Below are 144,179 nucleotides of genomic sequence, written 5' to 3' on the forward strand. Positions count from 1 at the left end.
ACCGGGGCGACTCATTGATTGCGTTCTATTTGTATGCTAATGTGCATTTGGCTAAATTGTCTGTAAATGAAGTCGAGAGCCGAGTCGAGTCGAGGAGCGGAAAAATAAAATCACTTCACATACGGTGCCCCGGTGGGAACGGCGGTACCGGCACTGTCCCCGGGTCTTCCCCTTCCCGGGGTTTGTTAGTGAATTTGTGTGAAATTTTAATTTGTATCGAATTTAATTAATCCAAATTTATACATGACCGCAGCCTGATGGGACGCGTCGAAGGCGGACGCGATCGGTTCACCAAAAAATAAATACCCCGACCGAAAGTGGTCCCTTTTGGGGCGTTTCGTCCCGGTCAAATGCCGATCCGGTCGGGTGATCCGGACATCCGGGGATGCTTGGCCAGCATGTTGCGCGATAATTGGTTGTGTGGCCTTTGAACCACCACCACCAATGGCCACCACAAACGGCCGTCGGACGGTCATTGTTGTGTGAGAGAATGTTTGAATGATGCATTGGCTCGGTGTTGCCAAATTAAAGCCAAACTTTTGCGTTTCGAATCTACTTGAAAGAGGTACCTTTTAGAGAGATCTCAACTTTATAATATTAACTAGCAGATCACTTAATGCGATGGATGCAATCCGAAATACGTTACGTTTCGGTCGAAGAGCTTGAAGCGAAACAAATATCCAAAACAATGGTTAAATTAAATCGCATCATTTCCATTTCCATTTGATAGGTGTTTTTGATTTGTTTACCATGAATAAGTATATCAGATAAAGCAAATTAATGTTGCTTTATGGGTGTAATCGTTACTAATCGAACCCAGGCCGCGGGGCCAGGATTGAAGCGGACATCGGATACCAGCGCCAGAGGCAGAACTTATAAGTTGAAAGCTTAATTTCCTCGTTGCTCCGTAATCTCTTCTCACCGTGGCCGATAAGCCGAAGCCGAGCTCCAACACCAGCTATGGGGTCAGCCGATGAGATAGTATCACTTCCGTGCCCTTGGCCGAGAGTGTTGGTTCCGTTCCGGGCGAGCCCCAAACTGTAGGAGGTTCTTTGGTAGTCTTTTAACAGCATACTGTCTTTCGAGAGTTTTCAATTCCAGATCCCAGGCCAGGGACCAGGTGAGGAAATGTATTTCGATCCCGGAGCCGAGTCGAGAACAACTATCGAACCCGATTATACACAACACACCCAGCAAGGGCCACTGATAAGAGGTAGGGATCGGGGTCCGGGCGATGTTTCCCGATTGCAGATTATTGCCCTACGGTGTTTGATGGGCATTCACACTAACGCGTTTGTGTAACTTAAGAAGCTTGACCATGAGCGGCAGGGTCCGGAAATTACTCTCTAGCCCCATACGAAGGGTGAGGAGTTTGGTTCCCTTTATCCTTTAATCCTTTTTCCTGAATATATCAGCCCGCACAGACACCGGCCCCCGACTCTGATTATGGCCCCGGGTCTCATCTCCGGACGCAGGTCCGCATGCAGGTGCTCAACAAGGAACAGGAGCTGAAACACCCCATGGCCCACTCGGCTCGAGTCCGTCTGCGTCCCGAGAGGTATCGGTAGCGATATGGATATGCCGCTCATTAAGTCACTCTCACACATCAAAAAGGTTTATGGCCGGCTTCCGAAAGTCGTTAGAAGTAACACTTTCGTTCCGTTTCGTAAAAACCGACCCGGCAACGAACTTTTGCGGCGCCGGCTCCAAAGCACCTCCTCACGTTTGCAGCTCGACCTAAAATGGGGCAAACATTGGGTTCACTCTTATTGAATGAGTCGTATAATATCCATAACTGACCTTTGGCCGTGCCGGTTGCTCGTTGCCTTGGTCGCCGGGACGGGGTTTCCGCCTCATAAAAATGTGTAAGAGCCCATTAATCATTATCAGTTGTGGAACTGACAACATTAAAGTAATTGCTTTGTTCGGAAGGTGTGTACACGGAATTTTAACAGCTTTGACAACTGTAATTATGCGGTATTACATAGAATTGGCTTGCTATTAAAAGGAGAAGCAGTGTACGGATTGAATGAGCTTTCATTAGAATTGAACTCAGTTTACGCGGAACTGACTACTGAGAAATACTGAGAAAACTTATGAATAATCTTGCGTATGAAGGTAAGTAAAGTTCGGCATGTTCAACCGGAAGCTGGGTTTCCAGTGGATCCGCAGCATTGTCGGAAGATCGGTTTGACGAACAGGGTGCAACCACCTACCAAATTTCCTCGCATCGCAAAAGCCGTCTTAAGAGTTTTCTTTATTTCCGCTGGAATGGAAATGAAATTGGCCACCGAAAGAAATGGGGGAAGAAAGTAAGGTAAGACTCGCACGCAACGCAAGAAAGAAAATCAGTTTCCGTCGGAAGTTTCAGGGAAAACATTTGGGAAAACGCTACTAGCGCTTTTCTTCTGGACCTAATGCAGAGGTTTTCGCATGTTGCGCCACTTGTTAGCCATTCCAGTGTCTTGGGCGGTTTCCGTAACACGCTGCCATTTATTTTAATCGGAAAAATCCTCTCCGAAAATTTGTCAAAACTCGTCGACGACCCGAAAAAATTCGGTTTTCTGGAGCCGCAAAAACACTAGGGGAACAGGAGCAACTGGTAGGTAGCACCAGTGACTTGCATGGAATGTTGCAACAAACGATATATAAAATTCAGTATAATTCGGGTTATTTTCGGACCAATCGAACCAAATTCTACAGGTAGGAGTTTTGCCATGCATCCAACGGGAAGCGAGAATGGAAACCGATCGGATACGTCACCGGGGAGTACGATCCTCTGAAACGCCCGGCCTCCGGGCCGCAACGTTATTGCAAATACTTCAGCGTGGAAGCGGTCCTTCGGGCTTTGATTGAAGAGACGAAGCTCAGCGACAATCACATTCTTCCGCAGCCATTAATTTTGCTACGGTGTGTGCCCGAGGTGCCGTAATATTTTTTCCCACCACCAAGCAAATCATCCCCGCGGGACAATTCCGTGTCATTAGTTTGTGCACCGTGAACAGAGCGGCGCAGTCACGGCGCAGTCTGCGCCCGGAAGCCTCGACGGCCGTAAACCGTAAAGATGAAATACGATTTAATATCCGTGGCTCGTGGTTCACTCTCTCGCGGGACCTTACACTGCTGCCGGGGCCCAACGGGACCGCGGGACGGTAAACAATCAACCCGAGCGCCACACAAAACTAACCTCACCCGGTGTCTGGCGCCGCGCTGCAAATCTTGTAAAATCTCCTCGAATCACCCCAGCCAACCCCAGTTCGGTGTCCGAGCTGTGGTGCTCTCGACGATGCCGACGGTCGGTCGGTCGTTCGGCCTAAGCCTTCCGCCACATCCGGCGGATGTAGCTCGGTTCGGCCCGGTTTGAAGCTTTTACGTCGTCGTGTTCGGTCCATGTTGTTCGATTACCTACTCTCGGCCCTCGATCAGAGCACAGAGACTGGCGGTAAGGTTGGTGATGGATCTAGCCGACTATCTCCGGCCGGGGGGGTGCTCCGCGGTCGCAACGCGAGGGCGAGGGCTTTTATTTTACGTTTTTATGACACCATATATTAACACTCTTGAGCTTTGGAGATTTTCGTCGGCCGAGAGAGGCTCTTCAAATAGGATTACGGCACCTGGCGGGTGTGCTGGGTCGGGTGCCACATGGGCGGGAGTAATCCACAATCCCGCCGATGCCGAAAGGCTCCACAGTAGGCACCGTTGCAGCACGGACGACACGGTGCGACAGAGATCACTACGGAGCCCACTTTGTTGCTACTGCGGCGAGGATGATAGGCTTTTTGGGGGAACTACCCGACCCGAAACCAAAGGGCCCACCTGCTGTTGCTGCTACTGGAGTAGGTTAGAAGGACGTGTTTGGGGCCGGAGATTGCTGGGCTGCTGTAACGCTCCTTCGTAGACCGATTGCAGAAAACTACTCCATTGAGAACAGATTATCTATTCGTTTAGCGATAAAACAGAGCCACCGGGCATCAGGCAGAGTGTCCCGGCCCGGAAGCAATTTACGTAGCGCAATTTTGTTATCACCCTTGGGATAATTAAAATAGAAACAGAATGTGACGGGATTAGATTGCAGCTGCAAACTGGGATCTTCTATAAACAATACTGAAATATGTGGAGACCGATTTTTAATTACTTTTTATCAACTTCTATAATTGCGATGTGCATAAAGTGTGCTTCAATATTTTCTAGACACTCTATCTCCATGCTTTACACTGGCGTTAAAAGATAATCCTATCAGCGTTTCCACCTCTCACGACGCCCGAGCAGGATAATGAATTCACAGCGCAGGTGGACGTGGCTGGCTTGGCCGATCTGTATTTGCAGATTGATTAGCTTAAAAATTAATCGTCCTACGCCCAGGTTGAGGTGCACTTGAGAAGAGGACTACGAGCAGCGGCATACATTGCATTGGACTGGAATCGTAGCACCGGTTCCGTATTGTAAAATCGCACTTGACACCACCACAGGCCGAACTAGGTGAAATAGTTGTTGAAGCCCTCTCGGGAATCGAATCCATGGACCCAGCTGCGCGATAACGACGAGCATTACCGATTACTCCATCATCCACTCCATCAATTCCGGGCCTTCGACGTGCTCGATTAAAACCAAATTACGAGGCTTAGAATCCATTCGAATCGGTTCTTGTGCGAGCCTTACCATCAGTTGCGATCAGAATGAATTTGTGCTTCTCAGTGATCAGACGTACCGTCTTCACACACAACAGAAACCGGTTATATTTGAACTCTTTGACTATCAAGTCCACGAACTGAGCACCCGTAGAAAAACCTGTGTCAATGGATCTCCACCGCAGGCAGCGAAGAACCATTCGACCGGAATGTTGGCCTACGTTGCTCATACTTTGTTGTTTTCTGCCCGAAAAAAACGTCTCTTCAAGGAGACATCTTGTATGCATGTTTTCAGCCTGAACAGCTGTGACCAACCGACACACGAACACGAAATCTCTTAACATATGGGCCTTAATTAGTGAACGCTTTAGTAATAACACGGAACTCTTCATTCAACTCGGGCGCTAAGTAGCACGGTGGATGGCAAAGTCAAACGGATCGTCGTCGGTCGACCAGGTCGGTTTGTAAGCCTTCCAAAGAGCCGTCAGCAAAGGGTACTTCTTTCCGCAGACCCCCCTGTAGTCATCTTGATCAATCGATTCCACCACTAACCCCCCCAAACCCTCACCGTCCACGAAGTATGCCTTCTCCTCGAGGGAAACTTCATTCTCGTAACCGATCCACTCTCTACCGCGATACGCAAACGGTGCCTTACTTCGCTCGTCCCAATCGACCGTCCAGCCCGCTTCCCGTAGCCGGGAGCATATTTCGTTGTACTCCATGTGCTGCGGAAACTGCCCAAGATCGCGCGTGGCATTAACGCCGTGATCGCTTGCTTCGTCCAATGCAAACTTCATGCCACTGGCAGCCACTTTAAGTAGAATTTTATCCCTCGGACACCCGCTGTTGATCCAGTTTTGGGTCCCGTCCATGACGTTGTAGCGCTGAAGAACCCCTGTTTCGAAACGTCGTCGGTACAGCGGACTCGGGATGTCCGTGTTTTTGCGACTCGAAAATCGTCGATCAACCCAGAGGATTACAAAATCAGCGGCTCTAGCGGATTAGAAAAATAATCAAATTCTGATTGATGCCAGAATGAACGCCACACTTTTACTGCTACCCTACCTGCAGATGCGCTGTTGGTCGAACGCTTTATCAATGGAATCCTCTCGTCCGGGAACATCAACTGAAACTGTCCACGTGTCGTGTCCGGCGCTCCTGAAGGCTTGCTTTGTTTCTTCAATCAACGTAGCGTAATCCTGTTTTGCCTCTCGCGGTGGGTAGCGCCATTCGTACGATAGCCCATCGAGATTGTATCGCCTCAGCAAGCGGATGGCACTTTCGATCAACACTTTCCGTGTGTCGCTTGACGCAGCGACCCTTCCACAGGAAGGAATTGTGCAAAGAACGCTCATTAAAAGCTTCACATCGGGCTGCCGGTTTTTAATATCGGCAAACTTTTGATATCCTCTCTCCAGTATATCGTGCCGTCCATCAAACGGCTCCAGCTCGTTGTCTGTCGGATCGATTTTACTTCCGTAGTAGAGGATGTGTGTGCAGAGGTCCATAGGGATGTCTTCGATTCGGTACTGTTTGCTCGGGGTAGCGGTGTAGCTGCGGTACATGCATACCAGATGTCTTCTTGAAGAGACGGTTTTTTCGGGCAGAAAACAACACAGTATGACCAACGTTAGCCAACATTCCGGTCGAATGGTTCTTCGCTGCGTGCGGTGGTGATCCATTGAAACAGGTTTTTCTACGGGGGCTCAGTTCCTGAACTTGATAGCCAAAGAGTTCAAATATAACCGGTTTCTGTTGTCTGTGACGAAGGTTTTGCTCTGCTGGCTACGTCTGATCACTGAGAAGCACAAATTCATACTGATCGCAACTGATCATAGACATCTCAAAGCCAGCACGATTCGGATGGCTTCTTCAAGGCCATGGGTGGGTCGTCAGTCAGGAATCAGAATTTCGCCCGACGCTCACAAACACACGGATCCATAATTACGGATCATTAGAACAGACGCTTCACCAAATCTGTCCCGATAACCTTTAGGCAATCGACACCGTTCCAGATGACCTCGGTATCTCTCGTGCGCGTACAGCGTTTGTTATACGGTTCAATTTCGGCAAACGAAGCGATAGTAATCGAGTTCGTGTCGTGAATTTGCAGTTTTTAATTTTTAATTTATTTAATAATTTTACAGTAGCTGAACCCCATCAAGGCCAAGGTAGGCGATCTTGATGTGGCATTTGTCGTCGATTTATATCCCCTCAGGAAGCAAGGCTGATATTGTAAAAGTCAGAATTGATTTTACGAACCCAGCGGCATCATTGCCTGCACCGCTCTGTATTGTGTATGATATTAATCATTCTTCCTGACCAAGTGAGAAGTCATCCAGAATCGCAGGAGAGACACAATGGAGAAGATAAAAATGCAATCGGAATCGAAATTGATCTGTCCAAGAAATTAGACTCAAAAATAAGGCCGTAGTCATGAAGCCCGAATCAAAATTAAGAGTATCGCCACCAACAACATGTGGAATATGGCGTGGTGGCTCGTCATAAATTTCGACCTATCAAAACGGGGTTCAACGAAATCTTCATCAAGACCTCCATCACCTGAACGAATCCATCCGGCGGAGAGATGAAGCCGCTGGCGCGGATTTACTGGACTAAAAGAGAAGAAGGACGAAGAGAGGTGGAGCGGTGGTCGTATCGTTTAACCTTACCTTTGATGCCGCTGGTGGCAACGCGCGAGAACCTAAACAGGACGTTCCCCGAAGAGAACGGAATCGGAACTTCGAAAGAAAAATCTTTACGCCGAGGGCATTTTTAAAAATAGTCATATCTCAGAAATTTTATTTACCTTCGTTTGATCTTCGCATCGGATATAAACGAGCGGATGCGGCGCAGCGCATTCTCCGTGGGCTACGTTCGCCTTTTTTGCGCGCCGATTGTTGTTCTGCTCTATTCGGCTTTTTAATTCGATTTGTTTTTCCTACGACATTTTCTTTACTTTACATTTTACCTAAATAAATTCTTCGCTTCGTTCTCGAAACGACGTCCGCGAGAAGGACGATGATGTGTTAGTGTGAGTGATGTGCGCCGCACGCGACCAAATACTGCGCGCTGGACACACACGCAGGACAACAGAGCGGTCAGAGGGTCCGAGAATCGTTTGCCGCCGAATGGCACTTTCGTTCACCGTTTCCGGTGCACGTCGTGATTGTATTGTAACCGTGGGTTGTGTGCTCCTGTTTTTTCCACCCCAATAAAAGTGCGGTGCCATTTTCGAACAAAGTTTTGGTCGTGTTTAGTATAAAAAAGCGAAATATTTAATGATTTTTGCCGGCCCAAAAAACACGATACGAATGTTTTAGTGGAGTTTTATGGTGAAATGGTTTCAAAATAATGTTCGGCATCGATTTAGGCCGCGCAATAAAAACAAAAAATGGAAAGGATGGCGATAGTCTTGTACCGCGGACGGCGGACAAACAGGTTGGTACAGGGGGTCTCTCTCGCTCTAGTAACCGGGTGTTTCGAGAGTGTTTTTGATTTATTTTCTTCCCTAATACTTTTGATATATTTTCGTGCGCTGTGTCCTCGCTCGCAGCTTGTCGTCCCGAACTCCCGAACTTGTTTCCGAACGTACAAAATAAAGTTACGAATTGTATTCTCTAACATACGCTGCCGCTTACCGTCCTATGATACACAAGCCTGGCCCAGCCCCCGGTCGGTGCCCAGTCGGCCCCCCCGACCGAGCCCTCCAGCGCATCGTCGATTGTTTAGTTAGTTTTTGTTGATTTTGTGTGTGTTAAAGTTTGTTATTTCGCTAAGGATTAGAGCTCACTAGAGGGCTCACTTGTTCACTCCATGTTTGCTGCTCCACACCACGGCCACGAGGCGCCCCTTCGCGTACAGTACTACTTTTGTGTGTGTGGCAGATTAGGGTTTGAATGTTCCGTTTTTTTTTTGTTAATTACTACACAGTTTTCCTACTATTTTGCCCCGTTTGTTCTGTTCTTCTCCGGATGATACGCTTCGCTAGCGATACTCTACGTTTACATTTACAAAACAAGGAATTGAGGGCTAAAAATATGTTCCTTTACTGTGTGTACGGTCGGAAATGAACATGTTTGTCTCGTGTGCAGTTCTTTTGCTCTCTCTGTGGATGTGGTTTAAGGTACTGGTACGATGAGTGATGTGAAATCATTAAATAGCCACGCACTGAAATAAGGCATCATTTGATAGCACACTTTTTGTAAGTAGATCATATGTGGGAATCGCGGTCGATGGAAACCTTGATTGTTTTACCGGTAGGTAAACGTAAAGGAAAAAACCTTTCGGGGTCCCTTTTTGCTCGGTTACTAATTGCTAAACGAGAAATCCTCTTCCGATGGCTTGTGTCCAATGCAAGGGACAAACCATGTAAGATAAAACATAGTAAGTCTGGAATTGTATCTGCGACGGTCCGTGTTACCGTCTACCTCCGGACAAACCGCCCGGCCGAACACAAAACTATGCAAATACTGAACTGGTAATCTTCCGCCGCCTTACTACGCCGCCGTCGGGCCATCCAACGCCGCCAATGGAACTAATGGAAGGTATTCAGTGGAGCTGGTTTGCCGTCTGGGTTCGACGGGAACACCTTTGAAGTCGCGTCTCGTGTTTTTATCTACCTTAAAAGGAGCGCTAACTGAGACACCTTCGGATCGGTATGCGCGTTGTGAGAGGTCCTTTTCTTCGTGCCCAAGATTTGCGTTCCTGTCTGATTAGACACCAACCGAGCAACCCCGTATTCGTCACCGCGTCTAGTGGTGCTTTCGACTTCGTTGATTCGTAACGGAGGTTTGAAAGCATCCAAAACAAAAATTTTTTACGTATGGTGAGAATCACTACACGCGTTTCAATTTCCAACCCCTATTTTGATTGCGGCTTTCAGCTTCGAAGGCTGTTTTTGCGTAGCTTAAAATCGTAAAAACAATCACATCGAACTAAGTCAGAGATCAAAGGGCTCATCGAAGGAACGGAAGTAGGGCGCGATATAACTGCGTCCATCTCACCGGGCGTTCCTGGCAGACGCCGCCAGCGATGGCCCGCTCCGTGGCGCCGCCAGACGGCGGTGCTGCCATCGGGAAATAAATTAAATAAATTATCCAGACGTGAAGCGACGATGGTGTCCTCGTTGGCGCGGACCGGCGGCTATGGTGGAATGGCGACTCCTGGTTCCGTGGGGCGTCGATAAATAAGGAAATAGAAGAGTAAGTCTTATCTGTTAGCGCTGCCTGTAGACGTGGTGGTGGTGGCTGCGCGTCGCTGTCGCTGTCGCTGTCGCTGATTAGCTGCCGTCAAACTTCCGTCTGCTGTACGGTGTTGCTCCACTTGACTTTCTGCTGGCCGCGTGGCTTGGAAGTGCTTGCTGCGCCGGAACCTACGCTGCTGCCGGCCCCGGAAGAGCCCCCCGATACGTTCGCCGCCGCCGCCACCGGCGAGGGGCTGCCGTGGTGATGATGATGATGATGGTGATGATGAAGCTGCTGCTGCTGCTGTGGCGGCTCCTGTTCGTACTCGGAATCATCGATTTCGCAAAGCTGCGTCGATAGATCGCTGTTCGAGTGATTGGAGCTGTTCAGGGTGCGGGAATGGCTTAGCAGAGAGCTTCCTTCGTCTGCCGGGAGAGAATCAAACGAATGAATTAATCATTCGTGGCAACGCTTGGTGCACGAGGAAAGGGCCCGCCGAAGGCCAACTTACCGGTTTTTAACACTAAATCGATATCACTGGGTTCGCGGCGGTTGCGGCGCGTCTGGGGGAACCCGTACGACTCGACGTCCTCGTCCTCGTCGGACTCGACCAGCTGGTGGCGGCCGACTTCGAGCCCGTTCAGCGGCTTCCGGCCGGTCAGTGGCACATTTTCGCCCTCCGTTTCGCTCTGTATGTTATACTTCGGCAAGTAGCTGTTCGGATGACGCAGATAACTATCAGCTGTGCCGGTTGAAAGGAGTAAAACAAGAAAAAGAACATTTAAATCATGTGACGGACGGAACGTGGCACACGGAACTAAAGGACGCGGGCATGTCGATGGCATTCGAAAGGAGTACGCTACTTACGTGTATGAACTTTTAAAGGCACTGCACGGCGGCGGCGATAGTGGTAATTGTTAGTGAGAAATAGGCGAGAGCGTTAGTGGGCGCGCTTGGTTGAGGACGAAACCTGGGACCGGTGGGTCGCTTACCTGTATTAAATCTATAATCCTCGCTGCCACTGTCGAGCGGGTTCAGACATGGTATGGAGGTGTTCTGCTCGAATCCCAACGACAGCGGCTGCTCACTCTGATCGCACTCGGAATCGTCCACGAACTCCGACTCGTTGTCCTCGTTCAGCGTTTCGATGTCGCGCGTCGAATCGACCGGCCCTAGTACTGCGAAGAGAGGCGGAAAAAGAGAGCGAAAGAGATACTGATCAGTCACGTATAATAAAGAACCTTTTTCGATATTTTAAGGTAATTAAACGCTTGAGTTATGCAATCTGCATGACACCAAAATGTTTTAATGTTTTAAATTTCTGATAAAAATTATTCTAATGAATTGAGTGTAAAAAAGGATATAAGATGCTCGAGGAGCTTTACCTATTGAAATAGAACTTAATTTAGAGTCTCTGCTATGTATTGCTCGAACGAAAGTGTTCTCTAAACTGTTCTTCTCCCAGATAACCTTGTACTAAAGGGGTCTGTAGCGTTAAATCCCAATTTTCTAAAGTTAGTTTGTGACCCACTTTTCCCCATAGTGCTGGCCGACTGGCCGGGTACTTACTCGGTGGTAGCAGATTGTTTTTCGGGTGCGATTCGTTGCTTTCGTTGCTGTGGAAGCTGGACGAGTCGGGCACTTCGCTGCCCGGGACCTCGGTGATGTTCGGCAGCGGATGGTGCCCCCGGCCGACCCAGTCCGAGCAGTCCCAGTGGTAGGCGGCCCCGCCGTGGTGCGTTCCGGCCGCCGGGTCGTCGAAGCTGTGCGGTGGCATCAGCATCGTCGGCGAGTGCTGCGTGTTGAGTAACCGGCCCGGCAGGATACCCATCTGCTGCATCGGTTTCAGCTGCATCGGCGAGGCCCGCAGATGGGCCGGATGGGGGGCTTGCGGCAGCATGGCCATGGGTGGCTGCTGAAGCAGCGGCTGCTGCTGCTCGAGGGCCGCACTCGGGCTGAGGCGCTTCAGATCGTTGTTGATCTTGTCGGTGAACGTTTGCAGCTGAATCTGCTCGGTCCACTTCTGCTTGTGCAGTGACTCGGTGTCGCTCGAGGTGTTGGCGCCGCCGCTCGCATTGATGTTGACCATCTGCTGCGTCGGCCGCACCGTCGCCTTCCGGTACTCGGGCGGCACGTTCTCCAGCTCGTCCCCGGCCGACCCGTAGCTGCGGAGCGTGTCCAGGTTGTTGTACTGGAGCATCGCGCTGCACGTGTACAGGTGATGCTCGGCGGCGGTCGCATTGTTGCTGGTCGGCGTGTACGAAACCGGCCGCTGATCGCGCTGGATCTCCAGGTTGCTCATCTTCGAGCCCCGCTTGTACGCTCCGGCCGCCTCCGACACCGGGTTCAGCACGATGCCCTTGTTCGCCTCGTTGTTGATCTTCTCGTGCCGGTTCGAGCGGCGCTTCTTGCGGCATACGCACACCACACCCCAGATCACGACCACCACCAGCACCGTCCCGATGACGCTCGCCACGATAAAGAAGATCTCCGGTTTCACCTTCTTGAAGATCGTCAGCGGATTGGTGTACAGTGGATCGCCACAGCTCGCTCCCGTCATTTCGGGCGGACAGATACACCGGAAGCTGCCCGCCTCGTTGATGCACGTGGCCCCATTCCCGCACGGTTGCTTCTCACACTCGTCGATATCGGTCTCGCACGTCGTGCCGCTATAGCCGTGACACATGCACAGCGGTCCCTCGTCACCCTCCTCACAGACCCCACCATTTCGGCACGGGTTCGGCGTACAGAAGCGCCCGTAATCGCACCGCTTGCCCGACATCCGGGCCGGACAGTCGCACGTGTAGTTCCCGAAGCCCACCTTCGAACACTTGCCCCCGTACAGACACGGTGAGGAGGCGCACGGATCCAGGTCCTCCCGGCAGTACGGGCCGGAGAACCGCGAATGGCACAGGCACTCAAAGTTGCCACCGCCCACATCCTTACAGGTGCCTCCGTTCCAGCAAGGTTGAGTTCCGCAAACCCCGAGCGGTACCAACACTGACGAGGCGTCGCAGCTGAACTCCACGTTCGCGAACCGCCTCAGGCTGGCCACGGAACTCGCACCGTTCATGTGCAGCGGCACCGGTATCTTCGACAGCCGGATGTCATCCATGCAGCCCACGTACCCCCGCTGCACATCCTCGAACCCGAGCACGGTCGGGTGCTGTTTGACTTCGGCCCCGAAAAAGATATCATCCGATTGCAGGTTCAGCACACCGTTCACTCCCGGCGCATTACCCTGCGCTACGTGCTTGCCATCAACGAACAGCTTCGCACTGTTGCCCTCCCGCTCGAGGCGCACCTCGTGCCACAGTCCGTCCGACACGAAGATGCTGGTCACGCTGACCAGTCCCTCGCCGGATCCCAAGTCGAACCGGTACTGAATCACGCCGTTCATGATCTCCAGCACGTTAAAGTCCACCTTGCCGGCCGAGTACATGATGTTGCCGGTCGGCTGCACGGTCCGGAGCCGCAGGCTCAGCACCAACTGGTCCTCCAGGTGCTTCCGTGCGATCTCCTTCTCGATCCGGTATTGGGCGTAGCTCTTGCCACCGAACGATACCGGGTTCCGCGGTACGTAGCACGTTTCGTCGTTGCAGAGCGCAATGTCCCGGTCGCACTTGGGGCCCGCGAACCCTTCCCGGCACGCACAGTGATAGCCCTGGTCGGACGAGTCCGGGATGCACGTTTTGTAGGCCGGACACGGCGACTTGGAGCACTCGTTGACCGCGTGTTGACACTTGTCACCCCCGTAACCCTCACGGCACAGGCACTCCATACGGTGTGAGTGGCGAGCCGACACGAAGCTCGTCACGTCCGTCGACACCGGGTGGATGAGGCGCGGATCAAGCACGATCCGATCCTCACACTCGCCGTGGATGCAGAAGTTGGGCAAACACTTCGATTTGACCACCTCATCGATCTGCAGCTTCGTGGCGTCCTCGATCTCCTCCAGATTCTCGTCGATCGCCCGCCGGATCTCGTGGGCCGTGTAGTAGCCGGTGGTAGCCGGTTGACCCCTGCGTACCGTAAACAACACATCCAGATCGCGGACAGCGTTGCGACGGGATCGCTCACCGTCCTGCCGCGTTACGTTCGCTAAACCGGCGAGTCGGCGTACTCGGTGCTGAATCAGGTTCAGTTCGTCGCTCGACGGTTGCACCGAAATGATGATGATGTCCTTGATCTTGCAACCGATCGCGTTGCGCACTGAACGGATGAAGCCCTTCCGGTGGCTCAAAACGAAGCCCTCGGGCGATACCTTCAGGAAGCGCACGACGACCGCGTTCGTGAGCATCTCGTCGTTGACCAGCTCGACCGCCACCTTGACGATCGTGAATGAGGAGAATTTGCCGTCCGTTACGGTCACGTTGACCCGATAGTCGCCTACGTCGAGCCGGGGATACGCGTACAGCACACCATCATTGCGCGAGATGTTGAACAGGTTCGTGGGCGAGTAGAGCACTCCGGCGGTCGGGGCCAGCCCGTACGACAGCGTGTCGTACTGATCCTGATCGGCGGCGTGCACCTTCCCGATCACTCCGCCCGGGTACTCGTCCATGAACGAGTTGATCGAGATGTCGAGCGGCGTGATGACCGGCGGGTACTGCGACTCCTCGATCACCTTCACCAGCACCCAGGTGTCGGAGTAGAGGGGCGGTGTTCCGTTGTCAAACACGCGCACCTGTAGCTGGTAGCTGTCACGGATCTTACTATTGAACCGGGTCGCCGTCCGCAGGATCCCATCCTGCTCGATCCGGAACGAACCACCCTCATTGCCGGCCCGGAAATCGAACGTGTAAGGCGCGGCATTCGGAGCCGTATCCGCATCGGTGACGTCGAACTTGAGCAGCGTGTGTCCGAGCTGCTTGTCTTCCTGCACCACGGCCGTGTAGTTGTGTTGGGCGAACAGCGGCGGGTTGTCGTTCGCGTCCGAGATCTCAATGTTCACCAGCACGTACGCGGTCAGCGTCGGAACGCCGTGATCGCGGGCCTGCACCTCCAGCACGTAGTTTGAGATCGACTCCCGATCGAGTGTACCGGCGACGGAGATGTACCCGGTGTCTGGTTCGACCGCGAACTGCTCCATCCGATCGCCCCGTTCGATCGTGTAGCTTACCCGCCCGTTCTCCTCCGCATCGAGATCGTTCGCACGGACCTGCAGTATCCGATCGCCTCGCTGGGCGTCCTCGCGGATTCGGGCGTTGTACGAATTTTGCGTAAACTGCGGATGATTGTCGTTGCTATCCGTGACGGAAATGTTCACCGTGGCCAGGTTGCTGAGCGGTGGCGTCCCACCGTCCACGGCCTGGATCGTGAGGAAGTAATCGCGGGCGCGCTCGTAATCGAGCGTATCCGCCAGTGCCAGAATGCCGGTGCGGTTGTTGATCGTAAACTTGCGGTGCTCGTTTCCACCTATGATCGAGTAGCTGATCTCCGCGTTGATGCCGGTGTCCTTCGAAGTGGCCAGCACCTTCAGGATTTCCGAGCCGATCGAATTGATTTCCGGCACCGACGCAAAGTAGTGCTTCGACGTGAACTCGGGCGGATTGTCGTTGATGTCCTGCACGTTGATGATCAGCACGGCAGCGTTCGAGAGGGCCGGGTGGCCTAGATCGGTCGCCGAGACTGACAGATTGTACACCGCCTTCTGCTCCCGGTCGAGCGGTTTCGCTAGCGTCACGATACCCGATTCGGGCGCAATCAGGAAGTGATCGCGGTACGAGTCGAGGAATGCGTACTTGATCTTCCGGTTAACGCCGATGTCGGCATCCGTGGCATGGATCTTCGTGACGAGTGTACCGACCTCGGCGTCCTCGGGTAGCGTCACACTGTACGGGTTCATCGAGAAGTCGGGCGGATTGTCGTTCAGATCGGTGAGCGTAAGCTCGATCTGTGACGAGCACTCCCAGCCCGGATGATCGCGATCCTGCACGTGTGCCATCAGGCTGTAGCGGGACTGGGTTTCGCGGTCCAATCGGCGCGAAGTCTTCAGCTGACCGGAATCCTTGTCCAGGTTGAAGTCTTCCGAGCCGCTGCCGGTCAGATAGAAGCGCAGCCGACTGTTGGCCGGTTCGTCCATATCGTTGGCCAGCACCTGCAGGACGACGGTCCCGGGGCGGGCTCCTTCGCTCAGTTGCTCCCGGTACCGGTACTTCAAACAGTACGGTGGGTTATCGTTCGCATCCAGCACCGTGATCGAGATGTTGGCCGTGGCCGTGTACTTGCCATCGGTTACGATCACCTTCAGCTCGTACCCGGCCAGGCTTTCGCGGTCCAGTGGCTTCACCACAAACACTTCGCCCGTACCCTTGATCTGGAACTGGGACAGCGCGTCCCCGGCGATGATGTAGTACTCGACAGGCGTCTTCAGATCCACGTCCCGGTCGGTGGTCGAGATCTGGAGCACCACCGTACCGGGCAGCGCATCCTCACTGACCGTCGCTTTGTAGTGGTCCTCGTTGAACACCGGCGGACAATCGTTGTAGTCCTTCAGCCGAATGATTACCGTCGAGCGGGTCGTGTGCTTCGGTTCCCCGTTGTCCGTCGCCAGCACCTGGAACTTGTAGTCCTCACGGCGCTCCTTATCCAGCGTCACCAGCGTCGTGATCCAGCCAGTATGTGCGTCCACGTCGAAGATGTTCACGATGTCACCTACATCGGGCGAAAGGGCGTACCGAATGTCCCCGTTCGAGCCACTGTCCGCATCGCGGGCCGTCACTTTCATGACGGCGCGGTTCTTGTCGATGTTCTCGGCCAACGTGAACGAGTACGGGTTGCTCTCGAAGATCGGCGGGTTATCGTTTTCGTCCTGCACGTGCAGCACAATCTCCGTAACGGCCGTCAGCGGCGGGCTCGAGTCCGTCTCGGCCAGGATCGCTATCAGGTGGGCGTCCCGTGTTTCGCGGTCCAGTGTTTTCGCCAACCGCAGCTGGCCGGCATCGTTGATCGAGAACTGCGGCTCGTCCAGCTCGCCGGTCAGGATGCGGTAGCGTGCGGTCACGTTTCCGGAGAGTCGTAACCGCGTGATGACCGTGCCGGGCAGGGAGCTTTCGGAGAGGAACAGTTTGCGGTCCTTCTTCTCGAACAGCGGCGGATTCTCGGCCGAGCTCATGATGTAGATATCGATCGGTACGTCCGCGTACAGCGACGGAGTTCCGCCGTCGTGGGCCCGAATGAAGAACTGGAACAGTTGGTTCTCTGGTTTGGGTTGAAGATTTGTGCAGTTTGCGCGTTAGTTTAATGGAATTTCAATCAACTGTTGAGAAACTATCCAACTTTGATTTGATTCTTAGTTTAATCCATATTTCTTCATAGAAAATAGATATCATCAATCGAAGTCAGTTCTTTGCGAATTTTAAGCTCTTAAGTACGTCTCAAAAAGGTTGACAAGCTGATAATAAGTTTCACCAGGCGCGTGTGACACTTACCCCACTGCACGGCACTCTTCTGCAGGTACAGGCCACCGGTGTTTTCGTCGATACCGAACAGCTCCCGGATGCCGGTGTTCTGCGAGTCGAAGATGGCGTACCGTACGACGGCGTTCTGGTTCTCGTCGGCATCGAGCGCCCGGACGCGGTAGAACGTCGTGTTGACGGTCAGGTTGCCCTGGATCAGCGTCTTGTACTCGCGGTACTGGAACTCCGGCTGGTTGTCGTTCTCGTCGCCGACCCGGATGCGCACCGTACAGAAGCCAGCCTTGCCGCCGGCATCGACCGCCATTATCGGCACCTCGTACGTGGCACGCGCCTCCCGGTCCAGCTTCTTCTTCGTCACCAGCTCGCCCTTCTCCTTGTCGATCGCAAAGTGGTCCTGCATGTCGTCGGAGATGATGGAATACGCCACCCGCCCGTACTCGCCAAAGTCGGCGTCCGTCGCCTTGACCTACAAAATACCCGGAGAGACCCGGCGAGAGGAAGATAAAGGAAGTCGATTAACGGACGGCGCCTCAAGCGGTATTCTCAGCCTCAGTAAGTGTGTGTGTCAAGGCTTCCCAGCAAAGGTGTTGACGACGACACACTAGCGGTTATCGATCCGCCAGCAGCACGCTCTGGGTCGGGCTTCCATTTTATTTGCCGCAATTTTCCGCGAGCCAGAATCCATTTTCTTCATTTCACCAACATAAACATCCCGCTCCCGGAAAACACACAAAACCGCAGCGGAAAACACCCGAACCGAACGGAGCATAAAATGACCGCAGAATGGGGTCCGCGCGCCCGTTCCGAAATTCACTTACGGTGCAACACGCTCATATCCTTTTCTGTGGTCTCCAGAGTGCGCAGCCCAGCTGCTGCAGCACTGGCACTGTGCGCCGGTGACACAGTTTTGCGGTGGTGTGGCCACCGCAAAAAAACAATATTCACCAAAAACCTTGCACCGGAAGCCCCACCGAGCGCCGAGTTTTGTGCAGGTGTTTGACTTTGCCACGGCTTCTTGCTTCCCGGGCGCAATAATGAGGTTTTTTTTGCCGAACTTCGTTTCGGGTTCGTGAGCTCGATTCCATTTTCCACGAAACGCCAAATAGCAAAATACTTTGGAGCTCTCGGTGGCCGACGACGCGCAGTAATTGTGTTCGAGGGCGCTCGTAACCACAAAATCGGAAGTGACCCGTACGCTCCGCGTTGGTCTTTCTTTCAGAAGCGCGGCGGCAAAAAGTAATCGACGTGGTGTCGAGTAACGAGTTTTGATTGCATACATTTAGGCGAATTTCGTTTCGAGCTCACTTCGGTTCCCTTTGCACCCTAAAGTATGAGGTTACGGAAACTCAGCAGCAGCAGCAACAACGGAACGGGATGGATTATGGTGGCCGTTTTTCCAACGCTTAACATAAATCAGCATTTTTCTCGACATGCCACCACCATACACACATGCACACGGTTTTGATGGCACTCGGAAGGAAATGGTGCAGACGAACAGACGACGACGACGATGACGACGTGTAGCTTAATTGCATCCAATTTGCATTCCTATTTTCTTTGGCACACTTCCGCCGTCCCGTTTAAACCGGAAACTAATGTGCACCCCGCAGGCGGCGGCGGCATTGGGTTGCATTTAAGAGAGCAAGAAAAAGTATTAAACCCACTTCTCGGCCGGCTCGGAGAAAGCGACGTGTGTTGGGGTTTGTCGGGTCGGTCCCTTCGCTCGTGGCATGGTTGCCCTCATTTATTGGCGGTCGGTCGTGATTCGGAAGCGTCGGTGTGCTCGGTGGAGGTTCCGAACTTTTGAGAAACTGCACCCAGCGAGGTTTCATCAGCGAGGAGAGTGTTGCTGGCCCCGGGCGATCCAGTGACACAAGAAACAATTATTTCACAGCAACCAATGCACCCGGTTCGGAACATGCTTCAAATACTGTAAGACACAGACCTTTGGGGGTCTTTGGGGCACACACCGCCAATGTCCTTTCTAGCGAAAAACGCTAGGGCGTGAAATTAGAAACTCGGCCCACTTTTGTTGGATGATACCCGGGACACACTAGAGTGTGATGCCTCGCTGGCGGTCCCACAGCAAACAATCTTGATCCTTGCGAAGGTGTGAACAGGATCGCCTCCGCTTCTGGCTGGAGTGTGCCGTTGTTGTGAAGCCTTTTTTTGCGGTCCCTGTTTATCGCAATTATGCGATACACGGCTTCTGCCTTACCGCAGCAGCAGGAAGTGCCTCTCTGCTAACCCTGCTTGGGGGAGGAACTCCGCTTGGTACATTCACCAAGCCGCAGTTGGCAAAGTGGAGTACACACGGCAACCAGAGGGGGACATAATAGCCCACACCCTTCTCTCTCTCCTTGCACGGTTCGCGTTCCAGGCTTTGTTGTGCTAATTTCAGTGGCAAGCTTTTAACATAAATTAAAGCCATCCTATCAACACAATCAGCGCGGCCGGCCAGTCTGCTGGCGGCTATCTTTCTGACGGCTCGTGGAGCCTCCGTGGTTCGTTCCCCGGGGTCCGTGCTCCGAAAAGATGCCGGTGCCGGTGCCGGGCGGAGCTGGCTTTTAGGAGCGAAGTGAGATAACAACGGGGATCCATCGCACTTACCGTCGTGACGAGGCGGCCGGCGAGCTGGTTTTCGTTCACCTTCGCGTCGTACGTCTGGTGCTCGAACTCCGGATGATGCAGGTTGGCCGGCAGGATGGTGATTTTGACGCGCGTGAAGCTCGTGTACACTCCGTCGGTGACGGACACGTTTAGCACCGACACGTGGCGCTCGGACGCAAAGTTCTGCATGTTGACCAGCGTGATGATGCCGCTGACCGGGTCGATGCCGTACGTCTGCTGCTCGTTGCCCTGCGCTATCGTGTACACCAGCCGATCGTGATCGATGTAGTCCGGGTCGGAGGCCGACACCACCGTGACGAACTGGCCGCGGGATGCGTGCTCTGACAGGACGCAAGAGTACGACGGTTGCTCGAATTTGGGCGGGTTGTCGTTCATGTCCATCACTGCGAAACGGAAGTGGAGTTGGAAATCAGTGAAAAAAGGACAAACAATCGAGCAGGGAACTTTGATAGCGATTTGATAAACTTCGAAAGATAAGATAGAAATTCCTGGACAGCAAACGAAGCGGCAGCGAGATCGCAAGCCAAATGGTCCGGAAGAGTCACAAAACGAGCGTATAAAAATCGGGCGCCGCAAGCCACTTACCGGAAACCCAGACGTGGGCGGTCGAGCTGAGACTCGGCACACCCTTGTCCGACGCGACGACCGTGAAGTGATGATGGCTGAGCGTTTCGTGGTCCAGCGACTTCTTCAGGTAGATCACCCCGTCGACCGGGTCCATGTGGAAGTGTTCGGAGGTGTTCTTGGAGTCCGTTTGCAGGGCGTAGTTAATTACCTGGTTGATGCCTGCAAGCACACACAGAACGGAACGGATTCCGGTTAGGTTCGAAGCACCAGCAGCAGCCACAGACATCGTTTGTCGTAATTTGTCCGGATGTGTGACGTGTTTAATTAAAACGCATGGGGAACGGAGGGACGGACGATCCGTCCCGACGGCGGGCGGAATGTTGTCCTTTTCTTCAAGTGACCCCAGCACCAGCACCAGCACCGGCACAAGCCGCTTCTCGGCACAGCTCGGCCGAAAGCTCATCCTTGTGCCGGTGTTGCCGTCGGAGTGCCGGAAGCACCGGTGAGTCGCGTCGAGGACTCGCGTCCGCGCCCACTAATGGTGTGCGTGGTCGAGAGTGATGTACACTCCGGGGGTTCCGGCGCTCGTCGAGCTGGGGTGATTGCGCAGAGGCGATGCTCCATGGTGTGTGCCGGCGGCGGACGGATAGAAAGTGTCCCGTTGAAGTGGCACGACACGCGGGCCAACGGTAATGACGATTACGGTGCTAAAAGAACGTACGAGTGAGTGGCGGGCGCGCGGTCGGGGCTCGCGGAGTGTTTCTTCGCGGAATAGACACTCAACGGTCTGTGGCGCTCTTCAGACGAAGTCGGATTCGGGGACGTTTGGAACGTTTCTTTTTGTATCCGCCGTAATTGGGCATCACGCTTCACGCGAACTGTTACCTTATTACTCCCATCATGCCAGCCTTGCCAGTGTTGTACATTATTGAACCAGGCACGGGATACTACAGCAAGTGACCTATTTCAGGAGTCATTTCCTCGGGAAATGGCGTCCGGAAGAATGGAGTTAATATACTGAGCTAAGGGGATCGATGGAGAATCTTCCAATTAAAAGCACAAGCACAGGCTCTTCGTCGGCCGTCGGTGGCGGAAAGATAATCGTTATCCTTGTTATCCTTCCGCCTCCGGGCGGGCGGTGATGGAACCGCCGTAATTGAAGTTAATAATCGATGAGAGCGTGGAATTTCTGAACCGGCATCACGAAAACTGTCAATCATCGATTGCCGTTCCGTTCTGCGCCGACACCGTCGTGGGGTTCTCGGAAGGGAGAGGTATTTATGGCCCACAGGACCACTCACGAGGGTGTGGTGTATCGAAAGTGTAATACTTAAAACCTCTAGGGCCCTCTGGGACCGGTGGTCACCGGGCGCCATCGCAAAGCAAAAGATTTTCCGCGCAGCTCCGGAACTGCACCCGAGTGGCTTAATAGCGTTCCATTATTGCCGCTCCGTTGACCAGCCGAGCTGTGGAATCTCCGGGCGCCAGTGGCAGCAGGGTCGTGTTTTTACAAGAAAACGGTACGATCGGAGCGCAAAGAAAAACAAGGGCCAGGAACGTCCCGGAACCGAACCGGAATCCAGAAGAGGTCCAGTTACCGCCAAGAAGAAAAAACACTGTTATTCCGAACACTTTCCCGGCCCGTTCGTTGGCCTTTTTGCCTTCTCGAGGGACGAATTTGCCGGCACGAAACGTTCACTCCGCGCGGTCCTTACCCGTATCGTTGTCCTTGGCCTGCACCTTCAGGATCGCCGTCCCGAATGGGGCCCGCTCGGACACGGTGATGTTGTAGCTGTCCTGCTCGATCTCCGGCGGACAGTCGTTCACGTCCTGCACCAGCACCGAGACGGGCACTTCCGCCGACACACCCGACACACTGTCGGTGGCTCTAATTAAAAGTTCATAACTCTGCCGCCGCTCGTAGTCCAGCTCGTCCACGACGTAGATGGCACCTGCGTTGCGCGATGATCATTTTTTAACCACCCGTATCAGGCCGGCCAACGAGAGCGAGAGAGAGACGATGTCGATGAAGGACGAACGATCCCACAGCATGGTCAACATCCGGCCGTTCAGGCGGTGGAACGAGGATTACGAGCCACCGGAAGACGGCGTCGTGACGGTGTACGGAACGAGATGATCCACGAAATGAACAGCGCCGTGCAGGAAAAAAGGAAAAAAGAAAGAGACACAGAGAGAAAGAGAGGAAAACGCATTAAACATTAGTATTAAAAATTTACAAACGGCCGTCTCGGTTTTTATTATTTGCAGACACATCTTTTGGCAGGCAATTGGGGAAATTTTGTTTGCCCTTGCGGCCAGGCCGACCTGCGCGGTGGCCCGGCCAGCATGCTTCGTTCTTCTTTGCCAACCACAAACATAAAATAACCATTTGCAAATGATGCGGGCCACGGTGCAGTGTGTGTGTGTGTTGCTGTGTGGTGTGTAAGTGTGGTTGTGCTAAATTCAAATGCCACTTTTCATTGCCCATTTTTTGGGTTTCTTTCTTTTGGGACTCGCCAAAATAAAGTGTACTCCGCGCCCATCATCATACTAACGATGAGCGGTTTTTGTGACGAGGTGTTAGCTAAGGTGTGCGCCGTTTGTTCGATTTGTGCGCCGTACTGTGTGATGATTCATGCAAAACGGCAGCAGCTGTAAAGTTTTAGCGACAGGCAGACTTCAATCGTCACTTCCGGCGTGAGATAAAAATAAATAAAATTAAACATAAAAAACTTGCTAAAGCGTGATCGAAAACTGCTGAGTGAATAACAGAATAGATTAAAATGCAAATAATAATAAAGCATCTAAACCGTTGAACAGCATAACAGATGAATCATTAGAAACTGCTGCTAATTACTCTTCGCTCAATCGATTATTGGGAATGTGTATGCGGTATCGAGTGCCGACTCTGATGACATTTCGCCATCCAAACCTCCAAAAACTAACACGTGCCAGTGGGTGAAAGCAATTGTTTCCGTTTCCGACCACAGCAACGTCCAGTATAGTGCATGGCGAACGGGGCGGCGTACCCCAAAAACCGCAACTCGCATTTCCGGCGCAATCGGTTGTCGTCGAACCGGGGCGAACCCCGCACAATCTAAACCCCCGATTAGGGGGAAGGGTCTGAGGACTTTGTGAGGCGCATTATGCGTTATGCGTGGTGTGGTTTCGTTTGCTCATTTGTTGCCCACATCCCGTACATTCCCGGCTACCTCAAAACTGCCCCGGAAGTGATCTCCGGAACACGAACGTGATTTTCACAGACTAGGGGTGCCCGATTTTTGGGCGTTTTACAATACTGGTTTCGGGTGGTTTGCACTGGTTGGCTTTCCAAATAGCGATAGATGAGCTTCACAAAGTTTCATTTGGCATCAAGTTCAACGTTGTTGGAGATGATGGACAAGTTGTCCAAAAATAATCGATTGGAATTCTCTTCATCGAAATTGAATTCATTCAATACCGCTTAAAATCCATTTCATTTGGGCAAGCTGGAAATCCTACTCGATGCCGGGAAAAGAATCAGATGAAGTTACTTCATTTCCTGCCACGGTTTGTATAAAACCACACGAAAAAAACTACGTCAAAATGATTTCCATTTCGCACTGAGATTGAAGCACCATAAAGACCTTGTTCACGTTTTTTTTGCTTTTGATCTTATCGAATAGCGCCGATAACATGCGTTTTATTCATTGTCCTTTGCATACCTTGCATCAATGGCGTGTAGTAAAAAATAAAGAAATCGGTCAATAAACGCGTACGGCCGAATTGTTAAACGAACCGAGGGGCGTGCGTTGTTGCAAATAAATACATTCCGCGTTATTCCAAATTCCTTTCATTTACCCGCATCAATTCCAATTTCCTGCGAAAAAACTGCTTTTAATGCTGGCCGTTGTGCTCGATCACGTTCCGGGGTGTTTTTTTGTGACACATCCGAATGTAACTACACCTCAACACGTGTGTTCACGGCGCCATCGATGAAATGGAACTGTGGCCCAGATTGTGCGCCGAATAGGAATTTGTGCCGCGCACAAATTTATGATCCGAGCAAACGTAACATTTTCAATGTTTTCTTTTTCTGTACCATCTAAACTAATTAAGAAAGGTACGCGAACAGTGATTTGTTAAAATCAAAAACAAAAGTAGAATGCCATTGCCGCTCTATAGTAATCTAAGCCTCGGATAGCACTAAAACAGCATTTGCAAAACACGAACACGAAGAGCCCCAAAAGCTAATGTCCATAAACCGCGATTCGCTCGCCGCCGCCGTTGGCCAAACGCACAACGGTGCCAAACAGAAAAAGGAATTATTTTTCACCGATGATTTAATAAAGCCACCCAAACGACTGCCAAACGTGTTCCGTGCGGTGTTTTGGATGGTACGCTAACAGCATAAATCCTATTAGTTCCTATCGATCGGCCGAGATCCCGCGATGGAGGCCAGTCGGTCGCTGGGTTCGCTCCGTGTAGCTCTTGCTCGCCGGCGGCAACTGATCTCTGATCCAAAGCTAAGCTGCGGAGCTCATGACAGTATCCGCGTGGGGTGGGCCAAACTAACGCCAATAAAAATATGGATTAAAAGGAACGAAAAAGTGTGCCCAAAGGACCCAAACCTGACCGGCCACACAATGGCTCCGATATGGTTCCGAAAGAATGCGGGCGGTGTTAGTGTGGCTCTATCGTAGCGTACATCACGCAACAGTAAAAAAAATCACGAAAGGCTTCGAAAGTATCCGAAGTGAGGAAACGGATTTTCCGTTTGGGCTCTGGGCTGTGGTGGGAATGGTGTGTGAATATTTCAACACTTCGTCGCCGCCACCCAGCACACGCGTGGCGTGAATAAATATGCTACAGCAACGGATCAACGCAAAAAAGCAGTGCGGCGGCGAGTCGGCGCTGCACCGGGATCGCCATCGGAAAAAAGCTATCAAACCCTGCGGAAAGCGGGGACATCGAATGGGATGGGCCAGCAAGCAAGGGTGCCAGACAACGTATCACCACTTTCGTACACCCGGACATGGCGCGCTGCGTGTCAGGATGTGCGTGCGATGATCGTTGAAAACAGGGCACAACAAGTCACTGATCACGTTGGTCAATAAGTAGTGAAGTTAAATCAATTTCACCACTCTGTTGAAAATGAACTGTAACTCGTGTTGAAATTTCTAATACACATTGTACACCGTATTTTACTGAGCTAATTAATTAATACCAGAATAGCTTTCTAGTAGCTTCACTACTTATTGGAATGGCCTCTTATTAGGCCGCCCAATTTCCGTGCTGCAAGGTGCAATGCAACAACCTGCATCAGAGTGAGGCAAAAATGATCCGCAAATTTACGCAAACAATGCCCAGGAAAACCGTCAATACAGGCCAAGAACAATACACCGCTCCACGCACACGATCGTCCGAAAGATGACGAACATAATATGGAGGCAAATAATTTATGCAATTTTCCATCATAGATGGTAAAATGGATTTTGATCTGGGCCTGCCGCGTGGGTATTTTTTGTTTTCGGTCACAAGCCCGCCACCGTGCGCCTCCATCGGTCCGGGGGGCGCGAGAACTACGTTTCCAAGATTATGTTGTCGAAGCAAAAAAAGGCATTTCAGCACCACCACCAGCACCAGCACCATTGAAAGCTTGTCAATAGCACGGTGTGTTGTTCGTTGTTGCGTTCGTATTAATAATATTCCCGTGGCGTGGCTCAACCAAAAAAAAGGATGAATAAATAATCCGATGGCCTAAAATAACGAGCAAACAACGCGCGCCCGTGGATGGAGAACGTGGAGCCGCGTAAAAAACAATATTCAACACCGAATGCCATGCGCCGGTCTTATAAACAATTTTTTGTGGTTGATAGAACCGAGTCAATCAAAATGCTTCTATTGTTTTCGACGCTGCATTCTTGTGCAGTCGGTTTCCGTTGGCCGTGTGGATCGACCCAGATTGAAGTGATGGTTCGAAAGTAAGCACGTCGATCTCGGGTCGGGTATGCATCCTTTGTGTGACATTTTTAATCACTTTTAAAACATAAAGCGAGGCACAGAACACGTTCCTCTATCTGTAGCTGAAGGATATGAAAAGTTAAAACACCGGGTCATACGCTTAACAATAGATGTCACAATGAAAATGTGTGTTTGTTTTCTGTGTGTGAGGCTTTGCTAGTTTCGGTGTGTAATGAGTGAGCACGCAAGCGTTAAATGGGTGAAAACACACACACACACGGGTGATTAAGTATAGTTTGAGTGCAATTAAAAAAACAGGAACCTTAACGCTAGCGATTCGTTACGACACAATTGTGAGTGATGAGTTATAAGGCACACACATACGCAGTGAGCAAACAGTGGACAAATTAAAAATTAAAATCTAAACAAACACAACACGAGAACACAACGAGACACAACAGAGAATGCAGAGAAAGGAACACTTGTTCGGTACTCACATGGCCCATTGGTACTGTCCGGAGCTACATGAATCGGGCGCGATTTAATTTAATTTGGTTTTTCATTTTACACAACACACGTTTAAAAGAGAGAACCAGAAAAAGAGAGAGAGAGAGGGTGAGCAATTTATCAAAAAAAAAACACGGTTGATTATGTTTGGAAAATGCTGATTTAACCCCCAACGGTTGGAACAAACATCGGATTGAATTTCCATAAGGCCGCGCCACGCGCGCTGCATGTTGCGTAAATAATTTGATGGATGAATAAAACATTAACACGTTTCCCGGGAGGTTGAAAATGATAACAACTGGCTTATAATACACACACGCACACAAACACAAGGGAAGAAGCGGAAAAAAGTGGGTTGCCAGCAGACGGACGGACGGACACGCACCATGATCGGGCGGCTGAGGCGTACCCGGGGTGTGGTCATCAAAGCGATGGAGATATACACTGAAATTACATCCTCGACGCCCATCACCAAGCACGCGCGAAAGCGAAGAAGTATGCACGGACATGATGTAGTACACTCCACCACACTCCAGCCGATCCCGTGTTCCCGTCCCGTCGATGTATGGAATTCAATTAAAGTCTGTAGAGGCCATCAATATGTGCCGTGCTTAAAGCGTACGAAAAACGCGTTTTGCGCAGTCCAACGAATTGTTTTCACATTCCTCGGGATAAGTGGAATTGCCACCCAATCACACCACCAACTACGCCAACCACGGGGGCGCATTCCAATAATGGGGCCCCAATTATTAGTCTAATCTTCCGAATGGGTGTGCGCGCATGTAAACATAATTAAGGTTGGTTTTAAGCTTGGCCGCGTCTCACGGGATCGGCGCTGCCTAACACAAACTTTGGGCTGCCGAACTAAACGGTGTTTAGACAGCGTCCTAATGGGAAAAATTGCGCGTTTAAAGGGGTTGGTGTTTACGTGGCCGTTCTGAAGGTATGGTGTATGTTGCCTGCTTGCGATCGCGCTAATTACGGTGGGTGAGAACGCGCCTCGTCTTTGATGTGGAAGGAAATCGAAAGCGTGAACACTTACGCCACCTGGAGCGAGAGAGAACTTTTTACCGCTGGGAGGGTTAAAATGGCACGATAAACGTTGAATTTGTTATAAAAGACTTTAGTCGGTCGTTACACACAACTTTTGCTCAACCATTGGCAGTTTTAAATTATGCTCAACCATGCGCAGGGTAAAACTGGAATCTTAGTACCGATATAAACTGGGTAATGATGTATTGGAGGAAGCCTAAAACCTAAGAACGCACAACATTTAGTTTGCATCCGGATCCGTGCTGCGGGTTCGTGTAATATTACTGTCAATTTTTATCACGATAACGTCTCTGGAATGATTCTTCAATGAAAATGCTTTACAAATTTGCCCTTTTTTTTGCTCCCGAATGTTGATGCCTTATCACGGCCGTTCGAATCCTCACGCATGAATCATCCGTAAGTTGAGCGCCACCACCGTGCGAATGCCAGTGGTTGATTCGTAGCCGAAAGGATGTTTTCCTGTTTGGGATTTTTCACCCACAGTTAAAAAGAGAAGGCGAAACAACGCTGTTTTCGAGTCGAAAACAGGAGACTGCCCGAAAGACCGGTCGACCGGCCGACCGATTCTCTGTCAGCATTTTTTTCACCCCACCCGAGACAAGTGTAAGGTCGTCAAGGATTGGTGCTCCTGGGCAAAGGATACACAACGCTTCAAACCAGTCGGCCGGCCGGCTGGCCGGAAGCTTTTCGTGTTTTTCGTAAAGGATATTTTGATTGTTGTTTCGGTCTCGTTCCGTTTGGGCGACTCTTTGTGTGTGTGTGCGTGCGTGCCAACTTAACCGGAAAATAAGACATTGTTACGGATTCTCCGGAAGATGTCTCGTGTGGCTCGTGGCTCGTGGTCGTCTCGTCTCCATCGCTTGCCAGGCCCGGAAATGAAGGACGTTGCTCGGCACGAACATAATCACCCATTTGATTTAGAGCCAGAGAAGCCGTGCGTGCAGCGAAACGAGGCGAGCAGCGTTTTATGCATCCCGCCGGAACGGAATTTTATGCTTCTCTCTGTTTTATGCTTGCTGCTGCTGGACCGGGGATGCCTAGCGATCCTGTAGTTCGTATCGGGTGACCGTGATGCAATCATTGTTTTTGTGAGACTCGTGTTTACCCGGCACTACATTGTGCGTTTGGGCATTATAAATGATGTTTCGCCGGTGAGGATGCTGTTAAAAAGTGTTCTCAAATTAACCGAAGCCGAACCGAGGCAGCAACAAAACTGCAATTAAATAAATTGATCACTCCGAATCGTTTCGCACGAAGTGGAATGTAAATCGTTTTGCACTTTATGTTATTATGTGGAAAGCTGATCAGCGTAGATGTTGCGTTGATTGCAAAAAATTGAATCCGTCTGGGTGTGGCGTTCGGTGCAAATATCGAAAAAAAAAGATTAAATGAAGGTTTTCTTCGAATCGAAACGGCGTAGAATCCCACGCTAGGCGAACCACGGACTCGTTTCGCAGCGAATGCAATTGCATTTTCATAGCAATTCACTCGCTTCATCGAAAATGCATTGAAAAGGTCAACTTCATTTTCACCACAGAACGGAAACATCGAGTAGACGGGGTTTCTTTCTCGGAATCGCTCTGCTCGGTCGTCGATACCAACTTCGGCTGATAGGAAAGCGAATGTGGTAAACGCGAGTTGCCAGCGAAAGAGATTGTCTATTAAGGTAATGAGCTTTTGCTCAATTATGGTGTCTCTATTGTCGTCGCCCAACAACGAAATTGAATACCGTTTGCAGGAATCTTTAATGCCTGAAGATTATTGGGTTGAACACCATTCATTGATTGCCAGATAGATTAAACCCGAAATGAGGCCGATCGTGCACGATCGTTTAAACCATTTCGAAACCGGTAAAAGTGGAATATTATTGGGGTCACAGTGCGGTACTAAAAACCGCTTAAGCTGCACCTTCCAGGCGTCCAGATTTTGCCGCTAATTTTCCCAGTTTCAGGAAGGTACCGCCTCATCACCGGGACCAGAAATATGACCAGGAACACAATATCCCCCAAAGCAATAAGGGTTTTGGTTACACTGCTTCTTATTTCATCAATTCGCTGCCGTTTCCGGTAAGCATGTAGGTAGTAAAACAAAATACTTAATCACCAGCCATCGGTTGAGTGGTTGCATGCCTCGGCCACCAATAAGGGGTAGCACCAGCCCAGTCTATTGCTACTATGCAGCCGCGTATCGATGTATGACTTCCGGTTCGACAAAACGGCCAACCAATGGGGCCCGGGAACCGAGAAACTCCCGAGCCCGATAAAGCCGGAAACTAGTGTCGGCGCGCACAAACTTTCGTAATGACCGGAAGTGGGCGCACGATGTTGGGCGGCCAAACAAAGTTTCAGCTCGCGTGTGGCGCAGAAAATAGTGTTTGGTGTTTTGTTGTTATTGTTTCTTTTCCTGTGTGACAAGCCCTTTTTTTGTAACCCTCTGCGTACGTACAAGTGTCTCGTAAACCACGAAAGGAAGTGTAATTAGAGAAGTATGTATCGCGTGTCGTTCATTTTCGGGGACCCCGATAAGAGAACGCCGGTGTAGCCTTTGCTTTGATGGGGGGAATGATATCGAGCAAAAGAAAGTCGTCGTGTCGGGTCGGGTGGGGGAGATGATTGATGGTAAGAGGGTTCTTCGCGCTGCGTAGGAGCGCGATGAGGAAGGGGTAAATTAGGACCGCCAACGGCCAAGTGGGTCCCTCCCCGTGAGCGATAAAATCACCGTAACCCTTCGACGCGTTCGCCCATTTATTGGACCCACCGCTTTTCGGCAGAATATTCATTAGCATTAGTAGCATTGTGCGTTCGGGGCGCCGTAAAGTGTCTAGGTGTTGAGCAGGAAGCGAGTGGATCGAAGAGCAGCAACTTTAGCAGGATTCCCGCAAGCTACTGGAGCCCAAATTTTCCCCGAAAGAACATTCCATTCCGTGCCACACCGCAGCGAAGGGAAAGTTCGCTACAAACACGAAATCAAACGAGGCGCTTGGAGATGGTCCAAGGTAAGCGCCGGGAGCGGGACACTAGGGAGCAACATTCCGACAGCTACAAACTTGCCGAGAATTTCCCACGTCGAGGACGCCGGGCGCCCGATCGAAATGTGACTACTGTTCAATGGAGCGAGTTTATTAAATTCTCCGTCTTCTCTCCGGCGAAAAACTTTACAACTCGAGACGAATCTTTTCGCCCGCGGGCAGAAAAGTAAAGATTGTCGGTAATGTTTCATTTTCTCTATCGCCGGTCAAAGGGAAACGCTCTTCGTGGTCGCTATGTGTGTGTTTTTAGGTTAGGGTTCCAAGTCGCCGCCGATGACAAGCGTCAAACTTTGGGCAGAAGACCACGAACAGAGCGTTACTGGGGAGTATACACGTCAAGGAAATTAATTCTCTGGCTCCAGGCACACCGGCGCACCGGTTTCCGTCCACCGGAAACGGATGTGAATTCGACGGACAAAACGGGCGAACGGTGAACCAACTGAGAAGAGCTATTGGCAAAAAAAGATAACGACCAAAACGCACACAAAAACCGGACCGGTTCCTCACTTCGGTTCGATACTAATTTAACGTACAGCGAGCGAGACGCGGTTACTCCCGTTAGGAAGGACACCGTCCACCCAACAGCGAACGAACCGTCCGTTCCGTATCCTTACCTGTGTTGAAATCGACGGCAAACTCCTCCATCTCGTTGCCCTTCACGATGCTGTAGATCAGCTTCCGGCCCAGCGGACTCTCGGCCTGGATCGCCACCGACAGCGGCGAGTGCAGCTCGATGTTCTCGGCCACCGTGTCCGAGTAGAACTGCTTGCTGAACACCGGCATCGATTTATCTATCACCTGGGAACGCAGAACCGAAAGAAAAAAAAACACGGAAAATCGATTGTAGTGCCGGGAAATAATAGCTTGGCTTGGCTTCGCTTGGCGGCCACCGCAACATGAAAATCTGTGCCGTTCTCGGTTTCGGTATCGCGGTGGCCGGGAGCTTCAGCACAGGAACAGGCGAGCGCTTATGGAATGGCGGAGCGCTTATTTTTTTTCTTCTCGTAAGCTGAATTCAATGATCGTAAGCTGGGTCAGTCCGGTTCCTGGCGGAAGCCAGTTCGGTGGGAGCAAAATGACAACAAATTGCTTGCAGCAGAATATGCGCAAGGTTTTGGTGGTATTTTGTGTAGGTTAATTTATTCCCCTCGCAGCATACGGAACGACGTACGGAGCATGGGCAAGAAAAACGCCACCGCAAGTAAACGGAGAGCTCCGAGCGACCGAGTGTGTGTATGACCACACAAATTTGTCCGATAAAGGGTGGAAGCCGAAATTTATTAAAATGGAACCAGTCTTTTTTTTAGACTTTCTGGACTCTCTTCTTTTGGTTGGTATAAAACTGTCAAATCGTAACTGATGAGATTGAGTGTACACGACGATAGAAAATAACTGTTTGAGAATTGATCGAAACACCACCCAGGAAACGGTTTGAGCTGGGCCATGACTTAAAACGCAGATTTAATAATCAAAGGGCATGCTCAACTCAACAGATCGTCTCAAAAAGAAGGCTCACATGTACGAGAAACCATACGCAAAACGATATCGATCGATCACGTGAAGAATGAGCATAAGATACGTGTTCTGCATCATTTGCTGAACGGCGAACGGCAAAATGAAAAACGAACCTTTCCCGAGATTTCCCGGTATGAATATTTGAAATGATAAATTCTGACACACTGCTTGTGCTGCCGGCTACGGTGCTTTGCGGCTCGATCGCACATAATGAAACCCGCCCGGCAACCGTTGCAAACGTTCGGCAACTCGCAGGGGACTGGAAGAAACGGACACGGAACACTTTCGGACATCTGTAACAAGCGCCCACCACGAGTGGCACGAGTTTCTTGTTATTCATGGGATCCTTAACACCAACAACACACCGTCACCAGCACACAGCGGCCCTCTCCTGCGTGCGGACGGACAGCAGCGCATATACAGTGATTAATGGTTGCATTCAATCAAAAGCTAGTAAAACGGCAACTGGCCAGCCAGTCGTAACCCGCCTTCAAAAAGCACACCAATCTTTCGACGCCTCCGGGGGTTCCAGATAAAGCCCCCCGCAGTGAACGCAGTTTCCTAAAAAGGTGTACATCGACGACGACGACAACCGCCGTTAGCTGCTTCATCTATCATGGGAGAAAGGAGCCGAAACCGTCCCTCCCCGCCGGCCCCCTAACTTCCCAATTGTGCGCCTGTGTGCGTGTGCTGGTGCCGTGGGCGCAAAAAGGATTGCTCCGTCGTCGGATGGACGTGTGAACAGGGTCATGATTCATGGCACAACAGGCCAATCGATAGACGACGAGCACAGGCGGGAAGGTGACCACTGACGCCGACGCCGCTGAACGAACGCATGTTTCGGTATCGGCAACAAAATGTTTTTTCTTCTCTTCGTGTCCGTGCAGGGCCCGCACCGGTGAGGGATGAATTATCCTGCTGCTGCCGCTGATGGGGTGGTGTGTCGACGCAAAGATGGGATGAAAGGCGAAAAAGAAAAATCCCTTCGCCTTCCCGGCCGGGACGAAGAAACGGAGCCACCCCGGAACGTGATGATAATGGGTTCCTCTTGAAAAACTTCCTGACTTATTAAGGATTTAGCACCATTGTGGGAGCGGGGAGCTTCGAACTTACCTTCACGTGCACGGTAACGTCCGTCGAGCAGGGCGTAATGCCACCGTCGTACGCCGATATCAGCAGCTCGTAGTCCCGGTTGTGGCCCTCGAGCGTCTGCTTCAGGGTCACCTCGCCCGTCTTGCGGTCCACCTTGAACAGCTCGCCGTGGCCTCGTTTCATCTCGTACCGCACTTCGCCGTTCTCGAAACTGTCCAGATCGAGGGCGTGCACCTTCGTGATGACCGAACCGCGCGGATCATCGACCGACACGACCGCGTAGTACGGAAGGTTGACGAACATCGGACAGTTGTCGTTAATGTCCAGAATGGTGACGTTGACGATGACGTGCGCCACGCGCGGCTTCTCCCGGTCCGGTTGCTGTGAACGGGCCTCCACAATCAGCTCGTAGTTGTCGCGCTCCTCCCGATCAAACTTCCGGCCGGTGGTCTGAATCGCACCGGACGTCAGCCCGATCTGGAACATATCGGTCGGGTTGAGGATACTGAACTCAATGTGTTCGTTCAGGTTCGAGCCGAGCACATTGACCACCGCCACCGTGCTGATCTTGGTGCTGTTCTCCATGATGGAACCCTCGTAGATCTGCCGCTGGAAGATGAGCCCCGAGTTCTCGGACGTCTCGACGTTGACGTTAACCTGCGCGACGTTGGCAAACTTGCCGTCGGACACGCGCACCGCCAGCCGGTAATCGGTGCCGATTGCTTCGACGTCCCGTGTCGTCACGACACCGGACCGAGCATCAATCGCAAACACACCGTCCCGGTTGCCCTCGATAATGTCGTACCGGAGCGTGGAGTTCACCGAGCCACTGTCTTCGTCCGTCGCGTTCAGCTGCAGGACGGCAACGTTGGCGTACGTCGGCAGAAGCAGCGTGACGTTGTACTCCTTTCGCGTAAACATCGGCGCACAGTCGTTCACGTCCGTGATGTTGATGCGCACCTCCGCCGTCAGTTCCGATGTGAGACGAGGTTTCCCCAGATCAGTTACCTGAGTGAGAGGAACACAGACAGACAGACAGACATTAAACGTCCCTCAGTGCTTCGCGAACCCGCCGCGGTGCCTTACCTTGACGTGAAAACTGAAAAATGGAATCTTCTCGTGATCGAGGAACATGATCGTCTTGATGGCGCCGGTGCTGGAGTCGATGTGGAAGTACCGTCGCGGCAACATATCGAGGATGTCGTAGTGCAGCAGCGCGTTCAGTCCCGAGTCGCTGTCCTTCGCCTTGATCACCAACGGCAGGGAAGCGTTCACGAGATGATTGCTGCCGCCGGCCCCGGCCAGCGTGCTTCCGTTCGCCGGGAGTACCGTCGGTTCCGAGAGGGTCAGCACGAGCGAACCGATCGGGGCGGATTCCGATACCTCTCCCCGGTAAACCTTTTGCTCAAAGTACGGCACGTTATCGTTCACATCCAGCACGTTGATGATCACCGAGCAGGTGGCCGAAGCCGACGCCATGTTGGTTGCGCGAACGGTCAGATTGTAGAACTTGGTGTTTTCGTAATCGAGCGTGTCCTTCGTCGTAATGACACCGGTCGACGGATTGACGAAGAACATATCGCCCACGTTGCCGGCCACAATCTGGAACAGCAACGAGGACGTACTCCGGGCTTCCAGATGAATCACGAACGTACCGATGGGCAGATTTTCGTAGATCTCGGCCGCCGGATCAATGGCGATGAAACGGGGCGGCGCATTGTCCGCCATGTTGATCACCACGTGCACCGAGATCTGCGACGAGAGCGCCGGTTTTCCACCATCCGTCGCCCGTACGTGCAGCACGTACTCGGCGATCGTGCTGATGTCGAGCTGCTTCGCCACACTGATCACTCCCATCGTCGGATCGATCGCAAAAACATTTCCGATGTTACCGCTACCGATTGAGTACGTTATGCGCGCGTTGTCACCAATGTCCCGATCGATGGCGTACACCTGAGCCACTCGCGTCCCGACCGGTGCCGTTTCGAACACCTTACCCTGGACGATCTTCGTCGTGAATTCGGGCGCATGATCGTTGTGGTCGTGCACGGTTATGATGACCGTCGCGTAGTTGCGCTTTGCCGGCGTCCCCTGATCCTTCACGATCACGATCAGCACGTGTTCGTCGAGCGTTTCCCGGTCGAGCCGCTGCGCCATCACGATGCTTCCGGTAACGGAGTCGACGCGAAACAGCTTCAGCGACATTGGATCGCGGGCCGCGTGCAAGCTGTAGAACAGCTTCTTGTCTTCGTCCTCGTCGGTGGCGTGCAGCTGCAGCACTTCCATGCCCTCCTCGACGTTCTCGGAGATGTCCACCCGGTACACGGACTCGGTGAACTCGGGCCGGTGATCGTTGATGTCGATCACCGACACGTACAGCTGCGTGTAAACCGTGTGCACACCGTCCGAGACGCTGATCGTAATGTTGTACTCCCGCTGGCGCTCCCAGTCGAGGTACTTGGCCAGCAGCACGTTGCCGTTATCGCGCCCGATGTAGAACTCATTCCGATCGTCACCACCTATTTTAGTGCGGAGATATTTTAATTCTTGTTCGACCGAGGTAGACTAACAAAAGGTGCTGTAAGGACTTACCCACGATGTCGTACCACAGTTGCTCGCCATCGTGATCGGACGCCTGGATCAGGGTGACCAGGTATCCGGGCACATCGCTCTCCGTCAGCTCGACGTGCTGATCGCCGGTCTTGACGACCGGTGCGTGTTCCGACTCCACCGGCACTCCAACGACGGCCACTACGACACGGGCTTGCTGCGATCGCTTCGGGACTCCGTGATCTTCGGCCCGCACCAGCAGATCGTATTCGGTGTCCACGTCGAAGCTGCGTGCCGCGTAGATCACGCCCGTGTCCGGATCGATGCGGAACTTTTTCGCCTTCCCCCGGCCCGGCTTGATGGAGTACGTCACGCGACCATTCTCGCCGATGTCCTGATCCGTCGCCAGAACCTGTGAACGATGTAAAGCGTCACGTTAGAGAGGATTCGGTTTCTTATTTTGTGAGCTTTGGGCGAACGAAAGAACGGAAGTGGACACTCAAACGGGGAACTACGGTGAAGTGCAAAAAAAACGGGCGACAGAAACGTTTTTCGAGAGGTTGCGCGAGCAACGAGCATCCATTATTCACGTGTCGCGGGGACAAGCAACTACGCCCGGCATCTACGTCCAGCGAGTGAATTGATTATTTATCAACTGAGCAATTTATTTCGCAACCATACATCATGCCCTTTGAACTTCCTTTTTCAAAGGCATCGCCACACGGCTCCCCGGCTGTGCTGGCAGCAATATTGTGACTTTTGAGTTGATACAATTCCTGTGTTCCGTTTTCGTTCCGAACGAGTCCCACTTTTAAGGACTGCATGCGGATTGTGCACCCGCATTGGAAGAAAGTGACGCTCCGCTCCGCGGCGTTCGAACCGTACGTTACCGTTATTCAAATGCCATCCATTTCCAACGGCATAACACAATTTATCCACCGTTCCCCGCCATTCACGGTTCACTCTGGCACGGGGCTGCCCCTTTTTTATGCTTCTCAGTGCTGCTCTCGCGGCAGCAAACAAAGGCACAATCCGGTGTGTTGGCTGTGTGTGCGAGCCAAACGAAAATATATTGTTCCATGCAGATTTCACGCGGCCCCGCTTCCTTCTGGCAAGAGCATAGCGCGGTAAGGGCTGGTAAGTGTCCGTGTACTGTGTCCTCCCCTGAAGGAGTTCACCGTCGATTCCAACACCCTTCAGCGAATCCTTTCTTTTCAGGGCCGCCGGTCGAGTCCGCAGGAATGCGACGGAAGTCACTCCGGGACCTACCGGGGCGCTCCACATCGAGAGCGTTCGAGTCGTTCGTCATCATCGTCATCGTCGCCGGGACGATGTCGTTACTACGGTGCTGCGTTCCCATCCTTCGCCTCCGGTTAGCGCACCGGGAAAACGGAGTGAAGATGACACGTTTGTTTCTGTTTATACTTTTTTCCGTGGCACCCTTCGCCCTTTGCTTCGGCTCGGGGTCTCCTTCTTAAGCAGCCACCACGGAGCGCGCCGGACGGAGAAGATGATGCCGCGGAAAACGGTCCCCTACTTGCCCGGACGCCGGGTTTATGGGTTTCCGTGTCTCTCTTTCTCTCACTGTGCGCCGTGGTGGTGTCCTCCTGTGACTCCTTCTCGACCGTAACATACGCTTCTGGTGTGTTTCCGGTTTTTTTCGTCACTCGCTGCTTCGCGAGAAGAATTGCGCGAGGCCGCCCGCCCGCCGGTCTTTGGAATGTGTTCACCTCTACGACCGCCGACCGGGTGGCCGGCAGGCGGTTCGCGGCTCGGCTCGGCAGACATAAAATCATAAGTGACATCATTCCATTCCTTTCGCAAACAGTAGCAGGCGGTTCGGCGGCGGTCACATTTCGCACCCTTTTGCGAAGCAGCGACTCGCTCCCCGTGCCTCCGTGTGGGAATGGGAAAATGGAATTTCCTTGGGTCTTGTGTGTTGGTAAACTTTCGCAACGAAGAAAAAAACCACGAAAGGTCTATTAGGAGGTACCGTTCAAAGGAACTTCGCGGTTGTGTGTGCGACTCGTTTCAGAACCGCGGCGAGGGCAAGGATTCTGAAGAGCAATGGCGGCCCCCACTGGAACCCGACGAGAAGCGACAGCGTAGCGTCGGCGAAGCTACAGCTGGGTGCATACGTAATAAGGATACTTTTCCAACATTGTTCTATTTAGATGGTAAGCTTTTTATTTGCGACAATTGAATTTTTCGTTCCATCAATCCGACCCATCTCCGAAAGCCGGGAGCGCTTGCGAAAGAATTTTATGTTCGCACGAGAATGGGATAAAAATGGGATGTTGCATTGCACTTTCAGGAGACGGGGATTACGGTTCCAACATGTTGCTCTCTGTAGCGGAGTAGTTTGATGTCACCAAACGAACCCCATCGCAGTGCATACGTGAGCCTTTCTGATGTCTGACTCTTTCGAACTGCGCCCACTAGAATATTCACTCTAAATGGTAATGGCGACGGCGGATTGCTCCGGCAAAGTTACAGCGTAATTCACAATTCATAGGTTGGCTGGTATCATTTTGGGGTGTCTTAAAAGTGGTTTCAAAGCCATCAGAGATTGGTCTGTTTCTGTTTTTAAATAACAAAGAAATTAGAAACTTTTCAATGATTTTTTTCTTCACTTTTCTTAGCAAAATTCTGACCCTTTTGCGGGCTGTTATCATTTTCCGCACGAGCCAGCCCTTGTTTCCTATGCTAATTTGTCTTCCTGTCCGATTCGACGGCCCTTTCCAACGCGTTAGAGGTAACAAGTTAATTTTGCTGTCCAAAAAGAACCTGGCCCTCCGACAGAGCTCGGCTCAATGGAAAAAGGATTAGCCTATGCTACTCCCGTTTCTGGGTTGGGCTTTATATTCTTCTTCCTACCTTTGCCACAACTCAAAAGTATATCAACGGACGGACCGGAAGATGCAGTGACCGGAGCGGACCCACTGAACCCGAAAGTCAAATGCCCAACATAAGCCTAAGCTTTCTTTGCAAGAGTCAAATTTTGTCCGTACGCACAATCTGGCCACGAACACACTGGCGCCGAGAGGTCAAAAGTAAACAAGGATACGGCCCATCGTCGTTCGCTCGGTCGGATCTCCCGGAATTCCGAAGGACACGCGTAACCGAACCGAAATAATGCATAAAAAAAGTATATAAATCTTTCTTTTTTGGCCAATTTCTGAGCCGGTTCTCAAGGCATAAACCTCCTCCGGATAGCGGCATTCACCGGACGAATAGGACGTCATTTTTCATGCATAATTTATTGGCCCCGCTCCGGAGCCAAATCTCCCGCTTTGATTGACACTGATGGAGGCGGCCGGGTGCCAGAAAGAAATGGGTCACCAAATCCACCTTCACCGAGAACTCGGAAAAATGAAGTGGCCACAGAGCGGAAAGTGGGACGCCACTCCATCTCTTTAGGATTTACTTCACGTCAATTTGAGGGACTCCTCTTTTGCAAACCGACCGCAGTTAGCTGCGGTGATCTTCGGTCTTGTCGGTTCTTCTGTTACTTTAAAGTGTATTCTCGTATAAAACTGGACTGAAGAAACATTAACCAATCCCGTGATGCCTAATCATCCCTAGAGGGCCGCCAGGCCAGGCCGTTCCAGTGAATACAGCGCACGCCTATGAATGGGAGCTACATTCACACGGAGACGGGCACGGGTTTCCCGTGTAACTAGCAAAAACTGGGCCTCCAACAAATGTGAATGCAACAAATCACCTTCATTAAGCGAAGCGCACCAGAAAACGAGTTCTTTAAATGTTGCACGCGCTCAATGGCACGATGTGAAGCACGCCGCTCTCACGGCCGTGGCTAACAGGTGAGCCAGGATCAGCGCTGTCGAACGTGAGCCATTCAGGGAGTCCTTCCTCGAGTGCGCACGCGATGCTGAATGATGCTGCAAATGGTAATGCAATCAACCGAACCTCGCATGACTGTGGTGCGCTGCGGCCACTAGACACAGGGGCCACGGGAGTTTGACTGGACTCTCGTCGAGAGGACATCCCTGTGGCAGTAAATCCAGTGTGCAGAATGCAAATCCTCGCTCCGTAACTCTGGGCACCGTTGGGCATTCACTAAGGAACGCTGGCGAAGAAAGAAAGCGTGCGCTACTGGAAACGGACTGACTGACTGACTGCCGTGAAGAGGGAATTAACTCGGGGGCCACCCCAGCCCGACTGAATGGGGTACCTTAATTGAGTCACATTAGTGTGAAGAAAGGCGAAAAATAATGACGGACGATGAGAACTCCAGCTTCATCCGAAACTGCAACAGCGCGTTCCGGGAGGGTCTCTGATGTTTTTGCAGCGATCAACCGAAAGAATGAGGCAATAATTACGGAAACACTCTCGGGAGCGCACCGGGTGGCACTGGTGCCCGCAGGCCATGTGCTGCATGTGCTGTGCCCGTGGGGAATCGGATCATAATGATCGTCGGCCGGTTGAGTAGTGTGCAACTGAGTAGTTCCTGGAGGGCAGATTAACTAGGCAAAAGATGGGATAATTGCACGCTGGAGCGCTTGCAGGTGATTTTTGTGATGATTACGCGTTCAGTTACAATTTAGAAAGGTTTTCGTGTTTCCAGTTATGAGCATAAATATGTATCGTTTTATGTGTTGTAACTCGTTAGGAATTAGGACTTTCGCACGCCCTTAACTTCATGATCAAACATGTTAATGAAAGCAAAAATAGTTTTCAAGCACCTTAGCCTCTAGAAGAATCAGAATCCATCGCCATATTGACAAAAGTCCTCCACATCGTTGCTGACCCGTTGAAATAAATCCCAAACACCATCAGTAGTGTGTGGAACCATAATCCTGTCCCCATTTTATGATGTCCTGCTTATTTAATTATTGAGTACCGGAGCTCATGTACCAACATTTAATGGTGGCAAAAAATAAAGTAATGGCCACCGGACCCTGTCGACTCATCACTCGACTCGACACACTCCATCCACGGTGCCGGTGGATGATCGAAAATTCAAATAATAATCCGACCCCATCGAAGGTAATTTACCAAACTGTTTACACACAGTCAACATCCATGCCCATGCTGGCTGCCCGCCGCTGGCTGGCTGGCTGGGCCTTGTCGATTACTGCGAGCGACATTGCCCCGCTTGTAATCCGGGATACCGGAAGGTGAGGCGGCGGCAGCTACGCTGGTGTAACCATTCATTTGATTGGGTAAACAACGGGGATTATTGGTGGCAAAATCGGACAACCAACGGACTCTGGCTGACTCCCGGCCGCCCGCCCGGTCGAACGGGACGGGGCGGAACGGGTAGCGGAAGCAAAACATCATTTCGAGCATTATGTGTGTGATATGCTTCCATGACAGGTCCGGCCCAGCCCCACCGGAACAAAGGCCGTTCGGAGTGCTCCGGACCGACACACGGGTGGGGCACACGGGTGGGGAAACATGTCCACAACCTAAACATTCATCGACCATCGAGAGCATATTATAATGATGCTTTATGGTCACGGAGCGCAGATGCAGCGCCTGGCTTCTGCTACGGCCGATGACCCGTCAAGGCATCGGAGTTGTGGAAGGAAAATCGACAAACATCACCGGAGCACCGGAGCACCGGAGCGGGGCAGAGAGCGCAGGCAAAGGTGAAATCAGTCAACCGTAAATCTGTCACAGAAATAAATGTCAACGCTACAACAACAACAACAATAATGGCAGAAGGAGCGGCGCAACAACGCCCGTGACCATGGCGGGGTGCGCGTGTCCGCCATCCGCATAGTTGTGGGGAGTACGACCCGAGCCGAGCGCCTGGCTGCCAATCTTCTTCACTCCGACTCGGACGCCCGACACCCAATTCCACCCGCCGTCGTCATCTGCTGTCATAAATGACAGGTTTGTCCCGTTTGCAGGTTAGGGTCGCGCTGGCGCCCGGCGTGTCAGTGTTGGAGATTGAATATAAATGTTTAATCGATGCAGATTTGATTCCGTAATTTGAGAACGGAAACGTTAATTGGATGTGATTAAAGGGTCGCGCGCTATATTGTAGTGGCGCGGCCTATTGTTTGCGGCAGGTACAGGTCTGTCCGTGTGTGTGTGTGTGTGCTTCCACGCCCGATGCAGCATCCCCGTGACATGTGACGGAATAATTCTCGGGCTGCCCGGCGATTGACGGAGAGGATTGGCGGCGAAAAAAGGCACACCCGCGTGTGTGTGTCAAACTTCCGATGGCGCAGCAATCGCCGGGAATTGTGTCGCGTTAGTGATTCCATGAGACCCCGCTGGGATCTGCGAACCTGCGGGCGACCGGAGTAGTGATTGATCATCAATTTATTGCGTTATGACTATTGCGACTCGCTTTTTGGGCTGAATTTGACAGTCCCTCCCGGCTCGTAACTATTGTAAATGATTGGGAACGCAACGGCGGAACGATAGAAATCTTCCGTAACCACTTGACAGACTAGAATGGAGCGGAAGCATACAAAAAAGTAACGGTCAATCCCTTAATATCCTAAACAAGGCACAGCAGTTCAAAAGTTGGATGGTTTCGCTTCACCAACAAGGATAAGCCGTTCCCCGTGAAGCCTATCGGCCGGATCGGCTTACCGGTAGCTTAGAATACCGCAAACGAACCGCAACACGCATTCGGGTCAGGCCGTGTGTGTGTGTGTGTTTGATTTTCTTCTGCATCGTTGGCTAATGGCCAAGGCCGTGGTGAGGGTGCAAACTGTTTGCCTGCGGCCGTGGTCGGGCATTTGGGCGAGAAAAACTTCCGCCATCCATCGGTGGTCCGCCAATCAAGATGGAAAAACCTTCAAGTGCAGCCCAAACCGAAAACCAATCAAGCTATCGAGAGAAAGAAAAACCACCCCTCGGACACCGACACCGATCTGTGCCCCCCGGGCGGAGCGAAACTACGCATCAGAACTCCGCAGTCTTCGGTGGCCCCTTTCGCAAACGATACGGATGTGTTTCACTGACCGTAACCGGATCCGCCCGGGCTTGGCGTGGGTGTTCTTGCGTACCACCGGCTTGCGGCCACCGGAAGACGATGAAGTTGGGACACACACGCTGATGGGATATAAAATTTGCGGTTGATCATCGCTTTTTACGAAGCCAACTCCGGCTCGGACCGGGAGTTGAAACCTGACCAGCCAGCCAAGTCCGTGCCCGGCGAAGGAAACTACTTAACAAGCGTGTGCTGTTCCCCGTCAAAACATGTACGGCGGTTGCGGACTGCTTCGGTCGTCCTTTGGCGCTCCTACCACCGAGGAGAAAGTGACATATTTTAACCACACGTTATGAGTCAACTCAATCGAATGGCATGGAGTTACAAGCTGAAGCGCTACAAGAAAATAAACACAACAGTAGCATAATCTCATATGCGAGGGTTAGTAATAAAATCTGTCACAAACATTCGCGCAAAAGGCACTTCGTTCGAGGAGTCCTGCTTCATAACTTTACCGTGCTGTCCATTCGGGGTAAATTAGTGGAGTGCGCTCATCGAATCCCGTCCTCTTGGTACCAGGGCGCGTGGATGCTACTTATGGTGACTCTGGTAAACATTGGCCACCTTATCAACCTAATTGGTTCGTGTAAACAAGATTTATGGGGTGGCCTTTTTTTCGGCCGTTTCGGAAACGGCTCTCCTTTACGGCTCGCGAAGTGTCACATAACCGTGAACACGGCTATAAATAACACCATCGAAGGCGTCGCCGTCGTCGAGACGTTGTTGACAACGCGGTAGCCACCTTTGATTGCGATTGCACGGAGCTCAAGCATCGTAATAAGACATGATGGCTGACATGATGGCCCGACTGAAGCCCGACTTCACAATAAATTGTAAAATATAATTTCTTAATTTACAGCGGACACCTAGGGAGGAAGCCACGGCGCAAATTTTGATAGTATGTGCAATTTTGAGGCATGTTTGGACAATATTGTAAGGAAGCTAAAGAATGAACTTCTTTGAAAGCATAAAGGGCCGTTTACACGTTGCGATATATCGCAGCAATCCCTTGTATCCATTATTCGTAGCGATATATCGCAGCCAAGGTGGAGCGTCTACACGCCACGATGTATTCGTTGCGATTTGCAATCGCAGATCTCGGTGTCATGGAAACAGCCATGGAAGAAACACTGTGTTTGTCTGCCTTTGGATTGTGCGTTTCGGTTACAAAGCAAAAAATAGAACGTACCAAGAGTACTAATCGGTCACGGTGGTCAAGGGAATGGCTTTTAAAGCGAAGCCATTATTCTCACGTTAAACTTTTGCTTTAAAAACATTCAAAAAAACATGTCAAACCGCCATCAACACACGCGCACATGTCTATCCACCGTCAGCACACGCACACATGTATGGAGATTGGACCGAAATTGATGCTCGGCGCATTCAATTTTTTTGATCTGCCGATCTGGTCGTATACAAGCAATTTGTTCCTTTTTTCCTGTCTACACGTAGCGATATATCGTGGCAATTGGTTTCATACAAGGGATTGCTGCGATATATCGCAACGTGTAAACGGCCCTTAATGGCTATGGTGCAATTGATGCTAAGGTGCGAAATTGGCAAAAAAAAAACAATTCCTGAAAAAAGCATTTAATAGAGTAGAAGTACAGCGAAAGCAACATTTAATAAAAAGAAACAATTACCCAGCTTGCTCTACAACTTAAAACGATCGACAGATAAAACACAAATTCCTAGAAGCGTCAACCGGAAGGAGGATCCAATGCCAAATATGTTACGCGAAACGTTCGAAAGTCTGGCGGACAGTTTGCTTCCCGTTTCAGACCTTCGCGAACGAGGAACGAGGTTAGGGTTCGGTGCAACGACGGACACAACGAGACACAACAGCGAGAACAACGAATTGAAATGAGCGTCAGAAAAAGTGACGTGGTTTCAGTGAAAAAAAAGGAAAACCGTCATCAGCATCATCATTACCCGAAAGACGACCTGCAGCTCGTTGAAGTTCTTCTCCGGGAACGTTTCCCACGTGGCCGCCTCGTCCAGCCCGACGTCCGGATCGGACAGCATCGGTTCCGTCAGTTCCAGCTCTGGTGGCTCGTAGCCACTGCTCGCGTAATCGTTCTGCGTAAAGCCGATTTTCCCGAAAGCAATCGAAGCGGCGACAAGCGACGAAAATTTGAAAACATTAATGGTGAGAAAAAAGGACGACCCGCGCGCTGTGTGACACCCTTATTTCGGTGGGACAGTGTTTACGTGGGACAGTGTGTGTGTGCGTATTTATGACCATAAATGAAAAGAACCGGAGAAAGTTTTACATTTTGATTTTATCGATGGTCAATAAGCTTCCCCCTGGGACGACACCAACATTGAGCGATGGACGCAAGCATAAGTGATTGGTTGATGATCGGTACGAGAGTTTCATGATACGAAGATGCTTTTCACAGAGACCTCAAAGCAAACGTGTAACAGTGTTCCGATAACAGAAGAATGATTGTTGAAATAAACGAATGAAACAGTTAAATGATAAGCGCGGACAACGATTTGTGAATGTGCAGTGAGAAGTGAGTGTTACTGATTTTGTGCATATTAAAATCGCCTAAATAGTCGTGTTGTTAGTTCGTTTGTGTAAGGTGATCCATTTCAATGAGTGTGAGACTTATCATTTGCACTACTTTAAATTAGGCCCCCAGGAACAACATTCCATTTCGCTTCTTCAAACGTTGGCTCAAAGAAGACAATCAAATTACCATCAACGCTGGCGGAACGGATGATTTGTAAATGTCCCAAAGCGTTCGCCGGAACGATCAGATTCGGCGGGATAATCGATCACCACTTACGGCCACCCAGTTAATGCGAAGTGATTTAAGTGCGCTAGCTAGACTCGTGTCTCTGTATCAATGTTGAACCTTATCTTCCTTATCGTCACTTCGTCCGACCCGGTTCGGGGTAATTAATTTCGTTTGCCATCACCGGTCCGGCTTCGATCGAATGTGCAATTAGGTGGCTACTACTACTACTACTGCCACTGGTAGTATTACCATGGTTGTCGTCCCTTTAGAATGCCGGAAACGACCCGGCCACGGTTGCAGGTGAAGCAAACGACCACGGTGGACCACGACGACGGCAGCTGTCATTAAAAGCTCGTCCGGACCGTTGGACTCGAATGGACCGTCAGTCAAACGGGAAGGGTGGGAAGGCAGATGGGCTATTATGCACAGATCATAATCATCGTCAAAAGGCAATAGTGACTCGATACGGCAGCCTACGGGACCCTCCATCGGGCGTCGCTGTCGTCGGGACAGTAGTGTCATCATTGTAACCGTCATTATCGCCGCCATTGTCATCGTTGTCGTCGTCGTTGCCGTTGTCGTCGGTGCGGCCGGGAAAAGGATCTTTCGCCACCAACCACCAGGGGCGGGTGAGGACACGTCAATGTTTACCGACGAGACCAAAGTACCGCATCGGCGTCGGTGTTCCGTTTTTCTGACGTCCAAAGCACGCAGCAAACCTCATTCTCGAAGCCATTTCCCGGGCATTGCGCCGCTGGACAGCACACTGGCCGAGGAATCTCGGTGTTTCCACGGTTGCCCACGAGTTGATAAGTTACCGGACGCACGGCGGACACGGGCCAGTGTTTGGTGACTTACACATTGGCTTCTAGTGACTTATCAGGGGAGTCGCCGACGGTTAGGATGCAATATTCATTGGCGTAGAAGCCGGTTAGACGGCAGCGGCACGGTTGATGAACCTCAACCCGAAAGATGAAGTGAGCAAATTATTTTTTCTTCTCCACCCAGTCGGTTGGTCCGTGTGCCACGGCGGTCACGTGTCACATTCCGGGACGGATCGGCATTCATTCGCGGCCGGGAAAGAGAGCTTCCGCCTTCCGGATCATCGAACCGGAGCGGATTGCAGCAGTCCGGGAATTTGCATCAGCCGTTCGGCGGTCAATGGGGACGTCAGGCGCGTCGGGCTCGTGAATGAACATTTCCATTTTACATCGAGCACCGACAACGGCCCGAACAGTAGTTGGATTAAAATACGGAATTTGACATCTTATCAGCCCGGAAGTAACGAGAGACAGGCGAGCGCACCGTCCCCGCACTGTGTTGACTGCAGACGGTCATGAAATTTCTCGCCCGTTATTTTGAGAGTGGAATTGGATGAGATTGTACACAGGATGTAATCCCTTCGAAGTAAGTAATCTCTCGGCCACATGGTTTTTGGTAGTCAACTTCCACCTCAAAAATTGGATATCGTTTGAATGCCCTTCAAATGGGGTTCAAATCACGCAGCCTGGTTCATTCGCGCGGTGGGCAAATAAGTTTTTAACTTTATGCTGCTTTAACAACATTAAAAGCGTGTTTGAATAATGCAGCCCTCCGATGGCTTTACCGTGTTGTTTTGCATCAAACGCCTCGTCGTCTTGCGATTCCGGCCGTTTCCTAATATAACGGTGGGTGTGCGAGTGACTGGCGACGGAAAATCACGGCAATCGGCTAGCTGGAGCGTCGGTAGTCGGGCGAGCGAGGCGCAGCGGAATATATTATTCAGACCCCGGGTACAATGTTGGTTCAATGTTTCATGCTTTTGCCTGTGATTTCGGGGCCGCGACCAGCGCCGTAGGCTGGCGACGTCAGAGAGCACAGCCGAGGGAGTCGAAACCCGAAGCCGAATGCGTACGCCCGGTGAGCCGTCTGCCTCCACCAGCTGGCTGCTCTTCGTGTAAGCATTTTGCATAATTTAGCAACATTTTGTAATTAACGGCCAGCAGCAACCGGGCGGCAACCCTGGCCCGGGGTCTCTGTCTCTTTCTCGCTCAACTCTCGGGAATGGCCAACGCGTTGTTACGCTCAGGTGATTTATTTTGCCCGACAAAAAGTCCGCCGACACCGAGCCGGCCGGCTGGCTGAGGATCGGCCGGCTTTCTGGACCGGTAACGGGCGGCTTCCTTGAGCGGTGATCTCGCCCGCGCCCCACGCTGGAGTGAAATTCGAAGAATTTAAAAATAACTCATTTCGATGACGTCTTTCGGGTAGTGTTTGGCTTTGTTGGCTTTGGGTGGCTGGTCTTAAAGAGCCTTGTGGTGCAGACAAAAACATCTGCCGCACCAGGACCTGTAGGATGCGTCAGCTACATTTCTTCCTACGGCCGGGCGAAATGTTTTGCTTTAATTAAGAACCGTTCGGTCCTCGGTGGGGGGTCTGGGCTCTTCTAATTACTTCCGGACGTATGCGAAGGTGGACCACCGGTGCGAGGGCCACCGTCCGAGTTGGTCATCCGGAAAATGACTTCCCTTATCATAACACCAACTATCGCTACGACCAATATCCGGGCGTATCAATCTTTCGCATTGCGCCCTCGGTTCTCCGGTGTTCGTGCGCACGTCGATGGAGGCGCCTGGTGGTGGTCGAGAAAAATCAAGATCCTACCGAGCGCCGGAGTCGGCCGTGGGCTTGCAGCATCGCCCAGCATGGAGTTTGTGGCCTAATTGAAATTCAACTGCCGTTTCTGTGCTGCTACTGCCCCGCTGCCGGTCGCTTTATCATTCAATTAATCAAACCAAAGAGTTTCTCTCCTGGCGGGCGGGGCGCGGCGGCCATACTTTATCTTCTTCACACTTGAGCCTCGACCGGCCGGTTGGCCGACGCCGGGATAAGAAGATAAGGCCTCGGAAGACGACGGCGAAGGAGGACGAAAAAATAAGTGCCACCACATGGCATAAATAAACGCACTAAAACTTTAGTCCGCCATCGCCGTCGTTCATCTCCTGGGAAAATTTGTCACCGCACGAACGGGGAAACGGAAGTAGCGGCGGACGGAAAAGTGTACAACATCAATAACATCCGACGGTAAATCATTTGCTGGTGATGCTGGTGAGCATTTAGTTTTTTTTTGTTTGTGTTTCCTCCGGTGCCTAGGCTTCATCGCTCATTACTTAATGAACTGAGAGGGAGGGAGGGAGAGAGAAAGAGAGAGAGAGCGAGAGAAAGGGAAGCAACCGGAACACGCGGAGTGCTGGGCATAGCAATTAATTACCAGAGTTGATTGAATTATTCATCACCGAAACATGACAGACTACACTTTAGTGAGAGAGCGAGAGAGAGATCGGGAGGATGTTACACGTGCTGTACTATATCAAAAATATGTCCACCATCTGCATAAGAAAAACAATCACGGATGGATGCTTCCGTTTCAGTAACACCGTCCATGATACGTTATTTTTTACGAGGTGAGGCATTTGGCGTTCTTGAACACCAACACCAAAGTGTGTAGGTTTTCTGCATTACAACACATTAGGCCCGGACATGATAATTACAACGGCGAGATGACAGGCTTGGACCATTTTAACGCTGCTCAACCTCTCTTTTGGCATTCGGTCTGGTTTAAACTACGGTCTAAAACTTGAGAATCGGGGTTTTTTTTTTCAAAGAAAATAAATGTCTATAACATTGAAACGAAAAATTTTATTTTATTGAAAGTATGTGCCATCACTAGATATACATTACTCCTGCCTCTCTGCTAAATCGTGGATTCCCAGACGAAAGAATTCTTCGTCTTTTTAAGCAAACTAATTAGTCATCCAATTTCGACTTCCTCGTAGGAACCGAAGTGCTGCTTAGCCAATACGTGTCCCATCGATGAAAACTTTCTGGTGCCATCAGAAAGTGCTTTTTTGGTATCCTCCGATCCTTTGTTAGAAGTCAAAATCGCCATTTTAAAAATTTTTAAACCACTCAAAGCACTGGGATCTTCCAAAAACAAGCCCAGACAAGCACTTGATGCGATTCTGTAGCAGTTTTCTTCAGCAGGTAGCAGAAAAATTATGATCCCCGCAAAACGTCATTTTCACGCACAAATGTTGATATGGTCTACCCTTCCAAAAATCGGTTGCAAACTAAATTAATTTTTTTTTCACCTAAAATACTTTGCATGGTGTCTAAGCAGGTCATCTGAGCCATCTGTTCAAAAATTCGATTCTCAAGGTTTAGAAGGAACCACTACCTATGGGGTCGTCAAGTCTCAACCGACAGCTTCTTTGTGTCTCTTTCATTTGAGGCAAATTGTTTCAGAACGAAACAGAATCCTTGTTCGTTCGACCAACACTCCAGTGCCAGAGCCAGGCCAAACGGTCATTCGCCGAACGGACGGCAGTGATCCGAATTTCCCGTCCGGCTAAATAGTTTTGCCCGGAAAAGCGAACAATCCACAATTGTCCGCCGGGGGCATATGGGAACCGTTCCAAAAGTCCCCAGTTTCAACCGAAGCCATGGGCAACCCAACCTGCCATCCATTTTGCAGGATTCCGCGACCGGCGTACGACTTTGTGCCGAGATTCTGTTTTCCAGCGTGGGGTCCGGTGTCCTGGGGGGGGAACCACACTCGGCACCCGTTGCCACTTGGTGGGGGGTGCTTCGAGACCAACAGCAGCTCAGTGTCGCGCTCCGTGCATTAAGGCTCAAGGCTCGCGCACAGTAGGCCAATCGGATGACCCGACCCGACGTGAACACGTTGGGGTTGCGAGCTTCATTTTAGGCATAAAAAAGGTGGTGAAAATGGAACAGACAACGATGAAAAATTGGAAAATCAGCGTTCCGTTACTTAGAGCACGAGCGAGAGAGCCAACCCCGTGCGACTGGATCAAAGGACGACGCCCCGACTAATTCGAGAGAGAGAGAGAGAGAACCCCTGCCGATAGGCACCGGCGGCGACGGTCTCGTAGCCCGATTTTCCACCATTATTCCGGGCTTGCCCTGTTCGCTACGGTTCGCTAAAATCGAAAACCCATCTCCGTGGGCCCGCGAGGGCTGGATAGGCCAACGCGCGGCACCTGTTAGTCGCGCCGAGGCGTTTTTCACCCTCTCCAAAGACTGCTGCGGCTTAGGTAGCCCTCGAAAAAGGATTATCACTTTATGAACCTAATCCCCGTGTGCGTCAGTTTGCCCGGGGCTTTCCCAGGAAAAGCCGGGAGTCAAAAATTATGAGACCGCCCGTGCAGTTTTGCTTGCAGCACCGTCGACACACCGGCCGGTGGTGCTTTGATGCGGCGCATAATGTAGCGCCAAAAGCTGCGACCAAAGTTACGCCCTAAGCTCTCCCACCGTTAAATCCAACGAAAACTAAGTTCCGGAAAATATCAAAATGAACGGGCGGCCGTTTTTTAATCCCGCCCGGCCGCCGGCCGGATCGGAGTAATCGGCTAACCGCAAAAGTTATCCCGCGAAGTACCCGTGAAAGTAGGAGACAAAAAAGACCCGCCAGCCCCGACCAGATGACAACAGATGGCGCCACTACATGCTTCAGTGGCCGATGAGCGAAGCCAGCATTCCGGTGAGTGCAACGGTAAGTACTACCAAAAGAGTGAGGGCGACAGAGAGAGATAGAGAGAGGGAAGGAAAAGAGAAACAGATCGAGTGTGGTGACCGATGACAGGAGCGGCAGCAATGATTAATGGTTGCTCGGGGTCACCGCTAGGCGGCGCGGTATCGGACGGTAAAATGTAGGCCATGCTCTGTGTGGATGATGTCGATCGGATATGCGCGGTGGTGACTAAGTATGTGCGCCCCTTGTCTGTGTGACTTGCGTGTTCGATGGACGGAAGATGAAAATAAAACAAACTCCAACAAAACAAAGGATGCACAGCACACACACACATATATCGGTCGTTCGGTCGGTCGTAATTATCGGACAATCCGTACACGCGCGCTACACATGCAGCCCTCAAAAAGTCAGGGATTACTGCGGTCTACGGATTTCGTACGAGCCCACGACCGAAAACGACCACGCACAACATCAACCCCCGTCCCCAACGCCCCAGCCCTCGGTGGCCTACCTGGAACAATGGTTGATCGATTTTCGCGTTCGCCGGGATTTGCACCTTGTACATCTTCTGATCGAACTCGGGCGCATGGTCATTAATGTCCTCCACCTGCACGACGACACGCGTCGTCGACGAAAGCTGCGGCTCACCGTTGTCCATCACCAGGACCTGTAATTAAAATGACGGAATGGCGGTTAGTATGGCGGCGGCAGCTGGTAACGAAAGACACCGGGAACCGGCGGGGAAGAACATTGGAAAATAATCTCCGCCTTGCTGGTCCGTGTTAGTCCGTGGTTGGTTGGTTGGTTGCGGACACCACGAGGAAAAGGATAAATTAATTTTTATACCGAATGATTAATGAGTGGCCGAGCCCTCCGGGCGTGCAAATCAGAACATCTCGGCCTCGGTGACGCGGGCGCGACGTATCATTCGCCTAGGACTTGCGAAGGACCATCGCCGGCGCCGTTTGAATGATGGCAGATTATTCGGGAACATTATGCTGCGGTGCTGGTGGTGGGCCGTGCCGACTTCTTTGTTGCGCCGTCAACCGCAGGACAACGCTGCTGCCGCCACGAGTGACGAGATCATTAAAAGAGCGCACCACCGGCGTCGAGCGCGTCAGTATCGTTCGCGCAAGGCGCATCCTTTTCACGGTCGTGGGCGTTTTGTTCCGTGAACGAGGCGTGAACGATCTCGAACGGAGAGTTTTGAGGTGGCTTCTCAAGAAAAGAGGTTCGTGCGAATGTTGTGCCAAATTAACGATAGGTCCCCCAAAATAATGGGACTCCATTAGCGAGCGTGACTCGCTTCAGTCGCTTATTAAATATGTGCCTGTTTTAAGAGCAAATGAGTGGAAAACAGCATAATGGAATACTTTCGTCAGTTGCCACGAAAGCCACTCTACTTGACGGGGGACATATTTTCGTGCCACATTTCTGCTAGCACTGGCGCCGCAGGCGGTTGGTTGTTCCTCAATAAAAACCTGAACTCAAAATAAGAAGAAAAAAAATCCGGTTTCCATGGCCAGGAGGAGCCGGCCGGCCCCGCAGGAAGTTAATTAATCTTCATACCGTTGTTACCGAGGCGAACTTAATTTTAATTTAGTCATCAGAAGCGATTAATGAATTCCAATGAAGTGTGTACGACGACGAAGACGACGACGATTCACGGCAGTCCCGTGGTTCCGGTAGCACCATCAAAGCGCCGACGTGCCGGTTGGTAAGGATAATGATGATGAAGAACTTTCGTCCCGCGGCTCCGCCCGATCTTGCCCGGGCAAGTGCGCATTAGTTAAGGATCGGAGCGATTTCCCTGTCTGAAATCGGCAAAGCGGTGGCTTTCCCGACTCAACTCAACCATGAATATACCGTCCGAGATTCCTAGTCGGACTACGGTGGCCAAAAAGTATCGGAAATTCACTTATCACTCGAAAAATCTTCTTAATAAAATCCAGGTCTAAGTTCTGTTTTGGGAAAAGCTTTCAACACATTCTTCGTTTCGGTTCCTATCTCAACTACCAGACCACGATAGCCGAAGACAACTGGTTCCCGTTAGTTTTTGGCCACAGTAGTGTGTTTGCTTCTTCGGTGTGCCATCGAGGAACTGGTTTTGGGTGGGATTTTTCCAAACACTTCTACGAACCTCGAGTATGTGCTCCGGTTGATTTTCACGGTCCAGCTTCCGGGCGGTGGTTGTAATCAATCCTGGAATGATACGAAAGCGAAGAGTTTTAGCGCAAAAAAGGTGTGCATAGTGTGTCGGATATTTATTTTGTGCTTCGCTGGCCGTCGGAACGTTACGGTCGAAGTGCTCTGAAAATAAAACAGCAACCGGTCACAACTAGATTTCCATCTGGAAAACCTGACTACATCGAGGGCTGTCGAGTGTGCCGGAGGAAAAAAATAAATAATTCATCGTCCAACGGTGCGCGGTGTCGGGCGCGCCTTCGGTTTTAGTTTCATTTCCATCCCATTTGCAATGCAATATAGCCGGGTGCGATCGAAGTTAGTCTTCGGATTTGGGTCCCTTTTCAGTTGCAGTTACTAGGCTCCAGAGCATCGAAATGTCCGAGCACACCCGGCAAGGCGGTTTCCGTTCTGGAGCCATTTCGGTACGAATTTTTCCACAGCTGCCCACTCTTTCTTCGTTCGTTTGCTTTCGAAATCGATCGGCGTCCAGGTGCAGACCGAAAGAACCACTCGCCTAAGCACGGAGGGATTTAATCAAAGACTTTTAACGAGAAAAAAATCCCAGCGAATGAAGCAATACCCTGCACAGCAGTGCGAAGAAGGTGGAAAGGATCCTGCTCGGGACTTCGGGGTTCGGTGGGTTGGAGCGTGTAACGATCAATCGACCGTAACACCGGTCGACAGAACCGATTCCGCTTCATTCCTCCGGCAGACCGGGCAGTAGCAGCGCAAGGATCCTGGCGTAGTGCTTGTTAACCACAGTGCAAAACGCCAGTTGATGGATTCTCGCTCTCGCCGGCCCACTACTAGCCAGACGGGTCCTTGAAGTGACTGGAAGCACCTTTACGGTGCCCTCCGATGCACAAGGACGTAACGGAGCCTTCCCTTGCAATTAACCTCAACCTTTCGGTTCTTCCGTCGCTCCGTTTGGGGTTCTTCTGTTTGCCCTTTCGAAGGCCAGCAGATAACGTCTTCATCGAAATCGATTGTTGCGCAGAGTTCAGACGGCTTTCGTAAGACAACAGAGTCCAAGCCATGCACCGGGCAAACCGGAACCAAGCAGTGTCGATCAATATTTCGAACGCATTCCCACGGTGACTTTTATGGGACGATAATTGAATTTTAAAAATGCAGTTCTTCTGCACCGCTCGAGTAACGGTCGCCCGGTCGGAGTCGGACGGTAATTAAAACCGACTGGTCGTAAATTTCCTCGCCAACTAACTGCGTCGTCCATCGTGACTTCCGTTACCGTGAACATCGTGAACGTTCGCTTACCGCTGGTGCCGTTGATGGCAAAGTAACCCTCCGGATTGCCGGACGTGATGCGATAGGAAATCTGCTGCAGCGGATCAATATCCCGGTCCTCGGCCACCAGCTGCAGGACTTTGACGCCCGCCGGACTACCTTCCTGCACCGACGGATAGTAGACGGCGTCCTCCGTGAGCGGCACATTGTCGTTTTCGTTCTGCACCTCGATGTACACCTGAAATGATCGAACGGAAATGTTCCTCTTAGCAAAATGCCTCGCTTTAGCGCTGCTTCGACCACTCACCTGTACGCAGGAATGCAACGGAACGCTGGCTTGGTCCTGGGCGCAAACGGTTAGCCAGTAGCTGGGTTTCGATTCCAGATCCAGCGTTGCCATTGTGCGTATGGTTCCTGGAAAGAAACACGAGCAGCATTGTTATTGACACTGTAGGCTAAATCGAAAATTACCACAAGTGGTCGTTACGAGCGAATCAATAGCCCCAGCGATTCTCTTGAAACAGTCAATTGAAATCGAACAAATAATTGATGGTCCCAGGAAGTTTAATCAAAGTGGAATGAATTTTAGTTGCGAATGATTTCTGGCAAGTTTTATTTAATACCCAGTTTGCAAATGAATTGTGAATAACCCGCAACCCGCAAATGGCTCGATTCTATTGCAAAATCATTTACCACACCATAAAACGTTCATGTAATCTAATATAACGGGTCGTTGTATAAATCATTAATGCGCGAGAAAACACAATAAAAATATGCTCAAACCAGTACAGTGTATTGCCCGACTCGTTTTTTTGTTGCTATCCTTCAGCTTCCAGATGAATTCCGCTTAACCACGCGAACCACGCAATAGCTGGGTGCCCGCCGTATAAAAGGATCCTTTCCGCCGCCGCCGCCGTTCTCGGGGACGTTACAATAAAATTACCATCATCACTTGCAGCACCATTAACTTGCCCACAAATTTCTTCTACTAAGAAATGATGATCTACGGCCATCAAAAAATAGCGACCGGCCGTGGCCTCTCCGAGACCCTAAACCGCCCGATGTTTTTTATCCATTTTTTAACGACGATCTGCAGCGAACCGTGAAGCTTTTAATGCGCGCCCAGGTCCGGAGCGAGCCCACGAGAGGGAAAAGTTGGCCCGTGCAGTAAAAGTGCTCATTAAATCTCGTCCACATCTCCGCAACGGCCTCGCGGGACCAGCATCCATCCGCGCGCGATGGACGAAATACATCTTTGTAATCATTTGCTACCGTTTTGCTCGTCGTCGTCGGCGCAAGCCACAATATAATTCCCTTTCTAAAACACTGCCAAAGCATAGAAACGCGCCGACCGTCGCGAGCGGTTGGCAAGCGACCTTTCTATTATTTTCTTACCACCTCATCTGGCACCTGTCTGTCGGCTCGGGTCTTTTCGCTTCCTTTGGACGTTATAAGGCTTTATCAAAAACTCGTGACGTGGCCCTTGAAGATGCAAACAGCTGAAGGAAGGCGGCCACAAAAAAGCCGGAAAAAAAACCCGAGACAAATGGAGGCAAGCATAATCGTTTTGTTCGCAGGCAGGATCGCCAGGGCGCGACTTCTTCGCTCGCTTCTGGGCCCGAACCGCACGACGGATGTCATCCTCTGGTAACACCGGTGAACCGTGTCCCTTACGTTTGGTCCTGGGTATTTTTGGGGATTAGCGTGATTACAATAAGCGCCACAACTTCCGAAGACCAGAGAAGTAAAAAACCACGTCGTCAACCGCGTTCAACGTCGAAAAGAAAATCCTCGCTTCACGGAAAACGATAATGATAATAAGAGGGGAGGCCGAGACGATGGTCACCGACGACGACGCGGGAGACTTGTCAGAGAGGGTCGCCGGTCGGGGGGTCGCCTGGTCGGAGAAAAGTTACGCGCCGTCATTGCGCAGAAAAATAAAAATCCCAACTTTAGTGTGACAACCGACCACACCGACGCGATAAGGGACACGAGAAACAATGGGGCCCATAAGGTGGGCAGAAGGTCCCTAGACGCCACTGGTATCTGGTTACGTGCTGACCTCGGCGCGTCTTCTCGATCCCTGGGCGAACTTGGAAGCAGGACGAGCGACGTGTAGGACGTGTTTTCGGACAAGCGAAACGAGATTGACAGATGCGAAGGTCGCAGTCGGAGGCGTTGACGTTTGACGTTCGGTCGAGGAAAACGTCGCCACCCCCACCATGTGTGTGCGTTTTCCAGCCGCTGACCAACACACAGGGGACAACTGTTAGGCAATGGGGATGAGAAGTTATCGCTCCGCCAGACTATAAAGTTCCTTAAGCCGCCATGACGTAGCAAAGCGAGGTTTTGTGATAAAACTGCTGAACTGTAAAAGTGCTAGTGGAGCCTTTTTGATGGATTTTCTGCCCAAGCTGCGCATGATACTGCGGACGTTGGACACAAAAAAATCCTCCGTTCACGTCACGCATTGCATAGCTATAGGCGTTTTCGGCTTCGAATCGGAAACTTTCGAAGGATGTACAGCAGCTTGCCATGGAATGTCAACCATTTCGAGAGATAAACGGTTTTGCGCGAACTTCCAGACCCAAAGGTCATCGGGGTCATTGAGAAGGATAAAAGCTCGCCATTAGATGTTGAAAACTCCAACGACAAGAGCTGGTGACTTTTTGCGTCAATTTGTGGTGAGCATCAACCAACCCCAACCCCAACAGTATGGCAATTTGGGCAAACACTTGCAGCCCGCCGTTTCGCCGGGCAAACGTTTCCGAAATTGGTCAAATTGGAAAATTTGGCAAAATAATCTCGGCGTCAGTCGTCAGCGAAAGGGCGGTAAAGTTCGGCGCCATCACGCGCTCTACAGCTCGAGTCGCGTGTCTGAATGAGCGCAAAATTAGCGCAACCCACCCACGGGCAATTGGACAACTTTCGTCGAAGCAATCCCAGCACCGAGTGCTGCGGTGATGTTCGGGGAAACCGTGTCGAAGATATCGGAACACGGTTCCCAAAATGCTGCCCGGCGGGAATACTGTCTGTCGCAACCAAACGGGGTCCCGCGCGCACCGGTACCAATCGCGGCTAGCGTCTTCGAAGATTCACCGTTTCAAGTTGAAGCGAATGGAAATTAAACAGAACCGCGGGCGCTGGGGGAGGAGTTTGGCAATTTCCCGGTACAAATGAAATCAATTAAACCCGAACCCGAATCTCGTATGATTGCGCAGGGCGCTGGTTGTGCGCCGGGCGAATATGTGCTCCAATTTACATGCTTCGCAGCGGGGCGAAACGCGATCCCGCGAAGTCCCGGGAACAGCATCGCACGCAGCATCAATCACCACGGGGAAACAAGCGCCCCCCCTTTTCGCACTGCGTGGGGCGCATCTCACCGATAGCTGGAGATGTCTCTCGCACCTAATTAAATTAAAGTAAGTTTTCCCTTTTAATGCGCATTTTATGATCTCTTCGAATGTCGGCGGGCAAGCGAACCGGAGTGGAGTATCCGAATCCGACGCCAGAGCATCATTTCATTGCCGGCCGCGCCCGGATACAGGTCAAGTGCTAGAAAGTGGCGGGTCTGAAGAAATTGGCCATTATTTGTTGCCTTCCGTCTCGCCTTCTCTGGCGTAAGGCCGGTCCGGGAGTGAAATCGATAACGTTGGCCTCTAGTACATTTCGGTTTTCCGACACTTCGGTTGTCGGAACGGTCGGAAAACTCACGCAACGCGGAATGATGGAAAACAGATCGACGATTTTCACTCTCTCTGTCTCACTCGCACTTTCCCATCTCCAGCACGGGTGGTGGTGTAAATAAATTAGGCGTATTTGGCCCTGATCAAACGAGGCTCACCGACCACCCACCACCGGAAGATGACGAAAGTTTTCCCAAGCTTCCTCAGGTTACGGGCATCGGGGAATTCCGGGGAAATGGTTCGAAATCCCATACACCCACCAACCGGGGCGCGTATACGAGGTGATAAATTTTCCGATCTCTTTGCTGACGGTTTAATGGAAAGGGAGGTGCAATCCACGGGCACCGCATCGATCGGCAGTAAAATGTGTTAATTACCGGCGGGAAGTGGGAAAATGCTGTCTGTCGGTGAAAATAATGTTGCCACGCGGTTGATTTCAAAGGCGGCAGTACCATTAACAGCTGTTGCGAGAGGTCATAAACAAGGGAAGTATCGCGAGTTGCGCCGTTGATTGCCGGCGGAGCTGAGGGGAAACTTGAAAGAAGCGATTTAGCGACTGGGTTAGCCAATTTGTGCCGATTTATGAAGCTCGAAGTGGGTAAAAAATGCACTCACAATGTGTTGATTTTTTGTTACTCGAATGGTAATAGTTTTTTAAAAGATTCATTCTAAAATCCTTAAGAACTGAAGCGAAGCCATTCAATTTTAACCGTCAGTGAAGTGAGATCTGACGGGGTTGAGATAGCATTCACAGAAACCCTCCTTTCACAGCAGCAGTGGCTGCCAACATATTTTATACCACGTAGATTTAAATTATAACCTCCGGCAACATGAATGTCGCCGGCCAGCGCCCAAAGTGCCTTCGCTCTTTGAGTTCTGTGGGCGCGTGACAGTGGCGCGCCGTTTGAGTTTCACGTTCGGCCCATACATCATCTGCTTCATGCTTCTTTCAAAGACTAAGGACAATGAGGCGGTGGGCGAACAAAAAAAGAAAAATACGCAGCAGCAACAACGGCATAAAAAACTAAAACAATAAATAAAAACTCAAACATGGAACATGGGTAAATAAACTGTCGCGAAACGCATCCACCGTCGTCGTCTGCTAGGTTTCTGTTGCAACTGCATCGAGCACCAGCAGCATTCCGGGCAGCCGGAAAGACGGAACATGACCACCCTCGTCACACACACACACAGAGGCACAAGCGCAACAATGACATCGGTTCCATCGGTTAAATTGTGGCGCCGGCGGAACGTTTCGTAATGCTCTCGTTCGTCGTCGTCTACTTGGGCCATCTTGCGCGTTCCGTTTCACGCAAAAACACGACGGACGGAGAAGATAAAAAATGGGGAAGGACTTAAACAAAAGTTTCCACATTTCCTTCCCGGGCAAACACTTGGGACCCCGGCGTCCTGCGGCATGGTAAAGGCGAGACACAAGCAAACCACAACACCATTCGCCACCACCACCACCAACGGGACATTTATGGAGCGTAACGTGCTGGGCTGTGCTGTGATAAAGAAAAATACGCACACACACACGAACACATTCGTTCACAATACAGCAACAATGAAGGTCCTCGTGTGGTTGGTGCTAAAACGTTACAAGAGCCACACAGAGTGAGACGCGCGTGCGGGCGCGTGCCCGTCAGAACCGGAACTGGCGTGCCGGAAGAAAAGAACGTATTATAAACAACCAGCAAGTGGAGGAAGAAGATGCAAAGAAAAGCGGGGAGCGAAATAAAACAAAATGGCTTCGCGGAACACGGAACAAACGGAGGCGACTTCTTGATAACAAATGACGCCTTTCCGGAAAGCGTCTGAGGCTCGTCGAAAGGATATAGGTGTTTACTTGTGTTCCTTCCTCGGCTCGGGGCGCTGGTCCTGTGTGCGTGTGTGTGTGTGTGCAGCGCAATTTTCTTTTGTCGCGCATTGTTGAACGAACATGCGCAGCGTGAGCGATGAAATTAATAAATTTAAGCAAAGATCAAATATTGGCCGATGTTTCAAAAAACGGCATTTACTCAACCATTGCAAAGCAAAGCATTGTGCAAGTTCTGAATCGAGATATTTGATTTTGTTGTTTGTGTTCCGCTGTGAAGCAACAGTCTCCATTGCATTCGCCATCATCCGTTGATGTCCGTTCCGAATGGGAAGTTTAAGATTATTTCTTCCATTAATTGTATGCTCTTTTCTTTGTTTCGTCACACTTCTTATAGAAAAGGGTCGATTTATACAAAATAGGGGGATTTTGATGAAGTAATTTAATCTTGCAAGTTAATTCAATAAATTGCCGTTCAAGAAAAAACTGCTAATAAAATGGCACAGGTTGTCGACGATAAATCATCGTTAGCCATTCATAACTTACAGCCGCAGTCAATGGCCGACGGCCAATCCAAACCCCGAGAATGTATCTTTCGCAAACGCTTTGAGCTGTGTGCGTGGTGGAATCGGCAACCTCAGTCACAATCCAAATTAACTTAATCATCTCGATCGACCTGCTAAACGAAGGTGCCGAGGATAAATCGCCTCGGCTTCCAGGGACCCACACCGATGGCTCGTCCTACGGTGGTTCCCGCAGAAGCATTACGGATGAATTACTTTGCTCCACAGGACACACAATGCGTGTACCGGTGAGCATGATGCTACTTCCGGGCGTTCGACGCTCCCGACGGATGAGAAGCCCAGGGAAGCGCTTCCCTTTGCAAGGACACGACGATTTATTATCGTCCGGCCGTACGTCCGGGCGTAGCGTCCGGGGGCCAGTTCTGCGGGAAGTCGTAGCCACAATCACCGTCTTCGAGGCCGTCCGGTTGTGTCTTCGGGCTAATCGAGCGACGGACACCAGGGAGCGAATGGGGCTCGTTGAAATGCAAACAAACGACGCTACAGAAGACGCTTCCACGCCGCTCGGCTGGAATGTGATAAATTTAATTAAAATTTTGTCTCACAATCTCACACAGCCGGAAGCCGGACGGCCAACGTTCTGGGTGTGTGTGTTTATGTGCGAAAGGATTAAGCTTTCCACGGCGGACACCGGTGCGTCGGCCCGCGAACTTGGCTGCCGGTTGATTTTCCTCCGACTTATCCGACGACTGCAGCGCGCCAGCGTCTTGGAGGCGGCCGCATCAGAATTGCGCACGGTGCCTAATCGAACCCAAAGGGATTCGTTGCATTTAACCGGCGTGGTGCGACCGGTTGTTTATAGCTGGCGGCTCGCGCGGCTTTTCCGCCTTCGTCGCCCGGAAACACGTCGGAAGGAAATGCCGTTCCTGTTCCTGTTGCGTTTCGGAATGCATCTCGGGCATCTTCCGGTGCGATGCGCACGGATGCGCGCCGGCTACCATCACATCTTGGCCCGCACCAGAAATGTTGTAAATTAGATGCAGCTCGGTACGTGATTTTCGAATTGATTGAGGTTGCTGCTGCTGGTGCTGCGAAAACATTTCGGTGTTGTTGTTTGTGAACAGGGCTCTTCGTGGGATGCCGCAGGAACCGGCCGAGATACCGTCGACGCGTATTTGATGTTGGGCCAATGGCTGCCAATCGTATTACGGATTTGTATTTGGCCAGCTACGAGAGCAACACGAGTTACACATACTTTGCCCAACTTGCAAACAAACGAAACACGATTGTTTCGTGTTGAAGCTGTTGATTGTTGAGGCGAACTTATTGGACATAAATTTGCCAAGCTGGTTGATTGCGATGCCGTTTAATGAAAAACCAGTGTTCGTCAAATGTTAAGGCTCAGAAGGGCTGCGAGCGAAACTTGATTCGATGATTGGCCAACGATTTAAATAATGTCAATGCCACAAACCGATCCGGCGAACTTCCGGAATAATGCGCCCGCGCCCGATGACTACAATCCTCGGGACAGTTCTCGTGTGCCCTATTGATCATGCACGACATTGCGCGATCGGAAAAATGTTTCATGTTGGCCCTATTGATGCCGGTTGAATGGCGGCAATGCCACGCCCGGATGAAGGATGCCTCCCAGAAATTCGTGTTCCCCAGACTGGGATCCCCGGTCATCCACTGTACAATAATTTGCTCGGTTGGTTCGATTGGATCACTCGAATGGTGGATGGCTCCAGAAGACACACAAAGCAGGCCTTCGACCTCGTTTGGAGTGCATTCGGAATGGTGCCACATTCCCCGGGACATCCGAACGTCCACTGATGACCACAACATACCACCACCCAGCAGCATCGTCCGATTCGTTGTCGTCTGCGCCACGTTTCGTCAGCCGGCATCATCGAGGAATTATTGATGCATGTTTTGCATTGGCCTAGAGGACAAAGCGAAGGACTTGTTCCTGTCGTCCGGCAAAAGAATGGTACGGCTGTCGAGGGCTGGTGGTACTCGGTCCGTACGGGGATTGCCTAATGCGGCTTGTCACAGGTTTGTGGCACCGGCCGTCCGGATGTCTCGTCCGGATGCCAGAATGGGAGAGCGCATATGAATATGAAGGTGAGTTTTCTCCGGGAAAGCGGAAGTCACAGCGTTGCAATTAGAATGACAGTCTCCGCCCGTGAGCTTCAAAAGATTTCAGATTTCAATCCAAACGCTCCTGGGGGTGGGCTGGGGATTCGCTTCAGATGAGACCGTGACTTGTAAAGCTTCAAACCGACCGGCTTTCGGATGTTGGTTGACATTCGTTTCGGCTTTTGTGGTCTCTCCGGTGGAGGCTCTCCGTCGACGCTAAGCCACACAGATTGTGACACATCCCCGGAACCGGAACCGTCCCAGAGCCCAGGTTCATCAGAGTGCCCCAGGAACGGAGTCTAACCCTTATGGGAGCGCCCTGATAAAATTCGCCCTAGGGCGCCTGGTGCCATCGTTGGGAATCAATAAAATACGATGCCCCCGAAACGTGGCAGATGATAAGGGCCCAACAATGGGGACGACGACGACGTTGGGATGCGTATAAAACATGGCCCCGAACCGCAGAGGTGAACTCTACGTTAAAGAGGCGCTCATGTATGTTTTGGTAAATATGTAAATCATCAACCACAAGCGTTTCTTAGCGCTTGTGGTTCCCAGGAGGGCACAGACTCCGCACAGACGCTTCTTGTAACGTCTTGTAATAAAAATGGGTGGCGTTTTTCGCCTGAATTTATGCATCACGACGGAAGTAGCGCGATCCATAATTCAATTCAGATATCACTTATCTGGTTGTAATTTATTAAATGCTACATAAAACCACGTTCGGCGTGGCTATGAATCGTGCGTGTGTGTCTATTCATGCGTCGACCCCTTGGTACGCCATCTGCCGGTGGCCAACGGTAACACACGTACCGGAAAGTGCCCCACCATTCGCGAGGGCCCTTCCCGGCACTGGCTGACAGTGGTGAATTTGATGGGAGTTCCCCTAGAAACCGACATCACATCACCGGGACCCACACGGGATCCCGTCACTTGCAAAATCGGCTCAGCGGCGCTCATGGCGCCGTGTCCCTTGGGAGGGACCTTCAAGGGACGTCGCAGGACGAAAACACCGGTGTGTGCGAATGAATAATGGAAAAAAGGGCTTTCGCTTTGTCGCTTATCAGGCCTCCGGTACTCCGGTGGGCCACGAATATCCGTGACCTCCCCACGGGCCCAGAAAGGTTTGTGCCTACCTTCGGTCCCATTTTCGGCACAGGACAGGACGCCTGCGCCTGCCTGCCTACCGTCGTATCACAGCATCATCATCATCCTCATCCGGATGTAAACGGACTGATTTCCGTTGCGCAAATCTCCGGCCCGGCCGGTGCTGTCCGTCGCCCGCTAGATGGCGCAGGCCGGCTGGCTGGCTGGCACCGTCACCGTGGGGAATAATCCTTCCAAATGGATTTGCATACATTGGACATCAGCCAGCCAGCCAGCCAGCCGCGAGGACCTCCTCCCGGAAGAACCGAGCGACCCGTCATTCCGTGTGACAACGACGACCCCCGGGGTCCCGGAACCCTTTTTCGGATGGATCTCCCGAGAGAGAGAGAGCGGTCGCGCCGGAACCGGAACGCCTGAAACCGCAGAGTATTACCGAGCGTTATGCAGTAACGCCCGGTGGTGTACGCCCGGTACTTAACGCGCAGCAGCAGGCCATCATGGCTTATTTCGTCGAGCATGGATAATAAGGCTCCTCGACGACGACGACGACGACTGTCGAATGTATCTTCTCACTCCGGGAAGTGTCCATTCCGGGGTCCAGGCCGGTCGGTTCCTAACAGTTCCTTCCTTCCGTTCGCGGTTTGTCCATCTGTCACACCAGTCACGGCGTGGATTTTACGCGGAACTGTCACGCGGCGAGCCACGGAACCCGCGGTGACACGGGCTTTTCCGGGAGTGTCCGGACGCGCCTGCCAAGATCAACGACACAACCGGCGGCGGCGGCGTGACGAAACGCACTAAGCCTACGGAGACAGGCGTGACCCGCGAAAGGGGACGCGCCTGAAAAAAAAAACGGAAACCCACGGGATCATACGTAAAACTAAGATGAGTCAGCGGCAGCGCGTTACAGGACCCGGTCCCCTAATCCCGCGCTGACAATTCACCACGAACCACGGATTAGAGAGCCCCAAAAGCATAACCCATTCTGCGTCACGGGAGGACCGACCGAGGGCGCACACAGAACGAGCAAAAACTTTCGACGACGACACGGGATGCCATCGCGGCCATAGCGAAACAACCTGCAGCGGATTAAACAGCCACCCAGTGAGGCTGCAGCGCGGCGGCTGACAGTGACAAAACTTTAAATAGCCAACTGCATTGTTGGGCAACTATTTTTTCGGCCTCCGCCTTCGACTGCGGGATCCTTCGTCATCCCGGGAGGAGCTTATTAATTCTTTTAGCTAAAAGATAGCTGCCCAACGGATTCAATGTACCCCGCGGAGGGCGCAATGGCGACTATCGCGAGAGTTAATTATTTGCTGTAAAAACGGGAATCACCACGAGGGGGCTCTACTGTCAGCCAGCGGCGGCCACTGTCGGCGAAAGGATAAAGTTTTAATTGAAACCAAGCGGAGATTCGGCAGCACCGAAAGGATTAATCATTCTCCGGTTTTTCAGCTCGCGACCGCAGCACGATCCGCGGATGGAGTGCCCCAGGAGCGTGAGTGAGACAAAATAGAAACAAGAGTCTGCGGGGGGAAGAAAACTTATTCTTCGCTACAAAATCGCCTCATCAAGCGCCATCAAAGTGGCCGATGGACCGGAAAAAACAGAGAAGCTCACAGTGCAACAGCGCCATCTAGTGACCGACCAATGTGCAGCTAAATCCCCATAAACACCCGGGTGTCGGGGGACGGGAGGAAAAAAACGGCGGTGGCCACTGCTGCAGCTGACTGCTCCTGTTACTGTCACCACCACACACTGCTCGCTGCTTCCGCGTCGAGCTGTGGCCGCCACAAGAAGAGAAAGCTTTATTGCATTTTCTCACCAACATTTTCTGTGTCGGTTTTTCTCGATCCACTTCCCCAAAAGTGCCAGGGACACTGTCAGAGAGTAGAACCAGCGGAAGGAGAAAAAAAAACGTGGATCCTAACGCCACGGCCACAGCCCGACAAGAAGCGGATTACAGAGAGCGAGAACCTGGAGAATGTTCGCCGCCCGTTGGAGTATCGCGCGCAAGAAAGTTTTTTCTCGTCTCGCTCCGTCCGTGTGGTGGAGAGGGGGGGCCACCGACCACAACACGGATCAACGGCAGAGGCTCGGCCCGTGATTGCGCTCTGCAGTACTTTCCTGGCCGGAACTGGATCAAGTCCCGATGATAGGTGTCAGCCAGCCAGCCGAGCCGGTCGCCGGCCAGTGGGTCAGAGGTTTGGGAGATTAAAACTTTAGCACGGAAGGAATTTTCGCAGTTGCTGCCGGGCGCGTCGGTGGACACTTGGAAGCCCGTGGACTCCGACCAGAAGCAGCAGCAGCACATGCTGCGCTGCGCATTCTGCAAATTGTGGTTTTATAGCCAAAACTTGCCACAGAAACTTTGTACTGATCGGTTTGACTTGGGGTGGAGTGTCACGTCAACGTCACCGTGGCATCCCACCGACCGAACTGGTTTCGGGTTCGGGTTGTAGCCAGAGAGTCCAGCTATGAAACGAGCCGTTTCGTGTGGAACAACATCTGGAGAACTCGCCGGGTACAGAGCGATCGACCCTAGACCCTTGAATGGGTCTGCAAAAACATTAGGGTAAGAGAGCCCACGAGCGAGTCTAATTGCCACCTTGATGTTGGTGTACAACAAAACACCTCTACAGGACTTCTCACGATCGCCTCTCCCCGTCGGGCAGCTTCCAAGAAATTGCAAGAAGTTTCTACCCTAAAGCAGGGATACAAAAACTGCACTCGAAGTGCAGCGCGCCGCGGCCCTCGGTCGGTCGGTATACTGACGCATTGGTGTTGGTCCCGGTGTTCCCGTGCCAAGGCTGTGTGTGTGTGGGGGCTGTACCTTTTCTGCCCTAAAATAATAACATTCTCGAGGGTCTCGTGCAGCAAAGGTGTCTCGGTTCCGATCGGTCCCGACCGCCCTACTAATGAGAGTGCGCATGTACCGGAGGGCCCTCGAGGGTACACAGCAGCATATGCAGCATAAATGCACGCCTCGCTCTCCCGTTGGCCTTGTTGCTGGATTTCTTTAAATAAACTTTGTCGTCCCTGCGGCAACGGCAAGGCCATTACGCTCGCACCTATCCCTCTCCTTTCGATCTCTGGATCGGCGGCGGAACCATTCGAGAGCGGCGTACACGAGACCGAAGGTGTTGTAGGAAACCATCGGCGCGCTGCGTCGGGATATTTATAAAAGGTGGCCCCCGGAGGCCGCTCTGTGGCGAGTGACGCTAAAGTGTTGCTTTACGAGCGCATAAAGGAATGGAGGAGTCCCCACCCAGTGAACAATTTTGAGTGCCCGACGCTCTTCTCACTATGGAGCATCGAGTCCAAATCGGGTCCGAATCCGGTCCCGAACGGGTCCGCAACGGGTCCGCAGTGTAAATCGCCTATACAAAATCCCTTGTGAGAAGGCCCCAAAACCCCGATGGCAGAAATTGCGGACCCGATTTTTTCTCTCGAGCGTGCCCCTTGTCGTCTCCCTCTCTCATATGTGCCCTCTCCCTCTTTCTTTCTCCCGTATCCCCTGTCGGTTCCCGAAGTAAAAATACAGGGGTTCGTTTGGGTTTCGGTTTTCGGTTTATTTTCGGTTTTTTTTTGCGTCTCTTTCGCTCACTCGTCTATTTCACGGTTTCACTTCCCTACCTATTCGTGCATTCCTGGCGCTATGCAGCGTTGGCTGTGTGTGAGGTATGCGTTGGTGGCGGTAGTGGCATCCGTCGAACACATTGTTCCGCGTACACACATTGTCGGTGGGTCCAGCCGGGTTTATGTTTGTGCGTAGATTATTTCACGCGTGGTCTTCGATGCATTTCTCTAAGGAAGAGAAGAAATTAAATTGTTGTTAGATTGTTTGCATTGCAATCCTGTCATTTTTTCTTACCTTTTCCACAAACTGACGAGACAACTGACGAGACACAGTTGTGACACAGTTGACACTGAAACGAGCAAAGTGAAAACTTTTGAACATTATTTCGCTGTCACTGAACACTGTCCAATAAACTTACCTGTATTATTTTATCAGGATCAAACATGATGGTACGAGATGCACTTGCACTTGGAACATTACACTTAGGAGTAACTAATTGAGAAACTGGCACTTAGAGCAAGGTAAACTTGCAGAGCAAAATTGGTCTAAGTCCCGGCAGCATGCTTTCCTGGACTCAGACAGTTTTAGACTGCTTGCAGCTTCGGCCGGCTTGCTCGACCTCGCTGTCTCTTTTTCTCTATTCCTTTCCCTTTCCCCCGTCCGTTCGTCTTCCACATGCTCGCGGTCGCTTCGCGTCTCGGCCCTTCCGCCCTTCCCTCTCCAGGTAATTCAAACCCACAAGCTCGCGCGTGGAACTCCCTCCTCTCGTAGTTTCCTCCGCTCTTTTCCGCCGCTGCCTACGAGCGGACCCTCATGAGCCGGCCTGCTCACTGCAGCGAGCGTTGCGCCCGCCCCCTCTCGTCTTCGCCGCAGGCAGAGGGGCGTTCGAGCTCACTCGTTTCAGCCTTCCTCATCCCTTCCTCAGGCGGAGGGGTACCTCGGTCACTCAAAATTGTTCACTGGGCAGGAGTTTTCTCCTGGTTCCAATGCTGGGCCGGGAAAAGAAGGGAGATGAAGAAAATCGATAGATCAATTTCGATTTAAGGGCGTCGCTTCTGTCGGTCGGCCCCGTTTAACGGCCGACCGCTACATTGGTGCGATGTGTGTGTGCGTTTGACTTAAAGGTTGAGCAACTGTAAACATGAAGCAGAAATTCCAAGCATTTAATGGAACTTTAAAGAAAGTGATAAATTCCTCACCGACCGGCAGCAAAAAGCCGGAAACGAGAGAGAGCTAGGGAATGTAATTCAACTACAGAGCGCAGAGTGCATTATCGGGTAGTTTTACTCGTAAACAACATTAAACAGCAAAACAACCGCCATTCGTCAAAAAGGGTCACCAATTCGCGGAAGGGTATCTCTTGCCACTGACGACGACGAGGATCACATCAAATCAACAGTCACCGATTCGCGCAACAACGCAACCCCCTTTTGGGGCTGTCAACAATCAAATCATAATCCGTCCAGCTCCGGTGCCCGGCGGCGTACCGGGGCGCATAAATCTCCCGCTGCTGCTCACGCCGCGCTAGAAAGCATAAATCAACCTCCCACAACCTGGGTGACACAAATCCCAGGATCCGCTAGCGATTTGAGGCCGTTGCGCGCGTTGGTTGGCATTGTGATGGGTGCGGAGATTTGATAACGTCTTACCTCATCGCGCTCCGCCTAATGACCGTGCGTTAGAATTTACGAGCGGTCAGTCACGAGCGACCGAAAACCGGGAGAAGCAGGAGAAGGTGATGACCCACGTCGAATCGATCAGCGCGGGTCGGTCGGGTTCGGACACGAACTCAATCAAGTCACGCCATCTGGGTCAAGATCAAGACGATGGGGCGGCCCGCGTGATGGAAATGCTACCTTCATCGGCATGCAAATGCAATTTCTTAGCGCATTAAGTATGCATGCGATCATGATTAATCAAAGTCAGGGAAGGATGAGCTCCTTCCGCGCGACTGCAGGTGGTTCGCGTTCTGTGGCTTTTCCGATGATGAAGATAGTTCCGGGCACTGGCGTTCCGGCGATCCCGTTTTTTACATCCTCTCCCGTGGAGGAACCCCTCGTGTCAATGAATCACGAGCAAATGAGTTTGACGTACGCCACCGGAGCAGCGCAGCTTAGGAAACTTTGCTGAGGTAGCAGCTTTTTGATTGTAAAATTTCGCTCTCGCTCCTTTTGGTCCTCTTTTTTTCACCACGCGATGCCAAGCCAAGCGATTCCTTCATTCCATCTTGTGGCACTCTCCCGACCAGCCCAGCCAGTGAGGAGACGCAGGAATGGAAGCGGAGAAGACTGATAATGAAAATAAGTCAAAAACTAGGCGGCCATGTTTGCTAGCAACCGGCGGCTGGCGGCTGGCGGCCGCCGGAAACAAATGTTGCCCGATTTAAGTGTTAAAGCGAAGCGAATCTTTGAGCCATTCTTTCACGAACGCCACAAACTTTCGAGGGCCATTTTTTAGCGCTGCTCAGACGTTTTCCGCCATCCCTCACGTTACGCAATCGGTGGTGGCTTCATTTGCATTCACCGACGACGACGGCGACGACAACACTTTGCTTTATGTGCAAGTCTCGTTTCCGGTTAGTTTGGCGACAGTTTCGTGCCTTTCTTTCTCTCTGACCGTCTATTGTTTCTTCAAAAAAAAAAAAGAAAGGCTAAAAATAATTCGGGCATTCTGTTCTGGTTCCATGCCGGAGAGAAACTCACTTTAATGAGCCTCGCGAAGGTGACGGAAAATATGATGTTAATTATGTGAGTTTTTCTGAATATGACTGCAACAAAGGGACACACACACAGCGCAGATTTTTAACAAGATTTTGTTTAAGACTACTCCTTTTCACAACGTCTTTGTGCAACGCCAACAACATGCATTACTTCAGCTCGCAAAAGTTCGGGTGCATTCTAAGAATGTAAATTTCTCGAGCCATCCCGAAGTGGAACCGTAATTAAACGATATCATGGGTCGCTCTCGCTCGCGTCCCGGCGTCCCCGGGATTGCATTGTTCAGCATAGTGCTCACATTGCTAGCAAATCCGGAAGAATCCTGTGTGGCTCCGCATTGTGGAGCAAAACATGTAAATCTTTCAATTTTACCGTTTGTTTACATTGTAGCGGCAAAGTTGCTTTCTTGACGACACAATAGCAGCGGCGCCGGGCCAACGACAAAAATCTTCTTGTCGTCGTCCGTTTCTTTCGAGGCACAGAAAAGTTCGTCCGTTGGCGGAAGGCGATGTGTAAGCAAAGTTACGTTTCGCTGAAACTTACACCTCCTTAATCATGGGAGATTAAAAGTGAACGAATATTTTGCACCGACAAAAGACACACAAAAACGAGCATCACGAAGCCCGATTGCGGAATGAGCCAACTTTACCGAGGGCTCCGGAATCTGCGCTCCGGAATGAGCAACATACACAGTGTGGCAACGGAAAGCACCCGTAAAAGTTCCGGTAGTTGTGGAAGAATTTTGCTGCAACAAGCCGCAAACGAAAGAAGGCAAGCCGGCCGGCCCGAAGCAATGTTTTCCAATTTTTCGTCCTTATTTACTGCCACAGTTTTGTTGTCGCATAATTGTCGCGGGGCGATAGTGTGTTGCACCGGGTTTCTCCTTGATTCCTGGTTTCCTCGCACTTAAACTATAATTATGATGTTTGTGGCACCGGCACTACTTTCGGAAACAGAGCAACACCGGCGTTACTGCAGAGACTTCAATGAAGAAACCTTAGGGTGCCTTACTTCGGTGCCACCTTCGTTAAAGGAGTGTCCTTCCGTGGTATCAGCGAAAAATAGAAACACCCACAGAAAGACACTCCACGGTTCGGTGGAGTGAAAAATTTAATCACCATTACCGGCGGCACCGGCCGGGAGACCGGAAGAAACCAATCGGATCCTTCAATACCAATCAGCGAGTGCCGTGACCAACTTCCGCGCGCTCTCTAATTACTGAACTAACAATTTCGCAAATTGCTGTCCACAGTGTCACGCTAAGCCTTCGCTAATGCCATTCGAGCAACTTTGGCACGGTGCTGCCGTTCCGTTAACGGAACGGCACAGCTTCTTGCGTAAGATAACCCGATATCAATATGCTCTTTTTCTCGGTAGTACCGGACGAACTTTTCTATTAAAACTCAACCGAACAGCAACGACACCGAACTTCAAATCCTTTTAATCTTGCCCAAGGGAAGAAATACATAAGGTCCCGCGTTGTGGCCCCGACGGTGTCGGTGAGGGAATGTCACGCCCAATAAAGGTGAATGATTATCAGACTGCTGCTTTCACTATTTTCTGGACAATTAAAGCTGACTGGAGCTGGACAATAATAATATTTTGAAACAGTTTGAGTAACTGAATTAAATTTTGTATTTTATATAAGAAAGTTTGGATGGCCACGATTTTACTCAGCACCGAACAATGTCAATGTCAATGGTTCTTAAGACAATTTTAACAGCAATCAGAGTCCCCAATCTGATTACCTGATTCGTTTGAAAATGTTTTCGACAGACTAAATCAACTTTAAGATTACATATTTAAATGAGAGTCTGTTGAGTACATAGCACGCATACCTTTTTTCGCACCAGGTTTATATTTTCATTAAAATTTGTGTTGAGTATTGTACTATGTGATTGTGTAGTATGACACTCGCAGGAAGGACCTAATAAGACCCGTAAACTATTTTGATACCCACTGGGCGCTGTTGTCATTACGCAACTGTAGTGTTCTCATTATCGATCGTCATCAGGAGTGCGATGTGCTGGGCGGGAAAACTAAGGGACCCCGATTCCGCAAATAGGAAAACCGCTCACCAGAGGGCGCGCGCACGCTGGCGATAGCAATTTAACGAACAGATAAGCCAACTTGAAATTAGAGACCATCCGCTACGTGATTTGAGTGAGAAGAGACGTGAATGCCCCGCCTGAGGCCACTCGCCACAGAAGGACGATACACCAGTTCGGGCACTTTGTTGGGGTCGACCCAGGACCATAGGGCTTCCGTTCTGTTCCGTCACAACACAACACGACTAACGGTTCTGCTAATGGAGCTGTTTATTAGCCGGCTCCTGGTGGTCCTGGTGGCTGAGAGCAAAAGGTAAGTGTAAACGAATGTTGCCCAATCCCAATTTCTCTGGACCGGGATGTGCTAAAATCCTGTCGGTGTGTGTGCGTTGGTGAAACAGAGTAAATAAAAGAAACTTTGCTCCCCATTCAACTTGCCCGAACCACACACACACACACACACGTGCGCTCGTGTATGAAAATGAAACGTCTAACAAGTTCCGTACTTTTTACCGAGCAGCGGAAAGAATGAACCAAGAACCTTCCCGGGCTCCAGGTACTTCGAAGCTAATTTCGTCGGATACCCATTATCCCGGCCCCGGCCCCCGAAGGTACCTCCTGATACTTCCCTCCCGGGTGGCTAAGGAACCGGAAGTGGATAAGCACGCAAGCCCTGCTACGCGCAAGGAGCAATAATAATGCCAAGGTCATTGGCCAAGCAACAGCCCACCGCCGCCGCTCAGACGGTAATTGTGAAAGAAGTTTGCCCTCTCCCAGTCGAGCCCTGCACCGTGCGAAGGATGAGCCCCGTTTGGGGCGCTGGTTGAAAAATCTCGGCCCCATTACCAGGGCGGACCACTAATATTGGACCCGTCCGCCTGTACTCCCCGAGAGCCAAATTGGGGCGCGTTTAAAATGGTGGAAAAGTTTTTCGAGCACTTTTTTCGCGGCCCCCAGTCCTTCCGTGTGTGTGGCGTTTTTTCCAACGCCGCTCGTCGGGAGCAGTAATCAAAACCGAAAGTTTATCACGTTACGAGTGCAAATGGTATTAAAACGTACAACAAACTGCTGTGTGTGTGGCCAGACCCCGGCTGGATTTGCACTGCTCTTCAGGCGAGCCAAATATACTCATCGTGCCACATCGTGTGAGGTGAACTTTGTGGCCGAAAGTCAAACTTGTTCAGCATGCGCTTTTTTCACACTCGCTTTTGGGCCCTGCTTGGGCCGTGAAATATGTTGCACGCCCCAAACAGGAGGTGCGCGTCAGCTAAATTGGGCAGACGGAACCGACCGGTAAATGTGTTTGCTCATGGAAGAAGACCGAAAAAGATCATCTATTTTGCTCACTCCGAGCGAGCATTCAAGTGTCGCTGGAATTATCGAAGCCCGAAGCGGCAAAGTGCATGCTTCATTAAACCTTCGAGTGGCCGCCGAGTCAGCGACCCAAGTGCGGAAAATTCTGGCTGGCTTCGGAGCTATCGCTACTTCAGGTTACAGTGTTTGACCTGGATTCTCCTCCCCAAACCGGTGTGGCTTATTGATTTTATTGCGCGATTTATGAATCGCGAACGGTGGCTGAAACGGGCGCTGTTAAGTGTTGCGCTCTGCACCCAAGAGCTATCTTTGAGGGACAGAAAAAGACCAAAAAAAAAACATCCGACCCCGTGCCGAATCGATCTGCCGGATAGGACGGAATAAGTAAAAACTGAACAACCAAAGAAGTGCTTCGTTTGCTGCCATCGTGATTTTCATCGACATAAATCGTTCAGCGACCGGTACACGGCAAGAAAAACTCGATGCTTAACGCACCACAATCGCACGGCTCCATTATGGTCTCGGGCAGGTAGGGTCCTGGCGGTCGAACTGGCAGCCGTGAAAAATGAGCTTCATCACCGATCGATTGACGGTAAGTGGTTGGCGTGCCAGACGGCGTGCCCTCTTCTCTGCGAGCGTGTTCAGGTGAAAGATGTCATCGACATTATTGTCGCTTTTCGGGAGGTATCGTGCGCAACAGCCCAACGCCAGCCACACATTCATTCGCCTCAACGCGTCAGACTTAGTATTCGTGCTTGTGATGAATATGCCATTTTTTTCGCAAGTCTCCACCGCGTTGCTCGTGTGCCTCGGTTGGTCGTAGGTAAACAAACCCAGGCTTAGACGTGCTCCGGTAAAAAATCTCAGAGTCGAATCGTTACACCCAAAATGGGCAGCCCACGAATACGGCGGATCAGAAGGATTTTGGAGAGAGCCCCACGCCCGAATTGCTTGATGATGTCATGCCAAGCTCGCATTAACCTTCTCCCCCGGGAGCACCACAATATCCTTGCTGTTGTTGTTCATTTCGCTTCTCTCAATTTGTAACGCTCGACAGTTCGGGCAGGTGGGTTTGCGTTTCCTCCTCGAGAAATTACCAACTAACGAACGACAAACGATAACCGCCCAAAAGTACGCCGTTAGTCCGGCAGGACAGTGCGGTGCGGTGCTATCTCTGCCACCACGGTGTCCTACCTGTTGGTGTGGTGTAATCTAATTCGATCGCATTTATAGGGGGGAACCGCACGTAAAAAAGCAAGACGACCGCGACGACGACGACGACGGCGTGCATCCTTCCGAATGGAGCCGCCTGGTGGCTCACGTGTCTCGGGAAACGATCCACAACGCGCGACCGCGCGGAACGTCAGAACTATCGAACGGAACAATGTTCGAAAGAAGCAACAAGAGAAACTTTGATTCGCCCTATCTGATGGTCTATTTGTTCTGCACACACACACACGGTGCTAACCACACAGAAGAGAAGGCAAAAAATCGGTTTCGGCGAAAGGAGATCCGCGTGACATTCGGCAATCGGCTACGTCTATGGGGCTCCACAGGAACAGGAAACGGTTCGTAACCACCAAAACACACACACACACACACACAGGGTGGAGCGTGGTTTTCCCGGGGGCAATGCCGGAGCTCGCATGATTGGAGCGTAGCCCAGGCGGAGCGCCACACAAACAGTTGCTGGCAAATTACGACAACCACCAATCAGCAATGATGATGACGATGTAGATTAACCGGGGCCAAAGCAGTGCGCGCTGCCTGCTCCGTGCCCAACCACGGGCTAACGAATAAATTAGATCAAATTACGAGGCTTATTTTTGGCAGAATGTGATTAGCGGCGATATGAATTCCGCTTTTTTGTGGCTCCTGCTGGGGCATTCGTTTCCCTTACTGTCTGTCTAGGGTGGTGTCGCGCTACCATTGGGTTCCGGGGCGAGGATGTGGACCATTGCATGTTTGCGATTTGAGGGCCGCTCTTTTCGTGATTGCGTGTTTCGCAAGGAGCAAAAGCGTCTACCGATGCACCGATGGAACACTGAGTTCAGGTAAAATTATTTATTTTAATATTTTATTTTAACGGTATTTTAATTTAACAGTTGGTACCATCGAGATCGATTACTTTTCGAAAAAGATCGATGCGGAAAACGTGGAAAAATGCTGATCGATTTAAAATCACAAACCAACAACAAACCACCAGTGATCTCGTTAAAAAGTGATTTGTTTTAAGTCGAATAACGAGGCACTCCATTTGGCACGCGAAGTCAATGAGGTTTGTGTGCTATCGGCATGCTGCGCATAAAGAGCACAATAAAAATGGATTGCCCTCACACACACACACACACACAAACGACTGCACTCGGAAAGGCAATTGGATAATGGGGAGCGAATTTTGTTAATATCAAAAAAGAATTGCAACACGTTTGAGGTTTAAGTCGGAATCTCCCTTCTATTCATACGAACACAAACACACACGCCACCAAGTGCGAGTGCGGCCACAAATCTCCCCGGAGGACTCTCCCGTGTTGTGAAGGGACACCACCACGGCGTCCCGATGCGGTCCTGTCCCGTCCCGTGTTTCGCGCACAGCACACACATTTATAGCACGAAAACTATCATTATTTATCCACCTCGCGGCATGTGGTACAGTTACAGTTTCCGACAAAGTGAGCACACAGCGGCGTGACTGGATGTACCGTACAGTTCGTTGGCCGCCGCCGCCACTAGGCACTAGGGTATCCTGGCAGCCTGGCAGGCATTATTACCACCATTGCAATGCCCATTACGACGATCACGGTAAAGGAGAGAAAGAGCGGAAGTAAGTTCCCATTGCATCACACGGGGTGCAATGTTCGCTTCAGTCGGCGAGGCTCGGCGAGCGAACATAAAACAGAGAAAAATACGCGCAATGGAAACCGAACCACAACATGGGCTCTGGCCGGGCCCGTTTGGCGTGGATGACGGCGACGAACCCGTCCACGTTGAGGACGATGACGGAGGAAGGGGCTAGAGGGGAAGATGGCTAGAGGATGTAATTTATGTCCTACGCTAGCCCGGCAGTGCCCGGTGGCGAACTAGAACCGAGTGGGCCGTGAACTGTGATCCGGTGGGCCGGTTGCGGTCAGTTCACGTATGGTTCACGTAAAAATGCAATGCACGGTCACGGTGGCGCCGCCATCAGAGAAGTTGGGTTGAGTGTGTCAAGCCCCACGAGCCCCATGAACCGGCGCGGCAGAACCTGGAGCGGCTTTTACCGAAATGGAACTTTCGAGAGAGTGCGGAGTGTGTAACCTAATCTACCTAGGACTAAATATTTTGTCCACACGGACCGGTGGCGGACACCGCTGCCGCTGGACGACCGAGGACGACAGAGGACGAGCGAGTTGTTGTAAAAAAGTAGATAAATTACGTAGTAATGATTGTAATTAGCGTGCAAGAAAATGAGATTCATGATAAGCAGCCGGCACAGAACGAAACGCAGCAGCAACAAAGGACCCGGCCTAAGCACGTCGTGCACGTTCCGTCGTGCACAACCTGCCGCAAATCCGGCTGGCGCTGCTCGAAAGGATTCGAGAAGGTAGAATATAATTTTATTAAATTATCATACGGCCATGCGCCATGCAACATTACGTTGCCGCCAGTTGTTACTCTTCGCACACGAAAGCCAGCAGCCGCCGAGTTGAGGGATTGAGAACGTGGCTGGCATAGAAACACATTATACGGTAGTCATCATCTTGGTTTACTTACTTTCATCAGGATGGCTTTTAAAGATGAAAGAGAACCAGGCTGGACGGACACACGTAAGTGCACTCTTCTCGTGCATTTTTGAGCCCCGAAATCACCCCCATACACTGAACGACTAATCGAACATGGAGATTTAAAACGTCGTTATCAAAAACCTAACAACACCCCCGAGAGGATGCCAATTCCGGACAATTTGTTCCGGTTTCTCACACTTCCGGCCAGGACGAGAAAGAGCGTGTGGAGAAATTTCTAATTTGCTGAGGATCACCAAAAAATGTGCATCCAGCCCTGTGCCCTTCGACCGCAGGACGTTTGAACCATAATCGACCTCCGGCCCGGCAGGCCGCAAAAGCTGACCGAGTCCAGATGACTTTCGTCGTCACGAGCGGAGAATGATAATGAATTATTCATTCGATTGACGTGATGAGTGTGTGTGTGCCTCTGTGTGTGCCGTTGGTGCCGACCAGGAGGCAAAAATTTGCATACTTATGCATACCGTAATGCTACACTCCGAGAGAGCCGGGCGGCCCAGCATGACACCCTGGCCAGCCGGCCGGGCCTGTGCGTTCGAAGACGAAAATATTCAAATTTTCCTTACAGAATTACAAAAAGCCGGGGACCCAAAAATGGTGAGTGTGACTACCGGGCACAATATTGTGCCGAAGTGTGGCCAGTGTCAAACTCTACTATCCGAGAAAAGGGAACTGCCTTTCAGGATTTCAGAAGTCAGAAGATGAGTTTGAGAATGGCGGTTTGGACGGGCGGTTATTAAAGTTCTTCTGTTTGGGTTTTTTTTTTCCTTTAAAATACTTTAAATCTACTCAGCAACCTCGAAGCTAAAGGAAAACAGCTCGAAGCAAAATCGATTCCTAAGCAACAATGACTAAGCGCCTCTAATATCGTACCGTGTCCGTTCAAAAGCGAACGACGGGAGCCCCCACAGGTGGGACAGCTAAGCTGTTGGATGGCAATATCGGAGGAGCCAAGACAGACGGACCGAAAGTGACCCCCAAAATTGCCGGGCCGGAGGCGCGTCGACGTATTAACTATCCACCAGATTAGATATGCAAACTGCTGATGAACAATCTGGCCCGGGGGCCCCTTTTTCGGGAGCATCTTCAGTGGAAACGACCGCTATCGATAAGAACGTATCCATTGGCCGAGAAACCGGGGCTCGCTGCTACTGGACCTCGGCACATCGCGTTCGCAAACGACTTTTCTTTCTGAAATGTGCTTCCCCGAGGGAGTCTTTTCACTAACCTGTCACGCTTTCCATCGATGGCCGATAGTAGGACCAACGGACAGCGATCTCGACGGACGGACAATGGAAAGGACTGATCGTAGTTGTTTCGTTTTTTTTGACAGCAACTTCCAATAAATGATGAAATTTAATCAATTTATGGTAAAACGAATCGTTGAATTTTTTATATGCCCTCAAGATGGCGACAGTCGATTCGAATAAGATTACTCAAGTAAAGGATCCTAAACACAGGCCACATGAAAAAACCATATCATAACGTATTGAAATAGGCGGCTTTTGAATGCATAGTTGAACTAAACCTCTTCTTCACCTTGAATGACTTTCCGACCAGTAGGTTCCGAATAGATGACAGTTGTTAATCACTCACAGCCATGCCGGGGCTCCACGGACCACGAATACTGAACTGACCCGACCCAGTAGTGGTGTCGCTTCGGTTCACTGATAGCCCCTTACGCCGGCCCACAAGCGCTGCGTCGCTACCTTCAGCCATCACGTGAATTATGAGCAATAATTAATGTCAATAGCAATTATGAGCTGCTCGGAAATTGATGGAGACCTGCGACCAAACATCGCCACCACCGCGCCACCAGGATGACGAAAGGGCACGGCGAGGCCACACCGCCACAGCTGACCTCCCCCCTGCCCCCCACTCTCAGATCCTTAGCATCGGTCATAAATTTGGCCGGAAACAAGCAAAACAATCATTTACTGTTGGGCCCATTATTACTGCTGTCAGGGCCGAGCAGCAGCAGAAGACGACGACGACGACGACGCGAGACTCACATGATTTCGACTGTCCCGGCGACCCGGCGAAAGGGGGCGACGGTGACCGAAGAGATTCGAAGATTTTCCCCGGGTCTCTGGCAAGGGAGGATATGGAAATTCGGTGGATGCTGCCGGGCGCGCCTCCGGAAGGTTGATTTATCGCACTCGCAATCCCTGACCCGGGCTTGCGGGCCGCAGAGAGTCCACCACACACACACACTTGGGATTAATTTATGAACTGCAACCAGTCCGGCCAACCATGTTTGGAGCGTGTGTGTGTGTGCTAGCCCCGGATGTGGCCAAGGGACATCGCCAGCCGGGCAAGGCAAATGGATTAACATGATTATGGCCACTCATTTGTGATGAGTTCTGTAGGAGCACGATAATCATGATCGGGTGGGCCGCTGGCCGCCGGCAAGATTTATGTGCGCAACGGTAATAGAATGACAAACTGGTGATTAAATTTTGCAAAACTATCTTAAGCTTTCAGAGCTTTGAATGGTTCCACTTTTTTCCTGCCACTGCCCACTGTCAGTATGCAGACATTTCGCAAGATTTAATAAATCAAAACCTGGAAACCTTCTCGGCGTTGAAAGTTCACCCAGCCCGCCATCAAGGATTGCTGCCCGGAAGCTGTGCACTGCGAGTGAAACTCTGATTTGTCGAGTTGACTCGACGGGATGAAACATACAATTAGATTGCTCAAACTTTGTGGGCTCCGTACCACATGCCACCGGTGGGCTAAGAGTTTGTAGCCGATTCGCTTCGTGAGGGCTTCGGAAGTTTCGGCATCGGATTTTAAAAACCATCCGGTACCACCACGCACACTGCGGCGGAAAGAAAGTTTTGCCCGTCCCCCGTACATGCATAAGGTGATGGCCTAAAGCGTCGGACGAAGCGCACAACTCGATTAAGGCAACAACTCAATTTTCCACTTTCATCATCTGAGTAAGGGAAGTTCGGCAAATGAATAACTTTTGCCGAACCCGTCCAGCGCTCCAGATAGATTTGCATAAAAAGAGACCCCGTTGGCCTTCCTTCGAGCGTTCTCAATTAATGAACAACCTCGGGTAGAAGTCCGTTTCCTTCGCCATCCGGCTGGTAGTGCTGAATGCACCATTATGGGAAATAATTAAGTGTTTGTGAAACTTTTTGCCGACGACAAAAACCTGTTTAAAGCACCTCCAGCACGATGATGAAACGGTGAAAGAACGCGGAAAACTGCACAATTGCACTATGTTGCAGTGAGAGAAAAAAATCGGATTCCAAAATGATCTCCCCTGGTTCTCTATCTCAGGGGCTCATAAATAACGATAAGAAACGCCAGCGCCGAGTAAAGCACTCGGCGCGCCCGATATGAATAAGGCATGCAAATGGGGCCCGATCCGATGGAGGAGAAATAAAACGAATGACCCGGCACCAATCTGGGTTCAAGCTAAGCGACACAGCCGTCTTCCCGAGGGTTGGCGCTAGTGATGGGAGAATCCTTTTGCGAAGAACCAGCGAAAGGATTGTATTAATTATTCGCTCACTCCGCTGCAATGAGCGCGCGGGTGCAGTCGGAACACTAAAGCGGGAAGAAGGACGAAACTTTCGGTCCGATTTGGGAGGTGAAAATTAATTTGCCACCCACATCCGGCCGGCCATTGTCTGGGCCGCCACCGCCGTCGGTGGGGCCGACATTTCTTTGATGAGCAAACCATAGCCGCCAATGGTTCGGCCAGTGACGACCAGCGCGACCACTTGGCAGGCGGAAAAGTTGGTGGCCAAAACCCCAACGAAAAAGAAAAATTATCCTTTCGAAGGATGGCGCTAAAGAAGCGGAATCCCGAACGAATCTCTTCGCCAGCTGCGCTGATGAGGGAAAGCGTGATGAATTTATGTTTAATTTCGGTCGGAAGATTTAAGGCGTCTGATCATAGCCTCCCCCCCGCACAAGAAGTAGGAAGGAGGAAGAAGGGGGCGAATGCAAAATTCATAAGCCAGCCGGTCGCTCGTCGGGACGGTCCGCGGGCTCCGGAAAAGTTGAGCGAACCTTTCACTGTGCGAACTTTGAACTCCAGTCTTTGGAAGTCCTGTGGCTTCCTTGTGGCCGTACGAAAAAAAGAGGCGAAATCGATTTCTGGTGATAACAGGGAATAAACAGGGATAAACAGGGAATGGAGGTGGGTGACGAAGGGGGAAGTTCATTAATTTTTCCTTCGCCACCGCGACACCGAACAGATTAGTCGGAAGGACCTTCGATTTCACTTCACTTACCCTCGTTGTCGATGGTGAAGATGCCGAGCCCGTCGCCGCCCTTGATCGAGTAGCTAACGAGCGAGTCGGGGCCGGGTGGGTCCGCGTCCTTCGCCACCACCTGCATCACGTGCGCCCCCGGTGGCCGGTTTTCGGCGATCGCGCCCTGCAGCACGTAGTCATCGAACTGCGGTGCGGCGCGGTTCTCGTTCACGTCGATCACCTCCACGATGACGGACGTTTCCGCCGACAGCGCCGGCGTTCCGCGGTCGATCGCCTTCACGACCAAACTGTGCACCTGGCGCTCCTCAAAGTCCAGCATCCGGGCCGTCCGGATCGTGCCGGAAAGCTTGTCGATCCGGAACGAACCTTCACCGTCGCCATTCTCACCGAAGCTGTACAGGATCTCACTGCTCGGCCCACTGTCCAGGTCGATGGCGGACACAACCGTCACGACCGTGCCCCTCGGGACATCCTCCCGGATGCGAACCGTCAAATCCTGTACGCTGAAGACCGGCGCATTGTCGTTTATGTCGTCGACCGTCACCCGAACCAGAGCGTCCGAGTAGAGGGCGGGCGTGTTGTGGTCACCGCCCCCGTCGGTGGCCCGTATTTTCAGCTCGTACACCTCCTGCCGTTCACGATCGAGCGGCGCCACCACCGTCAGCACGCCCGTTTCCGCGTCCACCCGAAAGTCCTTCGTGTCGGTTACCAAACTGTAAGTCACCTTGGCGTTCTGACCCAGGTCCGCGTCGGTCGCGTTCACCCGAAAGATAACCGTCCCGTTCAGCGCATTCTCGGTGACCCGGAAACTCGCCAAGGACTTCTCGAACCGCGGCGCGTTGTCGTTCTCGTCCAGCACCGTGATGGGCAAGATTTTGGAGATCGACTTCTGGGGCTTTCCCAGATCGTACACGGTGATGTTGAGCAGATACTCGTCCTGGCGCTCCCGGTCCAGGTAGCCGATGATCTTGAGCTCCCCATTGTCCGGATCGAGCCGGAACACGGAGTCGTCGTCGCCGCCCGAGATACCGAACACCAGCTTGCCGTTGTAGCCGAGGTCCCGGTCGCGCGCCCGGATCCACGTAATGGTCGTCCCGAGTGGGACCGATTCGTTAATCTTCACCTCCAGTGGCAAATCGACGAACTCGGGTGCATGGACATTCTCGCCGTACCGGCTCGGCATCATCGCAAAGTCGTCGGTGGTGGCCGCACTTTCACCCCGCCCCGGCATATTGTTCCGCTCGGCCGCCGCCATTATCTCGGTCAGTCGCTGGGCTACGCCCGTCTCGCGACACTCGAACGTCGCCCCGTCTTCGGCCTTTAGGTTGGCGCCAAGGTTGCGCTTGTTGCGCACCAGGTTGATCTGGAGCCGGGCCGTGTCGGCAAAGTGTGTCCCGTCGGTCGCCGTCACGTTCAGTTCGCGCTGCTCCATCCCGACGTCGTTCAGGTCGCACCCGACCGAGACGACGCCGGTGACGGGATCGAGATTGAAGCACCCATCCTCGTACCCGGACAACAACCGGTACGTTACGACGCTGCCGTAGTCGAAGTCGAGCGCCGACAGGGTGAAGATCTCCGTCCCGATCGGCGTGTAGCGCGGGATCCGCCCCAGACAGTCGATCCGTTCGAACTGGGGCCGATTGTCGTTGACGTCGCGCAGCCGAATCACGAGCTGCATCTCGGTCTGACGCCGGTACGGTAGACCCCAGTCGGAGGCACGCACCCGCAGCACGTACTCCCGGCGCATGCTCTCGTAGTCCAGCAGCTTCGAGGTGCGCACCGAACCGGAAAAGTGATCGATATCGAACGGGACATCGTTCAGGTTGGCGATGCTGTACGAGATGTACGCGTTCTCGCCCAGATCCTTGTCGCGGGCCGTCACCTTCGTCACGATCGTCCCGGCCGGTTCGTTCTCGTCCACGGCGATCGTTAGGTTTGGCGTCTCGAACACCGGATCGTTGTCGTTCGTGTCCTGCACGTTGATCTTCACCTTCGCCGACGACTGCTTGCGCGTGCCCGGGTTGCCCTGGTCGATCGCCGACACCGTCAGCGTGTAGAACGCCTTCTGCTCCGCGTCGAGCGGGACCGCCGTGTAGAGCATACCCGTTTCCGGGTTCACCCGGAACTCGCCACCCTCGTTGCCGCCGACGATCTCCAGAAATACCTTCGCGTTCTTGCCCTCGTCCCGGTCCGTCACCTTCAGCCGGATGACGGGTGTGTTCGGGGGCGATGTTTCCGGGACGGACACCTCGTAGATCTCGCGGTTAAAGACGGGCGCATTATCGTTGATGTCGGCCAGCCGGACCGGCGCAACGAGGTAGCTCTGCTTCGCCGGAACACCCCGGTCGACGGCGCGCAGCGTGAGATTGTAGCCGGCCGGTGTCGTTTCCCGGTCCAGCAGCCGGTGCACCTCGATCACGAACTCGCCCGGCCGGCCCGTCGCCTTGATGCGGAAGTGCCCGTCCGGATCGCCGTCCACGATGTCCAGGCTCTTGATCTGACCGTGTACGCCCTTGTCCTTGTCCGTCACGCGCACGATACCGAAGAGGTTGCTGTTCGAGTTCTCCAGGATGTCCGACAGCGCTTGGATGTAAATATCCGGGGCGAACAGATTGACCTGCAAGGGGGGGCGAGAGAAAGAGACGGAGTGTGAGTTACGCACGTTATTAATATCGTGGGTGACAGTGGCAGCGGCAGCGCAGAGAAATGGGCGACTAAATCGCGCGCGCGGGGGAACCTTGCTTGTGCCGTCGGTTGGCAGGATGTCAAATCCATTAACCGGTCGACGGCTTCCGCCGAAGCTCCGCCGGGTGTTCGTTTACAAACAACTATTTTTATGACCCATCCCGGAAGCCACGCGGTTCGAGATTATAGCTTGAGACGCATCGAATTAAAATTTCATGAACCATACGCGCAAAACGGGGCCCGCTGATGATGCCGTACTTAAAATAAATTAAATTTTATGCCCAAGCGGGACATAAAAGGGACGAGTGATGAGTTAAAAACATTCTCTTCCCGTTTAGGAATTTAGGTAATGCTAACATTATTTTAAAGACTTCCAGTTTAAGGGTTTTAATAAAGAAATTAAGAAAATGAGGGAGGAATGGAACGAAAGAGCGCTTCGCTCTTCATAAACAATCTTGGATAATGATTTATGGAAATGAAAAAGTAGAGTCTTAAAAATTGAATAAAAGTCGCCCACCCGAAAGGGACACCCGCACTCGCGTGCACATAAAAAGGCAACTAAACGGGGACCTTATTCAATTTTACATGCACTTTCTCTCGGCACACCAAAACGGTTCCGAGCATCTTCCGACCGGTTCGTCGTTAGAATTCCCATACGTTCCCATCAGGAAAAAAGCCCCCAAAAACCCAACGCTCAAACACACCAAGCCGTTATGGAGCCGTTGTACCATTTTCGTCCCATTTCACCGCGGCGAGCCCGTGGGGACCGCCACCACATCAAAACCCTGATGCTGATCGGGATCGGGGCCGACTGTGAAATTCTGCGACCCGAAACCCGGGAAAAAGGCCAACACGAACCCGGCGGGGGGGGCGAGTTGGGTGAAAAAGTTCAACCGCCAAAAAGGAAACAAAAAACCGTTGTCATCCTTCTTCAATGCTCAAGCGTCGATGCGCGGGCGCCACTGTACACTGTGTGTGTGTGTGTTCGAAGGATGTAAAATTCATAAAATCTCCGACGATCGAATCCGGCTCCGAGAGCAGGAACCCCGGCAGGAACCCCACCCCGGGAGCATGGGATGCGCCGTGGGTCCGTGGGTTTTTGGTGGTCGGGTTCCGAACCCGCAGCGCTCCCGGCAGTTCCGCGATGGAAGCGACCGTCCGTCCGTCCGCTTTTTCCGGCTGAAGTTACAGCCGGCGGAGACCCGGGGCGAAATTTGGAAAAGAACACCGAACAATGCCGTTGTCACACGCGGCACACCCGGGTGTGTCCGGGGAATCCGCAGGAACCCCGGTTTGACCGGAACCGCTCGACCGGTGCGCGGTGATGTATATGCAGGGCCAGAGCAAACACTGCAGATATGATCGGTGTGTGTGTGTGTGTGTGAAAAACGGCCGCCTTCGGTTTCGTTTTTCTTTTCTTTATTTTCCCGGGTTCACCGGAAAGCTGTGGGACAGTTCGTCGATTAGTGCCGAAAAGCGCTGAGAGAGAAGAAAATGTGGCCAACCGCCGCCGCCCCCACCCTCCCTGAGCAGCAATGAGTTTCGGAAAATTCAATTTTCTTGTCCTTTTACACTTTTCTTCTTTGCAGCCCCGCCAGAGTCTTTTCGGGGAACCTTTGGGAGCCTTACAGTGCGTAATAAAAAAAAACCGGGGAATGATATCCTTTCGAGAAATTTGTTTGCCACAATGCTCCGAAATTACCGAGGAAAAATAGCAAAGCAGACCGAAAATTGTCCCCGCAAATGGCACCCAACAATTATGCTGAGCGCAAAATAATTATTTGCAATTATGAAAGCACCGCGCGAGCACACGTAGCGCTGTGTCCTCACTGTGTCCCGCCAGCAATGACCCGCAGGACAGCCGCTGCAACATTACATGCTCGGCATAGCCGCTCCTGAGCCGAGGGCCGAGTTATTTGCTGCGTCGAAAAGGTCCGCACCGGACCGGATCCATCGTGTGACGGGAAATTAAAGGTCGCGCGCCCTTATGCTGCCCGCACCGATGATCCGCAGAGAAAGAGAGAGAGAGAAAGGCAGCGATCCGAGGGACATTAATATTGAAATTCCTTTCATCTGCCGGTCTGCCGGCAGATGAGAAATTGGCATGACCCATTTCACATATTAAAAAAAAGAAATCCCTTCACTGGCCGTCGCAGCCGCCGCCGGGCAAGATAAATAAGTGCAAGTTATGCTGCTCGCGAGCATAACCGTGCGGCCGCCTGCCGCCCGGGAGATGATAAACACACACACAACGCAACGGCTTGGGTTGTGGTAAAAATAAAGCACAAGATGCGGGACATTTTTGTCGGGACAGCAACCGAAAGCGGATCACATTCTCGGTTTAATCAACGATCGTTTCGTACATTGTTGTAATTTTGTTTACTTCTTTGGGTCTAAACATTCACGTGCCACGCTTCGCGAGTCGGTCGACAAAGTGGCGAAGTTATTGCAGCAAAATAAACACAAACACGTGAAGGAGCAGTCAACAAAATCACGCGTTCGGACTGTTCTGGTAACCCAATCCGTTGAATGTAATTTAATCCGCATTTATGGAACAACCCGGGTAGCGTCAACAACAACTCCAAACTCCAATACAATTCTTGAATTGATGGAGTATTGCTGCAACGCATTTAATTTGTGTCAAGCCAAATCAGAAATTCTGGAACTTTGACATTTGTGAACTGTCAAAGCTACTTTCTGCGCAATTCTATGTCAGGGTGATAGTGTCCTCCAAAATTAGTAGTCCATTTGCCCACTGCCAGCCACAGCAACAACCTGCCTTCTTCGCCTTCGACTCACCTGCAACACCTTGATCCGGACGCGCGCCTTGCTCGCCTGATTCCGGCTCGTCGTTGAGCCGACGCCGCGGTCGTTGGCGACGACGGTCAGCTCGTGCAGGGCGCGGTCGGCGAACCGGAGCGGCCGGGTCAGCGTGATGACGCCCGTCGTCGGGTGCACCGCGAACTGCTCCGTCTCGTCCAGGATGCTGTAGTAGATCTCGCCGTTCAGTCCCAGATCCGCGTCTTCGGCCACCACGTGCAGGATGCTCTTGTGAAGCGGCGTATCCTCCGTGATCGCGACCGAATACTCGGTCGGGTAGAACAGCGGGCTCAGATCGTTCGCGTCCAGCACCCGCACGTCGATCATCGTCTCGGCCTCATGCTGCACCCGGCTCTTGCCTTCCCGCCGGGTCCCCGTGGCCTTCACCTCCAACCGGTAGTTGTCGCCCTTCTCCCGGTTCAGCACGCCGTTCCCGGTGCGCAGACGGATCGCGAGGAAGACAAAGTTCCCCACCAGGCGCTCCTCCGCCTTGAAGAACCGATCCTTGTCGCCCGACACGATCTTGTACTTCACCTCCAGGTCCGGCGTCACGTGGATGCCCATCCGGTCCTCGTTCGGTGGCTGCATCGCGTACGTCCGCATTTGGCTGTTCTCCGGCACCGACACGTTGTACACGCCGTGCGCAAACTGAAAGCTGTACCGCTCACCACCCGCCGTTCCATCCCCGCTCCCTCCTCCTGGTCCCACCGCCAGATGTCGTTTGGTCGAACGCTCGTGGCGCGGCGTCGACGACGGTACACCCGCCAGCCAGCTCGCATCGGAACTACTGCCGACCCGCTCCGACGTCGTTGGGATCTCCTCCACATCGTTGCTGCTACTCCCGCTTTCCGCGCTTCCGCCGGCCGCAGCCGGCCCTATGTAGGGAGTGGGGTCGCTGAGGGCGCCGGTCAGCACTTCCACCAGCGTCAGCAGGAGAAGTGCAGAAAACCGCGCTCGTCGCACTCCGCCCACACCCGGTACCATCTTTGGCGCACCGTTAACTCATCTTCGAACGTCAGCACAGCATCTACACGGGGGAGAGAGAGAGAGAGAGAGAGAGAAAGAGAATGTCAGTGAAAGCCGCACAGCAAATTCGATGGCAAATGGTAATTCCTATTAAAAGCTCCCCCTGATCAGCGAGATCGGAGTCGCGGTAGGACCGCTCTCGTTTCACCGCAGTCGGAGATGTAGCGGAAAGCGAAACTGCAGCCCTCTAATGGTATGTGGCCGACCGACACCACCACCGTCGAGAGATTGACAACCGTAGGCTCGTGCCATGGGGCTCGTGCTATGTCCATCCGGCGGGTCGGTCGAAGAGTTCATCAACGAAACCTCCAAACCAGAGATCCAGCATAGCCGTTCATGGGTTTCAGCAGGTCTCTTTGAGGTCCTTGAAGTACAAGATTCCAAGATTCTTCTTCCTAAATCAGCGTAAGTGGCGCTAGCCGAGTTCAGCATGTTTGTAGGCTTGATCAAGTTGGACTAACCGCATCCTCTTGTTCGGGTGACACAACTTTTAGCCCAACACAACCCAACACGCCTAAGCTCGACCGTCGCACGTGGCAGTCGCCGCAGAAGGTGGTGGATGAAATCTTATCGCCATCGTTCATGAACATCTTCCAGCTCCAGTGGGCCCAGTTCGGTAACATCGAGATGATACTCTATACTAGGCTGTTCAATAAGTTCGTTAGTCGATAAGAAAAACACATTTTTATAGTTTGAAATACACCTTATACACCATTTAGTATGGCCTTCCTGAACATCAGTACACTTGTTCCAAGGCAACTCTAATTTTTAAATTCCATCCCAGAAGTGAAAAAATGGAAGGGGCTCATAATACGCTTCCGAAGCTGTTATGACGTCATCATTTGATGAAAAATGCTTTCCACGCATGATTTTTTTAGGTCTGAAAACATGGAAGTTGGTCCAAATCTGGTAAATACGGTGAAAATTCCAAAAATTTGAACTTCAATTCATGGATTTTTGCCATTTTCAAAATGCTCTTGTGAAGGGGTGCATTGTTCAATTTTTAATGAATGCGGCACCCATATTTCACAGAGCTTTCTGAAACCCAATACTTCATTCAAAATATTGGTTATACTGCTCAATGAGATGGCTAGGCCTTATACTAAATCTCTTTAAGTGACTCGACAAATTTCCAATACGATATCCTGTATTTTTTTACGATTTTAGGTGTTGTGTCTATTTTTTTACGTTTTCGACATGGACCGTCTTGAAGGCTAGTACGACCTCGTTTCTCTACGAACTCAGAAACCCCTCTTCTTATTTTCTAATTTAAGGTGAAGAGTCCTTATATACTTTCAACATTCGTTCATAATTTTTTTTTACTGTTAAACCTTTCAAACCTTTTAAACCTTTTTCCATTGAAAAAAATACTGTGACATGTCGATACTAAATGGCTTGTAAACAAATTAAGTGACCGATTGAAATGAAACTTCACATACGTTCATATGAAGAATAGCAAAAAAAAAATTAGGCTCGTAGCAGCCCCCTCTGGTTTCGACCCGCAAAACTTAATACACAGCCTAGTATTTCACCATTCTTGCGCCAATGAGACGCGAAAGTGCGCCCCGTGGCAGCATCGGCAGATTAGAATATGAGTATCGCCCCAAACGGGAAGCGCGCACGTGGCGAAATCGTCGTCGGTTGGTTTTTATACTTCAAAACCTAGCGTGTGAGTGTTTCGCTGGCCGTTTATGATGCTCCTTTTGGCGGGTCTTACTTTGACGAGCACAGGAAGCAATAAAATTGTGCCGTTCGGTTTAGTAACTACGGCGCTTAATCATTGAGCAATTGCCCCACGACACTTGCTGAGCTCGTATAAAGATGAGTTATCGCTTTTCTGGAAACGTTTTCATTACACAGTAAACGCCGGAATGTAAACAGCAAAGTCTACGTTGGATTTGGGGGCTCCAAAATACAATCGTCTTAATTCAGCGCGCGCCGATTTGGCACACAGACATTCGTTTCGGGGGTCCCTAATGGTGACCGGGAACTGATTCATAATGAAAACTACTTCCCAGCTCCTCAGCAATGCTCCCCTCTGATGACTGGGGAAAAAACAAGGAAAATCCCTGTGCTCCAGGGATACGTCTTCTTTATCACTCCTCACTAAGAGTAATGAAATTTTATCATCGCATCTACTCGATGCCCGGGGTCCTGGGCAGGAAAACCGACGGCTCGCCAACGACTCTTCGTAGGAATTTGTCCCACGGCGTCTGGGACACTCTTCTTGTGCGAGAGCGCGCCGAATTGAATAAATGAATAAAAAGCGAGACTCGAATCCGAAACGAATGGCCACTCACGAGGTGGCCGTAACTCTAACGAGGCGCATCGCGACGCTGACACTTCTTTTCCGCCTCGGGTTCGGCCAATTGGTTTTCCCGGAAGTGGGCCCAGTTGTGATTCCAATGCACGCACTCCGTCGCGCAAGGATGCGCTTTCTTTGGAACAACTTAAGCATTGTGGACTTAATCCGTACGGCATAGTCGGCTCGTTCTCCTCAACTTGCCCACTCCTTCTCCCATTACGAAGGAACCGCTTTGGGCACCGTATCTCTAACAATCAATAATTCGAAGCAAGGCAAATCTACCCCCTATCGTGACACGATCTACCCCGGGCCGCCCGGATCAGTGGGGTGAGCATGAGTAATGTTGCTCTCCGGCTCCCGGGGAAAATAGCAAACAGCGGCGGCGTGCTCTGGATTTTGTAAACGTATTTATGCCTCGTCAGCAAAGCCCGAGCGAGATCCGGGGGTGCTTATCGCCAACTCTCGAAGTGTCTAGTGTCTCCTGGTCCTGCAGCAAGCCGAGCCGGGACAAGCGTCATAGTAGCAGACACACACAAGCGCACGGAACGCGGTCAGCGGTGGTCCAGTGAAAGTGTCCAGTTGGCACGATCTGACACAGTCATCGTCCCTTCTGCGATAGATAAGGAAAAGGTTCAGCACAGGAGAAGCAGCTTCCTCCCTCGAGGACACCACCCAGGCAACGTCGGGCTTTGGTCGATTTTATTATCACAAATATATTTCTTTATTATGTTATCCCCGTAATCGTGTGTTTCTTTCGCCTCGTGCACACTTCCGGGCTGGCGGAGGGGCAAAGACCGAGAGTTCCGAGTGGTTCACTGATTGAACCACTTTTACGCTGCCGTGCCACTGTCCCTTCGGAACGGATCGGATCTGTTGGCGAGTGAGAAAAATGGTGTGGCTTCCCCGGTCCCCGGTTTTGGGACGGACACCGAGCGATCCGAGTTTTCCCCGAGCGGCAGCAGCATGGATTGCAGCACAGGGGACCGACGGTGGCGGCGGCGGCGTGTTTGTGACAATTTTCAGAGGACACCCGGGACGCCACTAGCTGAAAGGGCGGGCGCAGCTGTCGGCCGTGAGCCTGACGCTCGCTGAACCTATATTCCCACGGCGGGCTTTCGATTGTATATTTTCATATTTTCTTGTTTAAAACCAGGATGGCCCGGGTCGGTCGGGCTCGGATCACGATCCGAAAGGTCCGGGGAAAATTGGGATCAAATGAAAATTTTCCTCACTCTGATTTGTGTCCCACTTGTGGGTCGTCCCGCGCTACACACGCCAGAATTGGCCCGTGTTCATCAATCTTGCAGGTTACGTCGCCAGGGATCGCAGAAAACACTGCCGAAAGTGAACGATACCGGCAATACAAGATAAACTTTCCGGAAGAACAGTTTGCACTTGCGTTGCACTCGTTTTGCTGAGCATCACGTTCGGTTGAAGGGTGTGCCGTCGGTCGGATAAAGGGAAAAACAATTGCAACAATCTCTGACCCCTAACACGACGCCATCGATCGGACGGCGATTATCGGTGGCGACTCCACACGGACAAACACCCGGCGGAGCTGAACGCCGGATGATGATAAATTGTCGCGCTCCGGAGCAGATTTTATGCTTCTTCGACAGACTCCGTCAACTTTTGCCACCCGCGTTTGCTTGTTTGCTACTTTCGTCCCGGTTGCGATTTTTTCCCGGTGTCTCAGCGCAACAACGTCGTATTCCGGACTCTGTTCCTGGGCAGCCAAACAACCCGGCGCGTGTGTGTGTGTGTGTGTTTGAACGCTCGGACAACCTTTGTCGATTGCAAACAACACACAGAAGTGCAAAGAATGTCGATTGCATGTTCTATCGCCACTCGGCGCCCACTTGAGCGCGGCACTTCCGGTACACTTCCGGTGGCACAGTTTAAGGACCCGTTTGAGACAGAGAGCCAAAGAGAGAGAGAGCAAAGGAAACACTTTCATCAAACAACGTCTCGAGGACATCGTAATCGGGCTATTGTAATGTGTCAGAAAGTTTCCGAGAGTCAGTTTAGCAACTTTTCCAACTTTGCGCCTTGTTTGCACTTTCGAACTTTTGCTCTTTCCGCGCCTCCGCCACAGTGGTGCACTTTCCATTTCGTTTTTGTTGTGCAACTTTCGATCAATGTATGAAAAGTGTGTGGGCCGATTTGGTGTTCGGTCAGATCAGCTTTTTGTTGCTGTTATTTTATGGGTTTTGTCACTGATCTTAACTCTCAAGTTTTCATAGGATCATGGAAAGGGTAGTATAACCAATGAATGAACCAATGAATCAATGAACCAATGAATCAAATAATGTAATTCAATAGTTAGACAAAGTCTGAATGCAAGGAAGATCAGGTCCTGCAGAGCGTTATTCGGAACATAAACATGATATTCGGGCATTTTCCCAAAATACAAACGTTCATTTCGTTTTTTCATTCAAGCATTCATTTTTCCCCCCCGACATTCTCATTTTGAAACAGTTTCTATATTACAACCAAAAGCAAACCACAACCGATAAGTGAATGAGCCAAGAAAGTGGCTCAATTTCGGCCCAACTCAATCAACTTCATCCTGCGCCAGAGCGCCGGCAAAAGATTGAGTCGCACATTGACACCCGCCAACAGCCACAACCCAATGGAAAGGCACAAGAACCGAGAGACCCCTACCCGAGAAATTACGTACTTCTCTGGCCAAAAAACCAAAACCACCCATCGATTGCTTGGGGCAGGCGATGGCGTAACATAAAGTGAGCTCCAGATTGGGCCATTCGTCTTGTAGTTTTCCCTGCCACCCTGCCTGTGCGGCCCCGGTCGCTTGGTCCAAACCAGTCATCACCGATGCTGCTGCCGCACCGATTATCGATGGATTGCTTTTTTGTCCAAAGGCGAATCTCTCTCCTTCGAAGACTTCATGAAGCCCGGAAATCGTTTCTTATTAGCTACCGGGGCTCCCGGGAAAAGCGGGCGGGCGCACTTGCAGGTTCCGGTGCCGGTGTGATTGACGACAACCGTGCCGGGCAGAAGGTGAAAAGATTGTTCCAGTGAAATTGGTTGACCATTTATCATCATCCGCACGCGGCCGGGCTGATCTCGTAACGGACAAGGAGCTGGTTCGGTGTCACCGGAAGGCGCAAATACACTTGCAACCGAAGAAGTGACCGCTATGTGCCAAGCATAACATGGCCCGGTCGGCAGGACACTCTCTTTCTCTCGCACACGGTGGCAGTCTATTTTCTCCCACGGGCGATAAGTTCGATCAATTTTAACGTCAGCCCGCTCGCAAATGGATGGTACTGGGAATTTTCCCCGATTGGAGGGTGTTTTCCCCGGTACGACAGAGAGAGAGAGACAGAGAGGGAAAATTTGAGGGTTTGCCGATGAACAGATGGTCCGTTCAAAGTTCCCAAAGGTCCTGCTGTCTATTCCGAACCAACCGTTCTTTTGAACTAAGTCAAGCGTGACGTAAACTTTGCGGCTGAATAACCAAAGTGGAAACATCTTTTCCCGAATGCATAAATATATTTGTGATACGCCGCCAACGGTCCGTGGTCCGCCGATCAACAGAAATTACATTGTTTCGACAAGATCATTTCCGAAACGCGAGCAACCAACTTTGAAGAACGATGATGATGTGTTTTGGTTTCTGATTGCTTCACTACCTTTTTGGTTCGGCGCCGGCCGCCACGATTAAATGTCCTCCGGTCCGAGGGGGGCTGCGCAGTGTGACCCCTAAAACCGGTTGCGTCTTGATAGCGAACGCTGCATAAACTCACACACACACACACGGGCGCAATCCGTCGCACTGACTCCGGTTAACTTCTTTCACTAATCTTTCGCGAGCCGCAGAATTTTGCAACACACGCCGCCGCCGCACGGAGGATCTTTCTTTCGCACTACACACGAGACTGCGACTGCGGAGAAACAGAAGAAGAAACGACCCTCACAAATTGTGTGTTTGGTTCCCTTTGATGCGCCCGGCTGCTGCTGCTGCTGGAAGGTCCGCTCCGCTTCTTCCTTTCGCCTCAGCTCACGCGCAGCTAATGAGAGGGCTCGTTTTTAATTAAAACTTTCAAACCATTTGACATTTGAATCCACGAATTAAATGGCTCGACGCACACACACATGGGCCGCCGACAGTCGACAGTCGGGCCGCTAACATCTGTTTCGAAAAAAGCGGATTTTTTTGTAAACAAATGCGAGGGTCGCGCACCACGAGCCACCAAGGGGTTTTCGCTGCTCCCAGCGGGCACAGATGGGCTGGCACGAGGAAGAAACGACGTGCGGACGAAAGAAAGCATAAAAACCGGTCAATTGCACCAACACACACGTGCATTCGACGTGCAGCATAATCCGGTTCGCTCCGAGAAGGCTGCACCGCACCGTGCTCACCAACACACACACGCACGCGTGCTCGAGGCACAAAGATCGATCGATCGTCGGCACTTCGACCGGCGACCATAAACCCCCGCGGGGGCTGGAAGCTGCTTCTCTCGTGGGTCGTGCAGCAGCCCGAAGAGCGAATCTGCACCGGGGAGATGCCAGCGTTGCAGCTGGCGATTTCTCGGAACACACGGCACGCACACAGCCTTCGGAGCTCGAACTCGAGGCGAAATCGAACCGAAAATCGACACCTTAAATCACTCCCCCATTAATTAATGGCTCCCGAATTCAGGGGTGTGAGTTCTATTTGTGAAAATAAACCACTCAAAGCTGATTACACACGCCACGACGAGATCGATTGGGCGACTTGCAAATTGCAAAAAAACAAGCATTGAAAATATGATCTCGGCAGAAAACGCACGCATTCACAAACCACCACAACGGCTTATGCTGCTTGACGTACAATTTATGCTTACGCAGCCAAAAGCGTGCCGAAATTTATTCACCAAACAGAAGAACTTTACGGAAGAAAACACGGTCCACAAAAAATCGCGCAGCAAATAAGAACACGGCGGCCAACATAAAACGGAACGCGACGCAAACACTTCCCCGGAACAGCAACGACTAAAGAGCGAAAACCGCGGAACCGTGCGCCGCGCACGCTGCCAGAGCGTCGGTGTGTGCGTTATGCTGCGTAGAGTGCTGCGTGCGCGCGTTGGTGTGCGTTCGCGCTGCGCTTTGCGCGAGACGGACTATGCGCCTCTTTTTCTGTCCTCCTTGGTTTTCTCTCCGTTTCTCTTTGTCACCGCGCTTGAGGGGTCTTTTTTATGCTCTAAGCTATGCTGCCGTCCCGTTCTCCGTTCATCGGCAGAGGTCAGGTAGAGTTCGATTACCAACAGCAGCAGAAGAAGCAGCAGCAGCTTGTTGTTGTTTACGTAAGGCAGCTTAGACCTTTAACTTTGGTAGCTGCTTCTGCACGGATTAGAGTAGTGTTTAGGGCTAAATAATGAGTCATTTTGGAAGGTTTTCTGTTCGAACGTATTAGTAAGATGACATTAACAATTTTGAATGCACGTTTGATGATGCAAGAAAATGTGGTTAACATTCTTCCTGCATCTAACGTTTTGGCCGCTTAATCAGTGGGCCAGCCTCGGATACGAATCCGACGCTCCATTAAATTGATAAAATTCATCCAAAGGCCCCGATCTTGATCGCCTCTTTTAATTGCTTCCACTAAACATGACATGCTTCAGATACCGTTTCCGTTGCGTCCATAGTGTCCTCCTCGGCTCCGGTCGAACTCCTTGATTCGAGGTTTGTTTACGAACGAAACTCCGGCCCACACCGACCCACCGACCGGCCGGCCGGCCGGAGAACCGTAGAACGAAGCTCGAAAGCATTAAGAAAAAAACGGGCCATCAAAGATAAGATAAACATATAACATGGCTCTCGCCGGGCCAGTTCACCCCGGACACACAGTGGCCACAGCAGTGGGGCACCACCACAGCACCGAAAGCCGAACGGAAAGTAAACATCAACAGAAGATTAGTATGCAACTGCAGTTTGAAGTGTCCGTGAGTGTGTGCGTGCGTCCGCGTGTGTGTCCTCCTGTCGGGTCGAGTTTCAGCGCAACATGACCCAAACCGGACCGAACCGAACCGTGGGGGCAATGCAACCGTAAAGTGAACGAATTCATTACCTTTCGGTTTTGGGTTTTGGTTTTTTGTTTTGTTTTTGGGGGCACAAACATTGAAACAAGTCAAACAAATAGAACCGGGAAGGTAAACGAGGCGGACCGACCTTCTAGACGCCATGGAATGACGGAACGGCTAGATTCCTATGCATCTTAAGAAGCTGCTCGATTGTTATTTATGGACGAAAATTTGTGTTTTGGAGTGGCTTCAGTTGTATCGTTCAACGACAAATTGAATCAATTTTTTGACTCTTTCGATTAAGCACTTTCATCAATCATTTGATTCGCTAACTTATTTTTTGCTTATTTTTTCAATAGGGAAATGTTTAATTAACAACAATGTACCTTTTCGGAGAACACAATCGATTCGGTGCTATGTTCTAAGTAATATTTCTATAAAATTCAAATAAAGAAATCTATAATCAAGCAGAATTGGACAAACAAACCACTAAACCGCGAATAAATAAACAAATAAAAAATGAGTTAAATTAATTAATTTATTAATGTAAAAATGCCCGTTTTGCTAGGAAACGACGGAAAAATAATGATTTGAATATCACATTTGAGGCCAGACAAACGAGTTCGCGGCAATGGATAAAGCCCTTTCATAAACCTTTCAACTTACCAAAGCATGTTTGGTACGGGCGGTTTGCAATAAAATCGATGGAATGCCACTTCAAACACCACATATAATGGTTGCCCTCCCACTCTCGTAAGCATTCCGGCTATCATTAAATAATCTTTAAGTACATGTACCGCGCGGTCAAGTCCGGGGCGAGAAAACTCACGGGGGGAAAAACCCGGGGAGAAAAACACAGCAACTTCAAACGCATTCCCATCGCCCACAGCTACCCACAACAGCGCAGTGCAAGGAATCACGAGGAAAGAGCGCTTCGAGAAGCGGGAGGCGCAAACAAACCAAACCAAAAAAACCTTCCTTCCTTCCTTATCTGGACCGTAACCTCCCTCCGTAAGTGGCTTCAGCTGCAGACACAGCGGTTGGCTGCGGGGTTGGCTGCGAGATCGATCACTTGCCACTGGGCCCCTCCGACAAGTATTCAAATACAGTCGACGATCCACGGCCACATTTCCTGCTCCGCGGTGCACGATGCACCGCGCCACACCGACGCTGAATGGAACCCGGCTGAGGCCGATCCCTCTGAGGTCGGGGTGCCCGGGCACAAATAGCAGACCTGGGCCCCTTTCCCGACCTCGGCGGTGTCCAAGATCGAATCGAAAAAATAAATAGATTGTGATAAGCCCACGACCACCACCACCACCACCAACATCTGGAAACTGACAGTGGGTTCCTGGGGCCGTGGGGTCGTGGAAGCGGGAAAAAGCTGGGCCTCGGGCCAACTCGGGTTAGAAATCTCGAGCCTGACCAACCTGTCAGATGCCGTTCGCCTGGCCCGGAGAAGGGAGCAAGCGCGGAAGGGGAAAAATTTCCCTCCGGTGTGGGGCGGAACGAAAACGGCTTACGGCTGGTCGGACAAGGAAAAGAACGGAAACATGCTAATGCACTTCCCATCATTGCGCCCGCCGGCCATCCACCGTGTGTGTGCTGCGGCGAGCAGCAGTATTTTTCTGACAATCTGCATGCATCGCCTCGTGTAGGTCAAGGATGGCGCGCACACCCACCCCACCCCCTTCTTCGCGCTGGCGAAGTGGAAACACGGATTGCAACAATCCGACGGCCACTGCGCCGCCCAGCCTCGTCGTCTCAGGCTCACCATCTTCACGATCATCGTCGTGCTGCACAAACTTTTCCCCGACATCTGTATGCAAACACTGTTGGGTCGGGGCGGGTGGACGGTGCAGTCCTCGGTACGGGGGAGGGAAGGACGAAAAAATATGCTGCAAAAACCCAGAAACCCAGGGCGAGCGCGCGGTTCGGGCGCGCGAATGATTTCGCAAACACCGGGAAATGGGATCACCGCCCCGGGGGCGGGTGTTTTTCAGGAGACAGGACAGGGCAGGCAGAGACCCAAGGTGCACATGCTATTCCGCTGCTGAATGGGATCCAACACACACATAGACAAGAAGAATTGCACCGAAGTTCTAAATCACTCACAGAAAATGAAACCCGGCAGGGTGGCAGGGTGGAGGGTTGGAGGAGGCCCTGAGGCAACTAACTCCTCGTGCAGATGGAGAACTAACAACTTTCTTTTGCGGAAAGTGACTCCCCTATCTTCGTCCATCGATCTGTGTTTCCTGTTTCTTTCGGCCCTTCGCTCTACACGGTTCAGACACGGCCGCCCCGCGGATTTGGGAGAAACTAACTTGTGTTGGTTATTTTGTTTGGTTTTCGAAAGAATATTAAACACTGAATAGAAGAGAAAACAAAGAATGAGAAAGTATGAGAAAGGATATTCAAAATATATTTTGTAGAGTGAAGAAAGTATCAAAGAAAAATAAACAAATGTTGGAACTATTGTGTTTATTATGCTGATGTTCTATGTCAGTATGTTTGCTAATAATATGTAACTGTCAGCTAGGTGTTGCTTTCCTTTCGACCTAAGTTGCTCGAATTATTTCACCCTTTCCAAGCAACTTATCAATCCACGCGCTAGCAGCAAAAGGAAACTCAGCCGTCCAGGGGTCGGAATTGAGCCGTTCCGGGGTGGCCGAGGCCGGCCAGACGAATGCAAAGCATTTCCTGTCAGGATGTGTGCCTCCGAGTGGCGAATGAGTTACATTTATTGCCACAATAGTGGCCGGTGGTACCCATCGTCCCGTCATCGTTCACCGTCGCCACATTCACCATCACACCGCCACCGTCCATCGTCAACATTCTCCAGCCCAACAGCAAGCGAAAGGGCACGCCGGGCAACGTCGGCGAAGAACTGCCGCGATCCTTGCTCTACCGGTGCCCGGGTTGTGGAGGAAAGAAAGCAAAATAGAAAGGGCATCTACTAAAGCCGTAAGCAGCGGCATCTGGCCGGACGCGGACGAGGTTGCCAGTCAGCCCCGACTGCAGGCACGGCGGCGGTGGCCACTTATCATTCGCACTTGGCGCAGTACTGTAGTGTAGATGTTGATTTATTTCACCGGATGACGATACCGGTTTCGCATCAACCGGTGGATTATTATTTCGTGTCAAGTAATCCCTTTGCACTCGCACTGCAACTGCCACACGGACGGGCGAGAGCAAACGAGCTGGCGGTGTTTAATCCCCGGCTGAGGGTCCTTTCTATGTAAGGGAGCCGGACCGGGCTCGGTTAATGGGAATTCTTACATTCGTTCGAGTGGACAGGGAAATTGCATCGAAACACCTTTCACTCATTCGTTCGCCTTGGGTGACCTTTTGCTACAAAATGTCAAAAAGTTTCATGTTATTGGTCGCTAAATTATTTTTTAATGTCCTCGGTGCCATTTGTGCGTGTAAGACTTGATCTTTTTTTTGTAAACACAAATGAACGCACATACTTGACATTTACTTGAAAGATTGGTCCCATCTGAACAGTAGAGTCAACCAAAATTTCGATGCATTCCGTATGCATTTTAAAAATGAACACCAAAAATATGTTAAGAAAATCATGGAATAAATGGAAAAATGTAGCTTTCCTCTAGCATTACAGGATTTAATATTTAATTAATGTTTGTAAACAAATTGTTGGTTGATTATTTGTTACAACGGTTAAAACGATAAGGTACAGTATTGAATGTCCGTTATTAACGTTTATCAATCTAATAACATCGAAAGCTAAAAATTACCATAATGCAAATAAATCATAAACCCACAAACACCCAACACAACGAAACTTTCTGAGCTAGCGACTGTGGTATCAAATTAAGGTAACGATGACACCCGTGACAGATAACATGCTTATAGGCCGTATCCAAAAGTTTTCTCCATGTGCCATACATCAACACCCACCCCCCCCGGGGGTGGAGGAACTCATCATTTCCGAATGTTTATGACATATTTATTCGACCGCACCCAGAGCCTGTGTGACCTGTCGCGTGGGGCTAGGGATCTCTTGTTACACGCCAACCGTCCCGAGACCAAGTGCATGTGGCGCAAAAAAAACAAAAAAAGCAACAACACCAAGCTACAGCATCCGGTGTCATCCATCAGCATTAGGGCTAGCGAGCGGAATTCGAGAGCTGCAGCTGGAATTGAGCCCAAATCCAACGGATGCCACCGACACACCGGGCGACGGACGCTGCATTTCGGCGGTGACAACTGCGCAACGACGACGACGACGTAGACGCGACGGCCGTTTTTTGAGTGCAATTCAAATTTGTCCGCAATACCGGGCGAGCAAGCAACATGCGGTGCACCCGTGTTTCCTAGGTGCTCGCTCAGGGATACCTTATTGCGCCAAATCCAGGTCCCGGGAGCCTGGGTTTTACACGCACCGGCTCGCAGGCACAAGACACTTCCGGTGACATATGCATCCCGCAACGGGGCGATACATATTTCAGCAGATTGTGTGCATAAGCCCGTCAAGAAGCCTGGGCCCGTATGCATTGAAACCGTGGTGCAGGAGTTGTAATGGCAGCGGTAACTGCAGCACCGCCGGGCCGCTGTTGCATTGCGGAAAAAGCATCAATTTCGGGAAAAATGCGCAACCATCGGGACGGTCCAAATTAAGAAGCCAAAGTGTCTACAAACATCCCGCATTTTTTACAGTTACCTTTAACTGAAGAATGGGCCGACTGATGGCTGGATGATGTTTGCGTTTGAAGCAAGTGGTCAAAAATCAGTTCGGAAATTCCAATTCCCCAAAACGCAAACATGGCGTCGCACAGACGAAAGCATCCTTACCGCCCGCCGACAACACGGTTTGTTTGCACCCCTCGACTGTTCGGTTTGCCTCTGGCCCATTAATCATACTTTCCAAGGTCCTTCGGCCGGCAGCGAGCATCACTTGCAGGGCGACGAGTGTGTCATGAGTTGGCCCCAAACAAAATGCAGTTTCTTTCAGTCAGTCATCGCCTCGAGAGAAAGAGACGGACCGAGAGAGCAAAAAAACGGACGTCTGACCGCAAACCGCGGGGGTAAATACACACATCGACACACACACACACTGGGACGGCTGCGCCACGTGGCACACCAGTAACGGGCAGGCACCACGGAGCCCGATCCTGTCCCCGAAAGGACCGCTCCATTTGCGGGTGAAAGCTTAATTGAACGGAAAAGCTACAGATTGTGGTTTTGCTTCGTTTTGTTCGCCGCTTCTCGCCGGCCAGCCATCGACCCGGGCCCGGGGGACATTTCGAGCTTTTGTCGACCGGATGGACGATGACAGGATGGATGCGTCCTGGCCGCAGCCTCCCGCCCCTGCCCCGCGCAGCAGAATGACGACGGTGGCGCGAGGAAGCCACTGAACCATTCCATCACTTTGCACTCGAGCATGATAAATGCTCCTTCGGGGCTTGGCTGCTCGCACGTGTGTGTGTGTGTGTGTGTGTGTTGGAAGAGGAGAAAACGAGAAAAAGGAAGATAAAATCACAGCACAGTGGACCGCATTCCCGGCATGCTGGCTCCATTCATCGGCCGGATGCTACTTAGGAAACATTTCTCAAATGCATACGGAACCGGCGGAACCACTCCGGATTGAGTCCTAGGTGTACCCGACCGACCGACCGACCGACCGACTACTGTGCACGGATATGCCGAAGCACTCGCTGGCTGGACGAGATTTACATTTTGTGTTCCCGTGGTGTAGAGCCCACCGACGTCCTACGCAGCGCAGCCAACCGTCGCTTCGACGAAGTAGGACCTAATCTTACACAAAATCGCATGCTAAATGATCCATTCTAATTCGTATGTATCTTTCAATGTACATTTAAATTTAAATACGGTCCCTTACTTTCACACCATCAAGATGATCCAATTTGCCTGAGCGTACGATGATGGGAAAGGTTAGGACCCTCACATACGGCGGGCCATTTAAATGCACTTTGCAAACGAAACCAGGACATTTTCTACACCAAATAAAGGCCTTTTTCAGCCAACTCATTTGTACTAGCAGTAGGTGACTTTAATTAACTCTTTTTTGTTTTTTATGCTTCGAGATTGTCATTGTAAAATATGTTTCTTTAATTGATGTTGAGGGCAGCGCCGGACGCTGGTCAACGTTTGAGGCGAACATTTGCATCGTATCGAATTAGTGGCTGGGTGAAGACGAACTGCGAAACGTCGTCTTAATTACGAGGGCCTCCGGGGTCAAGTGCCAAGGAGTCCATTTGAGGTTCGCGAGACCGCGACTTCGTCGTTTGTCAAGGAAAGTGCCTTGTGGTTATTAAAGAAAATGAATAAATCATTGGCATCACACTCTTCGTATCCAGCCACAGTGCACCAGTCCAGCACCGTCTTTTCTACATCCGCGAGTGAAATCTATCGGAAAGGTGCGGCAATCCTTAGCTGCGGTCTTTTCGAAGATCATTTTTTTGCCCTTAAGTCCGTGCAAAAGGCGCTCGTCGCGCACAGTGAGAACAAGTGCCACTCGACTGGTGCTTATGCCAATAAGTTAAACATACTTTCGGTGATCTATGAATACTTCGTGAGAAGCATACCGCAGGACGTCCGCTGAACTTACGTTAAACTTCCGAAAGGATACCCGGTCGCGCTGGCAATCGTCGTTGCTGGAATTAATTCCACGCCAACGCGGATTCGGAGTCACGTAGCGGGTTCGGGTTTCGAGTCTCCGACCTTCACCAGAGTGCGTTCTGTACGGATTCGGGTGAAAGTGATTCGATTAGCCATTCGATGGGCTAGCAGAAATTGGGGAGTAAGGTTGTGGCAGCTCTCAGCTCTGGCACGAAGTGCGGAACGAAAGTCTATTGAATTTAGGACCAGTTGCCCGAGTGGCGTCAAACGCCCATCCACGCAATCCCGCAATTCTTACGGAATCTAATTTCAGATTAAGCATGGGGCGCACCAGCACCAGCAGCATGAAAGTTAAACACCGCGACCCGCGGCCCGGAATGGGGCGTAATGCAAGCCCAAAGCTCTCCTACTTTGGATGAGTTTTGATTCGCGCCAACGAGATTCTCGCGCATCCGTTTGCGCTGTCCCGTTTTAAATTTATTCAATGGGCAGCTTATGGCACCGCGTTTGGCACCGCTATCGCCGGCGAAAGGATCGAAATTAATACCGTCCCTTTTTGCGGGCAAAGGGGAAACAAATCACGGGGACGAGGTGCGCTTTGCCATACCGCCATCGGTAAACGGCCGTTAATTCGAGACGAAGGGACGTGCCAAACGGCGCGGCGCGGCGCGACTGAAAAAAAAAACATAAAATAATCAAGATGGGGCCCGCCATGAACATATTTTAAACTCCCATAAAAACCATTACAACTTTACCTATAAAGATAAAAATGTACGCCGTACCTGGGCGCCGCTGAGCTGGTTATGCTCGACGGGCAATTAAAATATGCAGGAACTTTGTAGGAAACGAGCCGTCGGAGCGTTGGATGGTCGAGCCTCTTAACTTGCGGGACGGGCGCCATCTCCGGCGATGCAACTCCAATGGTCGGCGCGAAATAAAATGTATTTATGCAACCGGGTGGCCAACCGGGAGGCGCACAGTTTCTATGCACGGACAGTGCAAGCGCCTCGATAAGCTAAATCAGAAGCAGTTCAGTTTGTAGGCCGACATTGATGGTAATGATAAAAGGCTTAAAAATTGATTAAACCATTTTCAAATTAAACATTTAAATCAGTTGCTATAAACCGCTTCGAGCGACAACGAAAAGCGTTAAATTTTTGAACTGGATTTAAAAATGTCATCAATTGACAAAAGGTAAACACACGAAACGCGCCATGCGTCATCCTGCGCCAGCCGTGCATGGTTTATGTTCCTGTGCTCAGTAGTTTGAGCATGGGCGTTCCAAAAAAGCCCCACCGAAGTTGATGCAATTTCCCCAGCCCCCGGCGTGGGTAGTGCGTGCTTACGTGGTCGTAAAACTTCGGTCCGGGTTTTCGGCTTCATCCGTCGATAAATTTGCGATTCCGGCCGGCTGACCGTCAGCGGTCGGTCGCCGGCTGTACTTAATGGTGCTTCATTAGCTTTCTTCGAGCTTGCTGTTGCTGCGTGCCCGCCTGTAGGGCGCGTTCCTTATTTATAGTCCTTACACGTGACGAATGGGCTCCGGAGCCTAAACTCGTCAAGATCTTCATCGACCACCATCGAGTGCTGGTTCTTGGCCCGCACCCGCACAGTGTCTTTTGCCGGTATTCTTCAAAAACACACCCACATCTTAGCCGGAGCGGAGTCAAGAAATCATCGCACAAGAGTGCGCCCCGCTCCGTTTAGTAAACTTGGCCACGTTCGGGTTCGGCTGAATTGATGTTGAGCAGCAGCAGCAGCAGCAGCAGCAAAAGGCTATAAAACTGTTTTGCCGAGAATTTTAGAGCTTACACACGTTTGTGGGGCCAAGAAAACATACCTGCACTAGACCAGCGCCGGACTTATCTGGCGCAAAAGGATCGTAAAAGTCTGAGACGAAAATCAAATTTCATTTGGCCACTCCACCGGGCGACGAATGGAACCACTTACGATTCGTGCTGGCAAAGCACGTCATTGGATCCAGGAATTCAATATTGGAAAATTGGAAAAACATTTAAGAAAAACTCTCACTAAGCATTTAGCTCACTGCCACTAAGCGAAGTGACCGTGTGGAGCAAAGTTCGGACAAAGGTTAAATAAAAGTCCGTTTTCATCATTGTGGGCATGTGGAAAGCCAAGATGAATGACACTCCAGTGTGTCAGCATCCGGTCCCTAATCGACCCCGAAAGACACGGTGCTTGCGGTGACTCCCTCGGGGTGCCCCACAAGCACGGACGTTTGCACGGTCGCAGTAGATCATAATTACGACAATTATTTATTTTAATTAATATCATTTTAGAGCCGCCCAGCAAACGAAACCAAAGATTAAGCACTTTCGGTGTCGTGACTCGGGGTGTGTGTGTGTGTGTGTGTGCGACGGAAACCCTTCTTAGATGGTGTGGGATAAGGTGATGCGAAAAATCCCAAGACCTACCCTAGGTTAACAGGCTCGGAGTCCTTCCTTCATGTCGGGAAATGGCCTTCTTTTTCCGCCGCCAGGATGAGCGAAGTAATTTGCTACGAAATTAAAATGATAGTCTCTTGACACGGGTACGCCGTCGTAGATGATAGACTCTGCCTGGCAGAGTGAAAAACGGTCGGTAGTTGCCCAGACACAAAGAAGGATATAATTTTCCCACGTTAGTGGCCTCTTTTTAACAAATAGGCATTTTGTAGCATAATTTCACTGCGTCATAGGGATGTCCTTTGCATAATTTCGTAAGAGAACATGTTTTGCACTCTATTTGTTAAATGATCGTACAAACGGGACAACTTACCGATTAATCCAACTTGCGTTATCGGCCGCCAAGTTTAGTTTTCGAATCTGAAAAAGAAATAGAAAAGAGAACTTTAATTTAAATGCTTTGAGGGTAAAATTTATTTACATCTTATCTCGGCGCAAACGAAAACGATGGTATTAGATTTATGTTCTTTAACCATTTCGCCCCGCTTGAAAACTTGAACCCGAGTACAACAAAAATGATTAACTGCTGCTGCTTCTGCTGCTGCCGCTGCCGGTCTGCTCGATCACTCAGCGATGCGATGCAATGAACGTGGTGCGCCCTCCAGGGGCCCTTCATTAGTATGGCCTCGGTGGCGGCAACTTTTCGCAATCAGCAATCATAACCGACAACGGTATGATCTGTACCATTTTCCGACATAATCAGTCGCCTACCTTAGATTGCAGCGGAACATCCTCTCGCAAGCGGATCGTACTCCGGAACGAAGGGAGCCCAGAAGCCCAAGCGCCAAACGCTCCTGGAGCTCAATCAGCGCAAGAAGCCAAGGCGCCACGGAAAAACTGAAACGAGCTGGCAAAGGTGAAAATGCAAATGAAATTCACTTGCCGCTCGCGATGAGCAAGCAACGCATCGGTTGGTCGTCGTCGTTGTCGCAAGATTCGCGAGCGCTCCGAGCAGAACCGTTAACAAGATCCTTCGACTGCGAGCGTCGAGGCGCCCGGAGTGTAACGAAACCCTCTCGACCGTAATCAGCCACCGTGTCCTGTGTTTTCGCTCCCTCGAAATTACAGATCCTCGCAACTCGCCGCTCGGGCGTCAGCTCGGGGAGATGTCAGAGAATAAAATGCTCGGTGCCATTAGCATGGTAATTGAGTGGCAAGACCCCCAACCTGGGAGTTGCCTTCGCGTGGACACAAATCTGGATGCTCAAGCGGGTGGAGGCGCCGGGGCACACCAGACGCAGCTGCAATCTGAGGCGCAGCCATCAATCAGCCGCACCGAGACTAAGAGGATCGGTGTGAAACTTACACCAACATGGGACACGGCTCACGGTGTGTAATGAGCCTTTGAAATGACATTAGGCAAATTCGTGAAACTACTGAACGCTTTCGGTCGATAACTTTGGCGCGCCAGTAGAGTTCGCTTTGGGAGAAGTGATTGGTAAAAGTTATGATTTTCTTGTGCACAGTTCCGGGGCTAGACTTGTTTAAGCTTACAAAAAGTAGACGAAATTTTTACAAGTCAGCCTGCAACACCAACACACACCCCAGCCAGTCCAACACGCCGAGACTTTGGAGCGAAAATTTGTAATAACTTCGTAATTGAATTCCTCGAGAACGGCGCTGCTGTTGGTGGGGAAGACGAGATCTGATTTCCTGTCTGTGGTTTCTGATTGCTTCGAACTAGTTTTCTCGGCGACACCGCGCCACTCCTGGCCGCCATTCGCGTACCCCAAATCCTAGTGGCAGCCCGAGAATGGAAGGATTGATGGGTTCAGTTTTAAGTCTTCTGGGAACTGACATAAGATGGAGATCCTGTCAGTTTCGCCATTATGCAGGCCAGGCTAGCTGGCTGGCTGGTTGGCTGGGTTGTCTGGCGTCGTGACTCGCGATGCCTATTCTTCAGGCTCGCCTCTGTCGGGGGGCACGAATTGGATTCATATCCAATTCCGCTGGAGTGGCGTCGAGAAACAGGGGATTGCTGGGGCGATTTAACGATGGCGATCGGTATCGCGGTAAATCAGATTTCAGCCGTGACGTGACGTCTCTTCATGCCATCCGGTTTTCCCCTTGGTGGGTGGTGATTCGGCACACCCACGTTAAATAATCGATTCGCTAGTTCCGGGAACTCGATACTCGAGCTGCAGTAAGTAAGGGAGGGGTTATTGCTTCAGTTTTCCAATCGCAATCGCTAAAGCGCAATCAGGAAAATTGAGCGTATTCGAAGAATGTAAGACATAAAAACGTGTCTTAAAAGTGAAATATTTTAATCAACCAATCAGCTTCGTATTGAAAGACACCGCTCTTTGAATCCGATTTTAATCCGGTACGCTGCCAGATACAGACACACATTTCCACCAGATGGTAGAAGAAAGTGCCGACATTCAAAATGGATGGAAATTCTTTTCAGTGGTTTGCAGGGTTTTAGCATAAGCATTCGCTTGTGGTTGAGGAAAAAAATTCGCAGAAAATAAAAGAAAGGAAAGTCGGCACGATTCCCGTTCCCGGTATCGCACCGTTCATCTTCTACCCGAATAGAGACCAGAAAACTCGATTGAAGTAGAACGGCACCTCCAATGAACAATTGAGACCGACGGAAAACTGTCTAACGCGCTAGAGAATGGGACGGACGAAGGAAGCAAAAAGCGTTCCTGCAGCGCGGTTAGTCCGTGAAAAATGAGCATCAATCACACACCTTTCTCACACTTCAATATTGGTTGGCTTTTCCCACGTTCGCTGTGCGCCTCCCAAAAGGGGTTTCGAAGTTTTTCCACCGTTTTGATCAGTCTTGCGAAAGGCATGAAAATATTCTAACTTCTATGCCCGAAAAAAAAGCGCTAGTCTCGGTATTCATATTTCTCGCCCTCCTGTCACTGACAGTTGCGAAGACATTTAAATTATTCACTTCCCCCAAGGGATCCGGGTGGTCCGGGGGCAACGTTTCCGACCACACTCCACTTCTCGTGCACCGTGTCGGATGGTGTGCCAAAAATTGCACGCGTTTTTCATGACTATCGATCGAGTAGAAGAATTTCGCTTAAAGCTCATTTTCCGATGAAGCCGAAGCCGGGGCGGGGACGACCACCTTTCAGAATCGGCTCGCGGAACGAATTTCGGAACAAGATTAATTGAGATACACAAAAAGGAAATTGAAAACTTTGGGCCACAAATTTCTCGCCACAAAGACATTAGGCCGCAACCGGCAACCGGCGGTCCGCAGCAATCGAGTACCGAACCGTGGCCGTTTGTTAAATGATCGATAACGGAGCGCATTGGGCCGCGGGTTCTGCTGAACCGGGGGCCGAAAGTTTGGTGATTTAACGTTATTGGCCAAATCTATGATTAGAGACCATTTGGAGCAATAGATCGATAAGTTGGAAACACTTTGCTTGTACGCGAAAAGAAAAGGTTCAAATTTATGTGAAGTAGCGGTTACCTTTCCGTGCAGAGTTCTCTCAACATCAGCAACATCCTGCGGGTGTTTCCAATTAGAAACGCTCATAGAATTCACTTCTGCTCAAATGTTGTCTTTAGTGATACTTTTCTGAGTTTCGGTACGAGAATTTCACCGGATGCTCCGCGAAAGTGACTGCTTCCGGCCATGGTTAAAGCAGCTTGTCTACTCTCGGGCATGCAGCACTGAATAAATCATACTTTGCCGGTCCGGGTGCTGATAGGCCCTCGGCGAATCCAGCCGTTGCTGGCTACTTCGTCGTCGTCGTCGTCGTCGTCGCCGGATCTCTATCACTTTGGGTTTTTGTTTTTCCTTCGAGGCAATCTCACGGAGCAATTGAAAAACAAAAAAAAACGTCGGAGAGTAATCTCGGAGCTTTTCCCGTGCAATTTGTGCCATTTTATCACGAGTCTTTCGAGCCGGTTCGAATGAATGATGGGCCAAAAGGCGCAACGTGGAAATGGACGCAACGGCCGGGCAGGAACTTCTCGCTGGCTGGGAACGAAACGGTGCCGGTGCCTCGTACGCAAGGACCTCGAGTGAAAAGGGACACGTAATTGCTGAGTACTTTCTGCCGACTGTCGGCATAACGGCAACGGCAACGGATGCCACCGGAAACAGCTTCGACTTGCCGGTCGGCTCGCTGCGTTGTCTTTATTACGAATGAAATTTTACGCTTTCTTCGGACCCGCGGAATCTACGGCGAAAACTAGAGCCACACCGTAGATTGCCGTGCCTAAAAGGCATGAAATGGGATACACAATTGGGTAGATTTATTGTGTTTTAAGATAAGGAAATGGTTTTGGGACACGAAAAACGCATCAACCGGAGACACTTGTCTGTGCGCCGCTCGTCCGACGCTTTGGAGACGATTAGAGCAACAGCAACCTTCAACATTTTTATCGCCCAAAAAAAATGTGTAGTTAAGCTCGATCTGAAAAACTAAATTAATGTGCAGTAAGATGTTTCAAAGTGTGAAACAACAAGCCACTTGTCATAACCGACGGAGGCAATAAAAACAAAAAAAGGAATCTCACGCCCTTCGCGCACAATTGAACCATTTAATCACTGGAACGAGGTTTCGTTAACCATTTTTCCGCCAGCTTTCATCATTTTATTCCGCTTTTTACCGTGCCATCCCGTGCCAAGTGGGACAATCTTGGGAGAGTGCGCTCTGCCGAACGCGGGGCAGGCGACAGTATAACTGCCGACCGCCTCGTTCGCAGCGACGGAAGCGGAAACGAAACAACTCAATAATCGAATCTGTTCGCCCCGCGACAGTGCCACAGCGCGATACCGAAAAGGACGCAGAGCTGCCATTGGCACAGATTTTCCCGCACCCGAGGGGTGTCCCGAGGCGGTCTCGAGGCTGCCGGTTCAAAATCGGAGAAACGGGGTTGATGGTTATCCGAAGAATCAATACTGGCATTATAAATAAAGCTTAAATATAATAAATTCAAGCTCCCGTCACTTTGTGCACCCTTCTTCGAGAGCCTCGTCGAGCGGGTCCTTTCGGTTGGCGGATACGGACCAGAAATGACGTTGTCACTCCGCAGTGGTGCTGGTGGTGGGAGAACGCAGGAGAACGTCCTGTGGAACATCGGAACCGTTGCCGGCAACGGATTATCGGATTATGTTAAAAACCACCGAGTAGACAAGTAGCGCGCGCGTGCCCGACCGAACCAACCCGGGACCCGAGGACCGGGGCCCGGAAACGTCTGGCGGTCCAGGGATCCAGGCGGCAGGCGGCGCGTAATAAGGACTGGTATTTGCATCCGGAACCAGCAACTTCGCCGCCGAGCAACGTGAGCGAAACGGGGAAACGAAGCTGTAATAGAGTAAAATTAATCAACCCTTGGGGGTTTATTGAATTTTTGCCGCTCGATTGGTGGAAGTCAAAATTAATAATCGATGAAATAAATGCGCCCTCACGCAACCGCGGTAAAAATGTGAATAAAAGTAGCACGAAAATGGTACCAATCTGTTATTATGAAGGCTTTAACTGTGGAATTGGTTGGTCGCGAATGAGGTATAATTTTAAGTACTTTAAAATGTTGGGATATTTATTTAAAATAGAAATGAAGCAGACGTGAATAAGAAAAAACTTTCTCATTTCTCTCTGTTCATTTTTGATACATAAATTTGATGAAATTGAGCAGATTTATGAAACTCGACTTCCGACTTTATGATTCTCCCGCAGCCCGAGGACCAAAAGAAGGTGCTTGAAATATTCTCCACCTCAAGATTCGTTAATGAATGCGACCCGACGGCACCGAAACCGAAGAAGAGCGAACGAAAGATGCCCAATGAAAGCGCCCAGCGGAAGAGTGATTGCATTCCTTCGTAGAAACTCATTCGGCAAGACGCAAATTAGGCCCACTCGTCGCTATAAAGCATCGAATTTATGGCCATCATTCTAAGCCAGCAGCAACCGAGTGAACGGGCGCGGGTAAGATGAGCACACCGAAGAAATACTTGAGCCGCTGGCCGTAAATTTGAACATCACACAAAACAGGAAAGAGCATCTTCTTTCGGGAGGCTCTTTCTCTCTCATTTTCTACGTTCAAATTGAATGATTTGGTTTCACCATCGCCCACCGGGAATGCTTCTGGGAATCATTGGGACCAAGGCACGATAATGATGATGATTCCTTCGCGATGGCGATGATAAGAATGTTTGATTCGTTCGTTTCGTTCAAGCAGAACACCACACAGCATTACAGTCGGTCGGTCGCGCGCAAGTTGAGTGGTTTAAAGATAGGCCATCCTTTTGCCATAAAATACCGAACGATGGCCGATTTAAGCTGATTCTAATAAAGATCCAATTAGTACGCCCGTGGCGCGGCACCATGCTGCGAGGTGAGCCCGCCAGAAATAACTGAGGTTAAGGAATTCGCTCGCAACCTGAGACCACCACCGAGTGAACTGTGGGGTGGAGCTTGCGAAACAACTGGCTTAAGAAGGAATATATCTCCGAATATCTGCTCTTCGCGTTGCTGGTAGCCACCTTCATTAGGAGTGATTGCATTGGCCAGGTTGAAATCCGATTCACTGTTTTCCGGTCCACGATTAAAATATTCATTAGAATAAAACGCCCCACTGCTGTCCGGTATGTTTATGTTGTTCCTCCATTCAATTACCCAGACTGCAAAATTATCGGCATACAAAAGGTTCGATAAAATAGGGCAGGCACTTGTTTGGCACATCAAACAGTTCGCTATCGGATGAAGAGTGTCGTAATTGAATGTTTGTTCCGCCGGTTCGATAAAAACCGCGGTCGATTTTGTTGCATCTAAAGTGGGATTTTTTGCCGCACTTTGCTTTAACGTTATGCGCGCGCGTAGCACGCACAATATGCATAAATATTAATGTCCACCGAGGCCGCGACCGAGCGGCTTATGCTCAGCGGCGCATCAGCAAAGCGATTGGCAAGCACGCACGCACGGCAGCAACAACAAACAAAAAAAATTAGGAATACAAAATTTCAATTAAAAAACACATCCTCGCCATTTTCATCGCACCGGCGCTCGGTAATGAACATTATTTCCGGTACATTTCTCAGCCGGAAATATTTAATGCAATGCAAATCCAAAGCACACACACTCGAGCGCGCGCGCGCTCTCGTGCAATAATGTTTGGCGGAAAATGTCGGAAAAACCAAAACAGCGAAACACCGCTCCGAAGCAGTGGCCGGTGCGAAGAGATAAAGCTTGGTTCAATATTTGCACGGGTATTAATCAATTAGAGTGTGTGGCTTTCGGAGTGGTGCGCTCCCAGCTCCGGGCGATGCGTGGTGTGCACACGTCAACAAGGATTCCTCAGGAGGAGGAGCTCAGCAGCAACAGCGACGAGCGCAAAGCTCGCCTCCTCTGAGGACCACTCGAGCGTTCTGGGAAATTCGGTAAACAATAGCGAGTTTAGTGTTGGCCGTAGCGAAGAAGTGCGCAGCCAACAAGAGCTAAGCAAATCGAAGACACTAACGAACAAACAACGTGTTGCGTATTTTTGGACGTTTTTGCGTGCGCGAACACAATAATGCTTCGGCCGATAATCAACTTCCGCTTAACGATGCTGCACGAAGCAATGGTTGATGCGTTATGTTTTTGGCCGCCGTCGTTTGGTATTATCATGCATTTGTATGATTCAATTTAATTGTGCATGAACCATAAATAAATATGGATTAATTTTGGCAAACAATATGCGATGCTGTGTGGAACCACAAACATTGCTTGACAAACACACGTCTAATTGAGGACAAATACAGTATTCAAAAGAACAATATTGGAAGAGCACGCCGAGATAATGTTGAGCTTGGTTAATCTGCTTGGCGATATTGGATCAATGTTATCCTTATTTCAGTGAGAATGGGCTTTAAATTTAACACAAACTTTCCTCCAAAAGATCAAACTGAGTTAAGTGGTATTTCCGGTAAAACAAATCGGTAACGCTGTTGCTGGTGTTTTCCGAAAAACAAACGCGTTCCATTACGGGCAACCACTTTCATTGCGCTCCGTGGTCACGTACCGTACCGTGAGGCAGGTCGTCGCAGGCGTCGTCGTCGTCGTCAATGTCTAAGATTAAGCACCCCCTATAATTTCACCGAAGTACCGATTCGTGACTGTGGGATAACGAAAACACGCGCAACGCGCAAGAAGGTCGATTTTCCCAGAAAGCTTCCAAGCCTTCAAAAGGATTTTCGTCGGAAAATCGAAAGAGTAGGCGAGCCGAAGAAGCGGGTTTAATACATTTCGATGAAAGTTTTCCCTTGTTGAGGGCGTATAAATAAAGCTCGGAAAACAGGATGGCGGACGGCGGTGGGTGGGAATGCATTTTCCACCGCGAACCCCGCGTAAAACGATGAGGTTTGAGAAAGAAAAATAATTCGATTATCACTCTGCCAAGAAGCAAGGTAAGTACACCTATAAAGGATGCGATGTTGAACACCAGAGAATTATGTGCATGCTTAAGCAGCCGAAAGCGAACCAAAAACAACAAACTCAGGGAAAAGACAAGAAAACCACATTCAAGCGTTTTAGTTACAAAGATCACGTCACATGGCGCTGCGAACCGAAGAAGTTTAAGGAGCGTAGATATTTAAACAAAAATCTGGAACGATTATTGCTACAGCTGTTCCCGCAATTCCCATCCCTCGGTTGGTCCCGGGGCCGGGTCGTGGGCAGACAATTTGAATGCAAATATTCACCCAGCGTGGTAAGAGGCTAGGACTAGCCTTTTGCCATCTGCGCGAACGTGAACGAGATGCTGGAAACTCTTCATCACCACTGGCCAAAGCGGAGCCAAGTGCGACCTTTTGGCAGCCCGCCGTCCAGGTCCAGTGATGGTGGCGTCAACCACGGGCAAATGATGTGATTGGATCTCGCCGGATTATAATCGCCATTTGATGAGGACACAGCGATTAAGGAGCTTTGCCATGAGCTTTGCCCCATTCGCACACACGTAGGAAAAACGACGGAACACTCCCCTCTTTTGCTGCCGCTCTACACTAGCGAGAGACCGACCGACCGAACCCGGCCGGATCCTGCGCGCACGGAAAGTCGATGAGCAATAACAGGATTTTTATCAGCTCGTTACTTTGAGCTATCGCGACGCGACGTGAAAAGCAAAGAATAGGTTTGGTCGGCCTCAAACACGTTCCCACTTTGCATAAAACTGTATCGAGGACGGGTGGATGATGGACCGAGTGGAAAGCGCTAACGTGTCCGGCTTTCGGGCCGAGCCGTGCCCGAAAGCGGATGGCACTATGAGCAGAAGTGTAGCTTTTCCGAAAAATGTAAACAAATTAAAAATCATGAAAAAAATCAATAATTTATTTGAAGATTTAGTTGACCAAACCTTTTGGATTTCCCATCCGCATTAGGCGCTGCAGAAGTATGCCCATCAACAACAGCCCATAGTGCTGACGGATGTCCACAAAACACGAACTATGACACTCGAACCGTCGAAGGACCTCACGAACAAATACAGATTGATGATGTTATAGACACCTCGCCCCCGGAGGCGTGGTTCATCGAAGCACAGCTTGGTTCCCGAAAGAGGCCACACACAAAAAACTACCCGATAGACGGATGGCTTGCAGTTCGTGGCGGTGACCCCGTGGCCGTCCACGGTGCAGTGCCGGGAACGTGATGAAGGGTAATTTGCATACGACAATAACACTTGTAGTGTTATTTCTCTAATACTAACGTATAAATACATAGACACACTCAGCGGGCCAGCGGCCTCCGAAAAAAGGACATCGCGGGGCGAGGCTCGACGCTGTATGGTCGACATCTGACGGCCATTTCCACACTCCGACAACGACACCCAGCGGGAGTTCTAGTGTTTCGTGATCCACTTTCGCTGTGGCCTTTCGGGACTCCCCGGGGTGAGGGGTGAGTGGCACAACACGGAAGCACCAAGCTTGGACCGATGGAAGACGTATGCGAACGGGAATATGGTAATAGTTTCACTCTGGCGCTTTTGGAAAAGTCGTTAAAAAATTATGCAAATTTCCCAACCCCGGTTCGGCTCAAGGCTCTTTGGAGTGGGCTCTTTTGTCCTATTGCTTTTTTCCTCGTCGTTTTTTCCAGAAATGGGTCGCATGGCTGCAGACTGGAAGGTGTCTTGCCAAGGGCGATGCCATAAGGACTAAGAATTGAAGAAGTGGGTCAAAGCACAAACGTGTCTTTTCGGTTTAATTAAATTTTGGAGCACTGTAAAAGGTGCACAAAACCACAGGATATTTTTTACAAAATTTAAAAGCATGTCCTAGCAATTAAAACCAGCGAACGAAAAACGTGAGCGGTAAAAGGAAATAAAAAGTAAAAATTACAGTAACACAAATCCGTCGTACATGCCATTCTATTAGTTTCCGTAATTTATGAAGGAGCTGACAGATTTTCTCTCGCTTCACTACGTTCAATCCGACAACATTGATTAACGTTATGTTTCCTGCGCAAGATTTAATCTACGGCTTTCTAAAAAAAGTACCGCTCACAATCACAGCAGATTAAATTGTGCGAAGCAAGGCCGCGGATCAGTTGCCGCGAGTAAGATACTTTACCATAATGCGGTGATATTTAGGTTCCATGATTCATTAACTGTGAAAAGTGATACACGAGCCATCGCGGCACCGCATTTGCCATATAGCAGCCACCGACATTCAGCGCCGACCGCAAACCACTTGTGTAACCGAAACGGAACCACCGGAAACATGCAACTTCCGGTTAGTGGAATTTTCATCTTTCTCTCTCTTTCTCTCCACCCTTTCCACCCCTCTCCTCGTTTGGGGGCCGCAATAATGAAATTACGTTACACTTCCATCCGGCCCTCGCTCCTGAGCGGTTCCGTCTAACTCTACGTTTTCCACTTCTTTGCGGTGCCGTTTTCCCGAGGCCCATTTTTCCGGCGTTACTTCGCTCGCCCGGGTTCCGGGGAGCAACATATTTTTGGCCGCATCAGGGCCACCGCAATCGCAACATAACGTTAAAAAAGAAAGAAGCAACCCTCCGGGTCAAACATTCCGTGTCCTCAGGCGCGGCGCCCTGCTCTCCCCATTTTTAAGGCGCGTGTTGGGGGATGTAACTTTTCTTCGTCTCGCTCTTTTCACGCCATGTTTATTTACTGACTTTTCTCTGCTTCCCATTCTTGTTCGGAACCTACGGAGGCCATTTTTCGTGCACCGAACGAGCCATGGAATATGCAAATACGCTTGAAATAATCTGAATGATGATGGCGCTTTGCCCGAACGTCAACTGTTCTCGCCAGCCAACCGGAAGTCAACGGCCCGAGCCGTGCGCTATCGAGGCGGAAACGTTCTATACGCAATAAACGCAAATCTGACCGGATCTGGCCGGAGCGGGCGACCAGTGGAGCTCAAGGATCATCTCGCACGGCCATGGTTCGGTGCGCAGGCAAGCGATACGTTTGGGGCGCATTCAAGTGATAAAGACATTTCCCTGTGTGCCCATCACCTCCCACCGCCTTCGGTTTGGTCAAGGAAAAACGAAAAGTTAAAGTCATTTCTCCGGAAGGAACAAGACACCACCAACGTCCTAACAAGATTTAGCGACCCCAGACTGTGTCGTGCCCAGGAAGGACCGAACGAAGCTCACAAAACTTCCCAGCCAGCCAGCCAGTCGAACCCTTCGGATGAAGACATTCACACGGACGCACCCAACGACGGCTTCCTTGAAGGTCTTCATCGGTGGCCGAGGAATTTACACCCTTGAGATAAAACATTTCGATTTAAATATTTTATGCATTCGCAGTGCCGGCCGAGCAACTGCCTGAGTGTTTCAGTGTTTGCCTAATTTTTCCTCGAAGATACTGGGCAGAGCGACGCACCCAGAATTCGGACAGTTGCTGGAATGGCCGCATAAAATGGTATGAAAACATAATTTCCGTCGACCGTCCGCCGCACTAATCTTTGCAATCGAAATAAACATCATCATTTTGCTGCCAATTTGTTGTTTCTTTAGCGCCCGATTTTGGAGTATTTCGCTTGTCGCGAAGTTGAATATTTTAAACCTCGTTCGCCTTTCCTGAACCTTTATCAAGATGTTTACTTCGCCAACGGTCACATTTCGTATCCACTTGAAAGCATATTTGAGGCGATACCGGAAACAGCCACCGATTGAATGTCTTAATCGAGTCAATTGAGCGGAAAAACCCAAAACATACTGCAAGTTCTACAGTTTCTTTTATGGTTGAAATAAACATCTATTTCAACGCTTTCGAGCAACAACAACTCTTTCAACTGTAAAGTTAAATATTTCAAAAGTAAACATTAAAATGGTGTGACAAGAAAGCGACAGTTCAACAATTATTATTGTTTGTTAGCTTGCAGCTAAAAAATCAAGTCTCTTGATCCGATGCGGAAAATTTCTCTACCAACACAGGCAAACGAATCGAAAACAAAACAAGAAAATCCCTCCCGAGGCGATGTGGAAATCGATCGAAAGAAACTCTCAACGACAGCGATAGTCAGCCGAAGCAGGCCACTGTGCTCTGCAGCAGACGGCGGCTAGCTAAACGGCTTTGGGGTGGATGATGCTACCAACCATTTGACACTTGCTCGTTGCACTCGCTCGACTTTCGAGCCACTTCCGGTGTACGTGCCGTGCCGTACGTTCATGCTGCAGTGTTACGTTTTTTTTTTCTTGCACGTCCCATTCACCACCCGTAACAGCGAAATAATGGCGCGGTATGTTGTCAGTCAATAGCTCTGAGCCTGCAAGGAGGTTCGCAGGAGCCAATCCAATGCCCGTCAATGCAGCAAGCTCTAATATTGCAATATTCCCGTTCACGAGCAGCGCCACGATGAGTTGCGATGACGGTCGAGTGAAGGGGGAAAAAAAATAAAAGAATGCCACCGGAAACCGAAAAGGATATTGAAGACAGAAATTGATCGCACACGATGATGGATGCTGCATGTGCCTTCGCTCGCAGCTCGTGATGACTGCTTTTGCCCCTTTCTTCTCGCTGCTCGATATTCTAATCTTCCACCTAATCCGGATCGCAGACTCCGGACTCCGGCACACCGGAAGAGGAACTTTTCGTCCTTTCGAGCACTGCCAAGCACAAAATCGGCCGCTCCAGTACGAGTGGCAAAGAAGAGGGCGATGGGCGCACAAAAAGGGACCTTCACTGTTTCCATCGATCAGCCTCTTCATCGAGAGCGGGCGCGAACGGCGCACATCGGAAGCTGTCAGCAAATATCAAACGTCATACGAGAAGTGCATCTGACAGTTAACTGTTGCCCGCACTGTTTGCGCGACTTTGTGCTGGCCCTTCAAAGAGGGCAATCGATGCCGGGCAACTTGGCTGGGTTCGAAGGTTAAACGCATTTTTTTTGAGTACGTCACTACGCTAAATCTTTGGGCTACATCGGAATTGCTAAGGGAAAAAACAGGTGAAATCAATAAACGGCTCTCCTGGCTAATACACCCAGCCGAGCTGTGTGTCTGGAATGATTTTATTAGGATCGAATCAATCACAACCGACCCGTGGAATTCGATACGAACAGCCCACGGGTTACCGGAGATGTGCGAAATGTCTTGAACGGATTGTATCGATACACGTGCCGGGCGCAGCAGGGCACATGATCTTCTTCGGCATATCGCTGCCCGGGCCATAATAATGGCGATGAAATTCGTTGGATCCGCACAAATGATGACAAATCCAATCACACAACAGAAACCTCATTTCCGGTTTGGCTTTGACCGAGAAGCCCGGCTTTCATTTCCCATTATGTTTCCCGTCCAAAATCCCAGCGCCAGCGGGCACGTTGTCGATGGTGAACTCTTTGATATGGCGCGCATGGCGGAATGGCATCGATGATTATGCTTATTCGTAAAGCCCTCATATGCTGAGGAACATTCACTTCCCGTTCTGATTGCGTCTTTGGAATTTTGGAAGGCATTATTCATGTTAAACATTTTTAAACATGTTCAAAATTAAAACACGTTAAATAAAGAGTAAGAGAGTAATTTCTACAAACAATAGTGGCGTTGTTTCGCGTTTCACTACTCACAACAAAGCCGTGTTTTGCATCGGCTACTGCCAACCGGCGCCGGTCGTTATCAACACCCCGTAGGTACACAACGGACAGCCTCCGATGGCCCGGCTCGGGGGCCGGAGGTCAACGTCAACTGCACGCGTCACGGCGATAGCGCCAGGCCAGGCCAGGCCAGGCTGACGCTTATCCTCGTCCACAGCGCAGCAAAAACTTCCTGTTGATTGCGAACCGCTGCGGCGGCTCGAACCGGCCATCCGTTTTGACGTTATTTTATTTCCCTGCAACACCAATCAGTGGCAGCTTCCTATCGAGCTCTCGTAACCGATCCGCACTGATAACCTACATTGCGCCCCGGCGAGGCTAAAGCCCCGCGGGCCACATTCAACGCCGGCCCGGAGATAATTAACAACCGGCGATCGATGGAATTGCCGACTATGTTTGCGACCTCGTTTCCTGCCGCTGTGCCGCAACCGCGATCCGTGGTCCGAAAATAAAATTCGGCAGGAAAACCCCGAAACCGACAGAAACGAAACGAAAAAGAGCTAGAATCGTCATCGGCGGGACCGCATCGACTGACGGTGCGCGGTACGGGCCGCAACTGTCAGCGATTGACAAATGAGAGAGAGATTGACGCCGATGCCAAGGATTGGACCCGCGAGCGGTTTCGTCAATGAAGTGCCAGCGAATCGGGACCCGGGTCTGTGGGCCCGAGAACCCCGGCGGTTGACCTACGCAAGGCCCTCGGCCCCGTTCTGAATGAATCCGGTGTGGTGTGGCCTCATCAATCATTCGTTCTTATCGCATTAGCGGCCTCCCCGCCCAACAGCGCGCAATGTTCCGATAGCACCCGGCCCGGTCCAGCCCAGCCCAGCCAAAGCGCATCCCCCTTGGTCCCGGTGTCTATTTTTATGTCTCGCGCCGGGTGGCCCCAAGTGGCCCGTGGCCGCCGGAGGGAGTGTCAGAGTTCGCTCGCCAAAAAAAGGTCAAACCGACGACCATTCAACAAACGATTTCACGCCACCATTGCGGGCGTAACATAAACACAGTATGTTTTCGTAGGGTTCGCGGCCACTGATTTGAGTCGGCTGACGAGCCTATTTAATGGAGTGATCCTTGGGGCTCGGGTTTACTTCCAAAATTACTTCCGTTTGTGACAAGATTTCCGTAAATGACATCATTTATATTTCGCAAAAATTTACTCGCCTTCTCAATCATGTGAAGTGCCTGTAATTTTGGGCTCCCTTCATTCGGTTCCTTGTCCTCCCAGCGCAGACTAATATCAGCTAATTATCAGCCTCAAAGTGGTCTTTAAAGTTGCCTTTCTGAACTCCGGGCAACCCGCGGGAACACCGGAAGAACTCACCGACGAATCAGAAAGCGCGGACGCGCGAATGAAAAGCAGCTGCTTACCATAAAACGGAACGACACCAAAACCCACAAATAATGTTTCCACTCACCACACCCACCCTGGCCTGGCCACTGTTTTCCTCGCCTCACCCTACCCGGCGCCATTCGAAGAGATAAAACAATTAGAAGTCGCGCGCGCCACCGTCGTCGGTTATCTGCTTTTGAGGGTAGCCAAACTTATTTCAATTTATCAAACCTTTCACTTCCCTCAACGCTCGGAGCACGGAGGTCACAAGCCACCACCGTCGGCCGACATGACCGCCCTCGGCCACATAATTCCCGCCCACGACCGTGTCCCCACCGAGATCACCAATCACCGTCGCAATCGCTGTAGAGCGAAAACTGCAAACGAGAGCACATTATTTGTCCATCAGTGTGTGTGCGAGGGCACGAGGGGGTTGATTAGGATGGCGGAAGAAGCAAGACAATGATGGCGATGATGATGCTCCAGGGGACGAGGACGGCGATGGCTGTGTTTTAATCATTGTTGGCTGGTGGATCGTTGCTCCTTTCAGCTCTCACGCACCACGGCGGCAGCCTTCCGTCGGATTATCTGGCAGCGAGATCCTTCGGGATTTGCATAGGCCATAGAGGGAGCCGGCCGGCGCTTTGTGTTCTTAAAGGAAGTTAACCCTTGAATGTAATGCGATTTGCAACGATTTGGTGAAAATGCGAGCCAAATTCGTTGGACTGAACGGACAATTTCTTTGTTGAGAAGTGTCTCACAAAATTGTTGAACAATTTCTAAAACAATGAATGTTGTTTCGAGAAAAAAACCACTACCCCTTTGGGGGATAAGGTTGGAAGTAATAAAATATGATAAAGAGCCTTGGCGGCCACCGCAACAAGAAGACAGAGATAGAGAGACAGAGGCGACCGGAAGACGATGAGAGTATTTTGCCCGAACTAATGCAGGGAACAATTGCCGTACGGCGGTTATGTCGCGTCCGGTTTGGAATGCACATTAAACTCAGCAACGCTGGGGCAGATCCTTCGCACAGGACATCCTCCTCCTTGCGCACAAGACCGATGGCGGCGGCCGCAGCAGCGAAAGCGATGCTCTTTAGAGTGTCATTAGGGCCGGCATTGCCGCATTCAAGCGCAGCTCTGGCGTGGAGGGTCGCTCGGCCCTCACGCTGCCGTTAAGAGTGATGATAAATTCTCGGCAAACGAAATCATTACTCAAGATGAAAATGATAAAATGCCTACTCTTGGTGGCCCTTTTGCGGCTGGGGTTTGCGTCTGCCGCGGGGGGCACAACTGAAGAAAAAAAAGTCCGTCCAAAGGCCGGTCGACCGAAAGTTGGCCCGTTCGCCGGTGTCAGGTTTCGGCGGTGGGACACATTTCTCGTCCCGAACCCGTTCACCATTTTCACACGCGAAAAATATTGCGAACCTTGGCCAATTGGGCTGAGGCTGCATTTTCGCGACCACCATTATGGTGTCGTCGGTGACGATCGGCAAAAAATATTATCGTTTCAGGTTTTTTTTTCCCCGGAGCGCAAGCTTTGATGTTAGCCAACGCAGCTAAAGGGTCTTCTGGGACACTGGGAAACCTTGCCGTTTGCGAGAGCAGATATTCGACAGATGGGGGACTCCTCCCGCGGAAACGGTAACGAGCGGTATGGCCTCGAACTTTGCGCAGCCAAATGGGTTAATGTTGTTTTGATGAAACCTTACCACCTTAGCGACCGGGCGGTCCCAGAGACTGTAAAAGGTTAGGTTGCGAAGCACATGTCACTCGGCCAGCGCCGTTGAGTGTGGGGTATCGGCATAATTACCTGCAACGAAAAATAATGAGACAAAATTAGAAAATTTTAGCCCACTTTAAATGCAGAAACGAATCATAACTAATAATGTTGAATGATATTAACACAGTAGAACCAACCAAAACAACACCGTTGTCAACTGTTTTTTAATATTCAGTTGCGTTCGTCTTTGACCCTCGTTAGAACGCGGTGGGCGTTTCAGAAGCTTTTCGACCATATTTCACTCGCTTGACACGAAATTTATTTTGCCCCACTTCACGGGGAAGATCCATCTGCATGCGTTCACGCTCGAGGAAGCACCATAAAGTGGCGCAACATTCTGTGGGCTGTGGATGTCGCGCAATATGGCTGCATATTTAATGCATAAAATTCACACCATCCCGATTGGGTTACGAAAACGGCGATAAAAGACGGTCCTTGAGGAGGTGAGAGTGATGGCAAACAACTGTGATGCTAAAAGTGGCGCAGCACTTGATAGTATTACAGTTTGTAAACGGTTGTTGGGCTTTTTAATAAATGGATGATTTTAGATTAAATTGATTAAAAACAGGAAGCAGCCAACGGGTAGAGAACCGGATAACGGGAACTCCAAATAGGTTGGCTATTTGCATTCAAAAACGTGCTCGGGATAGATACACGTTGCAGATGTTGTTCCCCATTGCATCGGGCACGTGATCGCCATTTCTTTCATTTCGAACTTACTTCCCATAAATTCATCCAATTTAAGCGCCCCCAATCCGTTCCGCCCAGCCCAACGAACCGCATAGCTGTTTGCCATTTATGGGAAAAACTCACTTTTCCACCCGAAAACCCCAGCGAGGAGAGAACGAATGCTGCTGCTGCTGCTGCTGCTCGGTGCAGTTGAGCATATATATTTATACAAAATGCAAACCTTTGCGGTGGTCGTTACGGTGGTTACGTAAATAAGCAACACAACCATCGCCTCCGGCAGAACATCCTTAACATTCCGGAGGATGTCGAGAAAAATGGAGTTACTGAAAAACACACACACACACAGAAAAACTGAACGATCAAAGCCCAAAGCCCGAAAACCGATACCAGCATGTTTGAGAAGAACCCCCACGTCCTGGCGGGCTCGACGAAGTTCTCAAGGTGCTTCTCGTTGGGGGCTGCTATAGTTCCGGAGCAGCTCACCGGCGCAGAAAAAAAAACCTGGGCATCGCCAAGACGTTGAAGCCGGCTGCATGGCATGGTGTGCATGCAAATAGGATCCAACTTATACCACACCTTCATTTTCTTACGATCGAACCCGCGCGCGCGTCAGAGAGAGAGAGAGGCAGTTTCTGATGCATTTTCTATGCATTTATGCATGGGCTGCGGCGGCAGTACATTCGAGACTGCATACATGAATGCATGGAATCGTAAACGACCCGGGAAGCTCTGGAGGTCCTGGAGTGGCGTTAAAGTGAGCAAGACCCTCAACCAGAACGTCACACAGCGATTGGCGCACAGGTGAGTGGAATTGAGATTGAATTATGCTTCCAGAAACCATCGGATGTCACGCTGAACGGGACGAGGCTGGGCTGGGCTGGCTGGCTGGATGATTTGGCTTTCTGACCATCATGGATGCTGCTGCGTCACGCTCCTGCACCAGTCCGCCCTTCGAAGTCGAAGCGAAGAAAGTGCATCCATTCCCGGCGAGGTTCGAGCAATTTATTTCCCAGTTCCAGCAACCTTCGCACGATGGCTGCCCGAGGACAGGAATGTCGTGCCGTCGTAGCAGCAGCAGCAGCAGACACCGAACCTCAAATCAGCTCCGACAGCCGGCATTTCTCAGTTTGCGAATGTTTTAGTCACTGCACGGGGCTTGGCCTCTTACAGCTGGCTGGCTGGCTGGCTGGCTCGGTCGCCAGTCATCGTGAGGACATTTATTTCGACGACCTATCTTCATCAAAAGATCGTAAATTCTAGCGTAGTTCTGTGCGGACGTGGAGCTTACAGCTTAACCGACCGACCACGCAGCACCAGACGAGTGCTTTCTAATCGCAAACAAGTTGTACTTTGAATGTGACCGGAATGGAATGGCTTCTCTGGGTGCGATATTTATGAGCCTTGAATGTCCATCAAGCGTTCAGCGTCAGGATGAGGGATTCACATAGCGTCGTGTTCAACTTTCGAGCCAACATTAAAGGACTTACAATCCTTCTTGCATTGCGCACTATAATGTTGTAGCATGAAAATAGACAATTTAAAGAGTGAAGTTAATACGAACTTAAACGTAAAAAGTGTGATTCCTTTCGGTAATGTTTAATTGAAATCGATCGATTTTATAGCAATATTTTGCTTAACGTAGCACGTCTTTAATCAGCATTGAGGAGCAACATCAAAAGAGGAAGAAAAATTGTCGTTCATCGCACAAAAGCACAACGCTCCCGATTGGGCTCACTTGAGGATCCTGCTCACTTCACAAAACCTCTCGGACGCCGTAAGATGGGAACGTGTTCAATCAGGCTGTCCTTGGAAGCGTGTTGACGAAGCGGCACGGATGCGGAGCTCCTTGACCATCAATAACCTTGAGCTGAGCAGAAACTTCAGCAAAACTGTTAGACATTCCCCCGGGGGGCTGCACTCCAAGCCAATCGAGGCGATTGATGGTCGATTGGAAGGCAACAAAACAAGCCCCAAGCAGATTGAGAAAGTGTAGGCCTTCATATTGACGTGCAGTTAAGCGATGAATTTACATTTTGTTGCAAAACCCGACCAGGCCGTCCCTGTCGAGGTTGGTGTTCGTTTACAGAGAACCGTTTAGCAGAACCGTGCCACCCACCTGCCGTTCGGTGGTCTCACGGGAACAAACCGACATTGAAGTACGCCGTTGGCAACTCTGACAGCAACCTAACGATGCGCCCCGTGCGGAATACCTTCATTAAAACTAAACAAACCAAAGACACCCAGCCACCCAGCGTTTGGAAGGTCCCCCGAAAGGGCCGCATAACTTTTAACGAATGAAAACCATTCATTCATTTATGATTCACCCTTTGCGCCGTATTGGTCCGCGGCATCACAAGATCCGACGCTTCTTCGATCAAATAGCCAGCGCGCAAACAGTGCTGGGTGAGCGCAAACTTTTCGCCAACTTCTTTTTGTTCGCGTCCCCAAACTTCTTGGCATGGACGGTGCTACGTGTAGAACGTAGCAACAAGAAGCGTGTCGGAGGGGGTAAACGATTGCTCTATTCGAGGTTCGTGGCAGTCAATCAACAGGAAACACTACCGGCCCGGCGCGTCGACACGGGCCGGAAGGGCGAAAAAAGCACGGCCGTACATCAAAGTTGTGGCCATCAAATAACCCTCCCACAGCGCTTTTTCCCAATCATCCCACCCAGGATGGAACAAAAACTAAGTGGTGACAGTTTAGGGCTGGGCGATTCGATAAAGAACGCAAACGTGAGATAGTGCAGCTACTTTTTGATTGGCCCAATCGAAAGACGAGGAGGAAGACGAAAAAAACAATCCGCGCAGGTCACGAAAGTCACTAAAGACTTCGACTAAACGAAGTCGGCTAAAATTGGAAATAAAAATGAACGGTCCGGTTGGAAGAGTGTCGGCAGCCTGTTAGAGGTAGGTCATCAGGGCACGGGGAAATCGTGCGGGGGGGTTCTGATTATTAGCACTTCAACACGTACGATGTTGAGGCCATGCCATGGCGGCAATCAGCAGCCAGGAGGAAAAAACACAACACAGTTCAGAGCCTATAAGGCATATTTTTCCACATAACCCACGATGAAGGTAACGATCTAATGTGCTAAAAGTATGCGATGTACAAACTGTTGCCGCTGTCGTTTGAATTAGTGTGCACATCAGTTAACAAAAAGTGAGTTCTCAGTTGGTTTAATTCATCGACCGATTTAAAAAATCGACATTTAAAATATTTAAAAACTGGTTTTGTAAATTTTCTTTACGTTTTGTTTATCCTTTGCCATTCCTTTGAACGAGAGGTTAATGTTAAAGTCGCGTACTTTTCACATTGAAAGCATTCATTCTTCAGCCCGAAAAAAGCACACAACAATGACAGCCCTAATGATGTTAGCGGGCCGCAATGTATTTCATTACCAGGCGCCTTCTAGCACCAGCGGCTGGGTTAACGTTGGATATATGAACTGGTGGAGGTGTCAAAATGGACAGGTAATTAATCAGTTCCACAGCCGATAGGAAGTCCCGGACGGCTCGTCCAAGGGCAGAATATAGAATTTGCGTAGCAGTGCGGTACACCTGCCGCCACTGAAACCCGAGTCGCTCCAAAACTGCGGCCAATGGACCCCAAAAGGCTGGCATCATCAGCGGGGTTTCCATGTTGGCTGTGCCTCAAAAACCGGTTCTAGCGAAGAAAGGGGGGGAGGGATGATTCAGATACCTGGTCATGGCAGGGCCGGCGACGGGAGTCAGGATGATGTGCGTAGCATAACGCCACCAATTGTGTGTTGCGAAAGGTCTCCTCTCGACGCCACTCGCTTGTGCCGCAGTTCTGGAAGCTCAGATCAGAGGGGAGGATGCGAACTCATGGGTCGAAGGGTTTGTATTAGCATGAAAATCCGGTGCTTTGATTTCCCACGAGACTGGCCCACGTCCGGGAACGTTCGTTGGCGGGTTTCGACCCGTGTACTCGATTCTTGGCAGCGTAACGATAACATAGAATCGGCCCACATCCGGGGAAAGCACCATGACACCGCACACCGTTGAGTTACAGGACTTACTGCCTTCGCTCTCCAAATGCCACAGCCACAGCATTCTAGGCGCTCATATGCCAAGAAATATTATTACACAAAACAGGGATACACAGTGACCGATACGCACGACGGTGTTATCTTCTGTTAAACCTTTACGCAAATACGCCTTTAAAAGCACAGACGATACATCTCGGTCGTGGCGGATCAACAAGTCTTGGCAACGACCGCTAGCGCCGTACGCCGTTGTTCGCTGCTGCTTCGAACACATCGACCATTTCTTCGATGGGGGGATTAGCAACTTTAACTTAAATGGCGAGCTGGCGAGCTGGCAACGATGTCTCAAAGGAGTACTCGACCACGCCTTGCCCGTAGCAGCAGGAATGTACCGGGCCAAGTGTCTTTAAGCAATGCTCCGCTTCGGTCCGATAGATTTATCGTTCCGGGCGCACCGGAGGCACGGAGCGCTTCGCGTAGAGCGGTCGCCGAATTCCTTCCAGGGACATGACTAAGCATTCGCAGCAACACGCGCTGCTGGCGGCATTCTGCCGGAGATTTTCCGTAAACTTTCTGCTTAAGATTCCACTTAACGAGAATGGATCGTTGCTTACCTTGGGGCGTACGGTGTAGCTGCTGGTGTCGTTACTGCGGGCACTGGAAGAAACTGAGTCTTCGTTGCCCTCCCGGGAGCCACTGTCGTATCTCAAGCACAATTTAAACGCAAACCATCAACAATATTCATAAGGCGCTGCTAGGTAGTGCAGTTTTCTGAGAATTGCAGGCCAAACGTCTTCTGACCAAACTGAAACTCTGCACTGCCAGAAAACTCTGCACTGCCACTGAAAACTCTGCACTGCCAGATTTCCGATATCTTTGGGCGAATGTTAAGGCAGATAAACCTTACACTGCTCAAGATGTCCGGTCCCACAAAGGACTGACTGTGGATCCCCCCGGTGCAATACGAGTTCCAAAGAAGCCAACGTCCGAGAGGTTTGAAAATATTTGTCTGAAAATTGCATCACTGCAATCGCTCGAGGCGATAGAACCGTTTTCACTTCTCGGCATCCAGCAGATGAGATGCATTCGTACGGCTCGTTTGATAAAATGCTGCATGTGGCGCAGGACGGTACTTTCAGAACGGCTCTACCATCCCGAGTCCAATTTAAAGTCATGCAATTGAATGTGGATGTAACTCGAGTTAGCAGCGTGCAGAATGCAGAATGCTCACCGAGACATCCCAGAGTGTCCCGGAGGTCGCTGGGAGAACTTGGAATAACACACACACACACGCCTCAGGAGGTTTGTCACCCGGTGTCATCGATAGTTGCAAACATATTGTGAAAGAAACTTTGCCTGCCGGGAAAAGCGAAGTTCGATTGAAATCGAGACATGCCGTCCTTCGATAGTGCCCCATTTGTCATCATCCAATTACTTCTTTTGAGATCACCCCCGACCGAAAAGGACTGAACGATGGGCGAACAAAATCGATTTCAGGCATGTTTATATGAAAGGGCTTTCGACATTGTGGTTTAAATAGATGTTCGCTTCGCTCTAGTGCCCTTCCAGTTCGGGCGACCAAATGTTTGGGCTTCATTGACCGTTCCGCTGCAATCTACTCGAAGGAATACAGCTTCTTTCGTCCGGCCCAGGAAAGGACTACGAATCTAATGGGCCATTGTGGGCCTTCTTCAAAGCCACAGATCTGGCAGCATTGTCATCTGGGACAGTGCAGGAAAAATCGATGGCACCAACGCCAATAATAAGGACGACGTAAGTAGCAATGATGCTAGAGCGTCCTATTGTATGTGGCCTCTAGTACGCGGCTGTGTCGTAAGTGGTTGAAGAATGACTTGTGAGACTGCACATTATGGGCTGATAAAGTTGAAGGCACTGTGACCCATTTGTCGATTATGCAGAAAAAACCACAGCACAAGAAATGCAATGGCTGAAATCGGGTTGACGCGATGTAAAACTCAATCTCCCTAATGGACTAGCCCCATACAAATCAGCGAAAAGTGCTGCCGAAACAATATGAAAAATTCTCGGTAACAATAAAACCTTTTAAAGGCGATATAGAGCCATCTCGACTGTCTCATCGAAGGACACTAAACGTCTAAATTACCTAAATTAAATACCATTCCGCAATCCACCGCAAACGAAATATCTCTAATGTCGTTCTGGCTTACGAGGGAACCATTGACGTCCATCGACATCCAAAGCTCCCAAAGAACGCAGTTGCGAAACATGCATTGGCACCCGCTCAAGGCTCGTCTCGTGCTCCATAAAAGGGCGATCCCCCGTCACGTGCATTAGGAATGCTGGCATCACATTATTCGGTGCTTCTGGTCGATGGCATTTTTTGATGGCCGAAAAAGAATCCCTCTCAGCGTTTCCATGGGCCCGGACTGACCACACGCCCTTTACTGTCCATCACTTGTCCGGTTTTGGTCTGGTCTGGTCTGGGTCTGGTCGGCGGACCGACATCATGCGCATCGACCTTCCATCGTTCAGACGTTTCATTTGCTTCATTTGCAGCTTTTCATTAGCAGTATCGATTGATCAGCGGGGTGGTCATAGCCCATGGTAATGGGTGGTCACCAGCAAGGACCCTTTTCGAGGCGGGAAGGACGATAACAGTCCGGGACACTTTTATGTCTCCGAAATAACGATGCCTCTGGGACCCGGGCGGAGGACACGGTTCTCTGGACGTAACGATTCCTTGGAGATGTACAGCCAAACTGTTCTCTGTCTCCGGTTCTTTCATCTGCATTCCGGGCGCACCATATCTCCGGAAGGAAATACCCGTCCATTCTGGTCCTATTTCCTCGATTGAACCCCTTCAGGGAGCGTGGCTATAGCCCCGCTGGAATGGATCACTGCGTTGCGTTGCGAAAATTACACTCCAAGTTGCGTACCGGAGGCCATTGCCTTCGAAACTTCCTTGCTGATGCTGGGTCGCAGTCAAGAGGTGTCGCTGTTTACTGTCGTCCGACGCTGGCATCCGAATGCGAAGAAGTGAACGGATGCCATCGGAAGCAGGCAAACCGAAGCCAAAATCGGTTACTCGACGAGGACGAGATTTTTGTTTGCCCAGCCGCCGTACCCTGCTGGGCATAGGCGTGGCCGGTAGGAGAGCGAAAGCGAAACGAATCCTTCGGAAAAACCGCCGGTGCCAATGGGCACCGCACGGCTGGTCTGCGGCCTGTGCTCCTACTCCTGGTTGCTGCAACTGACGCTTGGTTCCATGACACGATCACGATGGCGATGATGATGATGATGACGATGGAGAAGCGATTCCTTTACTTTGCACAGCGTCGATGCCGGTTCTGGCCGGAAGTGATATCGTTTCGGCTGATCGCATCGTTCGGTCAAGTCATTTACCAACACCCACACGCTCTCTCTCTCTCTCTTTCCCATTTTCCCATCAATTCCACCCCGCAAGATACGAAGCGTGTGAACAAGGAGTTTTCCGATTCCTGGCGAAGCTTTGCTCTTCACCGCAACCACGGCCGGAAGGAGCCGGGCCGACCGAACCGAGGCCAAGGAAATAGAAAATTCGTTTTCGTTCGTTCTCCATTAAATTACGTAAACGATGCAATCCCTCCGGCAGTCCGGATGGCGCAGGGACGAGCCCGGGTGCCGGCGTGCTGGTGCGACAACCGCCCGGGCCTGGGCACCTAGAAAAGCGTATGGAATCCGTTGAAGTTTCTCATTTTCACCGTTTGTTCTTCTTCCTCGCTGCCCTTGGCGTTTGTTTTTCATCCTCCCGAACCCTCGACCCCTTACTGTTGGCGCGGGTTTAGCCACCGGCTGCCGACTGCGGTCGAGCCGTGGTACCGCCGTGGTACTTCGGCAACCTTCTTCGGCGAAAATCCCATCGTTCATCGGGGTTCGGAAGAGGGAATGTGATAAAATCGAATTCGATTAGGAATAAAATAAATAGCCCGGCATCCGTACTTCCGACAGTCCGTGGAACGTCTTTTTTAGTTAGAGTTCCATCGGGGGGACACTTCCATTGATACAACCACCGATTGAGATGCGCGAGCGGGTCTTAGATTTGGATCTCACAGTTCGGAAAATGTTTGAATAGAAAATTCCCATTTTTTTGGCAGTCAGAACTTTTGTATTCCAATGCAGCAAAGGACTTCTGACCGTGAACGGCATTTGAGAACGTCATAGAAGGGCAAATAGGCAGCAATTTAGTGATAAACATTATTCGGCAATGAATCGAGTGTGGGATATGTTCCATAGCTAAATTTAATTGATGTCAACCGGCGCCTAATTGCCATCTTTTAATTTATCATCGTCGACAGATTATTTGCGAATTCACTGTTTAGGTTTCCCGTCAAGGTGTGTTGCGTGCTTAAGAACCGCGACTCTAGTGCATAAAGCCACCATCCCGGAAGTGGCAACTTTTGAAGAAAAGTCAAGTTTGCAAACTGCAACTGCATCACCGTCTGGTCTCAACGTGCCCGAGCAAATCAATGACGTTTGCAAGAAAAGAGCACAATCCACAACTGTGGCCGTGTGGTTGGCGATTATTTTTTCTTCTTTTCCGTATCTCCGCACGGTGCTTCTGTCTGCATAAAAAGGCCCTACTTAAAACCAGAACCGACTCTGCTGCTATTTGCTGGAAGCATCCCTTGCTCCCGCGTCAGCAAGAGTTGACTTCAACCAACCCAGCTGCCGCTACTGCTGCAGGCGCAACTGAGCGACTGAAGTTGGTCCGGTTGCGCCTTCCAGTGTTTTATTTACTTTCAATTTGCGTACTACGCACGGCTCGGCCGGTCGGAAGGCGAAGGAAAAACTGCTTCATTTCGTGCCGCCGCACCGGCAAAGAACACCAGCGCAACTTCTACTACTAACAGCTAGCAACATGCATCCTTTCCCGACCGGCACCGGCACCGGTAGCGAGTAGAAAAACTTGTTCGCATTTCCGCATTCACGTAATTCGTTTGTGTGCTTTCGTTAGTGTGGGTCTTCACTGTTGGCAGTCAGATTTGCCACTATTTGTTCTCACGTTTTTCTCGTGGTCCGAACATTGGAAGCATATTTTATACATTTCTGGTAAGAATTTAATGAAATATTTCTCGATAGACCAAACTGGAGACCTAGAGGAGAACGACTCTTTTTTAATCAAGAAAATATTAAACAATAATAAGAATAGTAAAGAGTAATGCATTGATTGTCACCAGTCAGTCTTTGTTTACCATGAAGTCAAAGTGGCCAAAGAATTCGGTTCAAAAATATTCTTATTCTCACTAATTTACAGCAAAACTGCTTTGTATAATTAAAATTTCCTTGTTGTGCCAATTTCCTCAAGCAGAAGAAAAGAACTGAGCCAGCATTTTAAATGCGTGGTAGTTTAAAGATATCGTACAAAAACATATGGCTCCAAGGCTCGTTCCTATATAAAAACGGTTCCCGGGTTTCAACGAGCAAACACCGTAGGCCCAGCTTCCTTGCCAGCAGAACAGGGACGAAAAAGTTGCGAACAAGTCGACACACAGAAACACCCGCAAGTCGGTGCTGCCGCGAGGAATTAGAAAAACAGTGCCCTGGATTCGCTGATGAAAAACCGGCCTCCTCCGGACAGACAGACACGAAGCGGTCACAGCAGCAGCAGCAGCAGCATCCACAGGACCAAAAAAGAACAACTCATGGCCAGGTTCTGGGTTTTTTGCGTGTGAAAATAGTACGCTGAAACGGTCAGCAGTAGCAGAGCCAGAGTGGCGGAAAACGCCACTATCCGAGGGCCGAGTCGTCTCGTGCCATTTGCCGTCGGAAAAAGCAAATTAATTACCGAACATTAGAGAAAATGAATCTGAACCTGTTTTAATGAAAAGTGTTTCCTCCACGACCGGCCACGGTGGCAAAGGAGCGAAATAGAACCCTTCGCCGAGGCGGACAAAAACTAGTGAGAAAAACGCCGGACTGGGACGGTAGGATGGCAGTCGCGTGGAACGAACGTCATTATGCTGATGCCTTCCACCGTTTCACCGGCGGCGCATTTCGCGCTCGAAATGGTGCTGAAATTAAATAAATGGTAAGTCGATTTTTAGTGTAAGAATTCGCCGCCCGCACTGGCACAGGACAGCTGGAAGGCAACGTAATCGGAGCCGCTCTTCTACGGATGACAAGAAACGAGTTGATTTTCCACCGGTTGTTAGTGTCCCGATGAGGCAATCTACATGGAGTGCAACATCTCGCGCAAACATAATGTTTAAACGAAGAGAACTTGCTATGCGGAAAACTTATCGACCGCCTTGCGTACAAATAAACAGTCATTTGATAGAACATTCCTGAGCAAGTGCTGGCAATAATAAACAGCTCGAGACGCCGTGAGCGATAGAAGAAGTTATTGCAATCTTCCATGCCACATGTCGTTACCATTTTAAAGTTTACTTTTCACATACCTCAAGAATTTTCTGCGATTCACTCTCGAAACAAGTCAACAAATAATGCGCAACCGTTGGTGGTGACAGGCTTGCTGCGGCATTTTAATTTTGTGACCAACTGTAGGCCGTGGAAAATGGCGTCTGTCATGCTACTTTCCACATTTCCTTTTCTCTTTTTTCATTGATACCGTCACTCGCCTTTGACAGTGATCCTCACGTCAATTACGGCACGCTACGGATCATTTACCATCCTGCGTGCAGCGTCATCGTCGTAGCGTCAAGTTGGGTTTCGAAAATGTCGGGCGGAATAATGGTTCTGAGCTGCCACTCTCCCTTTCAGTTTGGAATGCGGCCGAATCAATAAAGACGCTTTAAGAAACTGTTTTTCATTGCGATGATGTGTGATGCTTATGCGTTACATTGTGAAAAACGCGAGCAAGCCTTAGCAAGATTAAAAGGAACGACGGAAAAGTTGGAATTTATCGATCTACGTGTCTTAGTGCTTTGAAACGCTTGGTGATTTAAATGTCTTTGAAGTCATTTCTTGTGTCGTTCCTTTTTTTTGGCAGAGCCACTTTTGCATGCCCAGCATACATGCCTTAAAGGTTGCCACGATTCATTTAATCTCACCGAGAGCTCTGTGTCAATAAAGCTAGCCCCATTAAATGGATTCACCCCGGAAGCGATCGAACCATTTTTGTTTAAACGAATCTTAATGCACAGTCGCAGTCTCCCGTCTTTGGACGCAACGAAGACGCAACTTGAGCTGCTCCCCACTGCCTCGTGCATCAGAAACATCAGACATTATTTGTTTACAATAAGTGAACCACATCGATCCACCGTGACTTCTGCCATCGCCCGGGGTTCCATCTTCTCGTTGGCCGGACAAATTAAACCAGCAGCTCCGGGGATCATTTGTTGAGTCGAGAACAGGCGGATACAGGATTAATTGGAAGTCGTTGACCGCCCGGACGGCCATTTCGTGACGACGAGGGCGACGAGCGTTGCGAAATTAAGTAGCGCACACAAGTCCCCGGACCAGACGCGCATCAAGTGAAGCGAGACACATCTACGGGACCAAAATGGAAACCGCGACGGGGGCCCGTGTATGTTTTATTTTCCGAGCGCTGGCACATTAAGTGCATTATTCATGCGATGCACATTAGGGCACGTCGGCCGCCAGCCGGTCGGGCTGGAAGAAATGGTTCGAGGAAATGAACGTCTTGGTCTCGTCATCGGGCGGAATCTGCTGGCATCGGGCGGAATCTGCTCATCGTTCTGTTCCCGGTTTTTTATTCGGTTTCTGCTAGGGCTTCATTTAAACGAATAGTAAGATTGTTTAAGCAAATCCGATATCGGGTACGGGAACACAAAAGCCGCCCTATTTTTAATTATTTTCATCTCAAATATAATTAACCAAAGTTGCCTCCAGCAAAACCTTGATTTAAAAGGACACCAACAACGACGCCAAACGGGTACCGAGTTCGCTCTTCGGTTGAATGAAGCCACAGTCAAATTAAAGCAAAACAATCAATGAACCATAATATTATTTTGGCCAACCGACCACGCTGTCTTAATTTATTTCAAGAAGCACAAAATTAGCTGCCTTCACTATCGCGAGCGCGCGTAGGAACCAGGCACCGAGATTAAAGTGTTCCCACGCAACGAAGTGATCCCGAACCGGGGCGAAAAATCCTGCCCGGACGAGGTGCTTGGCCGAAAATGGCCGTCGGTCCGGTTCGAGATTTCTACAACCGTGCCCAAGAACCAAAGGCCGACTTTTTTCTTTTCTTTCGACCGCAGCAAAAGGAGCCCGGGGAGCGTGTACAAACAACCGAATCCATTTCGGTACCGGCCCACGGTCCCGGCGCACGTAAAAGGGTTGCGAAAAAAGGGAATTGATTCCTTGAGCGATCCGGAAGAGGTCAGGACATTTTATCGAACCAGTTCCTTCTGCCAGGCACCGTGCTCGTGCGGCTCCTCGGGGACCGAAAGCAGCGGCCTCTCGGTGGTTCGGAAATCGATTTCCCAGCCCACGTGCACTCGATTAGGGAAACTAAATCAAATATTTTCTTTCAATTATCCTTCAGCCTGTCAATTGACTCGCTGGCACATCTTCCGGTTGGTGCGAGTGGTTCACTGGAACCGACGGTGAATGCCCGGTGGCGGCCAACGCGCACGAGTTATTTCCGGGAACCGGTTACCGGCTGTTCCGGAGGAATGACGGATGACGGTTTCCATTCAAGACCTCAGCGCCCGTCTTGGCGCAGCAACCAGGGAAATGGGAAAGCCCTCCAAAAATACACTCGTTTATCAAAGTGCTTCTCTCGTCACATCTCTTTACACGGGGCTTTAAGCGCAAATGCGTGTTTGTTTTGTTAAATATTTGAGCTCACCTCTGTGTGTGAGCCCACCCGCAGAAGGATTTCTCCCGAAAACCGAATTTCGCCATCGTCGTCGCATTCTGTCACCCAAAAAGCCGTTTTTTATTAGGTAAATCCAATTCCAAGTTTTTTTGTCGCAAATTCGGATGTCCGGACGCAGGACGAGAACAAACGGCCAAAGGACAGGACGAATGGTTTTATTATTTATTCAATTTTGCGTACCTCGCGAAGTACCTCGCGAGTATAATACAATTGAATGTACCCTCTTCCGAGAAAGTGGATGATTGTTTGCATTATTTTATACTCAAGAAACGCTAGCGAAACATAATGGCTCCTGAAGGGAATCATGTTTTATGCTGCGTGGTTTCGTATTCAATTTTTTAGTTTGGTATTTTTCAATAAAAAAGTAGCTAATCCCAAGTTTGTCGGCGCGTCGAAGGCCACAGCGGCAGCGAGGCGTACAGGCCTGTCGTCTGCTTGATTTTCCACAACGTCTCGGGATTCATATTCAATTACACCGAACCCGTCGGCCAACGGCACCCCGAGGGACGGCGTTGAAGGAGTGTCAACATCAAAGAGTCACTTTCAATCGTCCAGCGGGCTCCTCTATCCGGCCTGTTTGCTACTCTGCTAGCCCACAACCAACATAACATTTCAATGCGTTGATACCGATTCCTGGGAGTCTGACTTTGATCTCCAGCCAAATGGAACCGGCCTTGCGGGCCTGCGTGGTGTGTGTGTGTCGTGTACCATTCCTCGTCTCATCATCCACAAATCCTCGTGAAAACAAAAATCAAAGAAAAAAGAAACTGTCGGCGGTGGTGGCACCACCCGCCGCAGCCGTGACCGTGCTTTGGACGTTAGAACCCCTTTCAGAAGCAGCCGCCCTACGGCCAGGCGAACGGGAAATAAGGTCCACGGAAAGTGACGCCAATACACACAGGGCCAGAGCGGAAAAAGAATCGAAGTTAATCCGCCAAGCGATGTGTTTTTCGCCATGCGCTTCATCGGAGTGTGTGGGAGTGTGTCGGTTTCGTCCGACTTCAGTTCGTAATCAAATCCAGATTACAATTGATTGGGCAAAACGGGGGGGGGAGGTTCTGGACTGTCTGAGTCGTAATGAAATCCGAACAGCCAACGATGCGAGTCCTTTAATCGAATACATCGCCCGATTGATGTCTTCTTTTAGGTCCTTGGTCGCTGCCGATCGGTATCTGCGACTAGCAGCTCCAACGCTCCTAATCAACATCTTCCTACATCAGACAAAGGCATGCCGGTTGATTATCACACACACAGCCATACACAGGCACACACACACACACCTTCCGTCTCTAATCCACGGCGTGATGTCGCAAATTGTACCATGGCGATGGCGCGTTCGCCTGGCGCATAGATTCAATTTTAACACCTTCATGCCAAACCAGGTGCCGCGACGGCCAAACCACCGAAAACCCGCCGCACGGTGGCTGGCGAATGTCTTTCTTTTTCGTCCTTGAAGGCTCACTCCCAGTTACTCGAGTTACTCGCTTGTCAGCGAATGTTCATTATTCTTCGTCGAAAATTCATTAGCGTATCTGCGCTGAATCACTCACCCCTGGAGACCCGCTCAAGGAAAAAGTGTAAGAAACGATGGTCCCCAGTTCCGTCCCCGGTAAGCGACATCACGCGGCTCACGCTCGAAGTCCTGCGCTGCGAACCACGGCGCGGATTGGACGCGTTGGCAGTGCAGAGCATACACACTTTATGACTTCCAGCCCCGTGGCCCGCCGGTGTTTGCGCGACACCGACACAGTATGATAAATAACGTTCCGCAAACGCAATAAGCGACAACTGAAAGAAAGCAGCCACACGGCCAACCGGCCGGCCGATGTTGCTGCCGGGCCGGGCCAGCGATGTATGTTGCGGTGGGGTTTAATTGAATTTTTCATATTAAACCTCCGTACATAGCCGTCAAGGAGAGGTAATGTCAACTTCAATTTGCACACACACGCACACCAGCCAGGCCGGGTTTTTATTCCAAGAGACGATAAACACACACAGCCGTAGGCATTACATTAATTGGATAAATAAAGTACGTTCCGGTGAAGCGATCGGTTTGAAATTAAAATGGCACAATTAGAAGGCAAACACAGTCGGTTGTTACATTGGGTTCTCGTCCCATTTTGTCAGTGATAAAAAAGGAGTAAAGAGTAGCAGTAAGAGTGTGTCGAGGGGTCACACGCGTCAGGCGCGAGAAAGAGACAGTTCCGAAGCGCTCTTCCGGCTGCGTGTGTGTCGCGTGTTAAATTATTAACCTTAATTTGCGTGAATTTATTATTCCACAACCCGGGGCTCGTGGAACACGTGGTTCACGTATGAACGATTATCGATTTTCCCTCGGTGCCACTCACAAGCAGCCCATCAGCGCGTGCCCATAGATTAGTCAGGAGCCACGAGACCGCGTCTCGTTAGCGAACCACCCCAAAATATCGACGGCGCGACCGGGAAAATCTCCGCGAAACGCGTCCGGGTGGAAAAATGTACTTCGTAAATTATAATTAAGTTGTTTTAATGTAAGATTTATTGCTACACTGCCATAACGCCACGAGCGGGCGCGCGCTAGAGAGAGAGTCTCCCCGCAGTGGGACCAAAAAACGGAACGGCATACCCACGGCATACGACCTTTTTTCCGCTTTTCCAGGAAGCCCGCAAGCACGGGACTTGGTGAACGCAGTTTTCCACGGAAAGGACTGGTCCCCGACGGTGTGTGTGTGTGTGCTGCAAATTCGTTAATCATAAATTAGTCGACAGGGCGGTGCGCGCGAGTTGTTAGTTCGATCCGTTCGCGGAAGGCCCAAGAACCCGCCGTCGCCGGTCGCGATCCAGATCGCTGCTTCCTATAAATTGGCATCACTTTGGCAGGAATGTGCTATGCCTGGTCGACCGTAAGTTCGATCAGTGCCCCGTCCGTATAGACAGAGAGAGAGAGAGAGAGTTCATAAATCGTGCAGCAGCACAAACCGTGCACACGGCCGTGGAGGAATCAACATTTCTGTCTTATTTATGAGCGACGCCCGGGCCACGGCACGGCGATATCATCGCTGGGATGTTGGCCTAAAATTAGCAGATGTTGTCCCATTTCACGCCCGAGAAAAGATGAAGTAATATCGCACGACCGGCAAAACAGGACGACGGCAGCACCATCCGCAGCCCACCGCGCGCGGTAGTGGGAGAAAAAATTAATTAACGCATCCTCGCCAAGGAAGCCGTCGATTGTCCCCAGCGGCAGCTTCCGGGAATCGGGACCGAAATTGGCTTGGCGTGTTTTCGGAACAATTTATGGTAGGCAAATTCGATCGAATCGCTTTGAACATTTCCTCGGGCGGTGGAAAACTTCGGCCGGCACTTCGGTCGCAATCGCACCTTTCAGCTAATACTAATTTCCGGTCATTCCACCGACGGAAGCGCGGACCGCCTATGCCCAAGCGCAGGAAGTGAAAGTTTCCTGTCGAATAAAATATTCAGGGGCAAAACCCGCTGCAGACCCCCGCGGGGGGTCAGATCTCTCAGAGCAGATCGTAAAAACAATTTGGGTGCGCCATTGCATTGCCATCCTGGCGGCAATGGCTTTTTCCGATTCGGAAAAACCTAATTTCCCGGACCCCTGGTAGGGGTGGTCCAAGGGCCAACTTTTACCAACACCGATGCCGACGACCCCGACGACGGCCACTTCGGGGACCTCGGAGTGAATTCAATGAAGATAAATGTAAAAGTTATCCGGATGGGGCCCGTGTTGTTATGGGTCGGGACGTGGAAACATGACGTCCGTGTCCGTGTTTTGTGGTGTGCATCTAAGCCTTCCGTATGCACCGACACACGCAAAGTATTCTCTCCCTCTCGTTGGGGCTCTCAAACTCAATTCGTAAAATCTGGACGAATGAAAAATGGCAAACAGGCCGGGCTGGGGTTCGGCTAGTAGAGTGCAAAAGTCCGGACCGGAAAAGCCCACACCCGCCGGCACCGGAGTTCCGAAAGCTAATGTAAAATTCTAGACCATGCCCGCTCCGGACTGCCGACCTATTCTATTCGATTTCGTTGCGAAAGTGCAGAGTAGTATCATAAATAACTAACAAATTTAGCCAACATAGCCCAACTTTGCCGTGCCGCGGAGCTGGCGGGACTGCCCGTGGGGTTCTGCCATTACACCTGCGAATGCCGAACACACCGTGCCGCGGTACTTTCGTGGCCGTTCTGTCATAGAAATTAAAAGCAACCTCGTTCGAAGGCTCGCCCCTTTTTTTTGTCGGAGCATTTTAGCGTACGGCAAACGAACGGCGAAATGCCGGAAAATGTATATGAACCGCGAGTTGGAACAACCGAACGAATGTGAAACCGTAACGAGGCAAGTTCACGGTGAAATGTGCGAAATAAGAGAAACTGGCATCTGGTGTGTTTATGTAGTTCGTAAAAATAAGCTTGGCTTGGCAACGATTCACGTTGGAGGTTAAAAATGGTACGCAAACCCGTACTAAGGTTGGGCCAAATGAAGTTTTTGGAACATAAAATGCAAAAATCATCAATGGGTTATTATGAAAAAGGAAGTCGAAAAGAGAAAGAGCAAAATAACATTCGCCCTAACGTACAAGGGTGGTCTGAAAAATTTCCGAAATGACACAGATTGTTAATGAAGTTGATTGCCTCTTTATGTAATGAAAATCTCTGTTCAATCCTTTATTAGCGGATTTTTGCTATGACAACCGCTGAGCAAACGGCAGCAGCCATCGTGCGGACAGCTTTCTGTCTAAATGTCTAAATGTTGATTTCAAATGTGACAAATAAACTTTTTTACTTGTTCATAATCTCTGCTCATAACCTCATAACATGTTCTACTCTAACCGGTCTACTCGTCCATGTCGTATGCTAAGTGAATATGTGACGCAACAAGGACATCAAACCTATTGGCACTACAAAGTTACGGCTTTTCCGAAATCAGCATTATTTTTGAAGGGTCACTAGAATGTGGTGGAAATTTTTCAAGCCTTCTAAACGAGCAGGAAAAGCCACGTTCGGGGATCTTACTATCTGCACATACCCCAACATGCACCAATTGAGCACCGCACCGGGGCCATGTAACGCCATACAATTGATACACCTCGGTTCCGGATTCTCGTATCCTAGAGGCGCGTGTAAATAACCGAAAATTGTTTGCTTTATTTCTTCAAACAAGCGCTCCCAGTGCTCGGAATCCCAAGTGTCTAGAGCCCGCTGCTCCGCACTGGTGTAATCTGTGGGGAAATTGAGTTTTTTTAATCCGTTGTCGGGCCCAGCGGCAATCGCATAGGATAATTGCACCCCTGGGGGTGGTTCAGCGATGGCGTAGATAATGGCGCGTACCTTCCAGCGGTGCCAAGCATTAACACCTCTCTTGCGCAACATCAGCGCAGCCCCAGAGCGCCGGGACGACGACGGCGACGACGATGACGGTGTTGGGCATGATTAAATACTGCGGGCTGCGGGCGGTGTTGCAATCCTCGAGCGACAACCGACATTACCGACAACCCCCAGCGCGCCCGCGTGTGTGTGTGTGTGTGTATTCGTAGCCCACGCGCGTACCGATCGGGAGATTGAGGTGGCTGCAGAAAATAAGCTGCTTATTAACTGCCGAAACGAAAATCGATCGCCATCTTGGCCGCCGGGCGGCGCGCGTTGAAGTTACGTCCAATTAAAATTCGCCCATGAATGGTGGCCGATGGTGTCAGAGACCAAGCCAACCAAAAAAAAAAAGAAAAACAAGGAGCCGAGAAACCCATTTTAACGTTCCCGTGTTGCGTTCGGCTTTCTTAAGATAAATCGCGACGTGCAATGAAACGAAAGAAAAAAAAAACGGAACTGGAACCAACCCAACCCGGGCCTGGTGTTAGTGAAAGTGGCTGCTGGAATTGACGCAAAGTTTGGCCCGGGTCCGTTGGATAAGCCAAAACCCCACCGTTTACTGTTCGTCGCGCGGTCCGCTTTTTATGGCGTCCCCGGACGTCAGTTGGGGATGCCATCTTAAATGGGTATTACTGTTGTGACTGTTTTGGAGATAATGAATATTGACCTCAAAACAGAATGGGAATTTACCAAAAAGGTTGCGAAAAAAGGAGTTGTAAATAAACGTTCCAATCCTTTCGGGTCAGCCAAACGATCACAAATGGTAGCTTATTCGGTGCCAAATGGGGTGTGATTGATGTTTGAGAGGGGCCTTGGATGAAAGGGGATGGATTCGTTTAAGATATTCCAAAAGAAGGATTATTTCACATGATGTGAAGCTTGACCTGAAAGAAGGATTATTTTACTTTATAATTTAGCGTGTGGGAAACGCATTAAAAACAAAAATCAATGATATTTTACTCGTCTAAAGGCACAGATTGAATTTTCCACAATTGAAAAGCCACTCGCGGCCATCAAGCATGAATCGAATTCGACGGTTGATTTTGTTTTATGCTGAACCCCCTCGAGAGAACATCGCAACGTAGGTTGAGCCACTTCTGAAGCACGTTGCCTGGGCGCTGCCTGTTGACTGTCAACTCGCTGTAGTGTCGTGGCATGTTACTCTAGAGCTTATTCACAAGTTGTGTTTGAAAAAATGTCAAACTTATTCGACTGGGTCCACACAGCCAATGGACCGTGTCACCCTTTTCTCGGGCCGAACACGGAATGTGTTTTTTCGATTTCCAAACAACGAGCCGTAGCCGCGTAGTCAGCCGTGAAACGAGCTCACCGTGGTGCACTCGGGTTTCTGTTTAATGTTCTGCGGTGGTCCACTCACGGTCGCTCTTCGCGCGATGTTTATGGGCCAAATCTGTTCCGTTCGTCGCGGCATAGATGTCGCGTCGATCGCGCACCAAACCCACTGGGCCCACCCAATCACGCATTGGCAGGCGTGAAAAGTAAAAGATTTCCACAAACAGAGGAAAAAAGTAAATACTCAAAACTGGGTCCCTCCCAAAACGGGACGGGATGGTTCCACCGCTAACCCTCCCCAAGGCTGGGGTGGTTCCGGAAGATCGCCCGCGGCCCGGTCCCGGGTTTGCGTCCATCATCGTGTTTGTAAAATACTGCCACAGACTGCATTCTCGCGCATGGCGACGTTGACGACACCGCAAACATGTCCACCATAAATCTATGCGCCGGCCGTCGCATAGAAAACGGCACCAAACGGGCTATACGGCGCTGCGAACGACACCCCAAAATACGCAACCCTGCAGTGATGCGTCAGGCGATTCCGTAAGCCGTAAGCGATGCAATGCTTGGAATTTATGTTGGAAGTTTATTTTTTGTGGCCGCTAGGAGCGCGTCTTTCGGTACGGCTAACGGTGGTTCGCGGTGGTCCGGCGACCTTCTGGTAGCCGTTCCCTGACGGTAACGATAGGTGATGATGGATGGTGCTGTGTCCACCAGAAGCGTTCACCGATGGCCAGGACGGGATCTGTTTATGGTGAGACATTTTAAATCTTCGTTCGCAAATACATAACTCAAGTCTATCGGTACTGCTTCATTGATACCGGATTTATACGGTAAGATTTATAGTAAACACCCAAAGGGAACATACAGTTAACGGAGAGCGAATCTGTGAGGATGATTCAATTTTCCGTTCTCAAGGTTTAAAATATAATTCGGAACCAAATACGAGGTGTGTTCAAAAAATTTCGCAACTTTTGAATTTCCGCGGGGTTCGTATATCCGTAGGTATTTTCCATGTTTTTGTGGCGTTAAGTTGCTACACTTGTCAGTGACTTATTGTAAAAAGTTCGGCCATTTTATGTAATCAGCCAATTTTTGACAGCTGTTTTGCTTGGACAAGATTTGGCCAATCGTCGATTTTTGACTACTGCGAAAGTAATTGACCACG

General features: G+C 50.7%; 1 protein-coding gene and 1 long non-coding RNA gene across 2 annotated transcripts; both read right to left on the minus strand.

The window, feature by feature from the left end:
* Positions 1-9,919: 9,919 nt before the first annotated feature.
* Positions 9,920-88,252, minus strand: LOC128277401 (fat-like cadherin-related tumor suppressor homolog). The gene is made up of 21 exons (XM_053015855.1): positions 87,248-88,252; positions 81,782-84,380; positions 55,117-55,223; positions 54,840-55,047; positions 53,518-53,579; positions 51,889-52,044; positions 45,030-45,176; positions 36,164-36,533; positions 34,658-36,090; positions 33,593-34,579; positions 31,579-31,762; positions 26,874-26,897; positions 22,149-22,385; positions 20,452-20,652; positions 19,846-20,249; positions 17,248-17,701; positions 11,384-17,017; positions 10,807-10,992; positions 10,682-10,702; positions 10,326-10,556; positions 9,920-10,239 (listed from the first exon to the last, which is right to left on the minus strand). Exons 1-21 carry the CDS (start codon positions 88,250-88,252, stop codon positions 9,920-9,922), a joined length of 14,970 nt encoding a protein of 4,989 aa, XP_052871815.1.
* LOC128277402 (uncharacterized) lies at positions 67,725-68,427 on the minus strand. The gene is made up of 3 exons (XR_008269401.1): positions 68,086-68,427; positions 67,962-68,016; positions 67,725-67,894 (listed from the first exon to the last, which is right to left on the minus strand). It is a non-coding gene; the product is annotated as an uncharacterized LOC128277402 (long non-coding RNA).
* Positions 88,253-144,179: the final 55,927 nt, after the last annotated feature.

Source organism: Anopheles cruzii, chromosome 2, assembly GCF_943734635.1.
Source record: "Anopheles cruzii chromosome 2, idAnoCruzAS_RS32_06, whole genome shotgun sequence".
Lineage (NCBI taxonomy): Eukaryota > Metazoa > Arthropoda > Insecta > Diptera > Culicidae > Anopheles > Anopheles cruzii.

Bases quoted from the DNA above. Each gene is read 5' to 3' on its own strand.
- LOC128277401 (XM_053015855.1), bottom strand. From the start codon at position 88,252: ATGGTACCGGGTGTGGGCGGAGTGCGACGAGCGCGGTTTTCTGCACTT. The intron at 22,386-26,873 runs GTGAGTACCGAA...CGCGCAACGCAG, and splicing joins GGACAGTACCAATGGGCCAT to GTGCCATCTACGTCGTGGAC. The intron at 20,250-20,451 runs GTAAGTGGCTTG...TCCGTTTCGCAG, and splicing joins CGCCCACGTCTGGGTTTCCG to TGATGGACATGAACGACAAC.